Source organism: Chrysemys picta, chromosome 2 (genome assembly GCF_011386835.1).
Source record: "Chrysemys picta bellii isolate R12L10 chromosome 2, ASM1138683v2, whole genome shotgun sequence".
In the NCBI taxonomy this organism is placed as follows: Eukaryota; Metazoa; Chordata; order Testudines; family Emydidae; genus Chrysemys; species Chrysemys picta.
Window position 1 is genome coordinate 57,677,539 of NC_088792.1, and position 144,179 is coordinate 57,821,717.

General features: G+C 41.6%; 2 protein-coding genes and 2 long non-coding RNA genes across 5 annotated transcripts in view; 2 read left to right on the forward strand and 2 right to left on the reverse strand.

Moving 5' to 3' along the window:
* Positions 1 to 5,792: 5,792 nt before the first annotated feature.
* On the reverse strand, positions 5,793 to 13,649 carry AGR2 (anterior gradient 2, protein disulphide isomerase family member). The gene is made up of 8 exons (XM_005306658.4): positions 13,513 to 13,649; positions 11,624 to 11,764; positions 11,208 to 11,271; positions 10,927 to 10,979; positions 10,319 to 10,392; positions 9,803 to 9,866; positions 7,012 to 7,095; positions 5,793 to 6,110 (listed from the first exon to the last, which is right to left on the reverse strand). Exons 2-8 carry the CDS (start codon positions 11,754 to 11,756, stop codon positions 6,061 to 6,063), a joined length of 522 nt encoding a protein of 173 aa, XP_005306715.1. The 5' UTR covers positions 11,757 to 11,764; positions 13,513 to 13,649; the 3' UTR covers positions 5,793 to 6,060.
* Positions 13,650 to 21,902: 8,253 nt separating this feature from the next.
* Positions 21,903 to 109,217, forward strand: LOC135981095 (uncharacterized). The gene is made up of 3 exons (XR_010598060.1): positions 21,903 to 22,431; positions 104,454 to 104,531; positions 108,568 to 109,217. It is a non-coding gene; the product is annotated as an uncharacterized LOC135981095 (long non-coding RNA).
* AGR3 (anterior gradient 3, protein disulphide isomerase family member) lies at positions 55,885 to 74,789 on the reverse strand. 2 transcript variants are annotated; one of them, XM_005306660.4, is made up of 9 exons: positions 74,630 to 74,771; positions 71,121 to 71,265; positions 66,975 to 67,038; positions 64,399 to 64,451; positions 63,651 to 63,727; positions 63,435 to 63,498; positions 57,999 to 58,082; positions 57,057 to 57,148; positions 56,658 to 56,793 (listed from the first exon to the last, which is right to left on the reverse strand). In XM_005306660.4, the coding sequence occupies exons 2-8, from the start codon at positions 71,224 to 71,226 to the stop codon at positions 57,099 to 57,101; spliced, it is 498 nt and encodes a 165-aa protein (XP_005306717.1). In that variant the 5' UTR covers positions 71,227 to 71,265; positions 74,630 to 74,771; the 3' UTR covers positions 56,658 to 56,793; positions 57,057 to 57,098. The 2 variants fall into 2 exon arrangements, with proteins under 2 accessions (XP_005306716.1, XP_005306717.1); XM_005306659.4 differs by having other exon boundaries at positions 55,885 to 57,148; positions 74,630 to 74,789.
* Positions 109,218 to 131,657: 22,440 nt separating the features above from the next.
* LOC135981096 (uncharacterized) overlaps positions 131,658 to 144,179 on the forward strand; it is a 19,070-nt gene continuing 6,548 nt past the window's right edge. The window contains exon 1 of the long non-coding RNA XR_010598061.1: positions 131,658 to 131,792. This is a non-coding gene — a long non-coding RNA (uncharacterized LOC135981096). The remainder of the gene's footprint in view (positions 131,793 to 144,179) is intronic.

Genomic DNA, 144,179 nt, shown 5'->3' on the forward strand with positions numbered 1-144,179 from the left:
CGCAGTCAGCACAGGTTGGAGAGTATGAGGAAACAGGTATAATGTAGGTTGGGGTGGGATTTTGAAGGGCCTTCACTGAATAGGAGATAACTGAACTTAGTATAGTAAGCAGGTGCTCAGGTACAGAGGTGATGAGACCCATATAGGCATCTGTATGCTCAGTTTTCTCTAAACTGAGATTGCATAAGGATATCTAGGGGGAGATTTGAGATGGGACAGAATGGAGAAGCATTAAGAACTTCATGTACAGAGCTGCAGAGAAATTGTTATTTTGCAGTATACAAGGTTTTTTTTTTTTATTCATTCTACAGAACCCAGCACTGTGGCTACATATCCTTGAGTGCTGCCTGACATTTTATCTATTAGCTCAGATGTGTGTGTGTGTGGGGGGGGGGGGGTGCATGCGCATACTTAAAGGCAAACCTCTCTTTTTAGAAAGCACTCCAGTAACAAGGTGGAAACAGTTGTTTCTCACTCAGGCATTGGCACCCTGACAGAAGGTGGAAACAAGTGGCTTTGGGAGTCCTATTATGCAAAAGCAGCATTATAAGTTAATAAGATACTGTCAAGAAGTGCTTACAATCTAAGGGTCAGTTTACACTAGGAAAATGGTTGGCAGCAAAGCCCTCTTTCAGCTGGTACTAAGCTGTTTTTGGCTTAGCTACAGCAATAGCACAACCATTTTAATAGCCATCAGCTGACTCCCCTCTGAAGTGCTGTTTTGCAGCAACAGGTTAATTTCCTTATGTGGCCAGACTCCATATTTTAGAGAGAACATAACTAGTAATAAATGAGAGGAATGCTGGGAATGTGAAGGTTACAGTAAAATTATGTAGTTGCTCCCATTTGTGATAGAATTGTAAAAAACATTCTTAAAGCACTACCATGAAGTAATGTTGCTTGCTCCTGGTTGTATTCTTCCATAACTGTGGTGACTGAAACCCTGTAATGAAGGTTTCCTGAGAGACTAGCAATTTGTCAAATCATGAGACTTTATCACAAGACTTGCAATATTTGGTGGTGGTTTATTTTTTGTGGGTTTTTTTTATTATTGAAGCTCCTGTAATTACAAGAGAATCTCTTCATTATAGAAACTTTTTTTATATCTCTGGTGGGTGTGGAGGAAAGTCTGAAAACTAGGGCTATCAAAAAATTAAAAATATTATGATTGTGCTGTTAAACAATAGAATACCATTTACTTAAATATTTTTGGATGTTTTCTACATTTTCAAATATATTGATTTCTGTTATACAGAATACAAAGCATACAGTGCTCACTTTATATTTATTTTTGATTACAAATAGTTGCACTGTAAAAAAAAAAAAAAAAAAACAAGAGAAATAGTATTTCAATTCACCTAATTCAAATACTGTAGTGCAATCTCTTTATCCTGAAAGTTGAACTTACAAATGTAGAATTTACCAAAAAAACTGCATTCAAAAATAAAACAGTGTAGAACTTTAGAGCCTAGGCTACAAGTCCACTCAGTCCTACATCTTGTTCAGCCAATTGCTAAGACAAACAAGTTTGTTTACATATGCAGGAGATAATGCTGCTGGCTTCTTGTTTACAAGGTCACCTGTTATGGTTGCTTTAAGGGGGTGTGGGAGTTTGTGTTCCCCTAAACAAAAACTGGCCAGCTCTAGAATCATCTTAACATGGCTCCACCTGCTCATATCAGTTATGCATCTCTGCCTCCCCTATAATTAAAATTCCAGCCACCTCCAATGTGTACAAAGTCATCACTCACACTTCCTCTATGAAAATGTATCTCACTGGTGCACAATTGCTTTGTGTTGCTGAGGTGGGAGTTAAGAGTAATATGGTAGATACTGTGCTACTACCCATGTCAGAAGTATAGGACTAGGGTACTGTCACTGAATATTTTGCTTTGAGGGGCTTGTGTAGGTGGTGTCATGGCTCCAGGGGCATGCCCCCACAGCCCAGTCTCTAGACTGTTGTGAGGCAATTTAACAATGAGATTCCATATACTTTATGCTTTCTGTATTCTGACTAAGTCCACACATTGCCCATCTTGGGAGTTCTTGGCTCTCACTCCAGTGCAGATACCTATCTAGAACTACCTCCTGAGACCTTGCACTCCAAGTATCTAGTCCCTTTGTCCAGTACTGACCTCTCAGTCTTCCTCCCCTGTAGCTTAAACACACATTCTCCCAGAACTCTGGGTGTGATGGGTCCTCAGGTTAACATCTTCAAAGGCATGAGAGGTATAGCAACACAGACTTTGCATAGTATTTGAAACCACCATTGCTCTTTACTTAATTGCATGAGAAATACATACTTTTCCCTGCCTTGGTTTCCTCAATATTCCAGCACATTCTCTGGGCTAGAGTCAGAGACCTCTGGGGCTATTCAGGGTCAGTTTGTTACAGTGCATGACCCATCTTCTGAAAGATGGAGCCTTCTTGGACTTCAGCTGGTCAGTGCCCTTCCTCTCTCCTACCCAAAGTTTCCTGTTCCAGTGAATCCCTTGAGTTGTATATGCTCCTCCAACAGCACCTGCTTCTTTTTTTCTCCTGCTGGTAATTTTCCATTCCCCAACTGCCAGCCCCTTACAGGAAAGCTGAAGGAGATGGCATCTCCCAGCTCCAACAATACCCTCAGCATACTTATTGTTTGGTCAAAGAGCAGTCGTTAAGGTTAACATGTCCCTCCCTTGTATCTAGTCTGGGAGATATACACTTGAATTCTTGTCAGCAATGATGGATACATACAGGGGTTCCATGAAACAAGAATTTTCATAACAAATCAGGTTCACACATACAGAATGGGAAGAGACTGTCTAGGAAGGAATACAGCAGAAAGGGATCTAGGGGTTATAGTTGACCACAAGCTAAATATGAGTCAATAGTGTGATGCTGTTGCAAAAAAAGCAAACATGATTCTGGGATGTATTAACAGGTGTGTTGTGAGCAAGACACGAGAAGTCATTCTTCCGCTCTACTCTGCGCTGGTTAGGCCTCAACTGAAGTATTGTGTCCAGTTCTGGGCCTCACATTTCAAGAACAATGTGGAGAAATTGGAGAGGGTCCAGAGAAGAGCAACAAGAATGATTAAAGGTCTTGAGAACATGACCTATGAAGGAAGGCTGAAAGAATTGGGTTTGTTTAGTTAGGGTTACCATACGTCCAGATTTTCTGGTGCCCCGGGGCCTGAGCCGAGCTGGAACCGCTGGGGCCGGGGCGGGCTGGAGCTGGCGCGCTCGGCTGGAACTGGGGCTCGCGCCCCAGGGCCCGAGCCGGAGCCGCTCGGCCAGGGGGCCGGACTGGGCCGCACTTCCTCACGCCCCAGCTTACCTGCTGCCTGTCTCCCTGTTTCAGGCTTCCTACGAACATTTGATTTGCGGGAAGCAGGGGAGGGGGCAGAGTTGGGGCCGGGACTTTGGGAAAGGGGTGGAGTTGGGGTGGGGCCGGAGCAGGGAAGGGGGCAGAGTTGGGGCAGGGCCCCCTTGGAATGTCCTATTTTTGTTATTTTAAAAAATGGTAACCCTAGTTTAGTTTGGAAAAGAGAAGACTAAGGGGACATGATAGCAGTTTTCAGGTATCTAAAAGGGTGTCATAAGGAGGAGGGAGAAAATGTGTTCACCTTAGCCTCTAAGGATAGAACAAGAAGCAATGGGCTTAAACTGCAGCAAGGGAGGTTTAGGTTGGACATTAGGAAAAAGTTCCTAACTGTCAGGATCAGGGCCAGCTCTAGGCACCAGCAAAGCAAGCAGTTGCTTGGGGCAGCAAAATTTGCAAGGGGGCAAGAATCCAACATGGGAGCTGAGAACCAACAGGGGCCCTGGGAGCTGTAGTTCCTTGGTTAGCTCCCTTCCTATAGAGCTGACCCTGGAGCAGGGAAAGAACTACATTTCCCAGCATTCCCTCAGCCCCAATTAACAGGAAAGGGAGGGGGAAGGAGTGTGGAACTGAAACCTCATGCTGCAGCTTGCTGTGAATGGTAGGGACAGAGCCAGCTCTAGGTTTTTTGCTGCCCCCACCCCAGCCCTGGGCTCCCCCCACAGCCCCGTGTTGCCCCAGCCCTGGACTCTCCCCCGCCCACAGCCCCTGCTGCCCCAGCTCTGGCCCCCACCTTCACCCCCCTGCTGCTCCAGCCCTGGGCTCTCCCCCCACCCGCATCTCCTACCACCCCAGCCCTGGGCTCTCCCCCAAAGAAAGAATTGGGTGGACTAAATGGACAGTGCACCTCTCTATCTGAAGCCTAGCAAGGGAGGTACATGGATCCCACTCGAATTTAAAATGAAAAATAAAGGAGGGGAGGCTCTACTAGGACCTGGGCAGCTTTAGAGACAGTACCAGGCACGTAGGAGGATTTACGCTTCTGAGCCATGGAAGCAGAAATTGATTTTTCTTTTCCAGATTTAGCTAATATTCAGAAAGGGAATCTAGCACCTGCCTTCCAGATTTGAACATCCTCAAAATTCAGGCATGCTCAAGCTCAATTTGGGCAGCTGTTACTTCATTTCTCTCAAATCAAATATATTGATCCACTGTAACTTGCTGTAGAAAAAGTAGAATAAATTGAGCAAGAAATGCTTCCCAGTGGTTATTAGGACTGGAATTGCTATTTTCAACAGCCATTGCTTTTTTTTTTTTGGTTTTATTTGTTTAAAAGGAAGACAGTGATATTGCATTGGCAAATTCCCCATAGAAACAAAGAATGGAACAAAAGGATAATAAAGGCACCTCAACTTTTCCTCATTTATGTAGGACAGTCTTATATGCATCCAGATATCCTTCAATCACACAAGCTGAAAATTGTTCCACTTTACTGCAGATTTGTAACCATATGGGAACCAATCCTGTCTGTGTTCTGTGCACATCCAAAATTCCTGCTGAATGACCCGCCTTGGGAGCGAGTTACCAGTGACCCAGGGCTGGGGCTGTAGGAGGGTGCAGTTGGGGGGTGGGGGTAGAGGGGGGCAGCCAAAAATTTTTTTGCTTGGGGCAGAAAAAACCTAGAGCCGGCCCTGGTCAGGGTGGTTAAAACACTGGACTAAACTGCCTAGGGAGGTTGTGGAATCTCCATCTCTGGAGATATTTAAGAGTAGGTTAGATAAATGTCTATCAGGGATGGTCTAGACAGTATTTGGTCCTGCCATGAGGGCAGGGGACTGGACGCAATGACCTCCCGAGGTCCCTTTCAGTCCTTGAATCTATGAAAATTAGAATTCATAGTTGTACTGATAGAGGCCCCAGCTGTCAGACTGGTGTTCCTCTTACTAAAAGAGTTAATATAAAATTTCTGAAGACAGGTAAATAATTTTCATGTTCAGCATTAACAAGTATAATTTTATACTATTTTTTAATTTTAAGTAATAGATGTGGAAATAACTTCTGGGTTAGTATTAATTAAATTTACTATGAAGCTATTGCAAATACTATCAAGCAACTGTTTCTCTTACTATCTTAGACATTTTACAATAACTTCCTTAGAATTTGAGAGAGGTGGTCAAATCAGTATTGCGAGCTGCTGCTGTTCTTCCCTATCCTTGCAATACACTTGACAACAACCACCAACTTTTAAAGAAAATTAATGTTTAAACTAGGAAATACACTCAACAGGAGCCTGAGGAATAAGAATCTTATATGGCTGTTAAAACTAACGATGAAGAAGCCTCCCTGGCTTTCAAGTCTTAATCTGTTTTAGCATCTGGATGTTACAGTGGGGAAGTTAAAACCTCTTTTGCAGCCTTTTATAACAAAGCAGCCTCTCTTTTGTTAATGTTGGATGACTATTTGAATACACTGAGTAAGGCCACATAAAGTAAGACAACATAATGCATTTATTTCTTTAAAAAATCATGGTTTACAGTTGAAGAATACAGTGTTCTGTATGCTTTTTTTAAAAAGCAACCAGTACTTAAAATCCCATCCAGTATAAAAGTGTTAACAAAAAACCATACAGTTAGTTATGCATATAAACCAGTGCTATGCATTTCTAAAAATCAACCTAAAAAGTTTTCACTGATGCCAGCGAGTAGAGCAGAGTGGGAAGATCAGACATCTTGGCTGCATATGGGCTTTTCCGCTGCCTTATAATTCAGTCTTCAGCAGTTTCAGAGCTTTCTGCATATTTGAATACACTAGAAATGAAACATTAAGAACTGTTACATTTCTGCAGTTATACGGCTAGTGACAAATTACTTTAGAGAAAGTGCTGTTACAAGCTCCCTTATTGTACTAACTCTTCATCCATCATACATTTTATAGTCTCTTCCAAGACTTGTAAACAGTCCTGACCATGTTTTAAATTACAGTTTCTGGAGAAGCTACCCTACTAATATGATTTCTAAAGAGGAGTGGGGGGAGTCCAGTCATTCCACACAATTTAATTGCTCTTGACCTGTGAGGGGATCTCTCATTCACACACAGTGTATTTCCATTACAATGCTGGGTTCCTCTTCTGCTGCAAGATACTATAACTCCCATTAACTTTAATAGGATTCTTATCCTGTGGCCCCCAAAGGCTCTTAGAGCACCAGTGTTCCACCTATCATGCAAAGTGAGTGCCAAAGAATTATGCAACTTCCTGCAAAAATGCATTATCTTCCTTCCAAACAGGTGGAATTTTAATGCTCTAGAACCATACTGCTGGTCTTTCAGGATCAATTATGTGAAAATAATTTTAAATGTCCCTTTATATTAAATTTCTTGTTACAGCTGCTGTCTTAACCCATTTTATATATATGAACTATCGAAAAATGAGCTGTAGTTTTTATGAGCCCGATTCTGGCACCTTTATACTGTAAACGATCCTATAGATTTCCCTTGCAATTACTCATACGGTAAGGCACAGCTGAGTGTGAGGGTGTCAGAGTTGGACTCTAAATAAGCAAGGTCATGAAGAACGTAATTAGGTCTGGCTATTAAATCATGTTTCAACCAATATTAAGTAAAACAGGTCTAGCATTTCTCACTGCTCTTTGAGAAGACATTCATCTGTTCTAAATGTATGCGCAAGCTTCTGTTGGGAAATATACTTACACAATGAAATATCTGAAGGCTCATATGCATAGAGACGGTTTGAGTATCTTCCAGTAATATCTGCTCTAACTGTCAGGGAGGGATCTGGAAAGAGGAAAGGAAAAGCAGTGGCAGAAATTAATTTTAAAATAGTCTACAACATTAATATATACACAGTATAGCTAAGCAGGTCAAAAAAGAATTTGAAGAGGAACAAGAAAAGACAAAAACCAAACAGCAAATTTTGTTTTCTTTTTTGAGTACATCAGAAGTAGGAAGTCTGCCAAATCAGTGGAGCCACTGCACTATTGAGGTGCTAACAGAGCACTCAAGGAAGATAAGGCCATTGCAGAGAAGCTAAACGAATACTTTGCATTGGACTTCACTACAGAGGGTCTGAGGGAGATTTCTACACTAGAGCCATTCTTTTTAGGTGACAGAGCTGAGGAACTGACCCAGCTTGAGGTCTCTATAGAGGAGCTTTTGGAACAAATTGATAAGTTAAACAGTAATGTCATTAGGACCAGATGGTATTCACCCAAGAATTCTGAAGCAACTCAAATATGACAAAGATTACAGACCACAGGTAGTAGTTTTGCAATCATTTAAATCAGCCTCTGCACCAGTTGATTGGCACATATCTAATGCAGTGTCAATTCAAAAAACAAAATGAACACAGTTACAGAGGTGATCCATTCAATTACTAAAGTTAAGCTTACTGGCTTGTACCAGGCAAATTGGTTGAAACTATCGTAAAGAACAGAAGTATCAGTATGTTGGGGATGATTTAGTTGGTGTTGGTCCTGCTTTGAGCAGGGGGTTGGACTAGATGACCTCCTGAGGTCTCTTCCAACTCTAATCTTCTATGACTTTTGTAAAGGGAAATCATGCCCCACCAATCTATTAGAATTCTTTGAGGGGAGGTTCAAAGATGCAGACAAGGGTGATCCAGTGGACTTTCAGAAAGCCTTTAACAAGGTCCTTCACCAAAGGCTCTTAAGTAAAGTAGGCATCCATGGGATAAGAGGGAAGGTCCTCTCATGGATCAGTAACTGGATAAAATATAGGAATAAATGATCAGTTTTCACAGTGGAAAGAGGTAAATAGTGGGGTCCCTCAAGGATCTGTCCTGGGACCTGTAATGTTCAATGTATTCATAAGGGACCTGGAAAAAGGGTTAAATAGTGAGGTGGCAAAGTTTTCCCATGATACAAAATTTCTTAAGATGGCGTCCAGAGCTTGCTATTAAGAATTACAAAGGAATCTCAAAAATTGGGTGACTGGGCAACAAAATGGCACAAGAAATTCAATAAGTGCAAAGTAATGCTCATTGGAAAACAAACAACTATATATAGAAATTGATGGGGGTCTAAATTAGTGTTACCACTCAAGAAAGATCTTGGTGTCATCATGGATAGTTCTGTGGAAACATCTGCTTAATGTGCAGTGGCAAATCAAAAAAGTTAACAATACAGGCACTATTAGGAAAGGGGTAGATAGGATATTCTCTGTCCTTCCACTGTATAAATCCATGGTATGCTCACACCTCGAATACGGTGTACAGTTTTGGTCCCCCATTGCAGAAGTATATGTATTAGAATTGGGAAAAAAAGTACAGAGAAGGGCAACAAAAATGATTAGGGGTATGGGAAAAAAAAACTTCCATCTGAGAAGAGATTACAAAGATGGATTCTTCACCTTAGAAAAGAGATGACTAAGGAGGGATATGATAGAGGTCTATAAAATCATGAATGGTGTAGAGAAAGTGAATAAGGAAGTGTTATTTACTCCTTCACATAACACAAGAACCAGAGGCACCCAATTAAATTAATAGGCAGCAGCAATTAAAACATACATAAGGAAGTACTTCTTCACACAATACATAGTCAACCCGTGGAACTTTTTGCCAGGGGGTGTTGTGAAGGTCAAACGTATAACTGGGTTCAAACAGGAATTAGAGAAGTTCATGGCTATTAGCCAAGATGGTCAGGGATGCATCCCCATGCTCTGGATGTCTCTGAACCTCTGACTGCTAGAAGCTGGGACAGGATGACAGAGGATGGATAATTTGCTAAATTACCCTGTTCTGTTCTTTCCCTTTGAAGCATCTGGCACCAGCCACTGTTGGGTGACAGGATACTGGGCTAAATGGACCATTGATCTGACCCAGTATGGCTGTTCTTATGTTCTTAAAAAGTCTATACCTTTACTTGCTGCATATGTACATATAGGAAGATGGAGTATGTTGTTCCAATAGCTGATACTTCATGTTTTCTAAATGACATGAATAAAACCCCAGTGTTTCTGAAACACGATCAGGTAAATTCAGTTCTGAATAGTGCAGTTGCCCAATTTACACCACTTCATTACATGATACTTGAATTACCCTGATGTGCATTATTACAAATATTAATAGTTATGAAGAGACACATGGTCCTTTAGTCCCCTTACTTTGGTCAACAGAAAGAAATAAATTTTCTCAACATGATCCACATGCAAGCCCATCCCAGAACCGGCAAAGGCCCTTTTGAGGTTAGGGAGGGAGATTATTATTATTAAAATATATTTATTACTACATAAGCCTTCCCCCCCAGCCCAAATAAGACTCACACACTGCTGCCTAATCCCAGTTTTGTTTTGTCACATTCGTTCCAGCAAAACAAAATGAAAGATTCTATTCTTCTCTTGGTATTAACCCCTGTTAACAATGCAGAGCGTTCCTTGTTTGTATCATGCTGGGGGACCCAGCCTCTATGGCTTCAAAATGGATATCTTCCTTGGAGGCTGTGTCATTAAAACCAACAGTACTCACCTATAAACAGAACTCTAGGAACATACTGGCCATCAGGTGAAAGATGTTTGTCAGTTGTTTCATACTGGAACAAAAGTGATAAGGTTCTAAGTCAAGATTGCTGCAGATCATGTTGTATAAAAAGCACAAACAGAACATTTTCTTTCTACTTGATAATTTCTTGGCTATCAAACTGAACATGTAGTTTGAAGTTTTAAAGTTTGAGAAATACACTAACCAAAGAACATGGTAAAACTGCAGATGTCATATTTAACAATGTTTTTATTTATTTTAAATAAATCTTATACTGTAGTGTATATCTTCTTGTAATAGCTATAGAATATACTGTATTTATCGTTAAATCTATCCCGTTGTAGCACCAGACAGTTCTAGTCATATCTGGTTAAACTGATGCACAATATTTGTCTTAGTCAAAGAAGCCATAATTAATGATATATGTTTACTGCTTCCAACCACTGTCATGAGTAGAGCTAGTTGAAATTTTAAGTTTTGATAAAATGTAACTGGAGAACTTACAACAAGATTCAGAAGAACAAACTTTTCAGCCAATTTCTGTATTTCTTTGTGTTCAGCAAATACTTTCTTCAGTGCTACAATTAATAAATGTGAAACAATTGTTACAAATAATAAATAAAATACAAACTTGGGGAAAGAGGGGAAATCACACACATTTGCCAAGAAATGATATAGGAAAAGATTCCGATATGATTTGTGGGCTCTCCAAAGTTAGGAGATTTTAGCATGTCCAGCTGAAAGAATTAAAATGGAGAGTTTTAAGCCTGTGTGTGCGTGATATCTAGAACAGAGCTGAAGTAACAAATAGAAATGGCATAAGTCTGTTCCCCTCCCTCCTCCAAATTCAAACTCCTTCAAATTTCTGTGAGATTTGGATTTGAATTTTATCCAAACCCACCACATTATTTTAGTTCTGCCTTTCAGTCCAACTCAGACAAGTCTAGTTTGCGTGTCAGGTCCTGATCCTTCAGATGGACCTTGATGCCCACAGAGAACTCTAATGAAGTGAGTGGAGTATGCCACTGAATTAGAGAGCACGGTTGTATTTTAGCAGTATTTGAATTCATAAGGTAGAAAATAAGATGACTTTATGTTCAAAGCTATGTTACCTTGACTGTGTGGGCAGTCCTCTAAATGGTGGATAATCATCAGGGGCTTGTTGCTGAAATGGAAGAAGACACCTCATTTTAGACTCTCCTTATTGACAACCTTAAAGCCACTGCTGATGAGGGAGATCATCTCAGACTGTAAAGGACAATTAACGAAAGCACAGATTTCTAACGGTTGTCAGAGTTCTTTCCCTAATGCCAAAGGCATCGGGTAAATCAGATAACACTAGATGGCGCCATTGAAACCTGTGGCCAGGATAGAAAAAAAAATGTTGTTTTACCCGGTCTTGGCTCTGAACAACGCTTCTTCATAGGTCTGAGTCCAGATAAGATTATCACCCCACCCTAAAGAAAAATGACATACAATTACCTTTAAAAAGTTGTTAGCAATGAGAAGATTATATCTAGGCTTGAAATATGAAGTAAAGGATACTAAGAAGTACTTTGAGAGAATATGCTGCCAAAAAGGGTATTGTAATTGAATGAAGATGAAATCTCTTCTGGGGGAAAATGTACTGGGGGGGGGGCGGTATATTTAGAGGCCAGAGAAAAAAATATTTGTGACTATATAGGCAGGGGAAAGGACAAGGACTGCAGGCCAGAGCTATTTAAAAATGTAATAGGATTTAACGGTAGCAGATTGAGGGGTGAAAGACTTTCATGGAGCTAGGATTGGGAGAATGAACCAAGTTTTTACCTCTGGAGAGAGTTTGAGGCAGTTTTGGTTTGGTCTCTTTTACTTCTTTTGTATCCCTTTTGCCATCGTTCTTAGCCAGAGCATAAGAGACAGCAACAAGCAGCAGGAACACAGATATACAACTCTTCTCCATGGCTAGTGCTGAAAAGATAACAAACCCTTAGAATTCTGGCAGTTTCTCAGAATGCCAACCAGGAAATTGCTCATCAGGATCATACAGTACATGAGGCTTCAGTGTATAAATGGCTAAGTAACAACTATGAAGCTGGGCTGAGTCACTGCTAGACTTAACCACTCTTGCTAGTTTGCATGTTCAAGTATGTAATGAATAAGTAGTAAAGTTTCTTTAGCAAACAAATTATTAATAAATCAATCTATCATCTCCCAAAATCTTTAAAAGTTATTTGCGGCCACTTTTAAATATGCCCGTCCCATCTCAATGCAGTCATCCTAGATACTCTCTCTGATGCTAGTTCTTTCTGTTTTTCTTGATGGTGGCTTTACATACATTGAATTCATTTAATAAGACACATGAGATTCAACAATTAGATAACTTCTATAGTACCATTATTTAATGGTCTAAAGGCACTTGCAAATATGAATAAGTGTCTTAGATATTATAAAACATTTATAACAGAAGTTGATCCAATAAAAGATATCACCTCACTTACCTAATTACTGTGGTAATGAATTTTTTATAAATGAGAGAGACAAAGTATCTCCCAACATCCATGTGAGGGAGGTCAGTTTAGAAGGGCTTACTCCATTTCTCAGACAGAGAAACTGAGGTACAGAGGGGCAAAGTTACTTACCTCAGGGATCTCAGAGTGGCAGAGCCAGGGTTTGAACACAGATTAGAACAGAGGATTTCTTTCAAAATGCAATGTATCAGTGTAAGGGATGCTTTACTACTGAAATCTCTTCCTGAGCCTGACTCAGGGAGTGAGGATGGAGCCTGGAAAGTTTGATCAAAAGTTCCTTGATCTTTTAAATAATCCTACCAAGACTTAGTACTCTTACTCTGTGAGATTCAAATCTGCTCTGTAAATTCTCATCTGAGTGCTAGGATAGCATGGGGAGGTGTACTACAGAAAACTTAAGATAAACAGATAGGTAATCCAGAACATACATAGGAAAATCAAAATGGATGCATGAGCTTCAGCCGGTATATTTTAAATGCAGGCTGCAAAAGTGAAAGCATGGTGAGGCTGCCTCTTTCCAGGGCTTTGGAGGAAACCACATGAGGGGGGCTTGTTAAGAGGAGTTAGAATGTCTGGTAAATCACCCTTTGCTGCTCTAATGCCCAATAGACTCTGGCTCTCTGCTCAGTCATGGCCTCAACAGCATAGAAAAAGCAACAAGAAATGTTTTTTGGAAATAGGCTGATGTTTAGATTAGAGAAAAAAAAAAGTCTCCTTAGAGGGGAGGAAATCTAGTAAAGCTTCATTAGGAAGCCCAGTGGAGATTCAGAGCAGATGAGACAGTTTAGTTAGATCATTATGTAGGAAATATTGCTTTAAAAAAAAAAAAAAAAAAAAAGGGGGGGGGGGACTGGTCAAACAGGAAATCAAAGAGCAAACAAATCTCAGCTTGCTGGCTGATACAGAATTGAAAGCAATGACCAACCAGCATTAAACCTACTCCTTAAAGCATCATCTGTACAAAGCTAGATATTGCCATGGTAAGCTCCAAGGGGAAAATAAAGTTTCTGGTTCTTTTAATTGAAGAGACAGTATTATTCCACCTGTCCCCTTTATGGCAATCTATATACTTTAAGTTGCCTTTTTCTTCCCTTTCCATTTCTCACCTGCTACAGTAATAAGTAACTTGAGTCCAAAGCTCACTGGATTCTAACAGGTGCATTTCTAAGCAAGAGCTCATAGCCTTACCTTGTTTATCCTCCCACTTGTCAGAGGAGCTGGGCAAGTGTTCCAAGTTTCAGTCTGAACGGCAAAGTCTCAGTAATACCTATTTATGCACCTTGGCACACCTCAACTCCACCCACAAGTTAGGTATTTGAATACTACACCCTGTGAGCTAACCTTTCTATTTTTTCAAAGAAAATTACATTCAGGGTTAATTTTTTAATCAAATAATTTTACCCTTTCATAGCAATTACCCCATGCAAAATACATTTTAATACAGAGACACTTATATGGCTTTTTGGGTGGTTTTAAAAAGGTATTTTAAAATGTGGGCAAACAGCCAAGTCCAGGTAAGCTTAAATCAAGATTCCTGATTTGCCTGAAGGCTGATTTGTCTTTGTGTGATTGGATGGAAGTTTTAGCCTGCAGCAGGGTTCTTTTCTTCCTTTGAGAAAGTCAAAATGATGATTCAGAACTTTAGGTTTCCATCACTGTGGTAATTAAGAGATCATTTACTGTGCATGCTGTAGTCTAAGGCAGAGCATTGATTTTTTTGGTTTTTTAAACCTAAATCAAATAGGAACATTTACAATGAAACTTATTTTAGTGGGCAGCTATACAGACTCTGTAAACCATCACATTATTTGGGAACCTTAAAAACAAACACAGTTTAAAATCTGCTATTTTAAATATAGCTCTGATTCATGTCCTATGTAACAAAGTAATTCTATATTTATTTTAATTATGCCATAAAAATCCATGATTTTATATTTGATATACGTGCAATACAGTGCAACATTTAGGAAAAGTATAGAATCATTTGCCTACAAGACAGCCATCCATGGTGTTTGCGCTATATAATTTACAGAGCAAAATACATTGTGTTCTTGATCTGGGCAACATATTTTGAAACTACAGTACATGCCATTTGAGGCCCCCTTAGTACATTTTGGTTTTCAGACATATTTTAAGGGACCCAGAATAATGGCCATCTCTGGTAGGGAAAGTTTAGCACTATCTAGAAAGGGAAATGAAACCCGTCAGATATAGATGTCAAATTCATTACAATTTCATGTATCTGCTAGTGAAAAGCAATTTCCAAATGCATTTAGACAGAGTGTATTTAAGAGAAAATACTGCTTTACCCTAATACACCACTTTTTATTTTTAGCTTTCCCAACATTTTGTAAAAGGTAACTAGGAAAATGCTGAGCACAGATAAGATGATGATCTCATTTGACTGTAATTATTACATTTCTTATTAATGTAGTTCAGCACTTTGATTTGTAATGTAATTTTATGAACTGGATGTTGGATGTGTGATAAACAAGAAATCTAAGCATTCAAGGAGGTCAAGATTTTTTTAAACTCCATATCAAAGTACTTTATGCTATCTTTATGCATAGACTGATTATAAGTAAATGCAATGAGAGACAGAAAGTAATAATGTAATGAGTGTTTTACCTGAGAGGACTTTGCTCCTGTGCTTCTCCCATAGGATGCAGAACTATATCATACAGATGGCCACTGTAGCATCTGTCTAAATTAAATCTCCTCTAAGCCAAGATTTTCAGAAATGGGTGTCTAAAATTAGGCTCCTAAATCCACATTTAGGCTCCTGAAGTCAATGGGAGCCACTGGGTGCTAAACACATTTGAAAATCAGGTCACTTCTTCAGATACCTAAATGTGGCTCTGGGAGCCTAATTTTAGGCATCCCTTTCTGAAATCTTTGCCTTATGTCAGTCAGTATCTAGACTTTCCAAATATGAATTCAGTGTGTGTTTGCTAATCTCTTCCCTAAACTGTACCCAGCAGCCTTTAGTAACATAGGTAATATTTTAATTCTCACATCTATTTCCCAGCAGACATTGCTACAGTCTACAAATACAAATATGGCTGTCAGGAGAGACCACATTTCCCAGTAAACTTACTTCCTGGAATCTCAAAGAGAGGCTAGCTGGAAAGTTCCCTGAGCCTGTCTTGTTCCTCACTAATGAAGGGAGAGGGGAGTTCCAGCCCACCCTTCTCGTGGAGCTCCAGCCTTTAGGCTCTAAAACTGGAGCCAACAGTGTGAATTATGTTATAAACTCTAGATTGCTTATCTCAGACCTCATTCTCCGCCTTGGTGATTATGTTCCTTGTCCTGTAGGAATTGTTTCATGAAAAACTGGAACAGCATATCACTGGTCTAGGTGGCTTTCCTTTATTCACCATAAAGAGCTTGTTACACTCTATGAGAGTTAATGTTTAACTGTTTCAGGTACAATAACTGATCACTTGATTATTCCTTTGACTTCCATTGCTTGTGAAGGGCTTGACACTCCCTTATTTCATATTGTTAAATAGCAATCCTTGTATTTTTGAATGTTTTTTTCTTGTAAGTCTTCTAAACAATTTTATTTAAGAGCTCAGATAAAATGGGGCCACTGCCCTTTTCTTAGTGTTTCTTACAAAGAGTTTTTATTTTTTCCATGGAATTTGGGTGCAGAATAGAAAATGCATTTAGGAGTGTACTTATAGATTCAGCCCCTTCTTTCCCTAAGAACATATTCAATATATGCTCCTAAGGTTGGTGAGTTCTAGATCTGTGAGCTACTTTACAATAAATAGCACAACTAAATGGGAGGAATAAAACAAAATGCTACATGTACATTATAAATGAATTGAGCTCAAACCCCAAAACTGCCAAATTTCAGAGCCAACAATTTTCCAGTGATAAAAATAGTAAAGCAGATTTTGAGATTAGCTAAGTGGAATTAGGGCCGGACAGTATGAGGTGCTGAGTGACTCCAATACCCATTGACTTTAATTGGCCATGCTCTGATTTACACCAGCTGAGGATCTGACCCTCTGTCTTAAATACTAATAATATATACTCCTGGGGGAATTCTGCGCCACTGCACATGTGCAGAATTTATGTCACCTGGAGATTTCTTTGCTTCCCCACAGAAAAATGACTTTATGACAGGGAAACAAAGAGAAGCTACAAAAGAGTGGTCAGGCAAGCCTCCCCAGCATATGTTTCGGGTGCCCAGGGCAGCTAGCAGAGAGGTACATCACAGTGGGGCAGAAGGCGGGACTGGGGAAGACCCGGCTGGTGTCTCCTACCTTGCACTGGGCTCAGCTGCTAGTTGCAACTGGGCTGGGGAGGACGGGATTTCCTCTTCTCCTGCACGGCATCTGGGGCTGTGTCAGACCCACCCCCAGATTTCTTCTCCAGCTGTAGAAAGCTCTGCTAATTCCCCCACCCCCACACACTTCCTGCACCCATCGCTCCTCAGCTGCAGGGGCAGGGGGTCACTGTACAAGGAGCTGCTCCCCCATCCACCCAACCCCCATGCATCCAGACCCCCTCATAGACAGACCCTCCCACAGAGCCTCACTCCCTGAATCCAGAACCCCCCCCCGATGAGCCCTACTCCCCCTGCACCTGGACCACCCTGATGAGCCACCCGCACCCAGATACCCACCTTACTGAGCCCCAACCAGCTGCACCTGGATCTCCACACCACTGAGCCCCACTCTGCCAGCAGCCTGACCCCCGCACCGAGCCCTCCACACCCAATCCCCCGCTGAGCTCTATCCCCCACAAACCCAGACCATCCTGCTGCTGAGCCCCAACCACCTTCACCTGGACCCCCCTGCAGAGTACCATCACCATTGCACCCAGAACCCCCCAACAAGCCCCTGTGCATCCAGATCCCCCCTGCACCCAGATCCACCACTGAGCCACCCATACCCAGATTGCCCCCCACAGAACCCTCTCAACCCACACCTGGATCCCCCCACACTAAGCCCCTCCATACCTAGATCCTGCCTTGCTGAGCCTGCCTGCCCAGACCTGGAGTCTAAATTAGCTGTTACCACACAAGAAAGAGATCTTGGAGTCATTGTGGCTAATTCTCTGAAAACATCCACTCAATGTTCAGCAACCGTCAAAAAGCGAACAGAATGTTGGGAATCATTAAGAAAGGGATAGAACGTAAGACAGAAAATATCATACTGCCTCTATATAAATCCATGATACGCCCACATCTTGAATACTGCGTGCAGATGTAGTCGCTCCATCTCAAAAAAGCTATATTGGAATTGGAAAAGGTTCAGAAAAGGGCAACAAAGATGATTAGGGGTATGGAACGGCTGCCGTATGAGGAGAGATTAATCAGACTAGAACTTTTCAGCTTGGAAAATAGACGACTAAGGGGGGATATAATGGAGGTCTATAAAATCATGACTGCTGTGGAGAAACTAAATAAGGAAGTATTATTTACTCCTTTTCATAACACAAGAACTAGGGGTCACCAAATGAAATTAATAGGCAGCAGAGTTAAATCAAACAAAAGGAAGTATTTCTTCACAGTCAATCCGTGGAACTCCTTGCCAGAGGATGTTGTGAAGGCCAAGACTGTAACAGGGTTCAAAAAAGAACTAGATAAGTTCATGGAGGATAGGTCCATCAATGGCTATTAGCCAGAATGAGCAGGGATGGTGTCCCTAGCCTCTGTTTGCCAGAAGCTGGGAATGGGCGACAGAGAATGGATCACGTGATGATTATCTGTTCATTCCCTCTGGGGCACCTGGTATTGGCCGCTGTCGGAAGACAGGATACTGGGCTAGATGGACCTTTGGTCTGACCCAGTATGGCCGTTCTTATGTTGGTGCTCCTGCCACAGAGTGGCAGGGCCCTGGGGTGTTTCTGGGGCAGGCCTGGTCTTTGTGTTGTGTCAGGGTTGGGTGCAGCCTCACTGCTGAGTCCGTGCCTTGGAGTGGGGGGAGCTGCACAGTGATCTCCCACCTCTGTGCAGCCAGTGGCCTGTGCTCCCCAGTGCCATGCCGGAGCCTCCACATTTATTTGACAAATAAAATTTGCAGAATTTTGCAGAATTTTAAAATATTGTGTGCAGAATGTTTAATTTTTTGGAGCAGAATGCCCTCAGGAGTAAATATAATAATCATCCTCCAACTTCATGTCAGTCTAATACTTTCCCATCTGCAGTTGGGGGAGTTCTTCACTTCACGTGTATTATTTGCAGTCTAAACCAATATCTAATATACTGTATATACATTTCTTAAACTACACAGCAAATGTAGATAGATAGATAGATAGATATACGTGAATTGGATTTAAAATACCATATTCTTTCAGGCATCTGACCCACAGGCCGTTCCTGCAAAACCAAAACCAAACCAAACCCCTATCGTTTTGATTTCTCTGACAGGAATTGTTTCCCGCTGGGCGTATATGATGCAACTCAGCATTACTTGATATGAAATGACAGAATGGAATGTAAGTATGAAGTTCTGTCATCCAACTAGTTTGGATGCCCTGTAGCATTTCAGATAAAGGTGGGGTTATATCATATAACAATTTATGTCCCATTTTGTGTGCTGGTATGTGCTGGGAGCAATGGCTGAATGACCTAGCTTCAAATCATTTGATGTACCAAACAGTGAGTAGCTCCATCATTATAAATTAAATTTAATTTAAATTTAAATATCTAAAGCTTCCTGTTGTTATATAGTTTAATAAATCATCCCACCCCACTATCCCAAGGACTTTAGAATATTTAAAATATTTCACCACAGGAATAACAGCAGAGAGAGGCTGAGGCCCAGAAGCATGAGGAGAGCCATAGAGTTTTGTAAGAATTCATTATTCAATCTCTCAGGGCACATTAGTGAGATTGTCTTTGACAGACATTTTACAGGGGCCTGGAATTTTGGGAGGGCGTTTGCACACAGGGAAAGTGCTTATGTACACATTTTAATGTTTTATACTGTATTTTGATAGACAGTATTTTATAGACCTTTCAGTTGAGTCCTTCCTGGGGCAGTAGGACTTTGCAGTCCAGCTATCCCAGGCCCGGGAACCAGTGCCTTAGACTTCCTGAGCCCCCTGTTCCAGTGGTTCTCAAACTTTTTTTTTTTGTGGACCACTTGAAAATTGCTGCGGGTCTCAGTGGACTACTTAATGGTCTTTCCATTAGCTAACTATTGTAAAGCTCTTTGGATAAAAGCGCTATATAAAAAAAAACCCTTAATAATAATTAAGGTTTTTTTGTTCTACAAATAAAAGCACACAGCTCATATTTTAATATCAGTAGCCTTACCTTTCTAATGCGATGGATGTGCCCTTTCTCTCCCGCTGCAGCAGCCCCCAAGCTGAGGCTGGGAAGGAAGGCCGTCTCTCCCTGGCAGCCACAACTCTGGAGCTGGGGAAAGTCGCCTTATTCTCTGGCCGCCACAGTCCTGCACATCCCAAATTCCCCCCACGCTCTCTTCTCACCCCACTGCCCCCTCCCATCTACCCCCTATTTCCCCCAAGGTCACCACCTCACCTTACACGTGTGTCTTCTCCAGGGTCCAGGCACCTAATTAGTGGAGCCAGCCCTGCGCGGTTCCACTAATTAGGTGGGCAGCCCTTCATTCTTTTGTGTGCACACCTTAGGCACGCACCTTAGAGGGAACTATCTGCGGACCACCTGAATGGAGCTTGCAGACCAGTAGTGGTCCGTGGACCGCAGTTAGAGAATCTCCGCTCTAGTCATTTACACACACTCCCTGCGTGCTCCACCAGCTGTGGGCACTCTGGGTTCCAGTTTTTCTGCTTCAGGGAGAACAAGACAGGTAAGCAAGGAACACAGGCTTAGCCAAGGGATTTCTTAACTGCAGAAACTCTTTAAAAAGAACATGATGGAGTTACAGACATTTACAAAATAACAGAAGTCCTGAGATATACCGACCCACCCCATGCCTGTCACCCCTTCTGTGAGTCCAAAGTCTTGTCACTGTTTCAGGTGAGGCAGAATCTCTCAGCCCCTACTGCCTCTCTCTCTCCAGTTCATTCTTCATGCATGTGGCAGTAGATGGCCACCCTCACAGAGAAGCACTCTCTCTTAAATAGAGTCTATCTTTTTTGCCATATGATCAACTGGCAGACTTGTCCCTTCTTGTCCCCTTCATCCCTCTCCCCACAAGCTCTTGTTGAGAGAACCCATTGTTCTATGGGGATAGACTGGTAGTTGAGCCAGTCAGAGTCAAGAGCCATACATTGGCACATTGATGGCTTCTGAGACACCATCTTTCAATGAAGTATCAAGCACTTTTCCTTGGAAGGGTAGCTGACTGGAATACGTCATAATAACTGCCTCACCCAAGGTTAGACGTGAGTTCAGCACATAATACAAAATGGAGGTTATATTGTGACCCAGACATATCCCATTCTGTCACAGCTGATATATTGCCACAATGAGGCTAATCTAATTGAAATGTGAATTCTTGTATTTATATGTTGGGTTATTATTGCTGGCACAGAATGGGTATTGGCTTCTACCCTTGAGGTGGCTGCATTTCATCAGTGTGCAGGTTGTTCCAGTATACAAATATAAATGCAATACATCAAACTGAATAGCTAGCTGGCTGAGTGAGCTATTTAGAATGACAGATAGACACGTGTACCTAAAGTCTTGTTTTAGAGTTACTGCCTCCTGGAAAAGGCAAACACACTCCTTCAAGTGGAGACACTAAATAAACATTGTCAGAGTCACAAAGCTGTCATTCCTATCTAGGAGGAAGGGTGTTATCCCTATTATCCTGTCCAAATTCCAACTTGCATAATTACATAATCCAAATTTCTCTTTTATTTTCAAATAGTGTACATGTTCTTCACTTCTACTTTTTAAAAATTGTATTCATTATTGCTGACACAAAATAGGTGCTGACTTCCAGCCCAGGAGTGTTTGTATTTCCCTATGAGTTATCTTAATATACACTGGTCCAGGCCTGAGATGCATCTGAGCTGCACTTAGCACAGCTGTGATGGTGGTGAGGCAAAGGTAGCTGCACAAAACCTCTGTGGCCCCTAGCTTCAGGAGCCAGTGGAATCTTGCTTTTCTCCTGGCTGACCATGGTCTCAAGGGCCATTCCATAGCTGGAATAGAGTGGCACTTAGGTAATGTCTTTTTGCTGAGCACATCCCCCCCAGTGCTGGTGGATACAGCTGCTACACTGGTCTATGCCATGTGAAACTTTCTTTTGTTCAAAGGGAATTTCCATATAGTCAGATGAGCTTTGGTTTGCTTGGCGCCATTAAAGTGGGGAGCTACAATCTTATCCACTGTAAAGTGCTTTGGAATTGTTAAGAAGTCCTAGACACAGGTAAGATTATAGTTATGAAGAGCAACTAGTGACTAAAGTGTCCAAAAAGAGAATTTGGGGTAGGGGGGAAGTTTCCTGGCCCCAGACAGATATGTGGCTATCAGAGTTCAAAGCCTGGTTGGGGTAAGATGGATGAACTCTTTGTGAACCCTGGCAGGCAGGGGTTTAAATTCCTGTCATGTGCAGCAGCTGCTGGAATTACAGAAGGAAGCAGACAGCTGATGCTCAGGCTGCTTGCAGTCTAGCAGCCAGCCTAATTGATCAGCAGGTGGTACCTGAGGGGAATATTCATGCCAGCAGCTACCTGTTTTCTAGAGGTTGGAAGATATAAACCAGTAGCTGGGATGCTGTGAGACATGAAAGGAAAGTGCCTTGTTATTCAAGATGGTTTGAAAGTGGAGAAAAAGATTTAAGCGTGTCTAGAAATCTTGGGAAGGCTGAACACTTGGGCCCTTTTCTATTCTAGAGTGTGCTGCTTTGACCTATAAGCTAGCATCCCTGAGGCTTGAGTTCTTTTCCTGGAGTAGATAACTGCCCTATCCTCTAGCCTATTTGCTTGAAATGTCAAATCTTTCATAAAAAGCAAAGGTAACAGATGACTGACTGTTTCACAGAGGTCCATTTCTCAGGGCAAGACAAAAATTTCATTCTTTAATAATACCCAACTGACTGGATGCTCTGTGGCTCTGCAGATAGAGCATAGAGATGAGAGTAAAAAAACCTGTTATTTTCTCCCAGCTCTGCTGTTGTCTCTCTACAGATCTACTCCCCCCATCTCTACAATGTAAGTAGTGAGTGTATTATTTCTATTATATGTAAATGATTGTGATAAACTGAGTTGAAGCTGGCTCACTCCATTGAAATTGAAGCAGTGAAGGAAGTTCTGAAGCTTTATAATCCTGATGTATAGTTTCAGTAAGTTTTATTAGTGGTTCTACTCTGAACCACTGAAAAGCTCTGGTGTTCTGATCAGAGAGCGCCCAACAATTTACAGCTTCAAACATATTTGATATGAGTTCTCAGGCTTCAAGAGCTTCTTATATTGGACTAGTTGGGAAGCCATACATTGTGATTCTAAGGTCTCATCTTTTGTGAATCATCCTCTTCTATGACACCCCCTTATTGTTCTATTTGCTCTTGTTGTTTGGGAAAGCTAAGCACTGAGCTATAGATGGTGGTGAAATTATTTAAATCGTTTTGCAAATTAATGTTTTTAATATTCAGGCTTTTTCCTTCTAATTTAAGAGGTAGCTTATTTCTAGAAACCAGTAAAACTGCATGTCCATTTCATCTTCCTTGCAAACTTTTTGGGTGACGTGTGCAATATTTCTATGGCTAGCACTGTTTGCATTTGTTTCTCACGTAACTATGATGCAGAAGTAGTTCTACTACTTTTGCTTTTACTGCACTGGCTCAGCCCAGAAAATAAACAGTGGTAGCACTTTCATAATTGATTTCTTTAAGTCCTAGTCATCACTCCAAAGCTTAGCTGGGCGGTTCTCTCAACTGGAGGATCTACGTTGGCTGTGTGCGTACCAGTTACTTATATCTGCTAGTGCTTCATCTTTTTGATGACTGATATTGTTAGCTATGTCAGTGAAAACTTAAGCATGAATGCTTAACTAAAGGACATTTTAGAACTCGCTCAACTGCAGTCAAACCAGTTTCAAATACATGTAAGCTGTTTCTTCCACTAAGTAATGGAATACAGGGCTTTCCATGCAAATAATTCTACTTATTAATTACTGCAAAACTTTTGTTTGGGACTAACAATGACTGAAAGTGCTGTAGTTTCAGAAGGTTTGGATACTGCTGAGCAGGTGTAGAGAGTCCAAATAACATGAGAAAAATGAGCACTTTGTGTGCTTTTTTTTCCCTTTGTTTTGGAATTACGAGGCTTTTCCTCCTCCCGCCTTGTTCACATAAAATAGAATTAGTCTTCTTGCTCTGCAGCCCCATCAAATAAACTGGTGGTAGCAACTTTCAGGCTTGGAATCTGATCCTGTTCCCATTGATTTCAATGGGAGCAGCCCTGTGTTCTTGGAGTTGTTTGTTTGTTTTGTTTTGGTCTCAAGTTGATGGATACTCTAGGGTAGGGTGACCAGATGCCAAAGATGAAATATCGGGATGCCAGGGGGCGGAGCAAAAAAAAAAAAAAGCCGCCAGAGCATGCCCCCCGCCCCGCCGCAACCCTCTGCAGCCGCTGGCTGGGCCCCCCGGCTCTGCAATCAGAGATGCAGCGCTCGGCTGCTCCTCTGCCCTAAAAGCCAGTCTCCCTCCCGGCACGGGCTTGTCCCTCCTCCGCACACAAAGGCTGGTGCAGGAGGCAAAGTCCCGGGGAGTGGGGCCGTGAAGGCCACAGGAGCAGGGGGCAGCGAGAACCCACCCGGGGACGGGAGAGCCCCGCAAAGGAGGCACAGACCCCCCCCCTTTCCCCACCCTGTAGCTGCCGTAAGCTCCAGTGAACAAACCGGAGCGCTCCCCCCTTGGTGTGCGTGGGACTGCCAAGCTGAGCCGAGCCGCTTCCTTCTTCCCCCACCGCCTCCGCTCCACTCACGGGCGGGAGGTTTCGGGTTACAGCGCCTGCACCCCGGACCCCCCACAGCAGCCGCGCCAAGAGAGAGGCGAGGACTCGGAGCAACTGCCCGACCCTCCTCCCTCCATCCGCCCTCCACACATCTCTCCTCCGCTGGCCTCCAGGTGTAGCTGCTCCACCGCACCACCTTCTTAATCTTCATGGTGGCCACGCCACACATGCTAGTGTCCGGCCTCCCTCCGGCGCTTGTGCTGCTGCCGTACAGCTGATCGGCGTGCGTGGGGAAGAGGCGGGGCCAGGGTGGGGATTTGGGGAGCTATCCAATGGGGGAAGGAGGGAGCGGAGTTGGGGCGGGGGGTGGGGGGTGCGAGCCGGAGCGAAGGGCAAAAATTGCTTCTTTGTCCAGTGTCCCGACCAAACATCGGTCGGGACGCGGGACAAACAAGTAAATATCGGGACAGTCCCGATAAAATTGGGACGTCTGGTCACCCTACAAAAATGAATTTGCCTGACATGTTGAGGTATTTACCACATATTTAAAGTGCTAAACCTACCCATGCACAATGTAACTTTATGAAAGATGTTAACCAAAAGACAAATGGTATTCCAGAACACTTGACAGAAATGCATTTTCATGGCATTTTTATCTAATAAGGTTTCTTTAAATCAGAATGTTTCACCACATGTGTAAAATTTTGTGAAAGCATCTAAATGGTTGCCTGTTACCCCATCCCTCGCATCTCTAATTGTCTCATTGAATTCATCCTCTGGTAAATTTTAAATTCTTGCTCGGTATTTGCAGAACTGGCAAACAGGAATAACTACAAGCAACCGTACTGGGCGTTGTTGTCTTGGTGTTGCTTAGTGCTATGATAATTTGGGAGTGGCTTTGTTTAAATAACAGTTGCAAGCTCCCATCTCTTGGCTTTAATTATGTTAGGGGGTGAGTATGGGGTTGTGAGTGGCAGCAGTAGTAAGATGCAAGTCGTCTAAGCAGACTGGTTTTGTTGTGCTGGGAGGTGAATGGCAAATACCTTCTCTAGTGTGTGCAGGATAATATCATTTTATTTCCTCTTTTTTTGTACTACAGGATAATCTAAGTGAACAGTACGTCATACAATGCAGTAACTCACTGCCTTTCAGTGAGCACATATGAAATGTGTAATACTCGCCTATAGAATCACATGGATTTATTGAACACTGCAGCTGCTAACTCCAGCAGACACAAGTGGGACTGAACTTCCTGCTAAAACCCTCAAATCAAATACTACAACATCACTTAACACTAAGATAAAGATATAGTACAATGTACTGGTGGAGGTGCTGTCTGCATTGATCATTATAACTTTTCTCTCTACAGTTAAATAAGAACTTAAAAGAGTAACGCCTAAGAATCCATGTACTCTGCCATCCATGAAGGTTTCCTTGTTGATCTGCCTGCCTGAGTCCTATATTCAGTGGAGACATCACTTGTATAAACCCCCTTCCCTCCCTGGGTTACTCAGGAGCAGGCAACACCTGCTGTTGGCCAGGGCAACTGGTTGTTCCAGGACCTCCTTTACTATCATGTTGGATACAGGGCTGGCTCTGCTTGGGCGGCACACCGGCCTTTTTTTTTTTTTTTTTTTTTTTTGCTTTGGTGGCACGGCACTTATTTATTTTTTTGCTTGGGGTGGCAAAAAACCTGGAGCCGACCCTGGTTGGATAGGTTGGAATCCTCTATCCACCCCTGTGCTGCAGTCTTTTTACATGTAAAGGAAATTAAAATCGGCGGTGCCTCCACCTGGCTAGGCCCTATACACATTTAATTCAATGGCATGCCTTGGGAGCCTCCAGGAATTAACCTAAAATAATCTGTGAAATGGGTCTAGCTCAAAAATACGAATTATAAACAATATACACTTGGATTAGAGTTAAATTGTTAAGTAAAGGTGTGGTTAAGAGAACATGACATAACAGATGAGATTAAATGTCACTACTAATTTAAATCACAAGGGGCAGTTTGATAAATCAATTAACAAATTTAATTTACTACTGTAAGCTGTATTTATCGAATCTGAATTTACACTGTCACCATTTACCTCACCTTCGAGTTTGCACACCTCTGGATTTCAAAGTTCTAAACACTTGCTTGCATGGGCATGCTAGAAGAACTCTTTGAAGATGAGGACAGCACGCTGTGTGTCCAGTGAATCAGTCCAACCAAGGCAACACTGGGCAGAACAATTCTAATTTGGGATAATTCCAAACTGCACAACCCCTATGAACACTGGAGTTGTTTTAACCAGATATCGGCAACCCTGGGTTCTGGTTTTAATGACAAGACCACTCCACCTCTTCTCAGACTCGGGCAACCCCGTAAAGTCTGTTTGCTGCCCCCCTTTCCTTGCGAGCACTTTCCCCAAAGAAGGGTGGTGGTTACTCACATTGCCTTCACTGCAGGCCCACCTCAGTCAGCTCGGGGCACAGCAATAGTCTCTGCCGTGGCTCCAGTGAAGCCCATCAACAGCCTCTGAGGCTCCCTGCTTAATCATGGGCCCAGCAGGCTCTTAGCAGCATCTTCTGGCTTCCTACCAGCACTTTAGCAGCAGCTCCTGGTTTTGACAGAGCTCCAAAAATCTATTTCAGTTCCGCTCCAAAATGGAGCCTACCGCATGCTCTCCCTGAAAGTCTCTCTTGCTCTCTTTTCCCCAAAGCATCATGGAAGATGTAGTCTCAAAGCCTGAACTGCAGTACTGAGGATCTTCCCAGTTAAGTTCAGAGGCCCCTCTAGTAAAGGGGGCCTACATTTGTAATAGGATCTACATTATCAGTAAGTGCAGAGCTCATATTTCCTAAGTCAGGCCTATCAACTGTCCGTTGAAGACTGCAGTGTGTTGAGGTCCTGAGGACACCCTGGCAATTCCTCCTCCACAACCGGTCTCCCACCACGAGCCACAGGAACTTGCTGTGGTGCCTCCAAATGCTCTTTTGCATCCTTCTGGGATGGTGGTTGAGCATCTTGAATGTTTACCCTAACCTATCTTTTGATGAATTTGTGCACCAGTTCTTGATACAGACAGCAAGAGCTCACCCCTTTCTAGTGTATCAGCAAGGATAAGTTGTTTACTTTTTTAATTACTGTATAAAGTCCCCTCCAAAAAGGTGTAAGTTTGGGATTTTTTTCAGTTGTGGAGCCACACCTTCTTTCCTCCCTGGACGGGCACATAATTCTCCTTTTTCCTGCCATCTTGTGCCTGTCATGCTTGCTTGTGACTCATTAGTTTCTCCAACTTCCTGTAATACTCCGCTCAAGTCACTGTTGTTAGACTCCACCTTGTCTCTCACCTGTGTAGGTGCAGGAGGCTTTGGTGCCTGAACATTGTCACAAGGAAGTGTGGGTTTGCGGAGTCCAAAAATGATCTTCTAAAGGAGAATAATGGATAGTTGAGTGCGATTTGGTGTTACTTTTTGTCATCTTTGCATGTCTTCATATCCCAGTCTTCTTGATCTTCTCTGACTAAGTCTCTCAGGGCTTGTCTGCACTTAAAATTCTGCAGCAGTGTCACTCTAGCACTTCAGTGAAGATGCTACCTACGCTGGCTGGAGAGGTTCTCCCATTGGTGTGGGTAATCCACACCTCTAAGAGGTTGTAGCAAGGTCAATGGGAGAATTCTCCCATCAACCTAGTGCTGTCTACACTGGGGGTTAGGTCCGTGTAACTGCACTGTTCAGGGGTGTGGATTTTTCACACACCTGACTGATGTAGTTCTACTGACCTAATTTCTTAGGGTAGACCAATCTTAAGCATGGAATCAGTGGTGCACTTGACACTCTCCGCTTATCTGTTACTCACAGGGTGGGGTCACTTGTCCTCCCCTGGGTTATTTGGAGTTGTCAGCAAACATTACATAACAAGTTCATCTGATCACAGCAGATGCAGCTTGGTGGGCCAAACTGCAACACTATGTGTTTCATCAATGCAGCCATAACTCATAGATTTTAAGGCCAGAAGGGACCATCAGGTCTGACCTTCTGCACATAGCAGGCCACAGAACCTCACCCACCCACCTTGCAATAGGCCCTTAATTTCTGTCTGACTTACTATCCTCAAATCTTTGATTTACTGACTTCAAGTTGTAAAGAATCCACCATTTGTTCTAGTTCAAACCAGCAAGTGACCCGTGCCGCAGGCTGCAGAAGACAAAAAACACTGAGCTTCTTTGCCAATCTGACCTGGGGGAAATTCCTTCCTGATCTCAAATATGGTGAACTCTGAGCATGTGGAAGAGACCCACCAGCCGGACACCTGGGAAAGAATTCTCTGTAGTAATTCAGAGCCCTCCCCATCTACTGTCCCATCTCCAGTCATTGGAGATATTTGCTAATAACAATTGTAAATGGGCCACATGCCATTATAAGTAATCTCATTATACTTTCCCCTCCACTACTGTTCCAGAACTTCACTCTTCTGATGGTTTAAAGCCTTCATCTAATTTCTTGTGCCAGCACAGGTCCTTAAATGACTCCTCTCCTTCCCTGGTGTTTATCCCTCTGATGTATAAAGAGCAATCATATCTCCCCACATCCCTTATTTTGTTAGGCTAAACAAGCCAAGCTCCTTAAGCCTCTTCTTGTAAGGCAGGTTCTCCATTCCTCTGATCACTCTAGTAGCCCTTCTCTGTACCTATTCCAGTTTGAATTCATCTTTTTTAAACATGAGAGACCAGAATTGCACATGGTATTCCAGATGAGGTCTCACCAGAGCCTTGTATAATGGTGATAACATTTCTCTTTCTCTGCTGGAAATACCTCACCTGATACATCCTAGGATTGCATTAGTCTTTTTCATGAACACATCACACTAGTGGCTCATAGTCATCCTGTGATTGATTAATATACCCAAGTCTTTCTCCTCCTCTGTTGCTTCCAATTGATTCGTCCCCATTTTATAGCAAAAATTCTTGTTGTTAGTCCCTGTCTGCAAGACTTTGCACTATTAAATTTCATTCTATTTCTATTACTCCAGTTTTCAACATCATCCAAATCTTCTTGTGTGATATTTTGGTCCTCCTCTGTATTGGCAATACTGCTCAACTTTGCGTCATCCACAAATTTTAATTAGCACACTCCCACTTTTTGTGCAAAGGTCATGAATGTACGTGCTAAATAAGATTAGCCCCAAGACTGATCCTTGAGAAAGCCATTAGTAACCTCCCTCCAGCCTGACACTTCACCTTTCAGCATGACCTATAGTAGTCTCCCCTTTAACCAGTTCCTTACCCACCTTTTGACTATCTTCTCCAATGTAACTAATAGTTTCCCATGTGGAGCTGTATCAAATGCTTTACTGAAATCCAGGTCGATTAGAACCACTGCATTCTTTTGTCTAAAAAATCAGTTATCTTCTCAAAGAAAGAGGTCAGACTGGTCTGGCATCATCTGCCTTTTGTGAAACCATGTTGTATATCTATCCTTAAATACTCTCTCTCAAAATGTGTTCTGAGACATAACTGTCTCAGTCCTTTTATTCCTCAGCGGCTGTGCCACCACATACTCTTGAGAAGGTGTCATTCACAGTCAGCAAATACTGATTACCAGCTGGTAGTGGGACTTTCAAGTCAATCTATATAAACTCCCAGGGCTTACTAGGTTGGGGCATTTCCCTTAAGGGAGTTCTGCCTATCCTTGTTGATACTTTCCTTCTTGATACAGGAAAGTGTCCAGTTCTTAACATCTGTAGCTATGCTCAGCCCAAAAAAAAAAAAAATCTGTCGGGATACCCAGCTCACTGTCTTTCATACCACAGGTCACCTACTGCTCTATCATGATGAAGATACTGCGATACTATTCTCTGTAAGTTTGCTGGCAAGACCATCCTATTACTGCCATGGACCAGAATGCTGGTAGCTGGACCAATGGATAAACATTGCTGAAATGTTGAACCTCCCCTGTTTGGGTCTCCTCTGGTAGACTTGTTGGCACACTGAGCATAATTCAGGGTCCTTGCTGAATATCCAGAAGACCAGTCTGGGGTGGTTGTTGTTTTGTTTTTTTCTTACTGCCCTCACTTGGCTGAGAGCATCCACAACTACATTTTGCTTTCCAGGTTGATCGTGAACTGTGACTGTATATTCAGACAGCTTGTGAATCCACCTCCCTAGGCATCCTTCTGTGTTGTGCTTTGTAAGGAGCCACTGAGGGGCACTATGGTCTGTGTGCACTGTGAACTCCATACCTAGCAAATGGGGATAATAGGCCATGACGATCTCCTCGCTAGCCAGACACTCCAATTCTATAGACGAAATCTTGGTTTCTCTCTCACTTGATTTGTGACTTCCAAAAGCCACTTGTCTGCGCCTACCAAGCTCATGGATTTGTTCAAGGGCAAATCCTACAGCAACCTTTGAGTCATCATAGGTTGCTATGAATGGACAAATGGATCCAGGAATTTAAGCACAGCAGAGTTCAAAAGTCCTTTCTTCAAATGTTCTTTTTGGTGTATCTGAATATTGTCCAGGAACAGGTTCATTCTATTAATACCATTAATACCCAGGTGTTTTTGTGATTCCCTCAGATTCCATCATTAGAAATAATGGTCACCACAACAAAAGTCTATTCTACAGAGATCCCAAGTTCAGTGGAAGCTGGATTTCTCCTGTTGTCTGCGGTGGCTGATGATTAATCATCATCAGTTAACTCCCGAAGTACAAATTTCCTTCCTCTTGAGTACTGCGTGTTTCCAATGGATCAGATTTATTTCAGAACCCGAGTCCAAGAGTATTGTGATTTTCTAGCCATCAGTGTCTCCAGACTGCCCAGGTATCTGGGCAGCTCTTTGTGGGTTGTTTGTGCATCTCAGCATCTTCTGGTTTCCTGTGTCACATTTCCCTCTCTGCTTGGGCAATTCCATCTTCGGGGGCCATTGCATCTGCATTGCCTGCAAATATCATCTGGTTGGGGACCCTCTCAGGAAACAGTCTTTCTTACCTGACCCAGGGAATATCTGCAAATAGCTTGCACCTGGGCTGCCTCCATTATTTTTTTTAGCACTTCCCTAGCCATCTTTTCTCAAAGAGCTGCCAAGGAGTCACCCTTGAGCTGGGAATTAACACCTAATACCTTTAAGGAAACCCCAAGTTTCAAAGCAGGACCAACCCCCAGACAGATTTTTGCCCCAGATCCCATAAACTGTCTTTTCACACACAATCCTCTCATGGTTTATTACTGGGCACAGGCTCCTTTATGCACTGCCACCTTCATAACAGCAGGTTCTGCTTTGCTCAAGCCATCTCCTGCCCAAGTTGGTGCAGGGAAAGCCTCATCGAACAGTCTTTGTAATGCACACAAATAATCATACAGGGGTTCTGCCTCCTGGCTTGTCATTTTTTCCAGTATTTCAAAAGGACCAATCCCTCATCATAGTGGTTGTGTAACTGTCTGTAAGAATCATGATCCAGACTGGGAAGCTGCTGGTAAGATGCTTTGACAACACCATCCAAAAGCACCACTTGGTCTGAAGAGAGAGCAGCAAAGTACTTTTCATTCACAATGAGCAGCAGTTCAAAGTCTGTCAAGTGCTATCAGATTAGTTTTACCTGCATGACTGATAAATTTCTTCTCAGGAGAAAGTGCTTTTGCCATCTTGAAGCTGCTGACACCAGTCATAGTACTCACTTATAAAGATTTATTGTAAACGTGCAAGTACCAAGTCCAGCATGCATGGCCATGACTGACTTTCTGCTAAAACCTCTAGAGACAATGCAATAACATATAAGACAACAGCTTAACACTAAGATAAAGATCAGGACTATCTACTGTTGGAGGTGCTACCTGCACTGATCATTCCAGATGGCTAAAAATTGGTGCTGGGGTTATTGCGCTAGTTACACTATTCCTCATAGCTATGTCAGGCTGTTCTATTCCAGACGAATGGCTAAGCTGCACAAAGAACCTCACAGAAATCTGAACTGGCAGGAAGTGCACAGGGTATAAAGCCCAAAAAGTCCTGCCACAGGATATCAGGCTTTTCTGTTGTACCACCTTTCACTTTTATTGGGGTTTTATTCCCTACCAGTCCATGTTGCTTTGTTTAATGTTTAAACATATTCATCTTTAACAAAAGACAATGGCAAAAAACTCCATAGATGTAGTTGCTAATATTTTTGTAAATTAATGGACATCTTGATGCAAGTAGTAAAGTCACACTAGTTCTATCCCCACTGAAATGCACAGGGAGTGAAATTCACCTTGTGCAGAAGGCTAGTCTAAAGACTATCGCTGGGTCTACACTAAAAAATTAGGTTGCCCCAGCTATGTTGTTCAGGGGTGTGAAACATCTACACCCCTGAGCAATATAGTTAAGCTGAACTAGCCCTAAGGGTAGACCATGATAGGTTATGGAAGAATTCTTCCATTGACCGAGCTACCACTTCTCTGGGAGGTGGATTAACTGCAGCGATGGGAGAATCTCTCCCTTTGCTATAGTGAGAGTCGACACTGCTGTAGCAGTTTAAGTGTAGACGTAGCCTCAGAGTCCTGTAATTCCTCAAAAGAAGACTTGATTGGCATTCAGGGTGCTCTTTCTACAGGAGGGAATTTCATCTGAGTTATCTGAACTCTTTGGAAGACAGAGTGGAAACAAAGAGAAATGCTTGCTGTCAACAAAGGATAGCTGACCTCTCTAAAAAGCTAAGTTACAAAACTACTATAAGTCAGGGCCGTCCGGGGGGGGCGGGGGCAAGTGGGGCAATTTGCCCCAGGCCCGCAGGGGCCCCCACGAGAGTTTTTCGGGGCCCCTGGAGTGGGGTCCTTCACTCGCTCTGGGGCCCCTGGAAAACTCTCGCAGGGCCCGGGCCCCCGGAGCTTCTTCCACTCTGGGTCTTCAGCGGCAGTTCGGCGGCGGGACCCGCTCCGGGACCCGCCGCCGAAGCCCTGAAGACCCGCGATGGGGGGTCCTTCCACCCCGATACCCACCGCCAAAGTGCTGTGTCTTTGGTGGCAATTCGGCGGCGGGGGCCCCCTACCGCTGAAAACCCCAGGCCCCCTGAATCCTCTGGGCGGCCCTGCTATAAGTTCTCAATTAGGCCAACATTTTGAGTGCATAACTTGAGGACTCTTAAGGGGCTTGATTTTCAGAAAGTGATGAGCGCTCACTTTCTGAAAAATCAGGCCTGTTTAAGAGGACTCACAGTGAGAATCCAAAATCATAAGTCACTCAGACCTTGGCCTTACTATATATACTATGCAATATTTTTATAAAAGTATGTGCATGAAGAACATTTTAACTAAAAGTGAGAGTCAACAGCTAAATCGGTACATTGCTCAGGATTCTACCACAGAGGCCATCTCTGGTGGCTAAATCCTGGGAAGGAATTACTTGGGTCATGGGAAATGGATGGGAGAGACTATTCTGTATCATGATTAAGGCTACGTTTTAGTCATGGATATTTTTAGTAAAAGTCATGGACAGGTCACAGGCAGTAAACAAAAATTCACGGCCGGTGACCTGTCCATTATTTTTACTATATACCCCTAACTGAAACTTGGGGCAGGCTGGGGGTACCGTGGGTGCTGAGTGGTGGTGATAGCCCGGGACCCCTGCTGGTGCTGGGCGGGGGGTGGGGGAGCAGCACGTGCCCCAGAACCCCCGCTGGTGCTGGGACGGGGGTGTGGTCCAGGACCCCTGCTGGTCGGTGGGGGGTGGGGTGGGGAAGAGGGTTGGCAGGCTCCCTACCCGGCTCCTATCGGCATGTCTCTGTAGCTCCTCGTGGAAAGGACGGCCAGGGGGGCTCCATGGCTTATCCTGCCACAAGCACCGGCTCTGCAGCTCCCATTGGCTGGGCCCAGAAACCACAGCCAATGGGAGCTGCAGGGGCGGGAGCTGCGGGTGCGGGCAGCACGTGGGGGCCCCCCAGCTGCTCCACCTAGGAGCTGTAGGGACATCCCAGTGGGAGCCGGGGAACCCCCCCCCCGCAAGTAAGTACAGCCAGGCGTTAGCCCTGAGCCCCCTCCCATACACCCAGACTGAGCCAGCACCGTCTGCTGCAGAAGTCACGGAGGTCACGGAATCTGTGACTTCCGTGACCCCCATGACAGACAGGCAGCTTTAATCATGATTGCTTTGTATATTCTCAGCTGCTCTTGAGGAATTGTATGTAGTCAGGTAAAAAAAGATTCCTTCAAGTTTGCGCTACTGTTGAAAAGGATAATAAATGTATTAGAGAAATTTATAGTATTACTGTCTTTGAAGATTGATCCTAACCGAACTGCATTGGAATCTGAACCTGGATTCAGGTCCCAGTTTTGCATCTGGCCTCTATTAATAGAGTGAACCAAAACCCCATAGTCAGTTATCCCTAAAAAAAAAAATTGTAGCCGTGACATATTTTTGTTTGCATAGAATTGCATGCCTAAGTTGCTTTAGCCCTATATGCTTAGGGCTGTATATGGTACAATTTTTAATCCATTAGAAAGATTGACGAGGATTTGAACCCAGGACCTCTTGAACTATTCACCTGTTGTGGTGCTCAACATAAGCTTTTGCAATCTGAGCCTTTTTCTCCTTTATTCTTTCCCTTTCTTACTTTCCCCAGTGCCTACACAAAACCAACCAACCAACCAAAAAGGAAAAACAAAACAATTGTATTAAGCCTTTCACCAGTGCAGACTAAAATCCATTCCTTCCTAACTACAGGATCAGAAAGAAGCTAAATGACCACAATCATGTATGCAGAAATATTTCCTTACAATGGCTGATTAAATGTTTGTTTGGAGAAGTGGTAAGTGTGCTACTGTTGCAAAGTCTAATGGTGTTGAAGACATCAAACCAATTGTTAAAAATGTGCTAAAATAATGTAGACAAATATTTCTGTTCCCTCTGTCATCTAGGTCTGTTTGCCAGCCATCTGTTTTGAGTGCACTGTAGTGAATGTTACAAACACATTCTGTTTTTGAAAAGAATTCAATGAAATTAAATATTAAAAAAAATTGTGTTTGGACAAACTCCGTTGTTGATTATGATAGAAGAGACACCCTGCCAAGTGTTACACAGACATAGAAAGACACGGTTCTTGCCCTGGAGAGCATACAGTCTAATAAGCAATGTTGTCTAGACCAGTGTCATAAAATCAGGATTAGAGGGTGATCTGGTCAGTCAGAGCCACATGCTGCTATCTGTTACACACTACTGAAAGAAGAAGCAGGTCATAATTTAGCTATGATTGCCTAGGACATTCCTGTGTTGAATTAGGACTGAAATAACTCCTGGCATTACATTACATAAAATGAGATTTCCCAAAGGGAATTAAATCAGCCCACACAAAACCAAGGTTATGTCGATAGGATTTCCTTTCTATCCAGACTGAGTGGTGCAGTGCATCTGCCACTTGTTACTCAAGGTTCACCATTTAGGTCCTTCTCTGCTCCTGGGTGTAACAAGTGTGGCCTAGTACGTTCTTTTTTCCCCTATGCCTGCCAAGAAGGGTGTGGACCTTGTTACAGTCATCCATATCTTTTCCATCCTTGAGCCTTAGTAAAAGGTTTCCTACATGATGCTACATCTTAAATCCATTTGGAAATTTAAACTGGTACAGAAAGTGGCTACCGTTATAGCGTGTGGTGCTTCATACAGAAAGCACAATACACTAGTGCACTGAAATCTGCCCTGGTTCCCAGTTCACTTCCAGCTGGAGTGTAAAGGGTGGTTTTGATGTATAGAGCTCAGAATGGTTTAAGACCTGTCTAGTAAAAACGTGCCCGATGCCTGCATGACACTAACACATTTGTGATGAGAGGATACACTTGAGCTAACAACTTGAGCTTTTAAGGAAGCTGGCAAAGTAGCATTTTGTTTGCTATCCTGGACTTTAGAATTTACTTCTTCCTCTTTCAACAGTAGGAGAGACCCTGGAATGCTTAACCATTAAAGCTTCTAGAGCGTAGAATAGGCACTATATAGAAATCTAAATAAATCAAGTGTGAATGCAATGGAGTGAGTATGTCAGAGTAGCTGGCCATGCTGGCAGAAGTGTCCAGGAACTACCTTCCTCTTAGTTCCTGGTTTGTGACTAACTCTCAAGGCTGACTGGATACAATTTATTTCCATTTGAGCTGTAGCCTAGTTTGTGTTTCAGCTGTGTTTGAACAACTAATCTCCCTACAATCTATATGTACTTTATCATGAGGTGCACTAGGGCAGCTAATGTAACTGGAAAATGTTGGTTGCACTGGCAACATAGTTCATTAAGTGATGATAAACCAGTTCAGAATTCCTGCACTCTCAAATCCATTTCAAAATGCCTGCTGACGCAGTCTCCTTGTGGAGAGAATCAGTTTGTAAATGTCTGTCTCCCTATTTCTTGTTGCTTTGGTGGCCTTCAAGTCAAGTTTTAGGGCTTCAGTAGTTCTAGAGCTGTATTTATCCAGATATGCTTCTGTTTCTAAAGCTGCTACTTCAATGGGAGTTCCTTTTTCCTGAAGCAATTTCCTATTGATCAGAACTAAAACATTTTTGGGCTCACATTTCCTAAATCTAATTTACTTTATTCTAAATCATCCTTATCTCTGTTTTCTTCCCTCCTGCAATTGGTAGCTCATCAGATGCTTGCTCTATGCATCTCAAGCTTCTTACATTTATGCATCAGTGTAGTTTTTTGGGGTTTTTTTTTGCTTTTGTGTGTGTGTATACATGCCTGCATGCATACAGACAAGTCTATGGAGAGACGGAGTTATGATGAAGTACAGTAAAACCTCAGAGTTATGAGCACCAGAGTCAACCACCCACCTCATTTGGAACCAGAAGTATGCAATCGGGCAGCAGTAGAGACCAAAAAACAAATACACAACTGTTAAACATAAACTACTGAAAAAAATAAAGGGAAAGTTATTAAAAAAAATTGACAAGGCAAAGAAACTGTTTCTGGGCTTGTTTCATTTAAATTAAGATGGTTAAAAGCAGCATTTTTCTTCTGCATAGTAGAGATTCAAAGCTGTATTAAGTCAATATTCAGTTTTGTAAACTTTTGAAAGGACAACTTTAATTTTGTTCAAAGTTACAAACATCCTCCATTTCTGAGACGTTCATAACTCTGAGGTTCTACTGTAGTGACATAACTGGCATCTCTTCAATTAATGTTAGTAAACCGAAACCATGGGATTTTTTTTCTTGAGCCATTTCAAAGCCTCAAGCTCCACTGAAATCACCACTGGCATCATTGCCAGGTCAGATTCAACTTTTTCATTATGAATGATGGAGACAGACCATCTCCTGGAGGCTTTTTTTTTTTTTTTAATTGTAATCAACAGTTGAGATTTAATGTAATCCACAAATTCTACGTATTTCCTTAGAAGTGAACAAATTTGATTAGCTTTCAAATAACTCGGAATACTGCCCTTTCACTTCTCCTGTAGGTGGTATTTGTGGTCAGTCAAATTCCTTCAGTCCCAATTTGTAGCTCTGAAGACACACAGCCTCAAAGTATCATGTTTTGATGTTGGATTATATCATGTTACATCCTCTGGATTAGGTTGCTGGAGGGTCTGAGCACATACAGCCAGGGCTGGGGCAGAATTTCTGTAAGACACCATAACCTTAACTTGGCCTTAAGGTAGAAGTTGCTTCAAAAATTGACAGTGCTGGCCTGGACAGGGATGCCACTGAGGAGGCTGCTGGGGTGTGCTGATTCAGCCCTTCTCCACTGCAGCTACCACCTGCAGTGCTGTTACGGAGGACAGGTAGCAACCTCAATACCTGCCCTCCTCCTGGTGAATCTCTCTCCATTGCAGCAGGCACAGCAGTGCCGGCAAGAATGAATCTGTGCACCTACAAAACACACGTGCTCTCTCCACCAACTAGTGGCCAAGAATCCAGTTACAATGGCTGGACTTAAATTGCATGTGTGACGCACATTACTGAACTTGAGGCTCAGAATGGGCTCTCTGTGTTAGAGAACCTTCAGCTAGACAGGGGTGGGGGTTGATCTCGGATACCACACTGCAGGTGAATGCTTCAGTGCCCCTTGTAATTATGTTCTCTCTGGCCACCCAGCTGCCAGACACAAGAAAGTACACAATTTTATGAGATGCTATAGTCCAGCTGGGAAAATCAATGATGTTTTTACAGGTAATATCCTGTCCCAACAAAACCACAAAATATAGTTGTGTAAAATGTCTGTCTTTCAGACACACTTTTTCTTTCTCCATTTGATCATACTTAATAGAAGCAAGATGTGAAATGAAAAGCATATTGTAAGTCTCCGGGACTAGATGAAACATGTATCATATAAAACAAATACATAGGGAGCAGCTCTTCTTGAATGATTCATCATTAGTGCTCTACTGTTTACATTCTCTCTTTGCATGGCAAAAAACTCAGGTGGAAAAAAAGACCTTTGATCACAACAGTGCCCCTAAACTCAGCCTATAAATTTCATTGCTCTAGGTGAGGCTCCACTTCCTTTTTGCACAGATGCCAACTTCATTGAATGAAGTAGGGCAATCACCCTAATGTAGAATCCTTCTTCCTTCTTTTTTTTTTTTTAAGTTCACGTGTCAAATCTATTCTGAAAGTTTACTTTCAGTATTTCATGGATTTCAGTAGCTTTGCGTAAGTTCTGTTTTTTTCAGAGTAGGGGTTTCTGTCACAGCTTGATCCCGTTATGTTTATCTAACTGGATGGTTGCTCTAAGATGAAGGGCAAAAGTTCTCAGGAGCGATGATTTTGATTTGCTGAGTGCTGCCGTCTCTTCCTCGTGCACCTGTCAGAGATCCCACTCTCAACAGTCACCAACCGAGGGTGTGTGTGGGGGGGAATTCTGCACTTCCCTTGCTCTGCTACAATCATGGGGCCTGATTAACCTCTCCCACCAATTCTGCATTCGTGCTCCTGTGTTGGTGTTAGACCTGCTTTATGTGAGTGAAGGAGAAGAGAATCAGGCCTACCATGTACAGTATATTCATTCACTACTTTAATTTTCTGTAGCACTGAGAAGGACACAGCATTTCCTTTCACAAAATGTCTGTCAAGAACCACAGGAACAATTACAATGAATCTTCACCTTGGGAAACCGCTCAGCACAATCTATAACATTTATGTCTGTATTTATGCTGAATTTCAGCTTGCTCATTTCTCAGAAGTTTGCAGAAGAGGATGCTGAGCAGATGACTCAAGTAAAATCCAATAAGAAACAAAGATGAATTGTAGCAAGAATATATAGAGATAGAGATACAAAAACCTGGTTTTGAAAATGAGTTGCATCTGTTCTAGGGGGCAGTGGAGTAACTAGCCAAATATTGCCTTTATTTAGAAATCTGAATCCTTGTTTGAGTTTGATTATTGGCTTGTTGTCTCCAAAATGAAATAATCTTTTTCTTTTCTTTCTTTGCCTATCAGTACTACTGTAACTGCTAGCTGAAGACCAACATGATTTATAATGAGTTCTTTTTGGCTGCTGAAAATTCTGTGGATTGTATTATTTAAAATCTGTCCTAGTTACAGCATGAACGTCTAGATGTCGCCTAGTTCCTCTTATGTGCACCCTTATGGGGACAAGTTTCGTTATATTCACCTTTCTCTGAGTGGTAGAACCATGTGATGCCACCCAGACTGGATCTCTGGGCTGCAGCCCCCTGGTTTACCAACCATGTTAACCTGACAGGTCCAAATGTGTTTGGTGAGCTCTTTTCTTCCAGGAGAATGTGACAGCAACTGATTAAGTGACTCAAACCAGCTTCTTCAAAACAAAGCATTATTTATTCACCTAAAGATATCTAGCAAGCAGAGATAAAGGTAAAAACCAAAAAGACCTGTACAGATGGGTATTGCATACCAGCTTGAAATGAAGGATTAAAGTGTAAGTTTCCCCTCAGCCAGGTTGTGGCTGGGAGAGACAGAGTACCTGCTTGCTGCAGTTTCTCCTTCTCTCTGTGTGTGTCTGTTAGAATCTTCCCTCCTAGGCAATTGCTGGAAAATCATTCCACCTTTTTTTTTCCCATTAGGCCAGCATTTTTAAAGTGTTTAGTATTACCTTTTGATCGCAGGATTGGCTCTGGGAAGCATAAACATGGCCAGCCTAGCTGGAGACAGGTAGGGGCTGCTGCTGCTGCTGATGGGCAATCACTCGTTACCGAGTATGATCATCTTCCATGGGAGTTATGGGGCCTCAGGTGCTAATAAGGCCAATCCTTGAACACAAGTTCTATTACAACGAGGGCAGATGTCTTTAGGCTCAGCAAGAGCAAGTTCAAAATGCAGGGGACCATCACGTAGGACTTCATTCCATTTTAAGCCTTCCTGGGCAAGTGTCAATGTCAATATTACATTTTTTTTAGGTTGTCCTTAGCGAGTCTTTGTAACTCTTCCATTGTCCACCCATGTTATGGTAGCCTTCTTTCAGCTGAGAGAACAGGACCTGTTTTGGGAGGCGATGGTCAGGCATCCGGACAACGTGACCAGTCCAGCGGAATTGCTCACAGATGATCATTGCCTCGATACTGGTGGTCTTTGCCTCTTCCAGAACACTAATATTGGGGCGCCTGTCTTCCCATTTGTTTTTCAGAATCTTATGAAGGCAGCATTGATAGTGCCTCTCAAGGACTTTCAAGTGGTGTCTATAGGTTGTCCAAGTTTTGGACCCATACAACAGTGTTGGGAGAATAACGGCTTGATAAACAAGAAGCTTGGTGTCTGTTCGAATGTCATGCTCTTCAAAAACCCTGTGCCGTAAATGAGAAAAAGCTACACTGGCATAACTCAGGTGATGTTGAATTTCTGCATCAATATCTGCGTTGGATGAAAGATGACTTCCAAGGTAGAGAAAATGATCGACGTTCTCCAGTGCCACTCCATTGATTTTGATAGATGGGGCATGTAATACCTCATTTGGAGAGGGCTGATAGAGCACTTTTGTCTTCTTGATATTAAGAGTGAAACCAAAACATGAGTAAGCATCGGCAAACACATTCAGGATAGTTTGAAGATCTTTCTCAGAGTGGGCAAAGATTGCGTTGTCATCAGCATACTGAAGTTCCACAATAGATGTTGTGGAAATCTTACTCTTGGCTTTCAGCCTGCTAAGCCTGAACAGCTTTCCATCCATTCTGTAAATGATTTCAACGCCAGCTGTAAAGAATGAGGGCAATAAAAACCACAAACATGGTTGGAGCAATGATACAGCCCTGATTGACTCTTGTTTGTACTTTGAAAGGTTCATTTGATGTTTGTTTAATTTCCTGTGTGTTTCTACCATTACAACATCATTAGAACGGCCATATTGGGTCATACCAAAGGTCAATCTAGTTCAGTATCCTGTTTTCCAACAGTGGCCAATGCCAGGTGCCCCAGAGGGAATGAACAGAACAGGTAATCATCCCCTGTTGCCCATTTCCATCTTCTGTCAAACAGAGGCCAGGGACACCATCCCTGCCCATCCTGGCTAATAGCCATTGATGGACCTATCCTCCATTAATTTATCTAGTTCTTTTTTGAACCCTGTTTATAGTCTTGGCCTTCACAACATCCTCTGGCAAGGAGTTCCACAGGTTGACTGTGCATTGTGTGAAAAAATACTTCTTTTTGTTTGTTTTTAAACCTGCTGCCTATTAATTTAATTTGGTGACCCCTAGATCTTGTGTTATGAGAAGGAGTAAATAACATTCCTTATTTACTTTCTCCACAGCAGACATGATTTTATAGACCTCCATCATATCCTCCCTTAGTCATCTTTTTTCCAAGCTGAAAAGTCCCAGTCTTCTTAATCTCTCCTTATATGGCAGAAACTCCATGCCCCTAATTATTTTTGTTGCCCTTTTCCAATTCCAATATATCTTTTTTGAGAGGAGGTGACTACATCTGCTTGCAGTATTCAAGATGCAGTCCAAGTATTCCAAGTATTCATGGATTTATATAGACGTAATATGATATTTTCTGTTTTATGGTCTATCCCTTTCTTAATGATTCCCAATATTCTGTTTGCGTTTTTGACTGTCGCTGCACATTGAGTGGATGTTTTCAGAGAACTATTCACAATGACTCCAAGATCTTTCTTGAGTGGTAACAGCTAATTTAGACCCCATCATTTTATATGTATAGTTTAGATTATATTTTTCTAATGTGCATTACTTTGCATTTATCAGCATTGAATTTCATCTGCCATTTTGTTGCCCAGTCACCCAGTTTTGAGAGAGCCTTTTATAGCTCTTTGCAGTCTGCTGGGACTTAACTATCTTGAGTAGTTTTGCCACCACACTGTTTACCCCTTTTTCCAGACCCCTGGGGGACACCACTATTTACCTCTCTCCGTTCTGAAAACTGACCATTTATTCCTACCCTTTGTTTCCTATCTTTTAACCAGTTACCAATCCATGAGAGGATCTTCCCTCTTATCCCATGACTGCTTACTTTGCTTAATAGCCTTTGGTGAGGGACCTTGTGAAAGGCTTTCTGAAAATCTAAATACACTATATCCACTGGATCCCCCTTGTCCACATGCTTGTTGACCCCCTCAAAGAATTCTAGTAGATTGGTGAGGCATGATTTCCATTTACAAAAACCATGTTGACTTCCCCAACAAATTATGTTCGTCTATGTGTCTGACAATTTTGTTCTTTACTATAGTTTCAACCAGTTTGCCCGGTACTGAAGGCAGGCTTACCGGCCTGTAATTACTGACATCGCCTCTGGAGCCCTTTTTAAAAATTGGCGTCACATTAGCTATCCTCCACTCATTTGGTACAGAAGCTGATTTAAATGGTAGGTTACAGACTGCAGTCAGTAGTCATGCAATTTCATATTTGAGTTTCTTCAGAACTCTTGGGTGAATACCATCTGATCCTGGTGACTTATTACTGTTTAGTTTATCAATTTTTTCCAAAACCTCCTCTAATGACACCTCGATCTGGGACAGTTTCTCAGATTTGTCACCTAAAGCGAATGACTCAGGTTTGGGAATCTCCTTCACATCCTCAACTGTGAAGACCGATGCAAAGAATTCATTTAGTTTCTCTGCAATGGCCTTATCATCCTTGAGTGCTCCGTTAGCAGCTCGATTGTCCAGTGGCCTCACTGGTTGTTTAGCAGGCTTCCTGCTTCTGATGTACATAAAAGTTGTTTTTGCTATTATATTTTGAGACTTTGGCTAGCTGTTCTTCAAATCCTTTTTTGGCCTTCCTAATTACATTTTTACACTTCGTTTTGACAGAGTTTGTTTCTTTCTATTCTCCTCTCTAGGATTTAACTTCCACTTTTTAAAGGATGCCTTTTTGCCTCTCACTGCTTCTTTTCTTTGTTGTTTAGTCACGATGGCACTTTTTTGGTTCTCTTATTATGTTTTTTAATTTGGGGTATATATTTAAGTTGAGCCTTTATTATGGTGTCTTTAAAAAGTTTCCATGAAGCTTGCAGGGATTTTACTTTTGGTGCTCTACCTTTTAATTTCTGTTTAACTAACCTTCTCATTTTTATGTAGTTCCCCTTTCTGAAATTTAAATGCTACAGTGTTGAGCCACTGTGATTTTTTTCCCCACCACAGCGATGTTAAATTTAATTATATTATGGTCACTATGACCACACGGTCCAGCTATATTCACCTCTTGGACCTGATCCTGTGCTCCACTTAGGACTAAATCAAGAATTGCCTCTCCTCTTGTGGGTTCCAGGACTAGCTGCTCCAAGAAGCAGTCATTTAAGGTGTCAAGAAACTTTATCTCTGCATCCCATCCTGAGGTGACATGTACCCAGTCAATATGGGGATAGTTGAAATCCCCCATTATTATTGAGTTTTTTATTTTAATAGCCTCTCTAATCTCCCTGAGCATTTCATAGTCACTATCACCATCCTGGTCAGGTATCAGAGGGGTAGCCGTGTTAGTCTGGATCTGTAAAAAGCAACAGAGAGTCCTGTGGCACCTTTAAGTCTAACAGATGTATTGGAGCATAAGCTTTCGTGGGTGAATGCCCACTTCGTCGGATGCATCCTGGTCAGGTGGTCAGTAATACTGTATATCCCTATTGCTATATTCTTCTTATTAGAGCATGGAATTACTATCCATAGAGATTCTATGGAACAGTTGAGAAGACTTAACTAATTAGTAGTGTTTCTTCTCTGCTGGCTGGCCTTCCTTTTTTGGCAAAGGTGTCAGGGGTTGGCAGCACAACCCCACTGACTACTTGATTAGTTTTTTTTTTTTTTTAAACATTGGACAAGTTAACCTTTCAGAAAAGATACATATCAATACAGGTTATTACAATATTCTACTACTGCCCTATAACCCAGACTCACTATTCAAATCAAGGATCTCAAAACGCTTTACAAATGGTTAGTAAAGCCACACAGTACCCCTGAGACGCATGTGAGTAATACCTATGTGGGTACCTGTTTCTCTGCTGAGAGAGGACTGAGATTAATAGCTTCTCTGTTGATCAACCTGTTTCACAATGATCTCTGAATAGCATGGCAATAACTTTAGGTCATTCCTCACCTGGGTCCAATTTTGTGACTGAGATCTGGAGGTAAAAAGGCTAGAAATATCCAGCTTCCAGTATTCCATATTTTACTTAGTCACATTCAACTTTTTTGTATCCCACAGAAAACAGTCCTTAAAGATGAGGGTTTTCCTTCCTATGGACTCACCATACAGGCTTGTAAACTTGGCAGACTATTTCTAAAATAAATTAGTCTCCGTCCAAGCTGTGATGAAGATGATTTCCCAGATCTTAAACAGGACTTCATGCAACCAGAGTGGAACTTATTTCTAAAGGAGACCAGTTTGAAATTCAGTTGCTGTATCTATGGTGCAGTAACTGCCATGATAATTGCTTTGATAATTAGAACTAACGATTACTGTTAGAGTTCCTAAATCTGTCTTTATAAATAGATACTCTGTCTACTCCCACAATTTAGCTCCATAAATATCTTTATAGTAGGATTCTTTTTTAATATATACAAATTGTTTCCTTTATGAGGAATGATAAAAAATATTCTAATGAATGCATGGAGCCTAACATTTCAAAGTGGCTGCTTAAATTGTATTCATACAACCACTATGTGTGCAAAAAGATTTAGGCACATATAATATTGCTTGTGCTGCAAACTTATGTGTACATCCGTAGGAACAAATATAGGATTTCCATATGGAGTTTAAGTGGCCAAAAATTGGGCCCCTTGTTGTAAATGTTCCCTCAAAAGGAATTCTTAGACTCAGATGGTTGGTAACTTAAAAAATATACTAAGGGCCAAATTCTTCTCTGATATGGCCATTGATCTTTAAGGCCTTTGTAAACAGAATTTGGCCGTTTTTTATTTTTTTAAATAATATTGTCATTGCTTCCCCCATTATGCCCTTCCTAAATTCTATTCAAGAGTTGACCCTCGCTTTATTCCCTCTGTTGCCTGCTTGCAGTTATAATGACTGCTGTCTAATTCTGCCCAGATGTAAACTGCAGTCCTTCCCACTGAATTCAGACATGTCAGGGCAGAGTTTAGCCACTAGATAAACTTATTAGAAGTGCAAATGACCATTGGACTATTACTACACCTCTACCGCGATATAACGCCACCCGATATAACACGAATTCGGATATAATACGGTAAAGCAGTGCTCCGGGAGGGTGGGGCTGTGCATTCCAGGGGATCAAACCAAGTTTGATATAACGTGGTTTCACCTATAACGCGGTAAGATTTTTTTGGCTCCTGAGGACAGCGTTCTATCAAGGTAGAGGTGTATTACAAGCAGATATTGTACTGAGTTAAACAATTCACTACTCTCTTTGGTGTGTGTTCCCGGTTTATAGACAGTTTTGTAAGCTGTTTTTACTGAAAAGAGTACATTGTATGTAAGAAGGCCTATAAGTTTTCTAATTAAAGTGGAGTTGTGGTAATAACAGAAAAATGTGTGTATACCACCTTGTACTCACTAGATCTCATTAGCTTTGAGTCCTATCAGCTTCACTGCAGGGTTGAGCTGTATTCTATTTCTTATGCATCATCAAAAGCATTGTGTCTAGATTCTACTGTTTGAATAAGTGGCAAAACTCCCATTGTGACATTAAAGGGGTAAGAGCAGACCCTACATTTCAGCTACCAGGCCAAGTTGTTCTCTCTGTTACAATCCCATTGAGGACTAAAGGGTTGTACAGTTGAAACTGAGGACAAATTTAGTCACAGACTCTTTATTAATACTGGTGATATGTAACCAGAAAGAAAATACTTTCAAATCCCTAAAAATCAAATTTTGGGTGTACTATGAATTCATGTGGTGAATTTGCCCATTGAGAGACAACACTCCATAATGTTAATTTTCCAAATTCACTTTTGGTCATAAGACCTCACTTTAGACTACTCTTGTGTGTACTTTACATAGGAAGGTAAGGTGTTAGTAGTGTATAATTAGTGAAAAAAGACTCTCTTGGTTTTGGGAAGTATTTGCTTTACTGTCACAAATTAATTGTGCTCAAAACATAATATCAATTTCAGGTAAAGATTTTTATGACACACACTCATATTCTTCTCTGCTTTCTTTGGTTGAATCAAGGTGAATAATGACTCGCATTTTTGTAACTGAGGAATTTGAATGCAATTTTTTTTTTACTCTAGATCTCTACAGTTTGACACTATCTTTTTGAATAAGTCAATAATTACTGGGTAGAAATAACAGTCGCTTCATTCATCGAGTATAATTTGAATGATTTAATTATGTGGATGGAAGATTTTAGTTTTTCAGCTTTGCTGTTTACTTCCTTTTTTGAGTAAAGATTATCAACCTAACATCTTTTTGGCAACTGAGGAACGAACAAACAGAGCTTGTCAACATTGGGATATTCAGGAAAATTAATCCAAATTAATTAAAGTTGTGAATTTTAAAGAGGATTAGTTTAGCTGCATTAAATCCCTGTGTGGTCTTTCTCATTCAGAATTAAAGTGGCTTTAATTTGATTTAGCTTAGTTTACTTACAAGACTTCACTTCAGTGATTTTTTTTTTATGTCACTGCACATCAACTGGTCATGAAGCCATGAGTGCTCCCTGCCACCCTTATATGTTGTGACAGTGAAAAGTTATACTGCATGCATGTGTGTTCCTGATTGGTGAGAGAGACTATGGGTTTGTCTATCCAGGGACAATCTCCTTACTTAGAAGTCCAAAAATTTGCTGGGTTTATGCTTATCCTGGCACAAAGGAGGTGAATCCAAGGGTTCTTGGGAGAAATTATTTAGTGGCCTCGGAGTGCAGCCACCAACTCTTGCTGGTGGCGGTTGTCACACACATTCCTAAAACACTTAATTAGCGTTAGGAAAAACAAATATTCACATAGACATGTCCAAATCATTGTAATTAGCAATAAATAAATCTGTTGTGAAAAGTGATATTAACAAATGTACAAGTATAATTTTTCACAGCAAGCCTGGGGACAAATTAAGCCCTAGACGGGGGTTGGGGAGATAGCAGGGGGTAGGGACGATGAAGGGGGGAGGCAGTGGGGCTGGAGGATGGAGCAGAAGCCACGCGGATGGAGTCTGGGGCAGGAGCCTGAAGCCCATGGCCAGAGTCTGCCACCCCAGGGCTAAAGCCCAAAGTCTGAGCCCCACCACCCCTGGGAAGGTGAGGAACTCACTGGCTGCCTGCTCCTCCAGCGTTGTGCCCCAGGTGTCTCCAAAGGGGGACAGGGCCAAACCCCTGCTGATGTCCCAGCAACTAAGGTGGTGCATCCAGGAGCACCAGGGAGGGGTAGGGACAAAAAAGCCACTGGTGGCCGCATTGAGAAATGCTGGACTAGAACACCCACTTAGTGCTAGGACAGACTCTCTTATTACCAGTCCTGGAAGCCATATAGACCATACGACTATTAGCATTGTGTAAGTTGGCATATTACCAGTTTCCACAAATATTTTTGGGATTTACCCTTTCCTAATTATATTGTTAGTGCCCCTGGGTTTTTTTATGGCTCAGTAGAGGATGTTATGAAATTATACAGCACAGAGGTATTTTTTCTCTTCTCTTTGGTGAGTCATCTTTTCTCTGTTGGAAGAACACGTATCCCTTGAGGTTTCAGTGCAAGAAGAAAGACCTTATGGCTCATTGCACAGCAATCCGTCTTCAAGACCTGAGTGCCCCCTCCCCTTACTTGTATGTTATAACACTTAACCTTTATTTTTATTTTTTAATTCAAGCATAATCTAGGTCCAGTAGTGTACATTTTTGTGTGCCCAGAAATAAGAAACTCTTTATTTTTAGGCATTTTACTTTGTATATGTGGTACAGACAAATTAAACACATTACACTGTTGTAACACCTAGTTCATATGTTCATATGCATCGTGATGACTTAGTGGGTAAGGTGCTAACCCGGGACACGGGAGACTCCAATTCCTTGCTCTTCCATGGGCTTCCTGTGTGACCTTAGGCAAATCACATAGCAAACCAAGGCACAGAGAGGCTATCTCCAAAAATAGGGATAATAGCACTTCTCTACCTCATGGGTATAGTCAGGATAAATACATTACAAATTGTGAGGCACTCAAATATTATGGTAATGGAGGCCTTATAAGTCCCTAGGATACATACATACATGCTCACCTCTGCATCTTCTCGTTATACCACAGAAGATGCAAGTAATTTTCATACACAATCTTTTTAAAACATCATTAATGTTGTTTGTAGGCCACATCATTGAGAATAGCCCATCTTTTATTTTCTGTACAAGATCAAAATATTTTTTGTATCCTACATCTTTAGACAAAGGGAACTGAACAATCTAAGTAGTACTATGGGATCGTTAGAGTGTAATGTAGAGTGTTTACACTCCCTTTGATTTTAACTATTTATTAATTAAACTAATGAATAAATAATAGTGAAATCCTTCCAAGGAAGAAAAGTTTGAGAGAAATGCCTGACCCACAGTAACTTCTACTTTGAATTCCTTGGGATCTGATTTTGTGTGCGTAAGTCTGACATGAAGGTTGAGAAAGTACAAGTTAATAAGAAATGAAGCATAGTCTATTCAGTAGACTCACTTCTAGAGGTAGGCTGATATTTCTTTGAATTAGCCAGTCCTTGACTGTTGCTTGATGTGACATACATGAGAGAATATTTGCTAAAGGTCAGCTTCCTTAGAATGTGGAATTGCTTTCCAAGCTGGAGGAGTGGAAGCAGGTGCCTCTTCCAAGCTACTCTAAAACAGAGGCCATGCAAAGTCAAAAACTCACCACTTTCCAGGGCATTAACTTTATTAACAAAGAAAATAACAAAACCATAAATTTCAGCTCAAGATTTCTCCCCAGTTTACATCCTGGATATAGCTCAGTCCACACTCAAAGACCTTTCCCCCTAGACAATCACACTCCTCTTCCTTATATCTGGGTAGAGTAGCAAGCCACCTGCCAGGAATAAATCAGCAGAATTCCCTTGAACCTCCCCCAGGAGAATCAACATTTATTAGCAGGGTAGGGTGTTTCTGAGAAACACTACAACTGGAGTATGCAAAGTGCTAAAATACATAGCGTAGGGAACAAGGCTGCATTGATGTGGTGCCATAACAGATGACCCAAGTAGGTCTTTTCCTTTTTTATTTCTTTAAATGTTTGTAGAGACTTGCCTGAACCAATTTGCCAGATTGCAACACCAGGAAGCTGGCGTCATTATCTTATGTCGGATGCCTGCAGGTATATAGAGGAAATGATACCTCACACAGTGGCTTCCCCCTTCTTTGAGACAGGTGGAGCATGATTCTGGCTTAACATCTGTGACGGAGCAGGGAGCGGCGCGGATTTGACCTGGGAATGTTGCAGGGGGGTTACATTGGGGATGGAAAGGAAGCTACCTGAGCTGTAACCTGAGCCAGGAGTGGGTTGGGAGAAGTGACACCTTCTGCCAGGGAGACTGAACAAAGGAGAGGAGGAGCAGAGGGGAGGGGAGAGAAAGCTGCTGGAGAAGTTTTTGTTTTCAGTTTGGGCTGGGTGGTGCAACGCAGGGAACCCCACGCTGGGGTCTAAGCTCCCTAAACCCCCCAGAAAGACTTGATTGAGGGGTTCTGGTTGTACCTACACGCTCCGCTTGGGACTATGTTCCTGTCATCTAATAAACCTTCTGTTTTACTGGCTGGCGGAGAGTCTCGGTGAATCTCAGGAAGGGGGGTGCAGGGCCCTGACTTCCCCACACTCCGTGACAACATCTACTTAGAGGATTCCATGGACCTGGAGAAGGAAGGCTGGGGGAAATGAAGAGGCACTCTTTGAAGTGGTTCTATGATTCAAGGAACAGTTGAACCAGACCAGGTGCCTTCTCATCACTTAAGGAGACAGAATGCTCTCTCTCTGTTCACGTGTAGCATCTCTTTATCCTAAAGGTTCACAAATATATCTGCCAATAACAGGAAACACTCCATAAGCTACAGCTATTTAACAATGTACAGTAGCAGCTTGGGACACAAGTGAAGCGCATCATGTCAAATTGAAACAGCAAAGATAATGTGGTAGTTAATCTGAGTAATTAGATCCTGGAGTTGTCCAGACACCAGTACCAATATTGCTACTCTTCTCAAAAGTGCTACAGGATTTTTAATTGCCATGAGGATTTCTACTTTCCATTTTATACTGATGATCTGAACAAGCCATTACCTCCCACGAAGGAAGGAAAAGAAAGCAATACGTCTTAATTTGACTGGTCCGCTGGGGGTACAGCTCAGCATTTGGAACTTTCCTTTCACCAGTCTTTTGATAAGAACAGGTTTAGAACATGAAACAATTGAAATCAGGATCGGAGCTCATTCATCCGGTTCACGTTGCTTAAATGCTGAGGTGTCCCAAAGTTTCTGGTTTCCATGGTAAACAAAGCTGCAGTGTTTTTCTTTTGTTCCGGTTCAGTGCAAATATTTGCACGCTGGGAAATGTTCAGCTCCACAGACCTATACATCAGCCATCTGCTTATAAAAGCCAACACCCTTTTGCTCAGAGACGGATATAGGGGAGTATCCTGTTCTGTCAGTTTCCTAATTCCTGGGCCTCAGTTCATTGACTTTTAAAAGTCCAAGTTCATTAGACCTTCCCTGTTCAAATTACAGCTGATAAGTCTAGAAAGGAAAATGTGTGAGAAGCAATAGAAGCTGCTGTCACAATGAAGCAAGTCTGTAGCCGAGCTAGAAGAATGCCAATGATGTAGATGTGTCCTCTTCTACAGGCTTATAACAGATTATATTGTAGACACATCTACATCATTGGTCTTCCTGAATGATAGTTCTGCTATACTGCTATTACAAACTCGATTCAATGTTTAAAAACAAAAACAAACAAACAAAAAACACAGCTTTTATTGCCCCTCTCTCTCTCTCTGTCTTTTTTCCTTCCTGGCCTTCTCAGCTGTAATCTAAACAGAGGAGACCAAACAAACCTGGACTTTCTAATGTCAATGAATTGTGGTCTAGGAATAAGGCACTTGAAGGAACAGGATCCTCCCCCTATATCACAAGAGAAGGAAATAAAAACCGTTGATAAATCGTCCGCAGCGAATACAATGTAGCACAGCAGCCAAGAGAGGGGAGGAGACAGGAGGGAGCTTCCTCCCTCTTCTAACTATTCCATCCCTATCTTTTCAGGGCAGCATCAGAGGGGGAGGAGAAAGGAGGAGGAAGACACTGCTGGTCATGTCATGGACTACCATGTTATTTAGCTTAAAACACACATCTCTGAGAAATGACATAAATCTGAGATTTCAGCTTCTTGTTACAGCACCAAGTCTGGTACATGGAAAAGTAAATCTCAAGGGGGGAGAAGGGGCAGGTCAACTGTTAATTTAACGAGACTTTAAAACTGAAGAAAGAGGAACACATTGAACTCTACAAATACACAATGTGTTTGTTCTCTGAACACATAGCTCCACCCAATGGACTGGATCTGAAACCTCATTACCTTAAGGCTCCTGAAATCTTTTCTTTTATGCCATCATTTCAGGTCTCTAAATCCTCTCATTTTTTCTACTGCTATGCTCCCTCCTAGACCCTCTAAGTCACAGGTATTTTGATCTACTTGTGTTAATATTTGTGGCATCTGATCTGATTCTTAGCCACTTTGTTTTCATGTCCAAGGAGGCTAAATTATCAGCAGTGGCCATGTTTGTGATACTGCCTACTTCTCCACCATTGACTGCTGTGCTGGTGATTTGTTTTGGGTTTATGCTGGGTTTTAATTTTCATATTCAAGCTCTTTAGGGCAGAGAGTATGCATTCTTATGTCTTACACCATTTAGCACATATGCAGGTGCTGCTGTAATATGAATAATTATAATAGCCCAAAATCTTGCTTCCCGTGTAAATTAGTCCCATTACATCTAGTTGATAAATTTTAATGGACATCTAGTCTCATGTCATCAATACACGATGGAATTAAAGATCAAATTCTGTCCTTGGCTGAAGTTAATAAGCTTGCAAGGCTACAACGGAGGGTAGAATTGAATCTGATACTTAGGACTGAATAAATGAGAGAAGAAAGAAGGTGAAATCAGAAATGGGATCTTCCAGCTAGTAGGCCCAATAAAGCTAATCAGACATAGAACTAAAATGTTGAAAAATGCTTCATTTTGTGTTGATCAAACCAAAATGTGGTGTTTCAAAGTTTTTTTTTTAAAATGTTTTAAAAGCAAGGGACATCCCAAAGTGAACCGTCTTTCCGAAATAAGACATCAGAACCTTTTCTTTCAGAAATGCAGATACAAACTTCTTCAACGTGTCTGTTTTTTCCCCTTTTTCTGCAGAAAAAGTTCATTAAAATGGACTCAAAATCATGAATTGCTTTGGTCAACCTGAATCTGCATTTTTCTGCAAAAAAGTTTTCAGATTAAAAGTTTTGTCTAGCTCTAATAATGACTTATTTCAGTGAGGTGAAGTGAGTATTATTGATGAGAAAGGTAGGGTTGAGAGGGGGGTAGGGAGTTTGAAGGGTTACTCAGAAAGGGAGGAATGGCTTTATACCTAATGGGAGGCATCTATAACAAAAATAAACTGTTTCATAAAGTGCTTTTAAAATGCAACAGTAGGGGTTGCAAGGCACCCTAACCAGCAACACGAGTGATTATTGTTTTAATAAACATGGACGGGGAATAGGTGAGCTTGTTAAAGCTCAGGAAGCCCCTCTCCTGTGTCATGACCCTTGAAGAGGCCAGGTTCACTGGGATTCTTTGCATTCAGAGAGCATAGAGTCTCTGCACGGCTGCCATCACTATTAGCACTAGCCTTTGTAAAACGGGTGGATCATGTCCTTGACCCACTCCCCCAAATTGGCCAACAGCACTGGCTGGGAACAGAGGGGAGCAGAGATTGCATTGTTTCCAGTGGTGGTGCACTGCTAATGCTGCTTCCGGGGCTCCTGACCTCCTCCCCACTTCCAGCATGGGGCTGATACTATATTCCATAAACCAGTCTGAGGGTTGTGCCGCTGAAATCTGTACAAAAAATGTGTAACAGCAAATGTTAAGCACTTGGCTGCATTGCATGTTTGTGCTATTAGGAAAAACCTTGCTGTTACTGGTTCCATTATTAAATTATGATATAAAACATACAAGGTGTGGAATGTAGCTGAGTTAACAATGCAATTGGAGTCTTAATTGGTGCAATTCTTCTGAAATTGCCCAACCTTAATGTTGCATGAATTCCTTCTTGTATGCATTGGATTTGGGCCCCAAATGTTTGCTGGCAAAATGACAGATGTACTCTCAGTGCCCAGAGACTATGCATATTTTTAAGGTAAAATTATACAGATACCTGTCTCTAAACATTCCATGTATGCCCCAGTGGAATGTTTCTGCTCTGCTGCTGAGTGCACCAGTTGCAGGTGGTTGATTTCAATGACATGTTTATGGTTGACTGACTGGAGCACTAAAGATGTAGGGGCGGTTTGTTTTTGATGGTGGTGTAGCCGTGTTGGTCCCAGGATATAAGAGGGACAAGGTGGGTTAGGTAATATCTTTTATTGGATCAGCTTCTGTTGGTGGAGCGCATAAGGGGAGCATTAGTAGTCAAAGAATTAATGTTGCAAGGTCTTTGATCTTGGACTATTTGTGGGGGAGGAGCTTTTTGTTTTTTTAGTATAGCTGTTATAGCTTCAGCCCTTGAGAAAGAAGCTGACAATGCCATTCAGTTTGCATTTAATGGCTCCAAGTACTTGCCCTATAAGAAGCATAGTTATAAAAATGTTACTGAATTTGGGGGGGGGGGGGGGGTTGCCTTGTTTCGCCTTCACATCCTTGTATTCTTAAAACTGGCTTTTGGTTTTGGAATTATGCAAAATTCAGTATGCGCAAGGTAGGCCTGATTCTCCTTTGACTTAAAGTGGTGATTTGTATTTTTAATTCATGGCAGAATTGCTTAGAGCTAGAGATAGGCACTTTAAAAAATTCTTTATAAATCAAAATAAATAACACCATTGACTTCAGTGGAGTTACTCCTGAGGAAAACATGAATAGATAAGTGTAATTTACCCTTTCCCACAATAGAAAAAACAGGGTTCACCTGATGAAATGAATAGACATCTGGTTTAATACAAACGAGAGGAAGTACTTTTTCACACAACTAACCTGTTGAACTCATTGCTATGGGATGGTGTATGACCAGAAGTATAACAGGGTTCAAAAAAGAGGCAGATATATTGATGGAGGACAGGTCCATCAATGGCTATTAACCAAGATGGGCAGGGATGCAACCCTATTCTAAGGGCAACTCTAAACCTCTCACTGCCAGAAGCCGGGAGGGGAAGACAGGGGTAGATCATTCCAGCTGCCCTGTTCTGTACACTCCCACTGAAGCTCTGGTACTGGCCACCATCGGAGACCGGATACAAGGCTAGATAGACCATTGGTCTGAGGCAGCTTGGCACTTCTTATGTTCTTATATTCTAAGTAACACTGGTGTGACCAAATTCAGGTTCTGTGGCTTTCTCCTTTTAAGTTATATCACTATAACGTTTGGTGGAGATGAGTTGTCTGGGTTTATTTTCAACATACATGTGTTTTGTATTTTTCCAGCAAAAGGCAAGGAATAGAATGTTCATACATTTATAAACTCAAATCAGTCTTGCAGCTCAGTGTAGCTGTTTCCTTTATATTACTGTATGTATGATGAATGACCTTTCCTTACTACAAGTTTTATACAGTGTCTGAATACATAGAGTACAAGATGAATGTATGAGTCTTTTATGACTGGCCCAGTCACCCTTACATGTTATAGTACCAGCTTAAGTGGTAAGGAAGGAAATAAGATTTCTTTTGTCCAGACTCTTAAAATGCAGTAACATCAAGTCTTCAATACTGGTTTAAGAAGCCATGCCCTTCCATTTATTTCACTCACAGCCTCTCACTGTATTTCCAATCACTGTGGGAGTGAAAATCATTATGATTGCTAGGCATATTTCTTGCAGTCCTCTGGAATGGTAAGTGGCTTTTTGGACTTGACCAGAGAATATAGAATATTGTTCTGCACTGAGGAGTCAGTCCTTGATACATGAAGGACACCAGGACTCACAGCTAGGGCTCATTAAAAAATAAATTTATTATAAATTGAAAATTTTCATTTTCATTGATATTTCAAGTTTTCACCAGGGGGACCCACCCGCCCCCCATTCCAACCAGGTCTAATCTGACACTTGAAAATGACAGCAAAGTGAAACCACTTTTATTCTGGCTATTCTCTGGATTTCCTATGCCACACATACAATTTAATTGTGTATCAAATGAGTAAACCAAACAGGGTTAGGAGGGACATATTTGACAGTTTTATTTTATTTTCAATATCTTCCTACAGGTACAAAATTCATTTCACTGGGTGTCAAGATAGTATACTATTAGTGACTCATGTAAGAAATTGAATTTTTCTTTAAGCATACAGATCATTTCTCCCCATGTCTCTCTCAAACTCTGTTATAACAGCAAATCTCTTTATTAACAACATTTTACTTTATAGCTAGGAGTAACTTAATTACTTCTTAACAAATGAGTCTATGGCAGTGTTCAAAAAAGGACTAGATAAGTTCATGGAGGATAGGTCCATCAATGGCTGTTAGCCATTGGGCAGGGATGGTGTCCCTAGCCTCTGTTTGCCAGAAGCTGGGAATGAGTGACAGGGGATGGATCACTTGATGATTAGCATTCCCTCTGGGGCACCTGGTATTGACTACTGTCAGAAGACAGGATACTGGGCTAGATGGATCTTTGATCTGACCCAGTTTGGCCGTTCTTATGTCTGGGTGTTATGGCCCTGAAGCTTATGTTGAAGCTGAGAATTCCTTCCTTCTAATCCATTGCATTAGTATATTTTCCTCAAAGTCAAAGGCCTTTGCTGAATTTTATCTGACAGAGCCCAAACTGTTCACTTGTTGTATATTCAGCATCAAAGTATATGTTCTGCTTTTAACAATCACATTATCGTACAGAAGAATGCTGGACACAAAGACGAGCCACTCCCACACTGCCAACTGAGCTTCTCTTGAAAAGTTACAATGAACATATTATCCTTTTCTGCTCCAGCCTTTCTAGGAAATGTCTTCTGATCTGATCCTCTCAGCAAAGTTTATTAACTGGCGCAGGCTACGAAGCAGTCATCAGATGGGATGGGTTACAACTTCTGGTCAAGCTTTACTGGACCAGATTTGAATCAGTGACCTAGAATTCAAAGAAATTTTTTTTTGCATCGTTTTACCATTCCCCCTGAATTTATCTGTGCAGCTAAGGTTTTACATGTTTTAAATATTTCCGTTCATCCATTCTAAACATTCAGTTCACTTTCAGAAGTGTTATATATACCTGGGAATATATTTTTTTCATATGAAATTCTGTGTACCACAATTGATTGCTATAAGGTTTAAATGCTAATACAGACAAATCATCTAATGAGTATATTTCAAACGTGGAGGGGTTCCTTGTACCATTTCATCTTGTAGAGGTTATGGTGATTTCACTGCCACAAGTTACAGTTCAGTCTGAATAAGGCGTAATGCTTTCTTCATGTTCTCTATCACTGGAAGAAGAATAAACCGCAAATTAAAAAAATATTTGAAGTACGTTTCTATCTGAAAATAAAATCTCAATTTATCAAAATGTTTCGCTTGTGAATTAATTGATGTATATTGGGGCACAAAATATATTGTAGATCTTTTATTGTGGGATTTTTGGCACTGTTTACTGAAACCGAGGGTGTAGAGTTTCATGGTTCATCACTACTAAGAACTTGACAAGCTCCATTTCATCACTTTTCACTTCCCTTCATTTTTCATATTTTAAAATTGATCCTCAACAGTAAATCTTATAATCATGCTTGAAGAGCTAACATACAAATCAATAGACTTCAGTACATCTAATATTCTATTTGGGGTAAGAAAAAAGCTATGCATTCTGATAGATGCTGTGACATGAAAGGGACAAGGTCAACTTGAAAAATTACTTTTCTGTCTGACAATGAGTAATCCTAGGTTGTACCTAAGTAACTCTAAATTTAAAAAGTTGGTAGAAAAATATTTTCTCAATTTTTTCCCTAGACTGTTTACTTTGTGCATTTGACAGTCCTTTTGTGGATAGTAATTTTCACTGTGCCAGTTAAACCCTGGTCCTGTAAACTTATGAACGCATGCGTAAATTGACTCAATTGAGTAGTCCTACTAATTTCAGTGGGAGTATTTGTGTACTTAAATGCTTTGCTGGATCAGGACCAGAGTGTTCGACCCCTTGCAAGAATTACCGTAGGTATTTTTGGGGTGCGGAGCAGGAAGGACAATGAAATGCTGTCTGATCCTCAAGCACAGGTCAATGGGTAGGGTATGTCTCACTGGTCACAGTGTGAAATGCAAAGCATTCACAGTGTGGATACTTACAGAATGGTATGTCTTGGGGTTCGTAAGTATAGAGTCGATTAGAATATCTTCCAGTGATATCAGCTCTTACTGTAAGAGAGGGGTCTGAAAAAGTGGACATATTATACAATTATCCCATTGCATTCTCAGTAACAGCATCTTCAATGTCTACTGGTTGTGAATATGAGGCAGAGTCAACTTAAATATAGTTTTGGAAGATACTAATTTAGAACAAATGGAATAATTACATTCTTTTCCACCCAGAGTTCTTATTACACTGATGTACTGAACGAGTGACAGATTTATTTTAAATATTATGTATTAATTGTTAAATAGGGATATATGTTATGTTCACCAGTATGTATATTCTATTGCATGTTTAAGGGAAAATATCACAAAAAGAGGCCAGTCCTCTTGAATATATATATTCAGTAGGGCTGTCAAGCAATTAAAAAAGTGATTGCGATTAATTGTGTGATTAAAAAAATTGTCATTAATCTCACAATTAATCGAGTGTTACTAATGGAATACCATTTATTTAAATAATTTTGGATGTTTTTTACATTTTTAAATATATTGATTTCAATTACAACATAGAATACAAACAAGGTTGTTTACATTTGCAGGAGATAATGCTGCCAGCTTCTTGTTTACAATGTCACCTGAAAATGAGAACAGGTGTTTGCTTGGCACTATTGTAGCCGGCGTTGTAAGATATTTACATGCCAGATGTGCAAAAGATTCATATGTCCCTTCATGCTTCAGTCACCATTCCAGAGGACATTGGTTCATGCTGACGATGGGTTCTGCTCAATAACGATCCAAAGCAGCACAGACCGACACATGTTCATTTTCATCATCTGAGTCAGATGCCACTAGCAAAGGTTGATTTTCTTTTTTGGTGGTTTGCATTCTGTAGTTTCCACATTGGAGTGTTGCTCTTTTAAAACTTCTGAAAGCATGCTCCACACCTCGTTCCTCTCAGATTTTGGAAGGCACTTCAGATTCTTAAACCTTGGGTCGAGTGCTGTACCTATCCTTAGAAATCTCACATTGATACCTTCCTTGCATTTTGTCAAAGCTGCAGTGAGTGTTCTTAAAATGAACACCACATGCTGGGTCATCATCCAAGACTGCTATAACATGAAATATATGGCAGAATGTGGGTAAAACAGAACAGGAGACATACAATTCTCCCCCAAGGAGTTCAGTCACAAATTTAATTAACACATTATTTTTGTAATGAACGTCATCATCATGGAAGCATATCCTCTGGAAAGGTGGCCAAAGCATTAAGGGGCATATGAATCAGATATGCTAAGCATATCTGGCACGTAAATACCTTGCAATGCTGGCTACAAAAGTGCCATGCAAAAGCCTGTTCTCACTTTCAGGTGACATTGTAAAAAAGAAGAGGGCAGCATTATGTCCCATAAATGTAAACAAACTCATTTATCTTAGTGATTGGCTGAACAAGAAGTAGGACTGAGTGGACTTGTAGGCTCTAAAGTTTTACATTGTTTTGTTTTTGAGTGCACTTATGTAACAAAAAAATCTACATTTGTAAGTTCAACTTTCATGATAAAGAGATTGCACTATAGTACTTGTTTGAGGTGAATTGAAAAATACTATTTCTTTTACAGTCAATATTCATATTAAAAAATAATATAAAGTGAGCACTGTACACTTTTTGTATTATGTGTTGTAAATGAAATCAGTTTATTTGGAAATGTAGAAAAAAATCCAAAATATTTAATACATTTCAATTGGTATTCTATTGTTTAACAGTTTGATTAAAACTGTGATTAATAACGATTATTTTTTTTTAGTTAATTGCGTGAGTTAACTGTGATTAATCAACAGACCTAATATTCAGTATGTAAAACTATGCACATACATTGGGTAAGGCATTCTGGCTCTGAAAGCTCCACATAAATTATATGAATCATGTATTACTGTGATTCTCAGACTTTTACTTTCTGAGGGCCAACTTTTATTATCCTCTCTTTGGCTCACTTCCCTTCTCTGACTAAAATTCTCATAACTTGAATTATATGGTCCGATCACCACAGTATCTGAGCGCCTCACAATCTTTAATGCATTCATCCTTTAGATGATAACAGTATCATCCAAAATACTATTATCCTCATTTTACAATAGGGGAACTAAGCCATAAAAAGACTAAATGATTTGCCCAAGTCACTTAAGGAGTCTATGATGGTGGAGGTATTTGAACCCAGGTCTCCACAGGCAAAGTTAGGGCTATAGCCCGTGCACCATTTTGAGACTTGAAAATGATTCATTCTGAAGACCGCCAAGAAGAACACCTTGGATTCCTGGTGATCTACAGATCAGGGGCTTAACAGCCACACTGAGCTCGTCCATCATTGATCCTACATGATTTCTCTCTCTTTGTAACAGTTTAAAAAAAAATGAAAATTCCACCTTTGCCATGAAGATACAATTCTGTGTGTTTGTAACTGTCGGTTTATATCCCCCTCATTGGCCCTTTCCTAAAAGAGGCAACTTGTTTGAAAATAATAACTATAGGGACCTGTCAACAATACCCTTCTGTGATGTTGCACTCTATATGATTTTATGAAAGTATGCTGATGAATGCGAATATAATGTAATTAAAATATGCTTCATGCAAAAAGTTTCTTGTAAGGTATCATTACAAAACTTATAATCTACTAAATGTGTTCATCCTATTTGTATGAATGTATCATTCTTGTATCTGAAACTAGGAATATGAAATATAACTCTGAGGGCCTATTGTAATTATGCAAAATATGGGCCATTAATGGTGGTTTGGAATCATGATGGCTCCCATCAGTCAGGACAATTGACTGTAAATGGCTCTGTTTTACTTGTAAATCTTTCTGTATATATGTGTGCTGGCAAGTGGGTAATGAAGTCTTACAGTGACATGTGATCATGTCTTCTGAACTGGAATCCATAACCTGGTGCTTTTCCATTTAGAAGGAGGGGTGGGAACACAGAGAGGGGAAAAAGGATTCCCGCCTTATGCAAAAGATATACAAGTGGGTTGACCAGAACAAAAGGGGCAGTCATCATGAGAAATCCCCTAGCTACCACCTGAGCTGGAACCAGGGCTGTACCAGGGGAAAGGATTGTGCCCAGACTAGGAAGGTGTCCAGTCTGTGAAAGAAACTTATTGAAACATCTCTGAGGGTGAGATTTTTATCTGTATTCAGTGTTATTACTGTACTAGGCTTAGACTTGCGTGTTTTTTATTTTTATTTTGCTTGGTAATTCACTTTGTTCTGTATCAGGGGGTAGCCGTGTTAGTCTGTATCCACAAAAACAACAAGGAGTCCGGTGGCACCTTAAAGACTAACATATTTGTTTGGGCATAAGGTTTTGTGGGTAAAAAAACTCACTTCTTCAGATGTGAAGAAGTGAGGTTTTTTACTCACGAAAGCTTATGCCCAAATAAATCTGTTAGTCTTTAAGGTGCCACCGGACTCCTTGTTGTTTTTGTCACTTTGTTCTGTCTGCTATTGCTTGGAACCACTTAAATCCTACTTTCACTTTTTACTTTTTAATTAACCCAGAGTATGTATTAATACCTGGGAGGGGCAAACAGCTCCGCATATCTCTCTATCAGTGTTATAGATGGCAAACAATTTGAGTTTACACTGTATAAGCTTTATACAGGGTAAAACAGATTTATTTGGGGTTTGGACCCCACTGGGAGTTGGGCATCTGAGTGTTAAAGACAGGAGCACTTCTTAAATTGCTTTCAGTTAAGTCTGCAGCTTTGGGGCATTTGGTTCAGACCCTGGATCTGTGTTAGAGCAGACTGGCATGTCTGGCTCAACAAGACAGGGTGCTGGAGTCCCAAGCTGGCAGGGAAAGCAGGGGCAGAAGTAGTCTTAGCACATCAGTTGGCAGTTCCCAAGGGGGTTTCTGTGATGCAACCCATCACACCTTCATCCCCCCATCTCTCATCCCCCGCATGGGGCTTATGGCAGCTGTAAGGGCTGGCACTTAGAAAGAGAGGGACCAGGATCGACAGGAGTAGTGGTGGTGTCAAACACTCATTAGCATAATTTCCCCATTTACAACCTCTTCCATTTGAGCAGCCCTGGGATTGCATTGCAGCTTCAGAGCACCCCTACCCCCATGTGGCATTGGATTCAATTCTTTTTGGGATCAGCTGGTCTCATGCAAAGCTGGGTTATATTGCAGGCAGACATATCCCTTTTTTACCAGCCTAGTGACGAGTGCATTACAAATACACACTGCACCCACTGTGAGACTATTTGCAGGGACATACTATTGCAATGCTGTATGAGCAATTTATTAGACATTCATGGAGATTTCTTTCTAGTTAGGCAACTCAGTAAACTCCTCCTTTTGCCAAACTTGCCAATAGCTGAGACTCTGCTTGGTTTTGGAGGGTCAGGGAAATATGTATATAGCATTGATTTCTTTTGTGGACAGATCTGTGGTGAGCTGCCTGGTAGACTGATTTTAAATCCAAGTTGTTTAAATCACTTCTCTCTCTCTTTCTCTCTCTCTCTCTCTTTTTTTTTTCCATAGCTTGTGGATCCCTTCCCCTTCTGCACCATCTGCCAGTGCTGCATCTTTCATTTATTATCTCCTTTCCAGGATGTGGAACCATTGGCCCCTGCCATCTCCCTCACCCCAGGGGCCGAAAGATTCTACACTGAGTGGCAATGTTTTGAAAATTTCACACCATGTTCAAGCTCAACCCAGGAGTGGGAAGAGCCTATGGTAATGGAATTCTAAGATTGAAGGGGGGGCTCAAACCCAAGCTACTTTCACATACACTTCACCCCCAACTCTCACCTATCCCTTACTCCTCTAGTGTGCTGGACGAGATGAACCTTGCTTTTTCTGTGTGCGTGTGCGCATCTGTCTATCAGTGCTGTCGGCTGCTAGAGGAGATATTTAAATACTCCCTCATTCTTCTCTTCTCTAAACTGATAAGTCTTCAGATAGGTAAAAGGCTGTTATAAAGAGGAGGAGGATCAGTTTTTCTCCATGTCCACTGAAGGTAGGACAAGAAGTGATGGTCTTATTCTGCAGCAAGGGAGATTTAGATATTAAGGGAAATGTTCTAACTATAAGGGCAGTTAAGCTCTGGAATACGCTTCCAAGGAAGGTTGTGGAATCCCCATCATTGGAGGTTTTAAAGACAAACACCTGTCAGGGATGATCTAGGCATATGCCTCAGTGCAGGAAGATGGACTAGGTGATTTCTCACGATCCCTTCCAGCCCTACATTTCTATGGTTTTGTTTGATGCCTTGAAGGAGGCAAGGGTTTGGTATATACCATGCTAACTCAAAAATTAATAAATTAAAATGTTAAATATCCTGTATATCATGAGGGAGAAAATTCCTATAACACATACATACTATTGAAATGAGGTTTCATTTTTAAAGAAGATATATATTGTGCATACCTACAAACATGATTCGAGGTACATATTGTCCATCAGGTGACAAGTTCTTATCTGTGGTTTCATGCTGGCAGGAAAATTAAGAGCAAATTATTAAATATTCATTTGCACTTTGTGAAACTAGCGAATAGGAGCATATGAAGCCATGGTAGATAATACTAACGTGACAACGTATGCTGAAATGCATCAATTTAAAACGTGCAATATATATCTCCTTACCATGAGATTTAGCATGATGAAGTTATTTTGAGCCATTTCTTGTATTTCCTCATTTTCTGCAAAAACCTTCTTCAGTGCTAGAAAAGATGTGATGGTTTTAAAAGCTGTTCTCAATCACTTCTTCTAAAACCTATTTTTTCTTCTTCACTGGGGCAACATATGCATGAGACTTTGCTTTCTCCACATTTCTAATGAGACAGGTCACAGATCTATCACCACATTTTGGTTTTGTCCTGTGTCGGGACAACCTTCAGCTATACAAATGGAAGCTTTCTCCTGTTATTTCTGAAGCCTTTCATTTCAATGGGTGTCAAGCAACAGCTTGACAAAAGTGTATTATTCTCCGTAAATTCTTCTTAGGTCAATTTCAGCAGTCATGCCCCAGTCTCCTTCTCTGGTTACCAGTTCAGGAGGAAAGAACAATATTAAATCTGTTCAATGAGTTAGGAGTAAATTCATGCATCTTAATTTAAACCGTCTAATACTGCATCAGGCTTTGCAGAACAGCTTTGTAAGGTATTTTTTCATGTTCTCTGTTGTAAAAGGCTTGTGGTGGGGTTTGTAAGCAGCCTGTTTTCATTATTTACTTTTTGGAGATACTTTCTATTGAATATGCAGCACATCTGAGAAAGTGATTCAGTGTTACAGATAACTATAGAAAGGGGCCATATAACAATCTAGAGATTGGCGGATATATGTTCTAAAAATCTTCAAATTATTAGTTTAACAGTCAGACAATTGAAATTACCTTGGCAGTATTGACAGTCCTCCAGATGATGAATGACCATCAGTGGTTTGTTACTTTAATAACAACAAAAAATACATAATTAGATCATCTGATGAGTGTAAAATTAGAGTCACTTGGATAAACAGGCCTGGATATGCAACTGCGGTAGCATCTTATGTTACACCAAACTAATAACTAGACTGAGGCATTGGGAAGAATGGGGCATATTTCTGAGTGTCATGTAACTCGTTCATAAAAAGGAACGCAAGAAAATAGAGATGCAAGATATATTCTAAACTGAGAGGTTCTCAGCTTGGAGACTGCAGAGGATCATCTTTTTATTATTGCTTAATATATAGTTCCAGGAAGGCTTACAAAGAGAAGCATTCTCCAACCTAGCCCAGTCTTGTGGACACTTACTACTGAGTAGAGCTAGTCAAAATTTCCTTTCTCTGGTTTTCTACAAGTTTTTTTTTTCCCCATAAAAAAATCTATTTTTGATTAAACTGCCCTTCCCTTGAAAATTGGCTATGAAAAGTTTCATTGAAAAATTGGGGGGGGGGGGGGGGAGGGGGGGAGAGGGTGTTGAACAGCTGCGGAATTGGCTTAAATTTTTCCCGAAATGAAAAATGTTGATGAAATTTAGATATCTTTCAACATATTGGGGAAAAATATACTCTATCATAAGCCGGTTCGTTTATAAGCCAACCCCCCCCAAGATGGATAAGTAAAAATGGAAAATTTTTATGACCCGTTCTTAAGCCAACCCAGGGGTCAGCAAACTTCGGCTCCCGGGCCATGAGGATAAGCCGCTGGCGGGCCGAGATGGTTTGTTTACCTCGAGCGTCCACAGGCACAAAGGTAAACCTTAGTAAACGAAGTGTCCCGGCATGCCAGATATTTACCCTGACGGCTGGGACAGCAATTGGTGGGGAAATTTTTTTTGGGGGGGAGAAGCTGGGGGTGAGGGGAGTAACCCATCCTATCTCTTCCCACCTTATCTGGGAAGGATGTCTCTGGCCTGGCTGGAGCTGCTCCAGCGGGCCAGACCGGGCGGTGCGGCCGCAGCATGTTCCAGCGGGCTGGGACGGGCGGTGCGGCCGCAGCATGTTCCAGCGGGCTGGGACGGGCGGTGCGGCTGTAGTATGTTCCAGCGGTCTGGGACGGGCGGCGCGGCCGCAGCGTGCTCCGGCGCCCAAGCGGCGCAGCCACAGCCTGCGCTGGGGGGCGGGGCTGAGCGGCATGGCTGCAGCCTGCCAGCCCCGGAGCTGCAGCTGCTTCGGAGGCTGGGGGGAGAGCAGCGTGGCCAAAAGCAGAGAGACTCTGGCCCCGCCTCTTCCCTTCTGGCTGTGCTGCTTCTCCTTGCGCCCTCTGTTGGGGGGAGAGGCTGTGTCCCACCTCTCCCTCTCTATACCCATTCATAAGCTGACCCCCTTCTCTGGTGCTTCCCTTTTTTACTAAAAAAATTTGGCTTATGAACGAGTATCTATGGTCAGGGCTGGCTTTAGACCGATTCCGCCGATTCCCCGGAATCGGGCCCCACGCCTAAGAGGGCCCCACTCCCCTGGCCGGAGCGCAGCAAGCCCTGCGGCTTCACTCCCCTGGCGGGAGCCGCGGCCCCGCTCCCCCGGCCGGAGTGCCGGCCCGGCAAGCCCCGAGGTGCCGCTCTCCGGTCAGAGCGCCGGCCAGAGCCCAGCAACCACGTGGCCCCGCAACCCCGGCCGGAGCACGGCAGTCCGAAGTGCTGCTGAAGACTCGGAGCGCCGCCCAGTGAGTACAAGCCCCTCTTGCTAAAGCCGGCCCTGTATACGGTAATTAAAATTTTTAAAAGACAAATTTTTATTCTTTTTTTGACCAGTTCTTGTGCTCAGCACAGTGCTTATTACTATGTGTTTTGCCACTGTAGTCAATAGTGCTCAGTAGGATTTTCCTCCTTGCTTTCACAAGGTATGCAACAGATTAGTTGCCCTTCTTTTAAACCTGAGTTGGTAGGTTGGCCTGGGACTGTGCTTTGTTGCTGTAGAAAGAAGTGGGTTTGGAGGAGTGACCTGGAGGAGCGTGAGGTTATGAGGTGTACAGGAATCCTCAAGTGTACTTCCCACTGAATCCATAGTGATGCTTATTCAAGAACTCATTCTGGACGAGTTGTGAACAGTGAGGAACTGCCCATGTATTTAATACTATAAGCCAAAGGGGAAAGCATTGAGATGATAGTTAATACAACAGAATGTTGCCTGAGGTTCTATTACTGGCTCATGCTGTTGTGGTAAAGCTGAGGAATTAATCAAATATAAATACCATCATGAAAACAAGTCTGTTTACTTTCTGATAATAGACCTTTATCCTGTGGCAATTTTCTATTCCATAGCACACACATAAACGCCAACATCTTGTCTAACAGTGCTTGATGCAGTAAGCCACAGTGCGATTACCAAAAAGATGTTGCTTTTATTTATAGAATTACATTTTTGTTTTGTTACAAGATGCTTTCTATATTAGCTAGAGTGGGATTTTTTGTTTTGCTTTGTTTCTTTACAGTACTTTGATTAGATAGTTCAGCTGACTTGACAACTTTATCTTTTCTAAATGTTCTTTACCTTTTTCTTGCTTGAAAAAGCCCTTCTTCATAGGTTTGCACCCAAGTAATATCATCTCCCCAGCCTGTAATCACAATGGAGGGATTAATCAACAGAGTCTTGAAAATAACTTCTGTTTTGGGCATTTATCAATATCTTGCACAGAGATAGGATTTTTTTTTTATCCAGTGCCTTCAAAACTCCATGTAGATATTAAGTCTCTCAACTTTTGAGTATTACACTAATTTAACAGATAAGTAAACTTAGGCACAAAGGACCAGGGAACAGGTTTACAAAGGTATTCAAGTTTCTGAAGAGGCAGATAGGCACCAAGTTGGAATTTCAAAAACACCTAGGCAAGTTACTTGCCAAACTTAAGCACTTAGGCAAGCACCTAGTGGAATTTACAATCTTCATTAGTCCTCAGGTCCCTGAGTCTGGCTGACCTGCATTTGATGCAGAGCCTGAAGTCAGGGGACAAAAGTAGGATGAAAAAAGAGTTCCCAACACTCATAGTTGTGGAGAAAAGTTTGAAAATGTGACCCGTAAAATTTCAAATACCAGCAGACAAAAGGATTCCAAAATCAATATTTAAAAAAAAACAACCTCATATTTTTTAATCTAATCTCATAATTTTGGGGCCTGAATCATGATTTTTTTTTAACATTAGGAGTTGGCAACACTAAGTCTGTTCATGCAGTCTTTATCAAGAATTAATATTAAAAATATTTCCAGATGAATTACCAGCCTCTCTACTCATCCCCACCTAGTCATTTTCTGGTCTTGAGGAGGGTATTGTCCAATTGATTCATGTGCCTTATCAGATCCCCAATGTGCAAGTTCTTGTTTAATAGGTTCAGACTCCTCAACAATGTTACTTCCCTATTAAGGCTGTGGTGGGAGTACTATTGCTGCAAGAGTTGAACACCAATTGATTTGGATTTGGAACCAGCTGAAGATCCTGCCTGATTCTTCTCTGCTGAGTATCTTGGTCAATCTCAACCATGTAGGAGCTTGTAGTAAAGCTCCACCTTGTGACAACAGCCAATATTGTTCAATCTCTTTCCTTATCCAGTCTTGTCAGTATTTGATCTTCGATAAGATTTGGGCTGCATTCTAATGGGTTAAAGAGGAAGGCCTGAGATGTTTTAAATCTGGTATCTCTTGGCCTCCTATCATTTAAGGAGGACCATTTAGGTTAATGATGTATCTCTCAGGTTGGTAATATTATTCTGATCTGTTTCACCAATAAGCAGCTGAGCTTGGCTTGAGTCAGTGACTGAGGTAGGGGGTTGTTTTATAGCTCAGAAGAGCTAATATAAGGTCTCTTTATTGTAGTAGAGATTTCTTAGCAATCTGGACTGCTGGAAAGAGCAATATACTCCCTTATTAGTTCTGGGGGCTGCAAGTTACATACTTAAACTTATACTGTGTCTCAGAAGCCTGGAATTTAGAGCAAGCAAGCTGTCACATGCTGTCAGTGACTATTTCTTCCACATTTCCAAAATAAGGAATGATGCCTTATGCTGCAAAATTCAAATGATTCTAGCTTCCATTTTCAATCCTGTCCTATGTGGAGTGACATATTAGGGCTTGGTCCTGGCATTTTTTTAAAGCATTGCTGGTCAAGGACTGTAGGACTTCAGTATGATTGCAATAGGTTATCAGACTTTCAGCTACAGAGAGTTCCCCTCTCTTTGCATGGAAGGATGTGTGAGCCCTCAGGGGTACTTGGGATTAGATGGGAGTTATATGGTGCATGTGCCTTGTGCTAATTCTCTTTGTGTGGGATGAATTTTGCCAAGTGTGAGTTATGGGTACTTGAGGACTATAGAATTCTTAAATATTACATGATAGGCAGGGCCAGCTCTAAGCACCAGCAAAACAAGCTGGTGCTTGGGGTGGCATTCTGGCATGGGCCATGCCGCCCCTTCAAGCAAGAAAAAGGTAAAAATGTGCCCCGGCCGCCCTAACTCACCTCCGCTGCTGCCGCTGCTCGCCCTCCCTCCCAGGCTCTCAAACCCGGGAGGGAAGGGGAGATCCCGCGCGGCCGCGGCGCGCGAAACAGCTGATTCGCACGCTGCGGCCACTCGGGATCTCCCCCTCCCTCCCAGGTTTGAGAGCCTGGGAGGGAGGGGGAGCAGCGGCGCGCGAATCAGCTGTTTCGCACGCCGCGGCCACTCGGGATCTCCCCCTCCCTCGCGCGTTTGAGAGCTTGGGAGGGAGGGGAGACCCTGAGTGGCCGTGGCGCACGCGCTGCTTCTCCCTCTCCCTCCCTCCCTCCTAGGCTTGAGAGCCTGGGGGGAGGAGGCAGGGCTGGGGATATGGGGAAGGGGCAGAGTTGAGGCAGGGCCGGGGGTGGGGTAAGAAAAAAACAGGGGTGGGGGGCAGCCAAAATTGTTTTTGCTTGGGGTGGCAAAAATCCTAGAGCCGGCCCTGATGATAGGGAGAGGCAGGGGAGGTAGCTGGAGATTATGCAAAGCAAGTAATCTTATCCAAATTCCACAAATGGAGATGGAGAAGTGGCAAGGACCTTGCAGAGCTCCTAAACTATTCCTGTACCCATATTCTTAAGGGAATTAATTAACAGAGAGAAAATCATTACATTTAAAGTTAAAGACTAGTTAACATTAAAGTTGAAAATTTTGCATAACAAGGAACTTCTTAAGTGTGAAAATGAACAGCTAAAGGACAGGAGATAGATATGTGAGTATCCTCATTGGTCAGTCTCTAAATGTGCTTCTGTTCTGGAAAACAATTAAGCAAAAATAGTGTGTGTGGGGGGGGGAGGAAGTCTGTGATTTCCATGTTAAATGTGTCAAGTTGGGTTATTTGTTTCTAGTACGTCATTATTAGTAACAAGTTCTGCAGGCCAAATGAGGCTGTGATGTGCCACACAAAGCAGTGCAGGTTGAGTGAATTAACCTGATAGGCTGCAACTGAAGGAGAGACAGAGCTTGAAAGGCTGATTGAAGGTTGAACCCAGCTGAGAAGGAACAGACAGGGCTGGAATAAAGCCAGGAAGTTAGCAGCAGAAAGCTGCTGCAGGGGAAGTGGTCTGCAGTCACTCCCTGGGAGAAGGGGATTTGGATTGATAAACCTAGAGAGTGGGGAGGCTAGAGGGTGAGAGCAAAGACATAGGAAGGAGGCCAGGGAAACAGCAGCAGGGTCTGGGTGCAAGCAGCAGGGCCGGCTCCAGGGTTTTTGCTGCCCCAAGCGGCAAAAAAAATAAAAATAAAAAAATAAAAAAAAGCTGCGATCATGATCGACGGCAGCTCCACCGCGCTGCTTTCTTCTTTGGCGGCAATTCGGCGGCAGGTCCTTCCCTCTGAGAAGGACCGAGGGACCTGCCGCTGAATTGCCACCAAAGAGCCTGATGTGCCGCCTCTTCCCCTTGGCCACCCCAAGCACCTGCTTGCTGAGTTGGTGCCTGGAGCCGGCCCTGGCAAGCAGACCATAGGTACTGGACATACAATGCCTGACCTGGCAACTGGAGTGTAATAGGTGGGCCCAGGTTCCCCTACCAGCCACTGGGATAGTAGCATAAACTGAGCAGTGGAGCCAAAGACTGCCTGGGACAGATGCCCAAAGGGACTCTGATACCCTGGAATGGGAGGGCTGTACAGTGACCTGGCTGGAGGACTAAGTCACGAAGAAGGAATACCCTGAGTTCCAGCGAGAGATCACGGGGTGAGGAAAGGTATGCCAGACCAGAGTGGAGCTAATTCCCAGAGCAGCGAGGAGGAGGCACCCTAGTGGTGAGTGGACTCCGTGAGAGAGGCCCTCAGTGCTATCTGTACAACTCCAGTGCTTCATTGGGTTTGCTCAGGCATAACTTATTGGAACTGTGTAAATTATTTCATTGCACAAGATGAAACAGAGCCCTACTCCCTGTTAGCTCTGCTGGTTTTGCAGAGCTAAAAGGAAAAAAAAATCAGTAAACGTGAGGGGTGGGAATGTAAAGTTAAGAGTGAATGCACACAAGGGGTAGATCTGTTGAATAACAAAAAGTGCTCTTTTCATATAGCCCTTTTCAGAGAAAATAAGCACACTTAAAATAAACATCATATGCTATCAAATGTCTTAAAATAGAAGAGTATATTGAATTTAAACATGTGGCTGCATTTTATATTAACTAAACAATTAAATAAAGTGAACATACTGCACCTCTCGACAGCGTCTGGGGAGCTCTTTTTTCCTTTTTGATTGCCATCGCGAGGTTGGAAGAAACTGCGATTAGCAGGAGTGACAAAGCCAATGCTGAATGCATCATTATCTCTTTAAGAAATCCCCTTTCAATGCAGCCGTGAAACTGGAAAACAAAGCAATCTTTTTAGTTGGGTGGGTTCATTACAAGTTGCCATCTGGAAGATGATTTTAATAGCATTCTAATAATCTACACCACAAGGACTGTTTTGTTTGTTTTTGGAAACAGTGGACTTGCTTGATGACAATAGTCCAGAGTCCAGGTGGTCTACACTAGATACGTAAGCATCCTGCAAATTTGTCAGAAATATACCCGGAGAACAATATAGAGTTACTACTATAGTTTTGAACAGTGAAAAATTAATCAGTTTCACTTTTATTTCTAGTCAATTTCTCATTCCAGTTGTTATACACTAGTCTAATCTTATAATTATTGAGTTGAAAACATGGCAGGACAATGCTTCTGGGTTGTGTTTTCCTTTCCCCAAACTGTATTGTTGGAATTGTTAATAATAATAAAAAAGAATGGCATGGGAACATTTCTATTGACAGTAGGTTTTGTGCTCCAACTCTAGTTGATAATATCCGCTCTAAAAAAGTTAGCTGAAATTATAAAAAGCTTGTCTTCTGGTAGACTCCAGTGTAACAAGAAACATCAGGAAGGGATTTCCCAGAAAACAAACAAATATTTTTGCAATTTAAAATTACAAAGTGAAAAACACATTTATAATTATATTTTTTTAAAATGGCTTTTAATAATGAAAGAACATCAGTGCTTCCACTGAGAAAAGTATTTGAAAGTTTGAGTGTCAGTCTGATCTTTGTCCAAAATATCTGAATATCTTAACTCAGAAAACTTCATGGAAATTACAGTATTCTAGGGGTACTTGTTTTTATTCATGACAAAACTCGCATGAGAATAGTCACTCTCGAAACTTCATGATTTCTGCTTCTGATTAGAAGTAAAAAGGGCAAAATCTGTGCAAACAGGATTTTTAGTGTTTTAAATCAAACACTTTTGAACCTAGTTAGAATTTCTGTTTTAAAAAAAATGGTGCTTTCCCCCCCCCTCTGGCTGGTCCAATCATTGCTAGGTATTGTATCTCCAAAGCCCCATGTGTTGTTTGAATGTCATTGGCAAAGTATGCAGTGTTGGTGGAACTGCATGCTGCAGAAGAGAACACTGAATCTCTGTATTGGCTCACTATCACTTGTGATGCTAATTTTGATGTCAGCGCTTTATGCATAATACAATCTGTTGAGAATAATAATAAACTAAAATGTTCCTGTTCCTGCTATAAATCCAGTTCCTGCTATAAATAAATCAGAGGGCTAACTCCTCCCCACCCTGGTGTTTAATTAAGTTAAACACCAATGTTGACACAAGAATTAATGGATATAAACTGGTCATCAATAAGTTTAGGCTTGAAATTACACAAAGATTTCTAACCATCAGATGAGTGAAGTTCTGGAACCCAGCCTTCCAAGGGGCGCAGTGGGAGAAAAAAAACCTAACTGGTTTCAAGACTGAGCTTGATACGTTTATGGAAGGGATAGTATGATGAGACTGCTTACAATGGCATGTAGCCGATCTGCGACTGCTAGTACAAATATCTCCAAAGGTTGGGTATGGAACACAAGATGGGGAGGACTCCAAGTTACAGCAGAGAATTCTTATATATATCTGGCTCTGGGTCCTGCCCACATGCTTGGGGTCTAACTGATCACCATATTTACGGATGGGAAGGAATTTTTCCCTGGGTCAGATTGGCAAAAACCCTGGGGAATTTTTGCCTTTCTCTACAGGATGGGGCCTGGGTCACTTGCAGGTTTAAATTAGTGTAAATGGTGAATTCTCTGTAACTTGAAGTCATGATTTGAGGACTTCAGTAATTCAGCCAGAGTTTTACAGGAATGATTCTGTGGCCTGCAATGTGTAGGAGGTCAGAGTAGATGATAGTCCCTTCTGGCCTTAAAGTCTATGAGAGAGGCCTCTGACTAAAAATACAAACCAAGCCAGGATGAAGCCTATTGTAATGGAGAATACCTTAACATTTGAACCCAGCAGCTACATTCATTGTGGAATTTCACCAGGACCAACTAAGACTGAATCCTATCAGTGTAATAATCACACCATCATCTCAGTATGGGCAGTCATGAAAAGTTTTGGGGCTTTTACACTGCCTATACGCAAGCCCGCCAATGTCACAAGTAGCACTGTTACTAACTCCAGTTCTGGCAGGTGCATTCCAGTACTGGTTCTCCTCCACCTGTCAGTCTCAACACAAAAAAACAGATTCTCTTAAAGAGGCCACAATAGAATTTGCTGCTTAGAACAAAAACAACAAGAACAACAAAATCCTTGCAAGTGTTATCCTCTCCTAAGGATTCCATAACTATTAAGAGACTCCGCTAGGCTTCTAAACAATCAGTAAAGTCACCATAACATTTTCCCTCCCAACCCTGGTCCCTAGTGGTTCACTTTGTTTCTTCTGGGGTTTTAAGAATCCTACAATTTTTTCTTTGTTTTACATACCCCACCCTCAGTGTTGCGTGTAGCAGATACCCTCCCTCCATTCAGTAATGGATGAGATCCCCTTTGGAGCTCTTTAGCTTGCTGAAGGGTTTGAAGTTCAGTGCTGAGAAATGGGAGGTCTCCCACTGCTTCATAAAGAGGGACTAAGACTACTGCTTTAACCCTGGGACTGAAAAATTATTGGGAACAGGAAATCAATCCCAAATTCTCTTCGGGGCTCTGCCGATCATTACCCATGGCCATTAAAATGATAGGTCTGTAATCTACAGCATAAACTCAACAAAAATATTCCTTGTAGCCATTGCATGTGGGGGTTAATAATCCTTAGCATTAGATAGGCTTTAGTATTAATCTTTGATCGGTCTGTCACTTATATTTTGTTCTATATTTTCAGTGCTGTGAAAACATTAATAGTTATGGCTTGGTGAAACAGTCTCAGGTTTCTGATGATAGAACAGCTATGAAATGTGCAAATCAGTAATTTCCTTCAAGATAAATAAGATGCTTCTTACAGTCAAGAAATCTCAGGAAATAAACACAGTTTTTTTAGCTCAGGGCCAACAGAAATATTTTTCTCACACTTAAATAACTTTTTCCCCCCCAGAAAATCATAATGAAGAAAGCCCAGGATGGCTTCTATGACAGATAATTGCCACCACTGTTGATGGATGAAGCTTAAAAATCCATTTTTGATATTATGAGACCCAATGCCAGTGTGCTGGTTTAAACGGTGAATTCATTATAGGACACACCCTTGAAATCCGTCCCACTGCTCTGTTACATATTCCCTGTAGAAGAATTTTTTTTTGCCAGTTAACCTTTTTTATTCTTCTTCCCCATCAGCACGCACATTATAGGTAGATTATATACATCATAGATAACATAGATTCACTACCAAATAAATACATATTAATGCTGAAAACTGTTTGCTCACCTTAGCTGATCAGTTCTGCTGATAAAAGTTCTTCTTTCTGGAAGTGGCTAGTTTAAAAATGGGTGTGATTTATACATACAAGAATATCTGACCTGCACAGTTCTATGAGCACAGCAACAAGAGTGTATTCGCCTGCAAAAACAACAGGAACCAGTTAGTCAGAAACCAAGAATTTTTTTTCTTCCCACACCCCTTTTACCCTCCCCTTTAACTTTTTACTCTTGTGAATTCTCATGCCTGTACACTAAATACTCCGATTTCTCTCCATCTTGGCTTGTATCAGGTGTCGTCATATTGGGACGCAAAATAAATAGTGACTTGTGTGTGTCTGTGACTTTTTTCCCCCAAATAGTTTGGATCTGGCCTCAGTCCAGTGAAAAAAGAAACCATCAGTGAAAGATGAAACTGTATGTGCTATTATTCCCAATGAATGGCTGGGTTCACTGGTGCTGGCAGATTAGATATGAAGTTAATAGGAAGACACAAGAGTTACTTTGTATGGAGGAATGTAATTAACAAATGAAGGAAACTTGTTTCTTTAAATTTAGGAGGAAAACAGAATGCTACTTAAAAATCATGAATCTAAGGATTATATTGTTTCTTTAAGTTAAAGTTTAAAGATTAGGAGGTTTTTTAGACATGATGCCTAATATAATTCTGACCCAGCTTGACAAACATAGACGCGCTTCATGCCCTTGAATACAAAAGGAATTACCTAGGTTATCTTTGTCTGCTCTGGTGCACCTTTTGCATAGAAATCGAGATACATCAGAAGCAATCTCTCTAATATAACTGGATTCTTTCTCTGACATTTTATATTAATGAGTAGTATTGTAGTAACTGGTGTAAGATCATGTGTCTTAAACCAAAATGATTTCCTCCAGTTCTCTCTCAACTGAATTTTGGCTCCAGCTTTTAGCTCTGCTACTTTGGCCCATCCCTGGTTATAGCTCATTGATGGCTGAAATTATCACATGCGGACTTCCATATATGATTAAAAAAAAGCTCTGGAAAAATTACAGCTTTGTTTTATAGAATTTCCTTTTGGAAAGTTTGCTTTCTAGTTGGTATCGCCACACATGCATTTTCTCCTTATTTGCAGTTTCAGTGAAACAACTATTTTTTCACTAAGCTATGAAAATGTGACTTCTTATTGTGTATACAAAAGCCATCTTTAATATTTGTAATTGAGTGCACAGAAGTTTGTATTTCAAGTATTTTTGCATTTAATTACACAATATTTTCACTACCTTAAGGATCAAATACAAAGAGAATGTGGACTGGTTAGAAAATAGGAAGCAAACCTTTGTTTTAAAACAAATAGTTTTATTTTATGTGTTCATTTAGATTTTGGTCTAAAGAACCTTCACAGCAAAGGGCATCCATCCATCCAAAGCGCTGAGCTACCTTGACTTACACTTTAAAAGTGTAATCACCCAGGAATGCCAAACTTAAAATAATACAAAGCCTCAATATGTCTTACTCTCCACCTTACTACAAATTGCTTAGTAATTAAAGAATTGTTTGGAGAAAAATAGGACTGAAAAATGTTGTACGTTCATTTAAGGATGTTGATGGATAGATTTGACAGGATTGTTCCTCACCTCCTGGAGGTACTCTACTGTTGTTGGGATTCAAGGCATAGTAGTTCAGTCAGATGGGATTATAACTGGAGATGGGCTAAATGCAAAGCTGCTTAAATTACACTGGTCTACAATTTTTGAGAAGTCGTCTGCTTCAGAGATAAAATGTGCTATTTATTATGTATTTTGATGTGCTGAATTCAAATATGACAATTAAAACAACTGATTGGCTACTGTTTCTAAGATATTTAAGTTTTTACATTTTATGTCTATGTATATTGTGTAGATAGTAGAGTTTTAATCATAAATTGTAAACCTAGGTCTTTTCATGTGTTTATGGTTGCTTTACATGAGAATATGTCACCTGTCCTGTTTATGTAACACTTTAAAAATCCGCAAAAGGGTTATATAAATAAAATGTATTAGGAAACAAAAGGCAAAAAACTATTCTGTACATAGTTTAGTCCTAGTCAGTGTCTACTTGGCGCTTCTTGGCTTGTCTCTTGTATTCATTAAATGGAGCATCTCTTGTCACTCTCCAGCAATAGTCTGCAAGCATTGATGGGCTCCATTTGCCCCGATAGCGTTTCTCCATTGTTGCAATGTCCTGGTGAAATCGCTCGCCGTGCTCGTCGCTCACTGCTCCGCAGTTTGGTGGAAAAAAATCTAGATGAGAGTGCAAAAACTGTATCTTTAGTGACATGTTGCAACCAAGGCTTTTGTATGCCTTGAGGAGGTTTTCCACCAACACCCTGTAGTTGTCTGCCTTGTTGTTTCCGAGAAAATTTATTGCCACCAACTGGAAGGCTTTCCATGCCGTCTTTTCCTTGCCACGCAGTGCATGGTCAAATGCATCATCTCGAAGAAGTTCACGAATCTGAGGACCAACAAAGACACCTTCCTTTATCTTAGCTTCACTTAACCTTGGAAATTTTCCACAGAGGTACTTGAAAGCTGCTTGTGTTTTGTCAATGGCCTTGACAAAGTTCTTCATCAGACCCAGCTTGATGTGTAAGGTGGTAACAAAATCTTCCTTGATTCAACAAGTGGTGGATGCTGAACACTTTTCCTCCCAGGCTCCAATGACTGTCGGAGTGGCCAATCTTTCTTGATGTAGTGGGAATCTCTTGCACGACTATCCCATTCGCAGAGAAAACACCAGTACTTTGGTCTGCAGACTGGATACACAAGCAAGAGAGCAACAACCTTCAAATCGCCACAAAGCTGCCACTGATGTTGGTCATAGTTTATGCACCTCAAAAGTTGTTTCATGTTGTCATAGGTTTCCTTCATATGGACTGCATGACCAACTGGAATTGATGGCAAAACATTGCCATTATGCAGTAAAACAGCTTTAAGACTCGTCTTTGACTAATCAATGAACAGTCTCCACTTATCTGGATCGTGAACAATGTTGAGGGCTGCCATCACACCATCGATGTTGTTGAAGGCTACAAGATCACCTTCCATGAAGAAGAATGGGACAAGATCCTTCTGACGGTCACGGAACATGGAAACCCTAACATCACTTGCCAGGAGATTCCACTGCTGTAGTCTGGAGCCCAACAGCTCTGCCTTACTCTTGGGTAGTTCCAAGTCCCTGACAAGGTCATTCAGTTCACCTTGTGTTATGAGGTGTGGCTCAGAGGAGGAGGATGGGAGAAAATGTGGGTCCTGTGACATTGATGGTTCAGGACCAGAAGTTTCATCCTCTTCCTCGTCTGACTCAAGTGAGAATGATTCTGGTGCATCAGGAACCGGCAGTCCTTCTCCGTGGGGTACTGGTCGTATAGCTGATGGAAGGTTTGGATAATGCACAGTACACTTTTTCTTCCTTGACACACCTTTCCCAACTGGAGGCACCATACAGAAGTAACAATTGCTGGTAGGATCTGTTGGCTCTCTCCAAATCATTGGCACTGCAAAAGGCATAGATTTCCTTTTCCTGTTCAACCACTGGCGAAGATTTGTTGCACAAGTGTTGCAGCATATGTGTGGGCCCCACCTCTTGTCCTGATCTCCAATTGTGCAGCCAAAATAAAGGTGATAGGCTTTGTTAACCATAGTGGTTATACTGCGCTTTTGTGATGCAAAAGTCACTTCACCACAAACATAGCAGAAGTTATCTGCACTGTTTACACAAGTACGAGGTATCTCTGCTCACTTTGGCTAAACAGAAATGTGTCCCTTTGCAAAATCAAACACTGACAAATAAGAGAGCACGACACTGTATGATTTCTAGAGCTGATATAGGGCAATTTGTTCAGCAGAGTGATGTAAGCTTCGTTATGATTGCATCATCCATGACTTCTAGGAATAACATGATGCAATTCATATCATGTATGACGCAATACCAGCTTCAGATTGCATCATTCATTGTTTTGCCTAAAAAGCAAGTACTGTCCAAACCCAGTCATAGATTTATTCATAGTTCCAGTCAAAAATGTATTTTAGTCATTTCTGGTTTAAATTGAGATCCCTTCCCTTTATAACTCACTTATCCTCTGCCATTCCCAAGTCAAGGGTCGTATATACTGACCCAATAGCATATCTTGAAAACTAGAGCCAATCAACAATTTTAAGCATCATTTTCGTTCTCAGTGACCCAGAATTAGTAAAGTTTGACTACATTTATTTCAGAAGCATTTTGGCTGTAGAGCAGTGTTATCAGGCATCTGCCCTGTCAGATATCTTCTGTGCTCCTACCTATATATCCTACAGTCTCATGCGCAACCAATAAGTACGGGCCTAGGAGCACAGAAGATAAATATCTATATTTTTGGCATATAGCTAACATGATTGTGATCAGTCAGGAGCTGGAAATACTTGTTGCCCTGATTCACCTTTTGGCTTCTCCTTATCTCCATCCACCCACTTGGTCCACTTTCATGGCACAAGCACAATTCTATTCCTCTATAAAACTTCTGATCTTTTAGCGCCTTTCATCTGAGGCTCTTGAAGCACTTTGGAACTATTGAATTACGTCAGCGTCTCCCCGCCTCGGCAGGGTAAATACAGTTTTCTCAGTATTACAGATGGGGAAACTGAGGCAAGGAGGCTACATGACTTGCCAATGGCACAAAAGTTCATGGGAGAGCCAGGAGCAGAACCCATATTTCTTGACCCCGAATCCCATTCTCTAGCCACAAGCTTCTGACACTGCTGTGCTTTCAATGGGCTTTAAAAGCTCTTGCTTGGGTACAGCTTTGGCAGTCTGTGTGCTGATTCCAACAGGACAGAGAAATGTCAGTCAGATATAGAGAAACCTGTCAAAAGGATGTCACTGTCATAATGGAGGGTTTGGACACTGGAGGGAGTTGACTTGACTGTTACAGAGAGCCATGCTAGGTGCCTTAAGTTTCTAAACCCAGTCACTGCTCATGAGGTGGAACTCTCTAACCTGCATATATGCAGCGTTCAGGTCAGTGTGAGTTTGAAAATGGAGCTCATACAAGCAGAGCCAGCCTTCCATCACAGCTTGTCAGCTGGACTTATCTAAATATCAAACAATGACTAGTATAGGTGCAGCAGCAATTACCTGCCAGATATCAAATCCTTACACTGAACATGTACTTGTGCTAACTGCCCTGTCGAGCTTGGGTTTTTAACCATTAATGCTGGATAGTATACATATAAGGTGAAGTGGAGGGGGAGGTATTTTACAGCCTTTCCACCCCACCCCCGCCCTAAAGGATTAGTTTCTGAAGTAATAAATTTGTTAGTCTCTAAGGTGCCACAAGTACTCCTGTTCTTCTTGTTTCTGAAGTAGCAGCTAACTAGAAATGTACTATACGTATGCAAATGCTGCACCTATCCAGTTCTAAAATCAGAACACATGTGAATAAGTTATATGGGAACTAAGCCATAACTAGGCTGTAAATAAGTCGGAATAAGGCACACATAGAGGGTAGTCTGTTAGGAAGAGGCGAGTTTTTTGAAAGTTACCAGACAATAGAACTGCTATACATTGTCTGAGTAACCATTTAAGGAAGGTTTAAATGACTATGGACCCATCTAAGGAATTCCTTGTGAAATGCTACCTTAAAAAGTGACCTTTGGATTGAATTTTGTCATTTTTTAATATAGTGAGAGAATAGTATAACCTAATATTTATATAGAGCTTCACCTGTTCAAAATCCTGTCCAGACATTAGCTGATTAAGATTCACAAAACCTCTAATGCAGTTGGAGATGGGTAAGTGGTGCTATCCCCATTTTACAGTTAGGGAAAGTGAGGCAGAAAAGTGAAGTGACTTGCCGCAGGCCATGCAGTGAGGCAATGACACCGCTAAAATGAGAGCTCAGGATTTCTCAACTCCCATCTTGGCTCATTCTGAAGTCCCTTGGCTCCTTGGTTAGGCTGTTTACAGTTCTACAGTCATAGAGTTTAAAGCCGGAAGGGACCATTATGATCATCCCATTTGATCTCCTGCATAACACAGACCAAAGACTCTTTCCCAGTAATTTCTGCATTAAGCCCATGCCATTCAATTGCCATGCTGTGCACAGTTGGGTTGTGTAACTTTTATTCTTGCGCTGTTTTACTCAGTTAATTCACATTATAAAGTCAGGGTACCAAACAACTTCTGGAACCCCTCTCCCCAACCCCCACAAAACCTGATGATTTCTCTCTGATGTGTGCTGTTTTGTCATATGCTATTGCTTATCTTCTTAATGCCAAATATATGATCCCTCTGTCACCTTCAGTTGTGGCTGTTAGATATCTGAACATCTACTGTTGCAAGGAAGAGAGATCACATTTGATTAAAATGATACCAGAAGTCTCTTCTTCTGTTTTTGCATATTAAAGCACTCCACCCTTCTATTTTCCGTGCACAATTGAAAAATTCATATCCAATGCCTCCTTTTACTCTTACTCTTATAGGCTATCATCGAGATTAGGTTCTTTATAAACACCTGACTAGATAGTGTAAACCATGGAAATGAACAGGGTGTGTAGTCCAGTAGCACTACACTAATATAAAGAGAAATTACATTTTTAAAACCGTTTTTAATTTTAGCTTCTATGATTTTGAATATCTTTCAAACTTGAACATTTCTTATCTCACAAGTGATGTGGTTTTCAACTTGCCAAACTGATTTTTATTTCTTCCTGTTTCTTAATGGATTTTGTTGAAGCCATAGCTGAGGGCTCATTTCTTAAGTACTTTAACTTAAAAAGAAAGAAGTAGGGGAGAAGGTGTGGTTAATTTGTTTCTAAAGAAGATCAGTGATTTCATTACTTAAGTGGATAGCGCCATCTGCTGGTACAATAGAGCCATGCAAACAATGAGAAGCGATGAGAAACTCAATGGAGTCTGGCTAAAAACTGACTGCATTTCTTTAACAGCTGAAAAACAACTGCTTGACCCGTTGTTTTGTAAATAGGTCATAATGAGCTTCCTTGATGATGATTAAAATGAATCAGGTTTATGAAGGGAAAAGAAAATGTATTACAATAATTGATGAAGGGAATGATCAATTCATGGTTCCACTGATTCGTAACTCCCATGTGAAGCTTTTTCTTCCGCTTCTCAGTTCTGAGTTGTCCCAGAAAGATAATGTCATTGAGGACAATGTATGCCATTGCTCATTTTAGCATGGGAGTGAAATCCTGGTCCCATTGAAGTTAATGGGAGTTTTGCCATTGACATCAACGGGGCCAAAATTTTACCCTGGATTTTCAAAAACTCCTAATGGAGTTATGCACCCAACTCCCATTGAGTTTCAATGGTATTTGAGTTCCCAATTTGCTATGTATCACTTAGCCCTATTACATTGTGAACTCTACTGTAATCCTAGTAAGAATGCTCAGGTACGGCAGTGTACACCTAACATACAATACTTACCAATCTTAATCAACCTTGGGCTGGCTGACTGCCCCAAGAAGACTAGGGAAGGAGCAGAATAGAATTAGGGGCTTTGATTACAAATTGTCCAAATTAAATGGGCTGTGTAAGTAGAGAGGCTGCTTGCACCCCTTGTGCCCTGCTCACAGCCTTTTGCACTTAAGGGCCAGTTACAGATAAGTGAATTTCCCACTTCAGCAGCTCATTGGCCCAGATGTAAGACATGTCTGAAAGTATTCTCAGAGAGAAAGTAGTGATAATAGAAAACGGCATGTATAAAGAGGGTATTGTTCTAAACCCTGCCCAGCAAACCATGCTGCATGGTCTTTTAACACCTAAGAAAGCGCTAAAAACAACCCCCAAGCCAAATTATCCCTCTCATCCACCTGCTGGAAAAAACTTGTAGAACTATACAGGAAATACCTTTGTTTAATTTACTGAGTCAGTAAGTAACACAGACTGTAGTGTTAATTTGTAACATACACCTGTTATAGTGCTCTTAAAAATTTAGAAGGGCGATCTCTTGAGAATTAGGTTTGCACAAGCAGTTATGTGAATAGTTTTACAATGTGTTTAAAGTACAAGTACTGACATTATGTTTTATTTGTTTTTCCTATTCTTTTACTGTAGAAGGTTGAAATCTAAACTCAAATGATTAGTGGTCTTGTAAGAAATCAGAGGTTTTGGTCTTATTTACAAAGACTGAAGTCAAATGTCTTTGGGCTTTCAATCTGTGTAAAGTTAAACTGAGTGCAGTTTTAGTTTCTGAATCTGGTTTTTGTATATTTAGTTTTCAGTTTAAATCAAGCTAGAGACATTCTTAACATAATGGAGTAAGTGGAAAGTTTCAGGAGTATCACTTTTCAAAGGCTTTAGAAAAAAGAAGGCATAAATATGATCCTCAAAAATAAATAACAAATACCAAAAAATGATCTTGTTACTGTGACTGTTTATACAACATTAGAGAAGACCAGACTTACTTTTGGTGGTTACTAAACTTCTTTGGTGAAAGCCACAGAAATGAACGTTTGTGAAATCGTTTAATCACTGCTAAATAACATCTACTAAAGCTCTTATTAGTAGATATCACAATGTGGTGTATTAGTCTTCCATGGAAAAGGGTCTATTTCCTCTTGTACCATTCAGATGTGAATATAACCAAAAGTGTTCTGTTTCCACTTGACATCCTGTGAGTCCAATCTCTGAATGTTCTTTTCCTGCTGTTGTACTTCCTCAACTCATTGCTAGAAGACCATCATAAATACTAGAGAACACATTGACCAGGAGCTATAACCTGAAAATTGGATATGGGCTAAGGAGGATTTGGGGGATGGTGAATGAGGGTCCATCAGACTATGGGGGTGAAAACTGGAAGCAGAATATTTCCCTGTACACGTCACTATTCTTCAAAATGCACAGCACGACTTGCATCTCTATCGTAGCTTCCAAAGGCCAATCCACTTTGAGCTATGGAACTGAAGATGCTAAACTACTAACACAATCATATTAACTTGTACACTAATAATTTTATAGCCAAGTATTTTAGAGTTACATGTGAATAATTAACTGATAACAGATATTTCATTTCCATCTCTTTCTTCTGTAATCTTTAAACACTTGCACATTGATAGCTTCTCACTGAAATGATGATACTGTAATTCTGCATTTTTCTATATTGCTTTTCATCCCCAAAGGTCTGGCAAGTTGATATAGACAAACTATACACAAGGACTACTTTGCTTTGTCAGTGAAATGCATCTGCATCTGTGGGGAAACGCATCAGTGGCTGAACAGCATCAAGCCGCACTACACAACATTTTGGGACAGCAAATAAGTGAAGATGAATATTATATTCCATTGAAACCACTGTAGAGTACTACAGTGATTGGTAGCTGACCATCCAAGTAGCAATTCAGTAAAAGCACAAAGATTAACACCTCTCTCCTTACAATATGTGCTGTATTGACCACAAGTGGATAGGAAGGTCCTGGCTTTGTCTTATCTGAAAGATGGCACCTTGAACAGGACAGTGTCTCCCACCACCATGGCTGAGTATTGTCTGAGAGCTGATTCTACAATTTGGCAGGCAGCACTCACCATTCAAATCCTACTTTGTGCTTCACCCAGAAAGGAAGTCTGTCACCTAGATAACAAATCAGGTCAATCATGCTTAGATTGTGGGAGGTGAGGAGCTCAGAGCCCAGCTGGAGTAGAAGCAGTAATTCAAAACTGCTCTCTCAAAATCTCTATATACTTCTACATAGGGATTAAAAAGATTTTAATAACTCCCAACATACATATGCATTTTAAAAGGTATTTGAAACACCTCCTTAGTTAGATAACTAGTCTACAGAGCACAATGCCCAGACAGATTATACACTGAACTGGATGAGAATACATCCTAAAACATTTATGGCCTGATTTCTTCAGAGATGATGAGCACTCAGTGCCCACTGCTGGCAGTGGCAACAGCAGGTGTGTATCATCTCTTGACATTGGGCCATTAATAACATTGTAATCAGGAAAAATGTATTTTAAAACAACACAGCGGAGGATCAGATTTCAGAACAACCCAAGAATACTGCACACTAACTTGCAGGGTTTTTCCATCAGTGAAAGTGTCTACTTGCCTTAGGGGTCTGAATGACAACCAGAAAATCTCTGATTCATCTCAATAAAGTAGTTGAATGAAAACTAGATATCATATGCTTCGCCCTCTCCCCGCCTCTCCCCAAGGGCCCATTCACCATTGTGGAAACTCCACTTCTGGCATTACAAGATGATTCACAACAGATGTGCACTTTAAAAAAAAAAAGTGCTCTAGGTGATGCTAGAATGATTAAAATACAAGTTTTGCTAGTTCTGAGCCACAGTGGTTTTGTTCCTACTGAATAACTGTTCTTTGTTGGGTTTGTGTTCTGGTTACTTTCCACAACAATTATTTACAGTAAACCTAACTTCATAACTGGCAGAACACTTATTGAATTACTCTTCTCAGTGGTTTATATTGGCTGTAAACTTTACTCTGTTTCCCAGCCTAATGCCTAAGCTCCCCTGGCTCACATCTTAGCCTTCATCTTGTTCCAATAGCGTTGTCTCCTACCCTCTCCAGTTTGTCTGCTCACACTGACTCCTCCATCTTTGAACTATCCTGCAGTGTAGTCCTGGCAAACCTTGCTTCCTTAATCTTTCTGCCAGGATTATTTTCTCTTTCTCAGCTGCTCTGAAGTTCTGAGGTTCCCTGACTCACTGCCGTCTTTCCATCTGCTTCCCTTTGCCCAATAAGATTATTTCCCACTCACGCTAGGCCTCCCAAAGCTTCCAGCTCCTTTTACAGATACTTGGGATGGATGAATATAAGGAAAAAATGGAACATATCACTGAAAATGTGTGTTGATGGATAGGATCAGATCATCCATGGATATGGTTGACTAACTTCTTTAGCATAAAAAAGACATGTTGCCAGATACTGTATTTAATATTTCTATAATATGCTAATAACATTGAGCAGTACTAAGGAGTAGCGTGGGGCAGTACTGCTCCAGGGGGAGCACTAGGAGGCATTCTGCCCATCTCCCAGGGGCTCCCTGGTGTGCATGAGAACACACACACTGCTACGCTGGAAGGACAGCAGCTGTGATGCAGTGGGGTTCACCCAGACCAGTAAAGGGTTCGGTCATCACCTGTGTTCCAACTCTGGGTGCTCACAGCCCTGACTCTAACAGCCAGCATACAAGCATGCAGGTCTCAACCTGGCTTTCACCACAACGAGTAACATCTTTCTGCAGTGTCCACTCCCTCTCACTTGAATGCTCACGCAACTGTATTAAGTTCTCTGCTCCTTTGAAAGAGATGGTACACAACAGGCTTACTGAGTTGACAAACCCACCACTTCAATCAAAGCACTGAGTTGGTTTATTGTAAAAGTAAAATAACTTTATTAAGAAATGGACATAGGTGTAAGTGATATCAAGTATAAGGAATAGGGATAGAAATTGTTACAAACAAACCAAAAGTAAAAAAATACACATCTAAAACTCAACCTAACAAATAGTCTTTCATTCCAAGAAGTTTTTCTCACACAGTAATTCTTCCAGCATGGCCGGCCTGTCCTTTAGCAAGGACCAAACACACTGGAGTCCTCAGGTAAAGGATAACTTAGGGGTTCTCTCCTCTTCTTTTTATAGTCCAGTAAATTTTGAAAAGTGTTCTTTGAAAAGTAAGCCCAGATAGAACTTCTCTCTCTCCTGCTAGGATATAGATGCCATGCTATCTTTTTCCCTCACTTATTAGCTTAAGTGCTTTGTCTACCTTACATGTAAACTTACTTCCATTGTCTCTGCCTGATGGCTAGGGTGGTCAGATAAGCAAATACGCATTCCTTTGTCTAGGAAGGACTGGGCTTATGCATTTGCTTGCCAAGCACATATATATAACTTTTTACACACACCCCTACATCAATTGTGGGCAACCTGCAGCCCGCAGGCTGCACGTGGCCTGACAGGGTAATCCACTGGCGGGCCATCAGACCGTTTGTTTACATTTGCACGGCCACCCACAGCTCCCATTGGCCGGAAACCTTTGTATGGCCACTGGGAGCTGTGGGCGACCATGCACATGTAAACAAATGGTTTGGCGGCCCGCCAGCGGGTTACCTTGACAGGCCACGTGCGTATGTATTTTGGGGACCTGCGTGTTAACAGTTTGTATATAATACCTTACATGACACCTTTTAGATACAGATTATGCCAACAGTGTGTGAGGTATAGTGAGTGTGCCAGGCCTGACAAGAGTTACTGACACAGAGTAGTGAACCACCAATGGGCTCCTGTCATCCCATGGCAAACCAGCTCTGGTGGCTGGTCAGAGGGTGAATGGGTGGTGCTACAATTCCACCTGCTTCCTTTGGCCCATTATGCTTTCTGGAGGGAGCAGTTTGGAAGCAGCCCTTGTATTCTCTAAGTCCAGTAGCTTTTTTTATTTCCCCTTGCATTGAGCTGCTATGTAATGGTGAGCCACAATCTAGTCCACTGGAATAAGACTACAAAACCTAGAAGCATTGATCATATTGAATCTGTTCTAATGCAATGATACAATAAGTTTGTATAAATCAGAGAATCAAATGCAGTAAGGTGATCATTAAACTCCTTTCTTTGGGGTATATGTTGTCTGTACCCAATTCCATATATTTCCAGTTTAAAAGTGAATGACTACCTTTTTCACAAGGGTGTTTGTGGGTATTGCCTAAGGTTTATCCGGCAGCCATCCTGCATGTGGAATGTCTGCAGGATTGGGCCAAATATATGAGTAGTCTGAATAGATTACAAATGGTTTTAACTGTGAACCTATCAATGTTGGGTGAAGGTTCTAGTATGTCATCCAAGTAGTGTGTTGTTTCTTCACAAGCTATTTATCGCTTTAGTAGGACTCTTGTAGGAGGCAGAAAATAACACCGTCTTGTGGTATTATTTGCATTTCTAGATGGTGGAAATATTGAGTGAATAACAGAATTTGTGGTGTTTCTACTCCATATCTGACTTATTGAGGCAACAAAAGTCTATAGAAAAACAAAGGCAAGCATCAATATATTTGGGAGTTTGGCGGGCTGGCGTTCCTGTTGAGCAAATATGGAATTTCAATATTTATATCTTTACAAACCCTCAAAGAATACTGATGTGGTCCATGAGATAAGGACTTGATAGATACAGTTCCTCTAGTTGGCAGTGTTGCATTGTTAATAGTTAAAAGATCGATGTTCTTGTTTCAGCTTCTTTGGAACCTCCTAATGTGTTCAGGACAAAAACTTTAAACAAAAAACAACTACATGTAAATATTCACAATGCTAAGGGAAAATGTTAAAAATGCATTTAAATAATAATGATTTTAGGGGGTTTTTTGTCTTCATTTTTTTTGTGCACACAGTAATTTGAGGCAGGACAGGAGCAGAAACTCAGACCAGATTTTAGGGAAGAGAGCCAGGAAATTCAGCATGTGTTTGGAAGAGACTGAGAGCTCAGAAATATTCAATGAAACTTTCTGACTGCCACAAGAAATGAAAAGCAGCTGCATTCCCCTACGGTCAAAGTGTCCTATTAAAGACTTCACAAGCAAGATTGGTCTCCAGAAACAGATTGGAATACTTTGCTGCAGCTGTGAAAGTGAGTCAACCAGGCATCTGTTGAAAGAGATGGCTGTTGCTGCAGTATTTTTATGATGATTTTCTGCAGTGACATCACTCTCTGCTTTAAAATGTAATACTATATAAATAAAAAACACTGTAAAGGGGAAGTATTTGGGTCTTGAGTACAGGCATTCCTTTACCTATTATTATAACTAAGGGTCCATCCTAGGGCTTAACTCCCATGAGGCATTGACTCAGGAGGACATGAGAACTCAGTATGACTTAGCATTGGGCTCCCTTTTAGCCCACTATTCTTCAACCAAACCTTCTTAAGGCTTGATCCTGCAAGCTGCTGAGAACATATTTACCTTTAAGCACCCCCACTGATGTCAATAAGACAATTCATGTGCTTAAAGTGTGCTGGGTTAGGGTCAGATGGTGCCGGATCAAATGCTTAGTAAGCAGTTATGAACGCAGCACTCATGCTATGAGCTGAAGCTGCCTTTTCTGTCCCTGTTGGTGTCTGGCTGTTAGGAAGATGTTCTTAATGAGCACCCCTCATCAATCTAAAAAACCAGGGAGCTTCATTAAGGTCTAGATTCCAGCTCTGATTGTTGAATTATGGAGGGAATTCAAAATACGATAACTTCAGTGTGATACAGCCTTGAGGTCACTGCATGGGCCTTGTTTCTGATATACAAAAATTAGAGTAAGTTTGAATTCATTCTGTACAATTCCATGAAGTAATCATTCATCATCAATCAGTTATGATATCATAAAGCATTTTTAACTCAAGCAGAGAAGGAGAAAATATCAATGAATTTCGACTCTCTCTTCATAAAGAGCCTGTTTTCACACAGTTATTCTCTGTAATGTAGACTAAATGAAATTCAGAAAGCAATCTAGAAGAAAATGTTTCAAAACAGATTTTTTTTCCCCAAAGGTTTTTGAGGAGTCATGGTCTCTCTAATTATATGTCATGTGTCAGAAGCAAAACAAAGATATTAGTGTCTAAGTGAAGACAACACCACACTAAATGTAGGTCAGCAAGAGAACACTTTAAAGATGGGAATATCCAGGAAGGTGGACACATCCACTGGCATGAATTTATTCTTGTGGTCTTCAACATTCTGTGAAACAGGAAGATCAGACTCCAGCATCTATTGCCTAAAACCTCACCTCTATAGTTACTTTCTATTCCTACCCTAGATTCAGTGTAATGTTTTCTGCTTTTTTTATACTGAAAGCCAACATGCCTGACATAGAACCAGTTTTAATTCTGGAGTGGCTTCTATCTGGCTACAACATTTAAAAAAAAATTAAGTCAAGGACTAATAAGAGGCAGATAATGACATAACCCAATGCTCAGCATTACAGGTGAGGCCTGGGGTCAGCCTGGGATGCACAAAGATGATCCATCATCTATTGCACTGGAATCACTTGGACTTTCCTATTTCATTTCTAAATTACCTCCACAAATTGGGTGCTGTCTCAATACAGATGTTAGTAGTAACTTACGGCCTCAAAAACACAGGAGGAAGCTCTCTTTTTGAGCTTAAATGGGCTGAGGTGATTTGAATAAGAGCATTGTAGATCAGCATTAGCAGGAAGAGTGCTCTATAGTCAGCGAGGCTGGGCCTCCAAATTTAATTAGCCAGGATGTGGTTATCTCATGCGCAACTGCCCCACAAGTTGTCATATAAATACATATAATTTTGTAAGTGGTCTGAATATGTGAAAAACACAGAGAAACTAGATGCTTTTGGCACCTACGCTACAATACCCTGATACTATAATAATATTGGTCAATGAAGGGTTTCAACTTTTTTTTAAAGGTTAACTCACTGACTCTCTCTATCCTATATAGTCTTAGACTAAAGAATATGCTTCATTGCTTTACATTCCTATTGCATTTGAACAGAACATTTTCAGATTGTTCAAGCACTGTGAGATGACATCTTTATTATTTAATCTGTCTCTGCGTCTCTTGGCAGCACAACACACAAAAGCCTCTTCCAATTAATTGCCATCTCTCTGTTTAGTAAAATATCAGCACGTTAATAATGCCACATTTCTGGTTTTGAACACGATTCCAGGAAATACATCACAGATGTTTCTGTCAGAGAAGTGATGCTTTGGGAATGGCGGGATAACAACAGGGGATATGATTTAGAGTGTTATCCCATCGTATTACTGCTGATCGTCAAAGCTTTGACACCGGAGTACCAAGAAGAGAGCTCAGACTTGGCAGGAGAGGTAGAATAAGCACAAAAGTGAATAGGTGAACAAGGGTTATAATATTCTCAAATGCAAACCCATTTCTCTTGGACTGGATACAGAACAATGTCTGAATTTTCTCATGTGTTGGGGACAGTTTACTCAAAGCTCCATATATTTCAACATATGGTTAAATACCATAACCACATTACTGATACATAGATTAATCTTACTAAACCCTTAAATCTATGACACTGGTTAGAAATGACCAACAGGATACACCTGCTCTGGTAATTGTTGTTTCACGACCCTAATTGTAATAGCTTCCAGATAGCACAAGAAGCATGCACTCGGCTCTTCATAAATGGTTTTCCAGAATAGGGGAGCAAGTGAAACACCTCAGAAAAAGACATTTATAGATTCAGGCTGAAAACTTGGCTGCTGTTCATTTATTATGATGAATATTCAGTTGTGGTAGAGAAACCAGAATGTTTCTTCTTCCTTTCCCTGATGTTATGAAGGCTGCATCACTGTTTTATACAAATCTAGCTCTCTGCAATTGTAATGCATATTGCTCAAACAGTTGTATCCTCCCCCCGCTCCTTTTTTTTTTGACACTTATGCTGCCTTAGAAAGAACTATTCTGTAGTTAGGGTATGGGCCTACTGGCTGAGACAGCTGGGTTCTGCCACAAATTTCTACATTGGGCTTGGGCAAATTATTGAACCTCCTCTGTTTCTACCAAAGGAATGATTGCCATTTTGCAATCTAATAGGGATAGCATGAGATCGTGAAAACTTTATAGAATTGCAAAGTATTACTGTCAAAACTGAAACAAATATGGATCATTTAAAAACATTTGTCTTCTATATTTATATCAGGTACCTCTCCTAACCTTAAATTACCAAGAATCTGAATCTATTTTCCAGACCTTTCCCTCACATAAATAAAAAGGGTGAAATCCTGGCAAACCCCCCACTGACATCAACAGAGCCAGGATTTCACCCAAAATAGTCATCTTTTTAGCACATTATTATAACATGGGTAAGCAAAATAGAGCAAAGGCAATCAATTACAACTGCAATTTTGTCCTGGAAAGCGGTTCCCTTATTATGAGTCTTAGTGATGATACCAAGTCTGAGTATTTAAGTTCCAAAAGCCAGAGTCAATTTCTTGATTGCTTATCCACAAAGTTTCCTACTGATTCATGATCCCAAAACAAATAACCTTTGCTTCTGTTGGGCCTATATTACTGTTGGACATAATGAAGTTGATTTGTAAATCCTCTCCTGTAATGCTTTTTCTATGGGACAGAAGCCTCTCTTATTATGACCTAGGTGAGGTTTCCAGGACTGGGAAAACAAAGTTTCTGTTTCCTTGACCTTTGTATAAAATGATTCCCCTTTTTCTAGGTTACCAATATTCCCCCCCTCACACACAAATACAGGCCTCCTAGATTTCATTTGGCTTCAAGCAGTTTCCATGTAATCTGGGTTTTACTAATACACTCACTTTATATCTTCAGAATGTAACTCTTCTTCTTAATTATTCCTACCTACTTAGTTCCAGTGGTTCAGGGCTCCATTTTATAAAGAAAACAGTTGAGGATCTTGCTCCCAGAAGCTAGAAAGAGTTTCAGTTATTGGTTAAGGTCTTCACAATCTCTAAGAACCTGTGCAGTAAATTATTATTTTTCATAGACATGTTTTCCACTAAAATATGATTCCACACTGAAAAATGACTGTACAAATAGCATTTTTTTAATGCTTATGTGTATTCAGTTAGGTCACAGATGTTCTTCTCTTTTTATACTCTTCTTTGCACTAAAGGTCCAATAGAGCTATGGGAAAAGTGAGTGTGATTCTGGTCACATATGTGGTCTGGCAACAAATGTGCTTACTTTGGGCTTGTTTATACCGGTACATCCAGTAAATTAATCTGAATTAACTAAAGGTGTGAATTTGAAGTGGATTAGTTTAAACTGCATTAAACCCTGTTGTGAACATTCTTATTCAGAATTAAAGTGACCTTAATTCAGTTTAGTTTAATTCACTTTGGAATTGAATTAAATTAACAAAATTAAGGCACTTTAATTCTGGGTATGTCTACACTGCACGAAAATAAAACACAACCCTTCCCTTCCCCCCCCCCCCCCCCGCCCACTACAGTAGGCAGTCTCTGAGCCAGGGTTAACTGACTTGGGCTTGTGCTATGGGGCTAAAAATAGCAGTGTAGAGTTCCTGGTCAATCTGGAGCCTATGCTCTGAGACCCACCTCCCTTGCTGGGTTTCAGAGCCAGGGCTCTAGCCAGAATGGGAACATCTATACTGCTGTTTTTAGCCCTGTAGCGCAACCCCAAGTAAGTTGACCTGGGCTCTGAAACTAGCTGACACAGTCTCTCTCTTCCCCTTCTCCCTCCCTCCCCCCCCAGTGTAGACGTACAATCTGATGGTCCATTCAGGGATTTAATGTGGTTTAAGTAATCCATTTCAAATTCACACCTTTAGTTCATTAAGAGACATCTAGTAAAATTAATGTCTGTAAACAAGACTTACGTTTCAGATTTAGAACCAAATTCTGCCCTCAGTTATACTTGTACAACCCCATTGAAGACAGAAGGAGCCTATTTTTTCCCCAGGTTATATGGGAACGACTCTCACTGCAGTAAATGAGTGTTGCAGCCATGTAACTGAGGGAATAGTTTGTCTTTTAGTGATGATATGTGAGCCAGAATGAATGCAACCTGATTTTCAGATCGAGGTTGTGTTTACAGGGCTGGCGGTTGGAGGAGTGTGGGGGACATTTTCACTTGTAAACTGAGCTAACGATGTACAGTGTACCTTTTGAGAGGCATAGAAAACTTGCACTTTACTTTCACATTCCCTGAGTGGGGCAGGGAAGGAAAGGAAAATTACTTAGTTTCCATCAGTGGTTATAGGATTAGAGTGATGAGACTATGAAATGAAAATAACAGCTGCCAATTACTGAATTTGCTTGCCCATGTTGACAGAGTATAGAATTCCAGGAAAGGCAAGTTCAAATACATTTTAAAAAAAACCAACAACCTTTAGTTGCAAGATCTAATAAGGGGAGGAAAATCCAACACAAATGATATAGCTGTGGCCAATGGAAAACACACTGGCAAGAACAACTTTAGCATATTGTTAGAGAACATGAGTTAGAGTGAGTATTAAGTTCACAGTGAAACATTACAACATTAGCTGATAAAAGCAGGTTACGGAGAGGGAACTGGACTGGTAAGAAGACTGTTAGTGGGGTATGAAGACTTTGAACTTCTTGAGGTCCTTGTCTGAAATTCTGCTCAGGCTGGCAGTGACAAAAAGCAGCATATGTGAAAAGAGATTTGTCTCAGTGCATTTCATCATGGACTGGTGTCCAGTCAGACACTAGACCCACCACTGCAGTAGCTATTCAGTGGGTGTGACATGGATACCATACATTTCATGGCTAGTGCATTCAGCACAGGATTAAGACAGTGTGGAGACAAGTACGTCCATACTCTACCTGCTCTGTGGCTAAAAGGCTCACCATAGTCTCCCCCATGGCAGCATCCTATCCTTTTGGGGGGGGGGGGGAGGGGGAGGAAGTGGGAATAGGAGTAAGACATGAGTCACAGAATTAATATCAAACATCAGTGGGTTGTTGTACCATTCTCTGACCTAAATGCTGTACTGAGTTCTGTTCATCATGTGGGGAAAAACAAAACCTTCCCCTGATTATGTTCTGTTATGAGAGTTGTGTTGTGTGGGGTGAATTACTCACCATGCTGGGATAATGCCAAGATAGAGATAGTGTGAAAACCAGTTATTTATTCACTGTTTTTTTTTAATTAATAAATTTATTTGGCAAACAGTTTGCACTGCTTTGACTTGTTTCAGAGCTTGCTTTTCAGAATTAAGGAATCGAGTTTTTTAATTGTTCTAAGAGAAGTTTGGTTCCTGGTTCCTAACCGAGCCAGTTTGTGTTGATCTATACAAATATTTATATAAAGGTAGAATTACAACAAATCACATATAATTCCTCACCACACTCAAAGCACAAACAAAGCAGAGAGGATTAGAATAGGATGACGCCACATAGTATGACTCTGAAATTGAAAACAGCCATTGACCTAAAAGGTCTGGGTGATCTAACCGTGCATAACTAGAGCTGTAATTACCTATCTTAGTTTGTTGCCTTATGTATAGCATCAATCTCTTTCAGCAACTGGGCCCTGTAGGGTGGGCAAATAGTTCAGGAGTAAAACTGATCTTTTGCCCAGGGTGCCATCTGTAAGTCAGCTTTTTAACTATATTTTGTCATAAGTATTTTTGTATGCCTCTGCATCACTGAAATTGGTGGTGTAATTGTCATTGGGGGAATGTTAATGCCCAGGGGTTAATTTATGTAGAAGGGAAAGAAAGAAAGGAAGAAAGAAAGGAAGGACAATGATATTTCTTCTAGGAAGAAGTGGTGGTTAATCACTGAGACTACTTAATTATGTAACTATACCTATCTTTATTGTACCTTGTCTTCCATCCTACCTTGCCCTTGTTCCATCTGACTGCACTTTAGCAGAAACCTAGCCAATGAGCTCTTTGATGAGGCGGCTGTCTGAGTTACATTCATTTGTAAAATGCCCAACACAATGGGGCCTGGTCCCTGACTGGAGCGTCTAGTCACTACCATTGGGTGAATAACAAATAATAGTTGCAAAACAATTGAGCAACTATAGTAAGAGGAGCGGCAAAACTTGGAGGAGGCTACAAAAACATGAAAATAAAAGAGGAGCTGCAGAGAGAGGGTTTTGGCAATGGAGGAGAATGAGAACAGAAATACCCTACATCACAATCAAGTTTGGGACCACAGGCTGATTCACTGATGTGTTTTATCTACCCTGCAGGTAAGTATGGATCATCACAGACATTCTGAAGTAGTGCAGAAGGCACTAAAATTAGACTCCAACTAAATGAGAATCCGTCCTAGGCCTACTCCTTATCAACATGGGGGAATTAATGCTAGGCCTCCTGGACTACAGTGCTTGAATTCACCATATCCCAAAGTTCTGCCTGGGGAGGGAAATCAATGTAGCCAGATCCTTGGGTACAGCCAACGTGCACAGAAAGGAAGTCAGTCTGTGGTGTGCAAAAGGAGTTTTAAAGCTTTCCTTTGCACGGCCCTGATTCTGGTGCTTTTTACATACCATTTCCCTCACTCACACCAGCCTGTAATGCCATGGAGGACTGAAAATGTTGCCCAAAATTGGCATCTTGTGAGCCTGACCATGCCTCCTTTTTTCTAGCCATGCCCCTTTCTCCCCAGGAAGGATCTGACCTGCACTAGTGAAGTGTATGGAACTTCTAGAACAGGCCTTAAGCTGGAGGTAAAGAGTATGTGGTGTGTATATAAGCTCTTATGTCAGCTCAGTGTCATTTCAGGATCACTGGGGTGAACCACTCTGAGCTGGCTAGGCTGAGTTTATGGTTTACACATGACAAAAGTACATACAGCATCAAGCAGCCTCAGTACACCCACGGACTTGGCCCCATATTTCCGCTGTCTCTGAAGTTCATAAACCAGAACGCTGCTTATAAAAACCATCCTCCAGATGTCCCAGAAATATCCTTCAGAGGAAGAGTTTTACAACCAATAAAGCTCCACAGTATAAAGACTGAGATGTATTGCCTCACTGTCAAAACTACTCTACGTTTCTGGAAAAATGTTTTATAGTGTAGCAGTAGGGGGAAAGGACGTTTCTTTTGACTTGGAGATGGGAACACCTGGGAGTAGCTATATAAAAACAGACACCAATGAAGTAAAATATTATTCTGTGAATATGAGGACTATCTTGTGGACTTCTTCCCTGATTATTGGTACTAGAAAAAGATACCTGTCTTACATGATTATTAGGACTAGAAAGATACATCTACCTGAGTGGTTTGAGGTTGGAACTTTCCCACTATGGCTTATATGCACTTGGTCTACTTGATCTTGGAAGAGAAAACAGACAAGACCTCTGAAAGAGGTCATGCTAGAAGAGAGAGGTCAAAGGTCACCTGAATTAGAATGTGAGAGTGGAAGCAAGGATGAAAATTCAGCAGAAGACTGTCAATGGGGAGACACTAAACAGAGAACCTCCAATAATGGCCCAAAGTCACTGAAATAATCCATGAATTAGGGTTCTACTGGGTTCTACCTGCTGGCTAAAATATGGGAATAAAGGAACAGAGCTGGGTGAGAACTGGATTTTCTGCTTCACAGGAAATTCTAAGGCTTCAGTTTTTTTTTTCTATTCCCAAAATGGAACAAAACCAAAAAATGTTGTGCAAAATAAAAAATTTGGGGGGAAAAAATCACTTTGGGTCAATCAAAATGTCTAGTTTCAATTAAAACTGAAACAATTCATTCTGATTTTGGCTTTATGTTTATAAATTTTTTAAAAGTGGCAGTCATTTTGAAATGGAAAGCCAAATTGTTTTCATTCTGAAAAGGTCAAAATGGAACGCTTTGACTTTATTGAAATGCTTAATTCTGGTTTTGTTACTCAGTGAAATTTTATTGAAATGGACGTGTTTCTGCAAAACATTGAGCTTTTTGCAAATTAATCCTTTTCCAATGGAAAAACATACATCAAAAAATTTTCCGCCCCTACAAAGGAGTGCATGGGAAAACATCTTTTAAAATTATTTTTTCCTGCCTCTTCTCTTTGGACAGTCTTTGATAATGCCTCATCCTTTTTACCTTAAAAGTGAAGGTTCACAGTAGATGATTTTCCAACATCCTCTGTAATGAAGACTTGATGCAAAGAAATTATTTAGCTTAATCCCTGGAATGTCCTTATTCTCTTTATTGCTCTCTCTTACTTCTTTGATTTCAGCAGACTTGGCATTTATAACAGTTTTATCACTTTGGCTTTTTGCTCTTTTAAATTCTTTTTAAAATCTCCTTATGTCCCTCTTACACTTTAACCGCCATAGTGCTTGCTCCTTCTATTGGCTTAATTTGGGTTATTTTCCATTTTCTGTTAGATACCAGATTGGTTTAAATGACCTTTTGAGATTTGAGCTTTAACCAAACCATGTATTTGTTGTCTTCGTACTGCCTTTATTTTGTGAAAAGATGTACATGCCTTGTCTGATGCTGTTTCGGGGCATGGTAGTAGTGTTCTAAATGTTTCCTATCCCAATGTTTTTGGTATGAGTCCACCCAAATTACATTAATTTTTGTCTTCTCCTATGGTCACTACTATGTAGTAGCTCAGGGGTCGGCAACCTTTCAGAAGTGGTGTGCCGAGTCTTCATTTATTCACTCTGATTTAAGGTTTCATGTGCCAGTCATACATTTTAACATTTTTGGAAGGTCTCTTTCTATAAGTCTATAATATATAACTAAACTATCATTGTATGTAAAGTAAATAGGTTTTTTAAATGTTTAAGAAGCTTCATTTAAAATTAAATTAAAATGCAGAGCCCCCCAGACCGGTGGGCAAGACTCGGGCAGTGTGAGTGCCACTGAAAACACTGCTCTACAGCCAAAATGCTTCTGAAATAAATGTAGTCAAACTTTACTAATTCTGGGCCACTGAGAATGAAAATGATGCTTAAAATTGTTGATTGGCTCTAGTTTTCAAGATATGCTATTGGGTCAGTATATACGACCCTTGACTTGGAAATGGCAGAGGATAAGTGAGTTATAAAGGGAAGGGATCTCAATTTAAACCAGAAATGACTAAAATACATCTTTGACTGGATCTATGAATAAATCTATGACTGGGTTTGGACAGTACTTGCTTTTTAGGCAAAACAATGAATGATGCAATCTCAAGCAGATATTGCGTCATACATGATATGAATTGCATCATGTTATTCCTAGAAGTCATGGATGATGCAATCATAACGAAGCTTACATCACTCTGCTGAACAAATTGCCCTATATCAGCTCTAGAAATCATACAGTGTCGTGCTCTCTTATTTGTCAGTGTTTGATTTTGCAAAGGGACACATTTCTGTTTAGCCAAAGTGAGCAGAGATGCCTCGTACTTGTGTGAACAGTGCAGATAACTTCTGCTATGTTTGTGGTGAAGTGACTTTTGCATCACAAAGGCTTTCTTAACCATAGTGGTTATACTGCGCTTATCACCTTTATTTTGGCTGCAAAATTGGAGATCAGGACAAGAGGTGGGCCCCACACATATGCTGCAACACATGTGCAACAAATCTTCGCCAGTGGTTGAACAGGAAAAGGAAATCTATGCCTTTTGCAGTGCCAATGATTTGGAGAGAGCCAACAGATCATACCAGCAATTGTTACTTCTGCATGGTGCCTCCAGTTGGGAAAGGTGTGTCAAAGAAGAAAAAGTGGACTGTGCATTATCCAAACATTCCATCAGCTATAGGCCCAGTACCCCACGGAGAAGGACTGCCGGTTCCTGATGCACCAGAATCATTCTCACTTGAGTCAGACAGGAAGAGGAAAAGGATGAAACTTCTGGTCCTGAACCATCAATGTCACAGGACCCACATTTTCTCCCATCCTGCTCCTCTGAACCACACCTCATAACACAAGGTGAACTGAATGACCTTGTCAGGGATTTGGAACTACCCAAGAGTAAGGCAGAGCTGTTGGGCTCCAGACTACAGCAGTGGAATCTCCTGGCAGGTGATGTTAGGGTTTCCATGTTCCGTGACCGTCAAAAGGATCTTGTCCCATTCTTCTTCATGGAAGGTGATCTTGTAGCCTGCAACAACATCGATGGTGTGATGGCAGCCCTCAACATTGTTCACAATCCAGCACATCAAAATACATAATAAATAGCACATTTTATCTCTGAAGCAGACGACTTCTCAAAAATTGTAGACCAGTGGAATCAGCTCACGTGCAGCCTTTGGCACACGTGTCATAGGTTGCCTACCCCTGTAGTAGCTCATTTATAATTACTTCACTGTGCTAGTGTTATATCCACCACAGCATTCACTTACCAGGTTTGGTGGGTGGTTGTGGCATTTTCATAACACTTTCTTGTAGTTCGGTCTCAGGTAAAAACCAACAAATGACTGAAGAAAAATTGTAAAAAATAATAATAATAATAATAATAATAATAAAAATCCGTTATGAATCTACTCTGATCTGGATGATATTTACTACGTGTTTTTCTTTTTTGTTGTTTATTATTGAAGATAGTAACAAACATCCTGTCAGGAATAAGGATGTGCAGTAGAGCCAGTCTCCAGATGGCCTAATGAGAGTAGCTGCCTACTTGGCTACCCCATCTCATTGGTGGGAAGAATCAGAAGACTGGCTCTTAAGCCCAGCACCAGTTTGGCAGTTTCAAGCTGTCTGGAATGGCTCAGGAGCATGAGTATCGACCTCAGGGCAGGTTACAAACCAGGCTGTGAGTTCTATACTTAGATTTCACCAACCCAATATCAAGTGTGAACTCCTCAAGGACTAGATCAGCCTTATAATGGAGTCACAGACAGTCCCCTGGGGTATTCTGATCTATCTTGACACTCGGGCAAGTTTGCCATTGGGATAGATGGTCCCTTACACCAAACATCACAACAGGACTCAGGTTACTCTCAGTCCCAAAGGATCAGTACTTACTCCAGATCAGTTGCACCTTTGATCCTATAGCAAAGACAACACTTGTTGCCAATCCTTTAATAAATTAACTGAAGGTTTATTTACTAAAAATAAGAAATTAGTTACAAGGTTAAAGCAGGTAAACATACACACATAAATGTGTTATAGTCTTAGGTGATAGAGGCTACTGTAATATGCAAGCTCTATACATCCTCTAGGGCTAACCCAGGCTAAGCAGTTGGGGTTCCCTTACTTATGTTTAGTATCAGAGGGGTAGCCGTGTTAGTCTGGATCTGTAAAAAACAACAAAGAGTCCTGCGGCACGTCTGACGAAGTGGGCATTCACCCACAAAAGCTTATGCTCCAATACGTCTGTTAGCCTATAAGGTGCCACAGGACTCTCTGTTGTTTTTTACTTATGTTTAGAAATCTTGCCCTCCTAAAGTCCAAGCTGCACAGAGCTCCAGCTTCTTGTCAGGGATTTTTGTTCCCTTCCCCCAGAGTTGAAGATGATGGGTCAAGTCCCCAGGCATGTCTCCTCTTCAGGGTGTGGGGAGAGCAATTAACAAAGTCTTTGTTCTCTGATGTTTTACAATGGCTCATTTAGTTTCAATGGGCCTTCTTGGTGGGCAGGATCTAACACCTTTTGTAGGAAGCCAGCATTTTACATTGCTTAATGTTCCGTTCCTGCTTGATGACTTACACAGTTACAGAGGTTTACAACGCAAACACTCAATGTAACCTTATAATATGGGGTACAGATGTTAAAGTGAGATTACTACATGCTGCATCCTACAAGCATTTCATAAAATCTGAACACATTTTCATAAACTTAACACCTATTTTAACAAGACTAACACACAGGGGAGCCAGACTGGTTTCCAGCTACGCATTGTTCAGTGCTCAGTTGAGGCCTAGGAGCTATGGCATGAGCTGGTACCTGGTATGCCAGCATCACAGGCGGCTGCTCAATGCATTCGCCCATGGCTGCGGTAGCGCCTGCCCCTGCCTCGCCTCACTCCAGATAACCTGGCTCTGTCCACTCCGTTCCAATTCCTGACTTCTGACTTTGGCTCTGACCCTTGGCTTTGGCCTCTGGCCTTTGACTCCTGCTCTGATCCTCGCTCCCCTTCCTGATTACCGACGCCTGCTCCCATCACTAGGCACGACCACTGATGTCCCAGTTTCTGACACAAACTCTTTTCATACAAAGAGTTCAGTGTGTCCCTTTTACTTCTCTATTTTGAAATCCTAATCCTACCATAATGATGCTGTTATAATTTCCATAGCAACTAATTGATATAAAAATGACTCCATACAGGGAATAAGCAACAGGAGCAGATGAACTTTTAGGAAACAATTATATTTTCATGCAGGTAATCAGTAGTACTAAAGAACATGGGACAAAAAGTAGAATACATTACATTAGCAGAATGGTTTCTAAATAGATTGACATTTCAAAGAAAGTGTTGAAAAATAGTGTCCCCTTAAACTTAGAGTGCTGGGACTTGCACACACAGTCAGTATTGTTAGCCATGCATCTCTCCCCTACCAATTTTGTTGTGGCAGAAAATGTACCCACTGAAGTGTTTCATGTTACTTTTTATAACTGCTTCCTTGTTCATCATTTCAGAGAACAGGATGTGCAAGAAAAGACTGACAAACCTCTAGCTGGTATAAACCAAACTGCTCATAGCACAGCATCTAGACCTTTTTTCAGCTATGAATAAAATACAGATCTGGCTAAAAGGGTCTAGACAGGATTTCCTTTATGGAGCACTAGCTGTTTTGTGGTTGGAAAGCAGTAGCATAATAGAAACAACCCCTCCCCCCTCATAATAGATTGTCCATTTTCATTGGCAATTTTGTAGTCCTGTTAGATTTTTATTTGTATTACAAGATAGAACATGTTTTAAATGTGACAAGGATCCCTGGAGTTTGAGTTCCAGTGTGTAATGCAATCAGTTATTAGCAATTCCAACCCCCATTTTTCCCCGCCGCAGAGGCCTCCTGGCAGTGTGAAGTTTCTGTGCACAAGGGAGGGCAGATTTTGGGTGGCTGAATAAAGGGGCATGTACCCCGGGCATAGTCCGAGTTCAGCTTCATGGAGACTCCTTGCACATAAGATGAGGATGGGAAACAGGTGGGCTGGAGACTGAACATGAGGATCTACTGTTATATGGATTCTCCCATCCTTGCCCCACTGCAGAGGACATACAAGGAGCTACAGGGACTACGCTGTCCATTAGACTGGAAAATGTTCTGTGCGGCTCCTGCATGGAGGTGGGGGGGAGTAGTCTTAGGGAGGGTATTAGAGTGCTTGAATTCACACAATGGTAATCTAAATCTATCACTGGCAGATAGATTTGGTATTTATGGTGCACCATGGTGGGGTTTCGTGTCCCTGTCTTATGGCTTCCTCTGCTCTGTAAGCTTCCTCTGCTCTGCTCCTCTAACCACACCCCACACCGATACTGAATTTTGTAAAGTGAAACACAGGGAAGAGTCTGGCTAATTAGCACAAAAGTACTGATAAATGTTAGCTCTCCATCAGCAATACCTCCCATTTCCCAAAGCATGGAACTCTGGGAAATTTTTTGCAGGTACTACTTGTGGGTCAAAGTTGAATAAGAGCCTGGTCCAAATCCCATGGTAATCCAAGAGAGTGTTTCCACTGACTTTAAAAGTAATTGTATCAGGCCCTAAAATCACATATATTGATGTAGAACTTGCTTTAATGGGAATGTTGGAATGGTTTAACTGTAGATCTTGCGCTGCTTTAAGCCACAGCCACATGTGTCAAATAAAACCCAAACTGACAATAAACACACCCTGCTAGGGTTCTCATCAGCTCAGTGAAAGTTTGCTGTTGTGTGTCTGAGGTAATGTGTCTGTTTTGTTTTGTTTTGTTTTGTTTTGTTTTTAAACGATTGCTGTTTGAAGAGCCCTTGTTTTACACAGGAAATCTGTCCTTGCTCACTTTGAGACTGATTCAGACGGGAACTTTTAATAATCAGGAAGTTTGGCTCTTAAAGTGAAATGTGACCCAAGCAGCTGAGCTGCAAATAAGAAGTTGTGATTGAAAAGGCATCTTCATGAAATGAATAATTGAAAATATCTGGCCTCATTTTAGACATTTATGGTAGCATACTGGATCTTTATAGTAAACAAGAAGAGATGACAAGAAACACTTTCAGATGTGGTCACGGAGCTCTGAATGCAGTTAGAGGAAAGCAGAGTTCATTCCTCCATGTGGAAAACAAATTTTTCCATAAATTTCTGTACGTACAAAAGTAAAATGCATTGCATGTCTAATGTAAGACACATGGCAATATTCAAGATCTGTATTTAAAATGCGGTAAAGCTGGATAAAGTAAATTAGTATTTATATTAAGATTGCATTGAAGGACCCAATCAGGATTGGAGGCTTAGTGTACTAGGCATTGTACAAACACATCAGAGTCCCCACCCAGAAGCATTGACAAAAAACAAAGGATGAGGAAAATGGTTACAACATACAAGCAAAAGGTCAGGGTTGTTCAGGTATGTGTCACATTAGTTTGGGGGTGGGATAAAGACACTTGGGGTTAAATTAGGACAGAGGCAAGGATTGTTGGTGCAAGAAAGGGATGTCTACAAAAAAGAGAGGAAGACTGACAAGGCGGGGAGATAGGAAAGGGTAAAAGAGAGTAGAAATATGGCGGGATGAAGATGAAAAACACAGTGGCCCACAAGAGCGAGGCTGGGTTGCTAAGGGCTGCAGTGGTAGGAGTGGGACGAGATGAAGGTGACCAAAAGCAGCACTGCAAATGAGAAAAATATCTTGAGACTAAATTACAGAGTTGGGTGAGTGACACTGCCTTGAGGCTGCAGCTGCTCTTCTCCATGTGAAGGGGGGCAGGAGAGTCTGTTAGGCCCAGCGCCTTGGGGGTCCATCTGGGGAAGGAAGGGTTGGCTAGCCAATTGTTATGACATGCACAGTATAATACGGAATAGCTAAGTTGGTTGTTAAAAGTGAAACGTGAATGTAGAGGTGAGTATTTTATAGATGGTAGCATAACAGCTCTGGGGCGGAGGGCATGCATCCCCAAGCACTCCTGGAGTTACTTTGCACGAGTGTAAGTGATGACAACACAAGGTACAAGGCAGGTGGAATCAGGTCTATTCTGCCTGCCTTCCACAGGAAGAATACCTCCCCCACTCTAGTTCAGTGCTGTAGAGACTTAACAGAGCCCTTCGGGACTGGTGGTTGAGAGCTCAGCAAAGATATTTGGCCAATACACAGCAGCAGTTTAAAAAACAAATGAGATGCTTGAGTTCATTAAAAAAAACCCTACAAAATAATGGAGAAAGTGTTGCTCTAATGTAATAATGCAATGTGAATTCAAACTACAGTGCTTCATGTGTTGACATGCAGCGACTTTCTGCTATTATGCTAATTACAGCAAGTTATTATTTTTAATGTTTTTCCAGATTTGGGTAATGCTGAATACAAGACTTCAGAGTGTTTTTGAGCTGATGGATTGGAGAGGCAGTGGTGCAGAACACACTGTAAGAGCAAAAAATAAAATTAAAGTGAAAACATTTTACATATTTTCAGTGACTTTTAAAACTATTTATCGTTTGTGTCAGTTGAAATACCTACCAATTATTTTAGTTTAAAAATATGCTAGTTTCAGGTAGCTCAGAGGCAGGGACTTTAATCTTTTTTTTTTTTTTTATACAGCACCTAGCACCTTACAAAGCACTGGCTGGGATGATTTAATTGGTGTTGGTCCTGCTTTGAGCAGGAGGTTGGACTAGATGACCTCCTGAGGTCTCTTCCAATCCTAATCTTCTATGATTCTTCAAAAGTAGGTTGGGTGTGAACCTTTTAATAAGAAACCAGATTTCTGTATTGTCTGTAAAAATGACATAATTGCACAGCTGACTATTTTAATCTGGATTTTGCTGTTAATTCCTCTTGGGTGACATCCATCTTCGCTGTATTGACTCATAATAACAGCACTAAGCAAAACTTTCCAGGAGCAGCTAGAGACTTTCTAAAATCACTTTAAGACACAAAAATGATCTTTCAAAGAGGAAAGCACTTAAGGAAAGCTCAGGAATCAGCAGATTATAAGTGGAAAGTACAGGACAGGGCTAAAGCGGGGTCACTGGGGAAAGGATGTACACATAGTTGCTCCTCCTCCAACCCCCCAGAGATCGACAGAAAAGGTGGAGGATATTTAAGGTCTGATTCTCAGAGTGCTGAGAACGTGCAGCTCCCACTGATTCTGGAATTCAGGGTGCCCAGTGACATGTTATGGAATCATGACATATTAAAGGCTATTGTTTTAATTGGATGGTCTTGTCAGGAACACAAGCACTGACTAAATGCTCCAGATAAAGAATGCTTCCCACAGGAACTAAAAACAAGGGGGGAAGGAGGAAATTAATACAAATTCCCAATACTGAAACAATGCAGGTAACAAGTCTTCTGAAGTTTTACCTGCCTGAGGGAAAAATCACATAGATTGGTCTGACTTGGTTCAAAAGCCTTAGTGGACAAAGAACTTGAAATGGAATAAAACAACCCTGATCTGAGAACGGATAGGCATTAGACTGTGACCAATGGAACCAGGCCTGTGGGAGGACCTGAAGTGTTTTAGGCCTACTAGGGTCTCCATGTGGAACAAGGGTTATACCCGGTAAGCTAGGCATGAATATAAGCTGTTTATTGTTTTGAAGATATGTTTTCTCTGTAATGCCTTTGTTCTGAATAAATAATACTTAACTAGCCAGCTTTCAGAAAGTAAACCCTGGGAGAACAGACTGCAGGTGCTGAACTGAAGTCAGAGCTGCTGAGGTAATCTCAGTGAATTGCAGGGGTGTGCAGCCTAAAGCCTTGGACTGGACAGAGACAATCACAGGGGTCTGCCCCAAGAAAGGTGATGCCTGGAAGCCTGAGAGCTAAGTGATATGCCCTTGAGGAGACCACAAGGAGTTAACCACAGTTAACGTGGGTACTGTGACAATCAGCACTTCTGAATAATTAGTGCCTTAATACTGCCGAAGGTGGGGTGCCCAGGAAAAGTATTGGGTGGCAAAGTCATAGCAGCACAGCTCCAATGGAGATGTGACAGAGGGGCTAGAGATTTTATATTGGCACAAGCACTATGCACATTTCCCTGGCCAATCCTCTCTGGTTGGGGACAGAACAAGTAGTCATTGTGCCTATCATTCCTCACAAGAAAGCAATCTTAAGAAAGCTCTGCAAGGGGAATCATCTCAGTGTGATGCAAATATTTAGCCCCAATTATTTAATATACAAAAGAAAATGTAAATGAGGAGGGCAGGAAGAAATCACAAAGGGAGAGCAATTGGCTGTAAGAATATAATTGTTTAGTCCGTGCATCCTAGAGCTGACTGAAAGTTTCCCAGTGGAACAGTTTTTCCATCAGAAAATGCTGATTTGATGGAACTGAAATGTCCTAATTGCGACAAAACTTTTGATGGAAACCAGACAAACACACACGGAGATCATGAGGGTGCCTGGCTTTCCAGGCTGTCCAGTTTCCCGCCCGCCCAACTTCCCAGGCTGTTTGTTTAGCAGGTGAGTGGGTGGGTTGTTTGACTCCCCAGCATATGCCGCCTTGGTTGTGATTAAGAACACAAATATTTCAGAAATGCAAATTTTTCTGCAGAATGGAAATACCATTTCCCACATAGCTCTAATGTAATTCTTATATACTTTGCTTAGATCTGCTCCAATCAAGGCAAGTGTAATTCATGTAAAAGAGAGAAAAATGGGGAAAAAAATCATTTTTATTTGAAATTTTTCCAGTTTTGTTTGAGAAGTTTCACTTAAGTGGAGATGGGAAAAAACACCCTTTCTCTCTCTCTTTTTTTTTTTTTATTCCACCCATTATCCCCACTCCTGCCACCGATTATTACCACTGGATAAAGGGAGGTGTAAAATGTAAAAACGAGAAAAAGAAGGTGACATGCTTTCCTTTTTTTTATTTCATTCCCCCCAAACCAAAATGAATAATTACTAACTCGCTCGCTCCCTCCAAAAATACCCCCCCCAAAGAAAAAAATCAGTGAAAGCAGAAGTATTCTTATGAAAATTTCCATTTAGTTAAAGGCCATTTTTCATTAAAAAATTGTTTTGCAATGGAAAAACCGTTAACCAACTCTAACTGTGCTCTTTTTGATCCAAGTGCACTGATTCAGTTGAGAATCTTTCCACTGATTTCACTGGGCTTTTGAATCCAGTCCCTTATGAGCAAATGTTGTCTTGTTTCCACATTATGTTAAAAGGAGATCCAAGGCTTTATAAAACTTTTCCTTAGACATATTATGCTACATGTAGTTTCATTTCTGCATGTCTTTGATTTGTGTGTATGTGGCATCAAAAGATATGAAGTAGAGAGAAGTATGGGTTTACTTCCCTTTTAGAGAGGTTTCATGGTAACTTCTCTGTTGACTGGTGTTTTCATATATAGCAGCCCATTGGACTATTTAGTTTTCAATATGGAAGAAGAGACTTGCATTAACCTATTTTCATGGCAACCTTCACGGAAGATTTTCCAAACTAGTGATGAATAAAAAAGGTTTGCAGCCATGGAATTCCATTAGAAAAATTGATGTAGTAATATTTTAAAAGAAACCTGGCTATTTTAAATAGATTTTCTAAGGTCCTGCTGAGGACCCCTCCCAACACCCTATCTGCCAAAAATAAACTCTCTCTTCTTGCTTCTGCTCTGGAGCTACTTCTGCAGATGGCTCAGTGAAAAGGGGGGAAGCAGCCCTGGGGCGGGGGTCATCAGTCATGAACGACACTTCCTGTGCCTGTGGATGCGCTTGAATAGAAAGGATGCTCTAATGGTCAGTTCTAATGACAGGGAAGGATGTATCTGGAATCTGTTGCTATGTCTTAAAACCAAAGAATTAATGGTCCTATTAATTGTGCAGGCTGTACTGATTTTTTTAATACAAAACTTATTTACTTCCTTTTGGCAGAAAACTCCACTCAGTGTCTAAGGAAATACTCAAATTATTGGATAGCTATTTAGCTACCAGCTGGCCACTCCAGTGGTATTTGAGCATGAATTGAATTTAACATCTTAAGACTTATTATAATCTGTTAAGCACTGGGCCACGTAGAGTGTCTGGTGCAAAGCCACAATAGAAGATATTGTACCTTAATGGCACTCCCTTCTTGTGGTCAGAGCAGAGACCTGGCCATGGACTTGCCTCTTCTTTCTTGCCCATATTGGGATGGTCCATTAGTGGGAAGCAATCCTTGCACTCAGGTCTTAAATAGTAGCCAGCCTATTGTGGGACCTAAATTTGAAGCCATTTTTTATGCCCCCCTGCCCATCTTATGCATTCACACAGAGGATGGCCACAGTATGGCTCATAATCACTCAATCAAATAAACCAGGGGTATGTTGTAAGGGACACACTGTAGCTGGAAATATTATAAGTAGATGACAGAATTTCTTGGTGACTTTTGTTGTGCTTAGTTATGTGCAGATGTCTTCCCCTCTCCTTCAGGAGGTGCAGAACTTACTTTCTACCTTTATGGGTAATTTTACAGCAAATGGAAATAAGGACAAAAACTTTTCAACCTGATCGAGGAGGACATTGCACCTGTGCAGACTGCAGCACCAAGCCCCACTGAAGATGAAGGGGTTCCATGCTGGCCCAGCAGCCTGTCCACATGCTGTCAATTGCAGGATTGGGTCCTTGGATTGTTCCACTTTATCAGAGAATATTCTGTAGGTATTTTAGTTGTCTTCTGGTGTAATATCCAGTTAAGGGTCTGGAATAGTCTAATATTCAACACAATACATAGGGGACAGGAGTTACAGAGTTGTATTTATTTATTGTGGGGGAGGGGAAGTAAAAAGAACGGTGAAATAATACAATAGCAATTTCAGCAGGGAGTTGTTAAAAAGGATATTATATGTTTAGAATTAAAGGGCCCTGTTGATCTACATGTGGAGGGGACTCGCCTCACCTGGATATGTCCTTCCTGTGCAGAAGAAGGATCAGTACTCATGGTAAAACCCCTCCTTACTTTGATGTGGTAGTCTCTGTGGGATCCATGAGGATGAGAGGACTATGGCTTATACATGTCATCACCCAGGTCCCACAGTGAATTGTGGGAAAATTAATACAGCCCCTTTGAAGAGGATTACAAGGATGGTCCTCTTTGTGGAAGTCCCTCATAGCATGACTCCAGAAATAAAGACCTGAATAAAAACACCATAATCTTCCCAGCAAGTGGTGTTGATTTGCTTGTCTTTCCTCCTCCTCCTCCTCTTTATAGTTTCCCTTAACCTCTTCATCTAATGAAAATCCCTCTGCGCTAAGGTCAGCTGGTACCCACAATCTACTATGGTCACTGCTTTGAGCCTTTGCTGTGATTGTAGTATTCATCCAGCTTTCAAAATCAAGATGGCCCAGAAGACACTGATTCATCTCAATGCAAACATCGATTGTCAACTTAAAAATATACATGGGCTTTAACCATGTGTAATAGTCATGGTCATCTCTCTCAGTGATAAAATGCTTACTGTTCCTACTCTTTCCTTGCTGTGATGCATTCCCAAGTAGCATCGCCTTCCAGCAGCACATTTTTAATGGAGAAAGGTATGGCTGGAAAAAAATTTGGAGTGGCAAGGGATATGTTTTTTCAGTGAGAAGAGATGAATATCACCACTCAAGCAAAGCCAGCTCACTCCAACATGTGATGACCAGCTGCTGGAGCACATGGATTTAACATAGGGGGAGGGATAGCTCAGTGGTTTGAGCTTTGGCCTGCTAAACCCAGGGTTGTGTGTTCAATCCTTGAGGGGGCCATTTAGGGAACTAGGGTAAAAATCTGGCTGGGGATTGGTCCTGCTTTGAGCAGGGGGTTGGACTAGATGACCTCCTGAGGTCCCTTCCAACCCTGATATTCTATGATAAAGGGAAAGTTTAAAAAAAATGTTCAGCAAATTTACTGCTCATGAAAAGAGGTACATTGATAGCATTGGAAATTCATTCAAGAAATAGCTATAGCCCAGAGAACAGCAGTGCAAACATCATTGCTCTTGCCAATGTGCCTAAACCTTGATGTGGATGGGCCTCTAAGGGCAGGTCTTCACTACCCGCCGGATCGGTGGATAGAGATGGATCTATCGGGGATCGATTTATCATGTCTCATCTAGACGCGGATAAATCGATCCCCGAACATGCTCCCTGTTGACTCTGGAACTCCAGCTCGTGAGAAGCGGAAGCGGAGTCGATGGGGGAGCGGCAGCGATCGACTCGCCGCCGTCCTCATTGCCAGGTAATTCGACCTAAGATACGCCGACTTCAACTACGCTATTTGCGTAGTTGCGTATCTTAGGTCGACCGCTCCCCCGCCAGTGTAGACCAGGGCTAAGGGAAAGAGGCAGGGCCGGCTCTAGGCACCAGCGAAGGAAGCAGGTGCTTGGGGCGGCCAGTGGAAAGGGGAGACACGTCCGGGTCTTTGGCGGCAATTCGGCGGCAGGTCCCTCTTTGAGGGAGGGAAGGACTCGCCGCTGAATTGCCGCGGAAGAATGCAGCAGCGCGATTGAACTGCTGCCGAAGTACTGCCTATCGGATTTCTCTTTTTTTTTTTTTTTTTTTTTTTTGCTTCATTGCTAGGGGTGGCAAAATAGCTGGAGCTGGCCCTGGAAAGACAATTCACTAGGCCTGTTTCAGCATTGGCCTTTCAGCTGACGTGGAGAATCCAGTTAATTGTCATAGTAATTTGCTTGTATGAAGCTAGATTGAGTCCACCAACTCATTTTACATAGGCCAACAAATTAGCAACACCATTTATTCACTATTGACCTGAGGCAGATTTAAACCAGCAGCCTAGAGATGAAAGGATGTATATAGTACATGACTGATCTCTTGAGATAAGGAGAGGAAAGTTTAAAGATGAGAAATTGTAGACATTGAATATTTTTCTACTCTTCATCAAACAGAAGGGATTGTTTTAAATGAAGAGATTCAGAGGGATTAGGCTTTTAAAATAATTATTGGAGGAAGTAAAGTACTTGACTTCACCAGGTTACCTGTGGAATATCTAATTTATGCATTAAAATAATAGTTTGTATTTGCACATATTTTGTGTTTATGGTGACATTCACTCTGACTGTGCCAAACTAGCCTTCCTGTGCACCACTTATGCAAGTGTGAGAGAAGCAGGTGTAGAGCTTACACAGTAAGCAAGTTGAAGGGCGGTTCTTGATCAGTTTGGCTCCACACCCTGCCCACTTTCATCAATACACCTACAATTTGTGAACATTGTTTTAATTGACTGGCCATATTTGCATACAGTAAGCTATATTGTATGTTGAGGAACTGGTCTGGCCAGCAGAGGACACTAGTGTTAAGTTTTTGGAGAGGTTACATAAGAAAATAGAAATCTGGGAAAACATTTCAGGGAAAAAAGGTCAAACAAAAATGTCATGAACCATTACTGTACATCTATTTATATTAATTAGTGAGAGAGATAAATGAACCCTCGTCATGTGATCTATAAAACTCCTTTTTAACAGCCGTATTAAACAATATAGTTCCTTATTTATGACAATGTAATTACCAGTCTCTTTCAACACACACAAATCTAATAAAAAAAGATACTCTCCTAAAATAGGGCAAACAGCTTAAGTCAATAGCTAATAAAACTTTAGCTCCTTAAATAAATTCTGTTTTATTGGTCTGTTCTGGAGAGAAGTTGTTTTGTTTAACCAGATAAACATGTCAGTTTTTCCAGGACAATCAAGTGATTAGAAAAAAGTCTGTAAAAGGAGAAAAAAGGCCAGTGTTCCTCCAATTTGAGACGAATTGCTTTTTTCATAGTGATGTGGTAATCTTTTATGTAGATATTTGTCCTGGATTCTGGATGTCAGGTGACGGTATGGCTAATGCACACTTGTGGCAGACAATTTGCTCCTGAACCAGCTGGGCTAAGGAGTGCTGCAGTGGTACTGTACTCAGACCAAACTTTTTAAACATGAGTGACCAATGTTAGGCACATATATCCATATTTAGGCACCCAAATAAAGTGGCTGATATCCAGTCAATGGGAGCTGCCAGTGCTGCACACCTTTGAAAATCAGGCTACATTTATTCAGATGCCTAAATGTCCGGATGACTGGGAAAGGGCTAATGTAGTGCCCAACTTTAAAAAAGGGAAGGAGGAGGATCTGGGGAACTACAGGCCAATCAGCCTCACCTCAGTCCCTGGAAAAATCATGGAGCAGGTCCTCAAGGAATCAATTCTGAAGCACTTAGAGGAGAGGAAAGTGATCAGGAACAGTCAGCATGGATTCACCAAGGGCAAGTCATGCCTGACTAACCTAATTGCCTTCTATGATGAGATAACTGTCTCTGTGGATGCGGGGAAAGCAGTGGATGTGTTTTTCCTTGACTTTAGCAAAGCTTTTGATACGGTCTCCCACAATATTCTTGCTGGCAAGTTAAAGAAGTATGGGCTGGATGAATGGACTGTAAGGTGGATAGAAAGTTGGCTATATCTCAATAGATAGTGATCAATGGCTCCATGTCTAGTTGGCAGCTGGTATCGAGCGGAGTGCCCCAAGGGTCGGTGCTGGGGCCAGTTTTGTTCAATATCTTCATTAATTATCTGGAGGATGGCATGGACTGTACTCTCAGCAAGTTTGCAGATGACACTAAACTGGGAGGAGTGGTAGATACGCTGGAGGGTAGGGATAGGATACAGAGGGACCTAGACAAATTAGAGGATTGGGCCAAAAGAAACCTGATGAGGTTCAACAAGGACAAGTGCAGAGTCCTGAACTTAGGATGGAAGAATCCTATGCACTGCTACAGACTAGAGACCAAATGGCTAGGCAGCAGTTCTGCAGAAAAGGACCTGGGGTTACAGTGGATGAGAAGCTGGATATGAGTCAACAGTGTGCCCTTGTTGCCAAGAAGGCTAACGGCATTTTGGGCTGTATAAGTAGGGGCTTTGCCAGCAGATCGAGGGACGTGATCATTCCCCTCTATTTGACATTGGTGAGGCCTCATCTGGAGTACTGTGTCCAGTTTTGGGTCCCACACTACAAGAAGGATGTGAAAAAAATGGAAAGAGTCCAGCGGAGGGCAACAAAAATGATTAGGGGGCTGGAACACATGACTTATGAGGAGTGGCTGAGGGAACTGGGATTGTTTAGTCTGCAGAAGAGAAGAATGAGGGGGGATTTGATAGCTGCTTTCAACTACCTGAAAGGGGGTTCCAAAGAGGATGGATCTAGACTGTTCTCAGTGGTAGCAGATGATAGAAAAAGGAGTAATGGTCTCAAGTTGCAGTGGGGGAGGTTTAGGTTGGATATTAAGAAACACTTTTTCACTAGGAGGGTGGTGAAGCACTGGAATGGGTTACCTAGGGAGGTGGTGGAATCTCCTTCCTTAGAGGTTTTTAAGGTCAGGCTTGACAAAGCACTGGCTGGGATGATTTAGTTGGGAATTGGTCCTGCTTTGAACAGGGGGTTGGACTAGATGACCTCCTGAGGTCCCTTCCAACCCTGATATTCTATGATTCTATGTGGATCCAGGTGCCTCTCATTAGGCACCCAAGTTTGAAAATTTTGGCCTTGGTCCTTGTTGGAAGGGTGGGGGTGGTAGACTGATATTTCATCAGCCAGTCAGAGAAGCAGGGTGGGACAGGATGGACACAAGAAAGCATGTGAAACTACTGTTTATTTGCACGGTGTTACCCCCTACAGGCCCCAGTCAGGACTGGAGACCCATTTTGAATCTACTGACATTTAAAAGTAGTATGGCTGAGTGAGGCTCTGGGTTGGAACTCAGGAGACCTGAGTTCTATTACTAGTTCTGCCACTAGCCTGCTGGTTGACCTTGAGCAACTCACTTCACATTTCTGGGCTTTGGCTTTCCCATCTGTAATCTGGGGTTAATGATACCTCCTTTTTAACGTACGCCTAGACTTTAAGGTCAGAAGAGACACTGTGATCTTCTAGTGTGACCTCCTGCACATTGCAGGCCACAGAACCTCACCCACCCACTCATGTAATAGACCCCTAACCTCTGGCTGAGTTACTGAAGTCCTCAAATCGTGATTTCAAGTTATAGAGAATCTACCATTTACACTAGTTTAAACCTGCAAGTGTCCCCCAAACCCATGCTGTGAGAGCTGTGGATGAAAACAGTATAAGACCTAGGTATGATTTTTACGGGGTGGGAGACTGGGGTAGGGAATTAGGTATGAGTTTCATAAGGTTAAGTAAAAGATCCTTGGCTATATGGTTGCAATGAATGTATTTTGTCACCCATAGTTAAACTCTTATTATTTATTGGAGCTTTAATAAATAGCCATGACTTTGTTACTCAGATTCATGTCTGTCTGCTCAGGGCTGTATGACTTGAATGATAAGTATCCTATCGGGCCCCTTGCAATTAAGAAAAAAATAGTGTTGTCCCTCGGGGTCTGTACTGGGACCAGTACTGTTCAACATATTCATAAATAATCTGGAAAAAGGGGTAAACAGTGAGGTGGCAAAATTTGTAGATGGTATAAAACTACTCAAGATAGTTAAGTTCAAAGCAGACTGTGAAGAATTACAAAGGGATCTCACAAAACTGGATGACTGACAACAGAATGGCAGATGAAATTCAGTGTTGATAAATACAAAATAAATCATATTGGAAAACATAATCCCAACTATACATATAAAATAATGGAATCTAAATTAGCTGCAACCACTCAAGAAAGAGATCTTGGAATCATTGTGAATAGTTCTCTGAAAACATCCACTCAATGTGCAGCATCAGTCAAAAAAGTGAACAGAATGTTGGGAATCATTAAGAAAAGGATAAATAATCAGACAGAAAATATCATATTGCCTCTATATAAATCCATGGTACGTCCACCTCTTGAATACTGTGTGCAGATGCAGTCTCCCTGTCCAGCCCCGGTGGAGCCTTCCCAAAGGTGGGGGGCCAAGGGCTGACACTGGCCATGCCAGAAACAGGAGCAGGCCAGGAGCTGCAGACCCTCCACCTGCCTGAGGTGAGGGGGCTGGCTCCCAGCCCATGTCCCCACCCTGCAGACCCTCCGCCCAGGGTAGGTGGAGGTTTCACAGCTGCCCACGCGGCTCTTATCCCGACCCAGCTCCAGCCGGGGGACAGGGCCTCAGAGCTGCATCTGGACATAGTAAGAGCCAAGCGGCCAGGCAGCTGTGAGGAGCTGTGGAGCCTCCACTGGCCCTGGGCAGGGGGCCCAGGGGTAGTGACATGGGCCGGGGGTTGCTCTCGGCTCTCACACCTCGGGCAAGTGGAGGGTCTGCAGTGCACCCCCAGCTGACCCTGCTCCCCAGCTGCTGGCCTGGATGTGGGGGGCAGGGCCTCAGGGGGAAGAGGGCGGGGGTGGGGAGACATGGCAAAAAGGGGATGGGCCAGGCCCGTCCACTTTCAGAAAGTAGGAGGGCCATGGCCTCCTGGCCCCCCGCCCCATTCTGGCACCAGTGGCCCCATCTCAAAAAAGTTCTATTGGAATTGGAAAAGGTTCAGAAAGGGACAACAAAAATGATTAGGGGTATGGAATGGCTTCCATAAGAGCAGAGATTAATAAAACTAGAATTTTTTCAGCTTGGAAAAGAGATGACTAAGGGGGGATATGATAGAGGTCTATAAAATCATGACTGGTGTGGAGAAAGGTAAATAAGGAAGTGTTATTTACTCCTTCTCATAACACAAGAACTAGGGGTCACCAAATGACATTAATAGGCAGCAGGTTTAAATGAACAAAAGGAAGTATTTCTTCACACAACACACAGTCAACTCTTTGCCAGAGGATGCTGTGAAGGCCAAAACTATAACACGGTTCAAAAAAGAACTAGATAAATTAATGGAGGATAGGTCCATCAATGGCTATTAGCCAGGCTAGGCAGGAATGGTGTCCCTAGCCTCTGTTTGCCAGAAGCTGGGAATGGGAGACAGGGGGTGGATCACTTGATAATTACCTGTTCTGTTCATTCCCCCTGAAGCACCTGGCATTGGCCACTGTTGGAAAACAGGATACTGGGGTAGATGGACCTTTGGTCTGACCCAGTATTGCCGTTCTTATGTTATATTAAACATAAAAACTGGAAAGTAAAATATTGTAATGGTAGCATGGATTTACACAAATAAAAGAAAGAACATCAAAGAAATTGAGAGTTAAGTCTTTTGCGTCACCCATGACATGAGTCACCCATCTTGTCCTCACATGTCATGGATTGGTAGCTGATCATCTCTTGTTATACCTAGGAACAATAGGATATGTTAACAGCAGTGGTAATTATAACTGAAACTCTCCATTTCCCAGCATATTTAAATTGGACTATAGAACATGTTACATTGTGTCAGACACAATAAGGAGACATTAATAAGCATGTTTTGGAGTATGATGTAACTGTTCCTTCTTGAGTTTTTATGATGTCTCGCCAATTAATAGGCATCAGGGTGTCGCCAGTATGGATATCCTGCAGAATCCATCTGAAGAGGAGTTAAATTACTGGCTTGGTGTTGCTGAACTAGACAGGAGACCTGAATTTAGTAACAGATCTCTTCCTTTCAGAACCAATGGATCAGGGTATATTAGGTCATATGTTTGGGCTTCCACTGGAGGGAGAGTGGTGATTTCTCCCTATACAAGCTACTCCTGGTGCTGAAATTTTCCTCATAAGGACCCTAGGCTCACCCTATTAGCCTACAGATGGTGTTCTGAAAGTGTCACAAATGGTGTCCTGAGAGTGGAAGGTGCTTAATATGAGCCAAAAATGATGTCCCACTATGGATGGGCTGATGATCAACTCATTTTGACCATTTGGTTAGGAAGGGATATAGGCAGAAGGGGAAACAAAACTCAGGTCTAAAGACTGGTTTTTGTCTTGTTTTAAAAACCAACGTTTTAATCTACAAACCACTTTCAAATTATCACCACAGAATTGCTACCATTTATGGCATGTTTTCCTAATACTTTCAAGCAGGACAGAACCCTTCTCCCCACCCAGTTACATAGCTGAAGTGCCACAATACCCTTTTCTGAATGCCCTAAGGGAGTAAATTGTGGAGAAAAATCTATTACAGAGTCCATACCATACTTCAGAAATAAAACAGGTTTTTTCTTGTTTGCTGTGATTCTCCTGTCTTCTTCCCCCTCCAAAAAAACCCAAACCAAAAAAAAAAAAAAAAAACCCTTTACAATTAACTTTTATGATTAATTTGTCTCGCACTATCTATTCGACTTTTGTTTTTAACTGTAAGTTTAGAAGCCAGGTGTCTCCTTCAAGTCTTCACACTGTGAATTAATCATCTATTCCCAAGACAACTAGCATTCAGAGGAGCCATACAGCTGTCGTATTAAGGACTGTAGGAAAAATAGTGCATTATGGGCTAGATTTTCCAAAAAGCTCTGCTCCCATTTACTCACCAAAATTAGTGGCCAGATTGTTCTCCTTGGGTGCTGAGCTCTTATGAAAAAACCTGGCCATAAATTTCAGAACGGAGGGCCCGGGGCTGAGTATCTATGAAAATCTGCCTATTAGATGGGTGCCTAAAATGAAAGGTTACCTCTTTTGAAAATTGGACGTGGCTGTGGGACCTGAGAACTAGAAAATATGATCCTCGCCTCTTTTGAAAATGTGGTCTTATGTCAATCGGAGTTTCATAGGCTGCCACTTGTACATATCCAGTTGATACAACAGTGCATTCATTTGGGCCAAAGGATCTCCTTTGTCAGTGCAGAAAGTCCCAGACACAGCAGAAGAGTTGTGATGCGGCTGCTAAAGTAAAGGATGACAGGACACCACACAGCACAGCGCTGCCACTGCTCCTTGTATGACCACATAGAGAGGCTGTCTGTGGGGAAAGAGGCTGTGGGGTCAGAGGGTCTACCTTCTCTTTGGAGGAGAGTAGCCCTGTTCCACTTCATCAGGGAAGAATCCTCCCCTTGACTGTATGGCATTCTCCATGCCTAGTCTACACACATGGTTGTAGACCAATTTAACTAAAGGTCTGACTTATTTAACTCAGTGCACAGTTGTGTGTGGACACTCTTACATCAATTTTAAGCAGTGGCGATATGCTAATTTAACTAATTTAGTTTCTAAACTGATTAAGTGAAATCAGTGCACAAGTTGTATGTAAACAAGCCCTGAATTAATCAGACTGTGATTTCATGGATTCACAAAGTTTAAAGCCTGATGGGCCATTAGATCATCTGGTCTGATCTCCTGTGTCACACAGGCCATAATTTCACATAATTACCTCTGGCTCTGTGGGCAGGATCTGGGCCTTACGGAACTGTCAAAATTCATTGTGTCCACTGAGCTCGGTAAAATACAAGCCCCTCCAACCCTTGTCCATTTCTAGAATTGAACTCTCAACCCATTTCTGAAATGTTCAGATAACTTCCCTTCACTTTTGTTGCTAGCTAGCACAGGAAATGAAGACCCAACATACCAAAGAAACACTCTTCTTGTGGTATTTCTTGTGAACAGAAATAGAAATACTAGCAGTTTCATGAAAGAGCCTGTTCTGGTGAGATCAGGCCATTTTTGAAGTCCTAAGAGGTATGGATAAGAATGTGAATTTTGAATGTGAATTATCTGAACTTAATCCAAACTGATGCTTTTAATAGAAGGTTGGTCTAAAAATTTGAGACGTGATTGGGGATCAAACTCCTGAGGTCTAAGTTTGGCTCTGTCACTTACTCCCGCTTTGCCTTTTGTAAATCACATACAGCCAAATTTTCAGAAGTATTGGATAATTTTCTGTGCCTTTATATTTGGGTGCCAACTTGAGATACCGTCTGCCTGATTTTCAGAAGGACTTGCAAGTCCTCAGGACCATGTAAAATTAGTCACGAGGGCCCAGATCCCCAAAGGTTTTAGGTGCTAACTTCCATTGATTTTAATGGGAGTTAGGCACATAACCATATCTTTGAGGATTTGGGCAAAGTTTCTAGAGCTGGGTATTCACAAATAAAGGCACAGAAAATTAGTGAACATCACTAGTTTGCAGGACTGTGTTGCTTCTTTTGGGAGTCAAAATCTTGAGGATGAAGAGCTGATCTCCTCTTCTTTTATAAGCCTCCTTTCTCTCTGCACCACAGCTAGATTAAATGCCATCTGATAGAAAAAGGAAAGAAGAATGTGTCCAATGTTGATGAAATCTTTGTAGTTTGCAAATTAATTGGAATTAGAAATAAATGAATCTGTAATAACAGGAAACTTTGGAAATAGTGCAAAATTGAGTACTGTTAAATTAACAAGAACTAACTACTGCCTACCACTTATCTAGTGCTTTCCATCTTCAAGGTGCTGTAAAAATGTCAGCTAAGTAATTCTCACAACACTCTGGAGGTAAGTGCTACCTGCATCATATGTCTAGAAAAACTGAGGCATAGAGAGGTAAAATGATTTCCCATGACCACCCAATGTGGTAGAGCTGGGACTAAAACTTGCAGTTTCCTGGATTCAAAACATTTCTAGTTTACCCAAACTAAGCTGTTGATCTTTCTAGGTAAATAAAAGCTTATTTTAGTAAAAGGATTCCCCAAAGCCTGATAGCCAGAGTTGGTATGTGAGACTCCAATTTCATACGTTTTTTTTTTTTAAAATGATGGTAGTTCAAAAAGTATATGTTCGATGCTATGAGCTCTTAGCCAGATCTTTTTCAGGTCCGGCCCCAATCTCCCCTTTCATCCCCCATCTTTCTTTCCCAGTATCCATTGCTCTAAACCAAAAAATGGCCAGATATGAAATGCTGCCAGTTAGGATGCCAAAGCTTCAAAGGGATCTCTCATCAGGGAGGGCAGACAAAGACTCTTTTATACCGTTTTTGGACAGAGATTCTGGACGCTTCCAGGCAGACAGCGACCTTTGAATTTGCCTTCACTTCAGTCACTGACTGCACCATCTGGATGTTGCATAGATTTTTGTGTATTTTCCCCAAGACTGCATACAAAGCAAGAGTGCAGTTAGTGAAATGCTTCTGCTGTGAGACATCATTTTACATGGACGCACACAAACAAACTGATCTCTGCATTTCAGTTAATTCTGCTAGGAAGTTTCTTGTCCAAAGCTGCTAGCTATCTAAAGTGTTGCCAACTCAAACTAATGTCAAAATTACATGAAGCAAAGATGATAAGGTTGTATTAGAAATTCAACAGCACAGTAAAGAGGCCATTTGATTTCTTGGGTGTTGGGCCACTAGATATAGTGATTGATAATTTTTTAAAAAATAATAACAAAAACATTCATTTGACACCACTGTGAATAGTAAAAACAATGAGGAGTCCTTGTGGCACCTTAGAGACTAACAAAGTTATTTAGTGGGCTATATCCCATGAAAGCTTATGCCCAAGTAAATTTGTTAGTCTCTAAGGTGCCACAAGGACTCCTCGTTGCTTTTACAGATACAGACTAACTCGGCTCCCCCTCTGAAATCTGTCACTGTGAATAGGTCATATAAGACTGGAGTAGAGATGGTTGAAAGCTGGAATTTTTGTTTTGTAGGAAATCCTGAAATTCTAAAAATAATTATCCCATTTGGGAATGAAAAGTAGATTTTTTTTTAAATTTCCCATAGAAGGAAAGATGCTAAAAAGTTTCATCTAGAAATAATCTAAACATTGTGTTTCAAAAGGTGAATTTGAGGCTGGGAGTTCAGATTCCAAAACTCCTAGCTCAGTCATGGTTATCAGGACTCCTAAACCCCCAGCTCCACATCAATGCACTACGCTAACAAGGAGCTGGGAACCTAAAAGCCTTGGACTCACAGCTGAGCCAGGAGCCTGGGAGCCAAGGTTCTCAAGGTGTCCAGAGTCCCTGCTGCAGAGCTGGGAGCTCAGCTGGGACTTCTAGACTACCAGCTACGCAACAGGGAGCCTGAAAGCTCTCCATGAGACTAATGGTTTCATTCCTCTTCCTTCCCAGGGCTATGTGGAGATAGGAAACTGCAACCTTTACTTGTTCCAGGGCCACACCTCAACTTTCCCCTTTGAAAAGAAGATTTGCAGGCAGATCAGTCAGATTTACTTCATACAGAGTTTCTTTGGATGCTACATTCCTCTTGCAGGGATGTCCATGGCAGGGTATAATTTGGCACTTACTTTCCGGTATTTAAATTAAAGAGGAACAAAATCCTGGTCCAAGAAAACATGCAATGATGCACCTGTGGTTAGGGATGTCATAACAATACGTTCTGACTTCTTATGAACATGCATGTGGAATATTCAATCTCCGAAGAACCTTGTGCTGCCTCCTTCTCTGATGTGCAATGACTTTTAAAAGAATGGGGCTGGAGCAGGAACAAAGGCACGTCACAGGAGAGCAGGGAGAGTGGGTTTTTTTTTTGTACATTGGTTTATGCTTACTGGATGTTGCGCTTAGTTTTGCCTTTCTGGGATTTTTAACATCTTTATTAAAGATTTGGCAAGAACACTGCTGCTCCCACTCTCTTGGCTACGGCAGCACTTCTGGGTGATGCAGGCTGTCACCACCACAGTGGTGGAAGTGCTCTAAGTATATTGCCACCTGTTTTGCTTTGTACTTAATGGGATGGGTTCTTCTGATAGCTGCTCTGATGGCCCCAAGCTGACATCTTCCAGAGCAACTATAACAGCTGTAAACACAACAGCAGTGATGTTGCCCAGTGTTAAAATGAGTTATAAGAAAATAATTGAACTAACTAGAAGCAAAGGCCTTCCCAGTGGCTAGAGTGAAAGCAGATCTTGGCAATATCATTTAAAGTTAAAATCTCTCCCATTCCACCCTCCTTCCTCTGACTGAATTCCCTTTGAAACAATTATAACTGCACCCCAGCCACCTTTCTATTGGGATTTACATATTTGTCTAGATTCATGAAAAAGAAAGTTGTGAAAAAATAAAAATACCCAGCTCTACTTGTCATTTTGTTTTATGGTGGGACTCTCACCCTTTGTCGGTAGCTCAGCAAGGATGGTGAAGCTGTCTTAGCAGGTGTACAGTAAGTGTTAAAGGCTTAAAATGGATCTTAATTTACCTTCAGTTACAAGTGCCCAACCACAATGAGGATAAAATCCTGTCCCCTTTGAAGTCAATGGGAATTTTGCTAGCATTCAGTGGAGCTAAGACTTCACTCTGACAACTTTGTAGTTGGATGGGCCAACTGATTGGAAAATTTTGCCCACCTAATGTAAATGGACCGAGAGAACTTTTTAAAAACTTCCTAAAGTCAGAGTGGACTGTGACAGTTTCAGTCACAGAGACCCCCTTGGGACTGTCACCTGATGTGCTGAAATTACCTCTAAGCCTGTTTTCCCTGCCAGCTTGGGACTTTCAGAACCCTGTCTTGTTGAGCCAGACATTCTAGTCTGCTGCAACACAGACCCAGGGTTTGGCCCACATCCCCAAAGCTGCAGACTAAACTGAAAAAAGCTCAGCAGGTTACCCGTCTCCAGCACCCAGACACCCAGTTCCCAATGGGATCTAAACCCCAAATAAATCCGTTTTACTCTGTATAAAGTTTATACAGGGTAAATTCATAAATTGTCCGCACTCTATAACACTGATAGAGATATTTGCACAGCTGTTTGCTCCCCCAGGTATTAATCACTTACTCTGGGTTTATTAATAAACAAAAGTGATTTTATTAAGTATAAAAATAGGATTTAAGTGCTTTCAAGTAATAACAGACCGAACAAAGTAAATCACCAAGCAAAATAAAACAAAAACATGCAAGTCTAAGCCTAATACATTAAGAAACTGATTACAGGTAATATCTCACCCTCAAAGATGTTCCAATAAGCTTCTTTCACAGACCAGACTTCTTCTTAATCTGGGCCAAATCTTTTCCCCTGGTTCAGTCCTTGTTAGTTCCAGCAGAACTCTCAGGTGGTAAGCAGGGATTTTCTCATGACTGGCAGCCCTTTTGTCCTGCTCCACCCCCTTTTATAGCTTTAGCACAAGCTTTTGACTGTGCTTGTCCCCACCCTGGCCTCATCAATGGAAAAGTACAAGGATTAAGATGGATTCCACTATCATGTGACATGGTCACATGTCTCTGTAAGACCCCTAGTCTCCATTCCTTCTGGATTGGCCCACATGTACACAAGAAGGTTTGCAGGTAAATAAACCATTTACAACCAGTTGTCCTAGTTAATGGGAGCCATTAAGATTCTAAACCACCATTAATGGCCCACACTTTGCATAATTACAATAGGACTTCCGAGTTATACTTCATATTTCTAGCTTCAGACACAAGAATGATACATGCATACAAATAGGAGGAATATATTCAATAGTTTATAACCTTTGTTATGATACCTTACATGGGACCTTTTGCATAAAGCATATTCCAGTTACATCATATTCACACTCAGAAGCATATTTCCATAAAACATATGGAGTGCAACATCACATGGGCAAACTCTCTCTTCTCCTCCCAACATTGTCAGTGGCATTTCCTGATGGTATTCAGAACTGATATCCAATTTCTCAGGTGCTAGCCACACCAGGGCACATATGATTCAGTATTTTGTCATGCCTGTGGGCAATGGGACAAGTTTGGTACTTACTGGGGCATCACTGAAACCTATGGAGACAGTCTAATTTGCATGCTTCTCAAGTCCTTCACAGGGAACAGTTAGAGTGCTGCAGCTTTACTTTAAAGATGATTAATATCAAACTTAGAACACAAGTCTGTCACATATGATCTTTATCTAGCAGTCTTGGAAATGAGCACTAGTGATGAGATAATAAGCTGTAACAATGTTTCAAATGTCAGGAAATTAATTCCCTTATCATATAGAAGATTTTTTTAAAACTGAAAAGTAAGGTCTATAGGCTAGGATGATTTAGGCCTCCACTTTTAATGAACACATATAGGAAGATTACATTCATGGCACATTTCACTATTAACATTATCTCTGGAAGCAACATTCTGTAGTTAGAGACTAACTCCTTTCCTTTCTGCTTGCACAATACCTTGCTTTCCTGTTGACTGTACATCAGGCTTCAAAATTTCCTGCACCAGATGTTACATTGCATCACCCAGTTCACAGGAATGCTGATGTAACTGCTCACCTGCTGATGCCTCTGTTACAGTTTTTATGTTTTCCCCAGTTACATTTCTTTGGGCGCCTGCAGTCCTCCATGCAGATTGGGTGTCCATTCCATTCCTTTGAAGATGCTTGTGCAATATCTTTGCAGATCCTCATTTTTTTTATCTTGATGTGCATAATAACTTAGAGGCTGTTGAGTAAATGATTTCAGATCTTTGATGTCCTGGTGAGAACTACAGATGGAAATCGCTACAGCATGAAAAACACGCACCTCAGGTATTATGTCACTACTTGGATTACAAACCCTTCAGGGAAGGGACTGTGTCATCCTATGCATTCATATAGGGGCACAGACCTTAGCTGAGCCTTTTGAGCACTGCACAATGATGATAATGGTACACTGGTTCCAGACCCCATGCTGCACTCTGCCATATTCAGAATATGCTCTTTTTAAATTGGATTATGATCTTTGGAACAAGAACAGCGTTCCACATCGCTCTTCTCAGGGAAGTGGTGTCCTTTGCCTTTACCACATTGACAGCAGCCCCAATGACAGTGAGGCTATGTCTCATGTATATTCTTCGAGGCATGGGTTGGTATATGTTGATTTTCCTTGCACTGATGGTGCTATAAGACCATAGTTTTAGATGCCTCTACAAGCTAGAAGTCCATTGGAGCTTGGACAACAATAGCCTGCTCTCATTGGATTCAATGAAATTACAGTTATTGACTTCAGTGGGAATTGGATCATACCCAAAGAACACAGTCATCTGGCTAGAGAAGCTCAAATACAACCTCCTCAATTGCCTTTCTGGAGTCTTTAAATATGCTCAGGTTAAAGAGTTTACCAGATGTCTGAACTTTAACAAAATGTCTGGCATATCTAGTAGAATCGTTAACCATTGCAGCAACAAGAGTCCAGAGGGGCTGTGAAATCCATAACACATCCCTTTTATATGTAATGTGCATGTGTGTCTATATCACTTGCTTTAACCTTGTAAATAACTCTATAGCTTGATTTTCCTATTTAGTAAACCTTCATATAGTTTATTATAGGATTGGCTTCAAGCTGTTCTTGGTGTGAGACCTAAGGCACAATTGTCCTAGGGCTAAGTGACTGGTCCTTTGGGACTAGGAGTAACCTCGCTATTGCTGTCATTCCTGTTTTTAACAGGGCCGCCCAGAGGATTCAGGGGGCCTGGGGCAAAGCGGGGGAGCTTGTACTCACCGGGCGGCGCTCCGAGTCTGTGGCGGTGGCATTTCGGCAGCGGGGGGCCCTTCAGTTACTCTGCGTCTTCAGCAGCACTGAAGGACCCCCCACTGCCGAAATGCCGTCACTGCAGACTTGGACCGTCACCGGGTGAGGAAAGGGATTCTCGGCCAGGGCTCGCGGGGCTCCTGCGGGGCCCGGGGCAAATTGTCCCACTTGCCCTCCCCCTCCCCCTCTGGGCGGCCCTGCGTTTTAAGGGCCATCTATCACAGAGATATGCTCAGCTGGGTGGCAAGACAGACCAGAGCACCCAAGGAGACTGTCTGTGACTCTGTTTAAGGCTGTTCATGTGCCTGAGCAGTTAGCGTTTGGTGCAGTTGGTTGGTGAAGTCTAAGTATAGAACTCATGACAAATTTGGGGTTTGTGCCCTGGTTTATTAAGATTACCCTGAAGTTGGTACTCACACTCTTGTGCTACCAGGAGTGGCAAAAATGCCCTAAAAGGGGGTGGGGGCACAGGCACCTGAACCATGGCCCTGCCCCCATGCTGCCCCTTCCCCTGAAGCCCTATCCCCACCCCACCCTTCTCCCTGAGACCCTGCCCCCACTTGCTCCTCTCTGCCCTCCCCTGTCACTCGTCCTTAAAACCTGTAAAAAGTGTGGGGGGGGGGGCATGGCCCACATCCCCCCGTTCCGGTGCCCCATGTGCCACCTTTGGGAGCGTGACACAGTGCATAATGGTGTAACAGTGCACTGATAGCAGCATTTTCCCTCAACTCATAGAAAGATAAAACCGTGGTGGCTGATTCAACATTTACCAATATTCAGCACTCGAACAATCCAAGGCATCAGTAAATATTAGGCCTATTGAAAACTGCTTCACGTATGATAGTGCACTAAAGAAGAAGAAACTTAAATATAAGTGAAAACTTAAAAGCACAGTCCTTCCTAGGTGTTAATGACGGTTATTTCCATCCCCAAGTGGCATTAGTAGTCAAATTTTTGAATTAAACTACAGGCTCTGTGCCGCTTCATAGTAAACAGGATCCTCTGCCTGCATAACACTGTTAGTGCCACAATATCTCCTTTGTGATAATGGCCACTATTTTACAGCCTGCTCTTACAGAGGCAGGAAATGGTATTCAAATTTTGCCTCTTGAGCCCACATAGAGATTTAGCCAGAGATAATAAGATGCTAGCTCAATGTCTATTATCTGTTCAAATCTGTGGCCAGCACAAAAAAGAAAGCTGAAAGGAATATTTCAGTAATTTATAATGTATGATTCCCTGCAGCACTCATAATCTTGCCAAAGCCATTATTTGGAAATCATTAGCACTCGGTCATTTGCCTGCTAATGAGGAGTCACTGAAGCCTCCAATCATTAATCCCATTTAGGAAACAACCAAGACAATCTGTACCTTGTATCAAGCAATTACGACTGCAAAGGAGCTCAAGGAATTCAGTTATTTGTTGTGGGTTGTTCTCATAACAGATTCTCTAAATAGCATTACTAAATCTTTCAAATGTTAATTTGTTAAGAAAAATATAATGGCTAATAAAGACAATTAGATTTGTACTGTAAATATTGGACTGCGGTACTAAGGCTATCACCGCTTGTGAAGTAAGTGTGGTGGGAGTCTATGGAACTATTAAGGCTGTAGTAGTGTTTTTTTTTTTTTTACTAGAATAAAGAGGTGTGATATCACTCAACTCAGTTGGAATATAGGGCCAAATGGAGATTGTGCCCGACATGAATGGGAGTCAACATTAGAACATTTGCTATAAATCACCAGCCTTCAGGAGATGTGTACCTACCTTGTTAATAGAAAAACTGATATAGTGTTAGACAGAGAGAAGGCTCTATAGCTCTGATGATGTCTTGGCCAAAATTTTAGAGCACACCTTTTTCACCACTGAAAGTTACAGGAAAATTCCAGCCTGGAGCTTCCTTCCTATATTAAAGGGATTTGTTTTAGGAATTTTAAACAAAAACTTTTGTAATAACACAGAGACTTAAAAAAACAACAACCACCTCTGCTCCTCCACCTTTTAAGACCAAATTCTGCCACATGTTTATATCTAGCTTTTGAAACTCCCCAACTCAGGTGGTATGGGTAACCACAACTGACTTTTTCCATCTGCATTTGACTGGATGTTTGCAACAGTTTCTCTCACATCCAAATGCCAGTGTAGTTATTCATATTTCACCGCCCAACTGGATTATTAAAATGCACAGGGTGTTGGGCTATCCTTAAAGGTCATTCAGCAACTTCAGCTAGCTCATCCTGCATCTGCTTGCTTTAGCTTCAAACTGTTTTATTACCTCCTTTCTTTGTCAGCGGCAATGGATTCCCATTCCTATTTCCAGTGAAAGTCAAGATGTTGATTTCGATCTATAAAGCTCTGTACAGCTTGGGTCTGAGCTATGTCAGAAATTTGTTTCTCCTTCTATGTACTATTGTGATGTTTGAGGTCAGCTGGAATGAACAGACGAACAGACACCAGATTGAAACAGGCATTCTCTAGAGGGCCTAAATTTGTAATGACATCATAGGGTGTGGTTCTGCTGTTCTCAGGCTTTTGCTGGAGGGATAGTTGAGCATGAGATATAGTGGGTGATTTTACTTCCATTTAAAAAGTGATTGATGTTTTGACTTAATATATTTTTTTAACTTGAAAAATGTTCAGTTTATGAAGTCAGTGATTACATGTAAAAATGCAACACAAATGACTTCAAACAAATTTTTTAAAAATCACAAAGCCCTAGATACCTAAAGGTTTCTTATAATAGTCCTACATCATTCAGTCATGACTATTTTTGTCAAAGGAGCAGTTAGCTTTGTCCTCAAGCTATAGAGTTATTTACAAGGTTAAAGCAAGTGAATATAGACACACAAGTGTGCAGACTTCCAGTGCTCACAGTTTCCATTTCATCCAGAAACACTCTGAGAAAAATCTCAGCACTTCCTCTTCCAATTTCAGCTGGAACCAAAAAGTTCAGAGAAGTGAATACATGACAAATGGGTAAAGGAAGGGAAGATAACTAGACTGCTTTGAGTCTGTAAAAAGCTTGATTCAGGTTTGATTGGAATTTGGGTTCTAGGTTGGTGTTTGTTCATACTAATTAAACTGGGTCACTGGTAGGAAGAAGAGATGAGAGGGTGACTGAAAGCAGAAAAAAAAAGTGAAGGCTGCCTATAATTTCATAGTTCTTCACTATTTGATTACTTTGATAGTAAAGGACAGTCCTGTGAAGAGTACAGGGTTCTCTAGAATGGGGTGGAACACAATCAAAACCGCAACCGTCTAATTCAAGATAAATATGCAATGGGCAGTTTATCTCTTGCATATTTGTTCCCTCTGTGGTCTTCTCCCCGCAGTGGTCTCACATATTGTCTAGGCGCATTCCAAATCCTGATATACATCTCAGCAAAGTAGAAATAGTGCTAAGATAGCACATACTATCTTACTCCATACAGCAGGTGTCAAAAGCCCAACTCACCACAGACATATCAATGCTTTACATTGATCATCAGTGACTTCCTGAGCAAGTGCTACCTAGTGAGAAGAGGAAGGGCAGGACATATCAAATCTGACCACCTTAACCACTGCAAATAAACAAATTGAGAAAAACAGCCTGGGATACAGCTCAGTCCATCCTGTTGGTAGTGAAGCACAGCAGCAGGAAATGCTGCAAATGAATATGAGGGGCGAGCCCCCAAGTGTTTAACTTGCACTAATCTCTAGGGAAGTTGTCTAGCCCTGATGATCTGAAGAAGCTGTAGTACCCAACACAGAATTTTAAAATTAGCTGCTTTCACAGACTGGGCCTCTGTAAAATTCATTATTAAAGCAACAAAAAACACAATGCCTCCTAGGAGCCAGTTCTACCCTCCTTACCTTGATTAGAATCTTACTTTGGACCACACTGAGACACACCCCACCCCTCACCTTGGAGAGCAAGTACTTACACAAGTTATCACAGTGTGAGTAAGCAGGTCGTAGTCTAGCCATTGGCCACTAGACCCCTTTCCTAGTGCAGCTTGTGTCAGCTCAACTGTGTTGCCTGGTGCAGGGTGCAGGCTAAGCCAACGCTCCACCCACCCTCTATCCAGCTGTGTGGAAAGGAAAGTCTCCATCTGCTGGGCTTGGCTATGCAGGTAGCCCATACCTAGGCGAAAGGGCATTCCTTATGCCCTTATATCGCCTGTGCATGTGTGAGGCCAGGCTTACAACTGAGCCCACTTTAAGGTTCTACTTAGGATGAGTATGGGTGGCAGAATCCTGTCTGTACATTGGAGAAGCTGACATTTAAAAAGTCTTGAAATACATCATGATTTAAAGTATATTTCTCAGCGATGCTATTTCTTCTGTACTGTGAAAATAAAAATGGAAGTACTGTATCTATATCTACTGGGCTCTAACTAAAGCTATGTTTGTGCTCCCAATTCCAGGGCACAGCGAATTCTGTGACCTTTTGTTTTTTTCAGTTTGCGCATTTGACAACATTTTTTGTATGGTCATTTTCACTGTCTTCCCCTGTTGTTTGTGTAAGTCTGTCATTGAAGACTAGGAGCATTAAAGGTGTCTCTGTAACTTGTCTGATGCATGCGATGCATTTTGGTTATGTATTGCACATGGAGACAATGGAAAGAGGCTATGGGATGCATGTGATTATAATCCTGAGCTCCATTTCCCCTATTGTGTACAAATACAGGGATCAAAGCTTTTGTCACCCCACAAACACATACTTTTCCCAGTTACAAATATTAGTACTTATAGTAACCAGAATAAGCACTGTGATGGCACAATCCCTTAACCCTAGGTACAGTGCTAATCTGGAGACAGCCCAACAGATTTGTTCCACCCCAGCAGGGAGGAGAGTGCTTCCTACATTCAGCAACCATAATTAATGCACATAGGGTCAAGTCTTGGTACCTGGAACTCAGGAGAAGAATTCCCATTAAATTCACTGGGACCAGGATTTGACTCAGAATGGTAGATGATGTTTTGTTGCATTGACTATCAATACACACGACCACGTTTTGCTTGGTAATAGTCCTCTTTACTGATTATTTGGACATTTTAGTTTATGTCAAATCAAGAATATACTAAGCAACAGAGAGTCCTGTGGCACCTTTAAGACTAACAGATGTACGCATGCGTCTGACGAAGTGGGTATTCACCCACGAAAGCTTATGCTCCAATACACCTGTTAGTCTTAAAGGTGCCACAGGACTCTCTGTTGCTTTTTACAGATCCAGACTTACATGGCTACCCCTCTGATACAAGAATATACTGTTAGCCTAGCCTGATTCTAATCTCAGTGGTACTGAGGGATACTGCACTGACTTCAGTGGTGTTATTTCTGTTTTTTTGCAAGAATAACTGAGATCAGAAACCTGCCCTGAGACAGCTCACCTTGTTTTAAGGAGATATTTTCTATATGACTACACTGCTGCTGTGTTGCAAAACTCTTGCTTCAATTAATAGCCTTTATTAACTCTACTGTGCCAAGAAAATAACACTGTACATAAAGTAGAGAACAGCTGAAAAATGCTTTGTTTTAAGGCAGTTAAATTTCTGATGAAACAGTGAACAAACTTCGAGAACCAGAGGGGTGTTCCAATTCCCATTGAAGTCAGTGTTGAAAGACTCCCACTGACTTCAATAGGAATTGGATCAGGCCCAAAGAATGGAATAGTTTCCTATGGAAAATGGAAGTCCCACTTGGGCCTTTTGACGTATACTTCTACCCTGATAAGTATCAGTGTAAAGATAAATTTCCTTACTCAACTATTTGCAGCATGTGTGTATTCACAATGAAATCTATCTATCGTACTGACAAAAATAAAGTGTTACTCCTTTTTTACTTCTCTTAACTCTGCAAAGTCAACACAGCACGGGGAGAGTAAATGGGATTCTCTCCTTTCTTGCACAAAATCAAAAAAATAAATTCCATCTGCAGGGTCAGATGTTGCATATGTATAAACAAGGACATAATTTGAAAACAGTAGGATTGCATAAAAGTAACTGAGGGCATATTTCTGGTAGCAGTATCTCTAATTACTAGTACTTGGTGCACGAAAAGTAATGGACACAGCTTGACCTTAAGATCCTAAGTTAGATGTGCAGGGCTGGCAGTTAGGTTTTTATTTAAATTAGAAAACCAAGTAAATATGTATTGTAATACAGGAGGGCCAGGGAGCAGTGGGGAGTGGTAGAAGGGAAGTATATAAACCCTAGATTAATTAAGGCGTGGTTCCCTGTAGACTAGGGAGGGTTGCTACATGTTAATTGGAGCACCTGTAATCAATTAAGGCCCTGTTAGAAACCTAATAAAACCCCCTGCTTCAGGCAGTCAGGGGGAAGGAGAGAGGATTAGAGCTTGGAGGTGTGTTGTGAGACTTGGAGGAACAGAAAAGTGGAGTAAGGGAGACCCTGCCCCAGCAGGGGAGGAACATTCCCTCCCCCAGCATTTAAGGACTGAAGGTACCCCACCCAAGGGGGAAATGGGTAAGAACCTGCAAGGGTTGACAGGGGCTGGGACTCAGAGTGAGGAGCAAACCCAGACCCCTCCCCTGCTTCCCTCCTTTACCACCTTCCTGGGCCACTAGTGGGGCCCTCAGTGCCCCAAGAGCAGGGGTAAGGGGTGGTATTTTAGCACCCCACCACCACCAAGAAAAGTGCAGGACCCACCATACTATATTGACCATCTTGACCGTATAATAGTGAACAAGCTAAATAGGCAGAGACATGGATTGGATGATCTGGATTCTAGGAGTTAGCACAGGTATTTGGATCAACATCATGGAAGCTGCAGAAGATGTGGTGTCAGAGGGAAGGAGATAATAGGAATACTTCTTTAGGGGCTGTAATGGGATATACAAATCTCACAGTGGACAGGAAATGAGCTGTTATGGGGTCAGTCAGCCCTGTCCCTCTACACTTGTAATTGGTGTCAGCCCTGGTGGGAGGGGTTAAAATGGGAGTGCACAGCTCACCTGGGTACTGGCTGGGAGGCAGAACAGATCTCCAGCTCTCACTTGGTGTTAGAATCCTGGTTGAGTCCATGAATTAAGTAGAGTGCTGACTCCCATGAGGGATGGTAGGCATGATGTGGGGCTACTGTTGTACTGCACTACCTATGCCCTGCTTGTGATTGCTGTGTAAGACTGCTGCAGGTGATGCCTTGCCTGAAGGGGCTGACAGCTAAATAAAGACCTTTAGTCTGCCGCACCTGACTGGGGACCCAGTAGTTCTTGGCCATAAGGCCAGGAGTGATCCTGTCACAGGGGCATGTTTGTTAGAGAGTAAAAAGAACTCTGCACTTCCCCATTATGAAAATCAATAAAAAATTATGCCTAATTAAAAACCATTAAGGATGTCTGGTATCTACTAGAGAAGATGCATCTGAGATAATGTAACCCGCCCCCCCCCCCCACACACACACACACTCACTCCGGCTGTTGGTGGGCAGGCTTGAACCTGTGACCTTTGGAGCTTAATGCATGAGCCTCTACTGCATGAGCTAAAAACAAACTGTCTCTTAGCTAAGGCAGTAGAGCAGACTCATAATCTCTCTCTCTAAGTGGGCTTAGTGCCACTAGATGGGACAGAACCCCACACCCAGGAGGTGTGTGGGTTACAATAATTCAAGGTTTACTACCTTAATGTTGAGACAGCTAGTGTTTACCCTGTGATGTTCCCAGATTTAATGTGGGAAAGGGCAGGAGAGATGCAGCAACAGTGGAGATCAGCAAGACGATGGGGCACCTCAAGCTAATACTGTTCCAACAGCCCAAAAATGTTCTTGTGGGGCCCTAGTGAAAATTCAACCAGCCTCAGCAAGATGTGTTCATACTGAATGTTTGTTGTTAATAAGCTAAAGCAGTTAATCATTATAGGCTGAATCCTACTGTCTTCAGTATGAGCCCAAATCAGCAGAGTACTTAAGCATGTGTTTAGCTACAAACTGCTGGACTCAGTGAAGACTACTCCCATCCTTAAGTACTTTGCTGGTTCAGGGCCTTTGTCCATAGGAATTTTGCCTGAGAAAGGAGCTCCACATAATCCATTGTAAATTTGCAATAGAACTACTAGCTGCAAAACATTTTTTAGCACTGCACGCAGTGTTGTTAGAGGAGAGGTAGCTGGGGAAATAGTGGTGATGACTTAATAGAATAGAAGGTATTTAATAGGGATTCTCAGGTGGTTCACTGAAGAGCAACATCTCTGGTATAGAATGAGGCAAAACACAGAGATTGAAATAAGTAATGGGATGGTTACTGTAAATCATGAGTTATATTTGGTGACTTGAACAAATTTGGGAACTGCTAATGATTCATTATTTATATTCTAAAATTCAGGAACGTGCTCTACGTAAATCAGAATGTGATGATAGTCTCTCAAGAGGAAGTGGCCTCTTCTTTTAAATTACCAGATTTTTAGCTTCCTTTTTCTTATACACATCTCCTTCTAGCAATATCACACATGCAGAATCAAAGTGTGATTTCCTGTGATTTTTTTTTTCAAAACTGAATTGACCACAGCTACTCAAAGTTCTTGTTTTACAAGTCAGTGTTGATTTTGGAGAAGGGGATGGAGAATTAGTGATGAGTCTCTGACACCCCTTCTGTTACTCCAAAGTGACTTCAGTGGGATTATGTATGGAGTAAGGTACTATAAAATATGAATAAATTGGTTTCAGAAAAGGTAAAACTCAATCTCAGCTTTGTTTAATTCAAACTGAACATTATTTCTGGTAATCCTAATATGTTCAGATAACTCTTTTCTTTTCTTTTTTTTTTTTTTTTGCATTTCCACATGAAAGCCAATATTGGAACTGGAAATGCTGTAACACTACAGAGAGAGGCTGTTAGAACATTAGGTAAAATGGGGCAATAATAACCTGTAACATTGCCATATTTATCTTCTTAGCAAACGCCTCCTGTCACCACTAGATGTTGGTCATCTTCATTTCAGTTTGTTCTCTCCATTCCACAGTAAATAAATACAACAGCAGTTTTGTGATGTCTGCTTTTCTTGTTAAAACACAAACACCCAAATAACACAACACTGGTCTACAATTTTTGAGAAGTCGTCTGCTTCAGAGATAAAATGTGCTATTTATTATGTATTTTGAGGTGCTGAATTCAACTATGACAATTAAAACAACTGATTGGCTACGGTTTCTAAGATATTTAAGTTTTTACATTTTATGTCTATGTATATTGTGTAGATAGTAGAGTTTTAATCATAAATTGTAAACCTAGGTCTTTTCATGTGTTTATGGTTGCTTTACATGAGAATATTTCACCTGTCCTGTTTATGTAATACTTTAAAAATCAGCAAAAGGGTTATATAAATAAAATTTATTGGGAAACAAAAGGCAAAAAACTATTCTGTACATAGTTTAGTCCTATTCAGTGTCTACTCAGCGCTTCTTGGCTTGTCTCTTGTATTCATTAAATGGAGCATCTCTTGTCACTGTCCAGCAATAGTCTGCAAGCATTGATGGGCTCCATTTGCCCCGATAGCGTTTCTCCATTGTTGCAATGTCCTGGTGAAATCACTCGCTGTGCTCGTCGCTCACTGCTCTGCAGTTTGGTGGAAAAAAATCTAGATGAGAGTGCAAAAACTGTATCTTTAGTGACATGTTGCAACCAAGGCTTTTGTATGCCTTGAGGAGGTTTTCCACCAACAACCTGTAGTTGTCTGCCTTGTTGTTTCTGAGAATGTATTGCCACCAACTGGAAGGCTTTCCATGCCGTCTTTTCCTTGCCACGCAGTGCATGGTCAAATGCATCATCTCGAAGAAGTTCACAAATCTGAGGACCAACAAAGACACCTTCCTTTATCTTAGCTTCACTTAACCTTGGAAATTTTCCACGGAGATACTTGACAGCTGCTTGTGTTTTGTCAATGGCTTTGACAAAGTTCTTCATCAGACCCAGCTTGATGTGTAAGGGTGGTAACAAAATCTTCCTTGATTCAACAAGTGGTGGATGCTGAACACTTTTCCTCCCAGGCTCCCATGACTGTCGGAGTGGACAATCTTTCTTGATGTAGTGAGAATCTCTTGCACGACTATCCCATTTGCAGAGAAAACAGCAGTACTTTGTGTATCCAGTCTGCAGACCAAGCAAGAGAGCAACAACCTTCAAATCGCCACAAAGCTGCCACTAATGTTGGTCATAGTTTATGCACCTCAAAAGTTGTTTCATGTCATAGGTTTCCATCATATGGACTGCATGACCAACTGGAATTGATGGCAAAACATTGCCATTATGCAGTAAAACAGCTTTAAGACTTGTCTTCGATGAATCAATGAACAGTCTCCACTTATCTGGATTGTGAACGATGTTGAGGGCTGCCATCACACCATCGATGTTGTTGCAGGCTACAAGATCACCTTCCATGAAGAAGAATGGGACAAGATCCTTTTGACCATCATGGAAACCCTAACATCACCTGCCAGGAGATTCCACTGCTGTAGTCTGGAGCCCAACAGCTCTGCCTTACTCTTGGGTAGTTCCAAATCCCTGACAAGGTCATTCAGTTCACCTTGTGTTATGAGGTGTGGTTCAGAGGAGGAGGATGGGAGAAAATGTGGGTCCTGTGACATTGATGGTTCAGGACCAGAAGTTTCATCCTCTTCCTCTTCCTGTTTGACTCAAGTGAGAATGATTCTGGTGCATCAGGAACCGGCAGTCCTTTTCCGTGGGGTACTGGGCATATAGCTGATGGAATGTTTGGATAATGCACAGTCCACTTTTTCTTCTTTGACACACCTTTCCCAACTGGAGGCACCATGCAGAAGTAACAATTGCTGGTATGATCTGTTGGCTCTCTCCAAATCATTGGCACTGCAAAAGGCATAGATTTCCTTTTCCTGTTCAACCACTGGCGAAGATATGTTGCAGCATATGTGTGGGCCCCACCTCTTGTCCTGATCTCCAATTGTGCAGCCAAAATAAAGGTGATAGGCTTTTGTAACCATAGTGGTTATACTGCGCTTTTGTGATGCAAAAGTCACTTCACCGCAAACATAGCAGAAGTTATCTGCACTGCTCACACCAGTACGAGGCATCTCTGCTCACTTTGGCTAAACAGAAATGTAGCCCATGTCTGGCTGGAAGCCATATAGGAACCTAGACAAACAGACGACAAGACCAAGACTTTGATTTGAGCTTTAGTTTGGGTATTAACTGTTCTTGTTCAGTTTTTTAAAAACATAGTGTATCTTAAAAGGTTGTTTCCAAGTTCTGACTGCTTTTAAGCTGCAGCGTATAGTAAGTAAATGTTCAGTTTACATGCACAAAAGAGGATGAATGCATATTTAAAAAAAACCCACATGAAAACATTTGAGGAATGGGACAAATTTGTTTTAAGAAAATGTTTCTTGAACTGTCCCTTAAAACACAAACCAAATCTCTTCTGAATCTCAAAAAATAGTTTGAGTAATCCCCCTTACCCGTACAATAAATGTGTATACTTCTGCACTTTTTGGTTCTGATAAGCAGAAGTGCTGAAATGCTGCAAGAAATGCTATTCTCATACTTTCCCCCAGCTTAGTTCAAATAAGGAAGTACCAGAAATCTCATTTGAAAGCCTGCTGTTGCAAAATTTCTAACACAAATTTGCAGACCAAAGAGGTTCAGAAAACTTGGATATATTACAAATAAATAAAATGTCTGGATACTTTTCTTAACACAGCACTTTACTGAAAATTAATTTGGTCAATATTTTCAAACATGACTAGTGTTTGGGTGCCACAATTTTTGGGTGCCCAACTTGAGACAATTTTAAAAGCCTGCATTTTTTTTCAAAAAATGCTGACCGCCTTCTTAAAATCGACCACTTTAAGTGATCTCAGGCAGAGCATTTGTAAACCTGAGGCGACTCAAATCACTACCAATTTCTGAAAATCTTGGCCATTGAACGCAAGAAGAGTCTTTCCCTTGACTTCATTGGGCTTTGAACCAGACCCATAATCTGAAACACTGGATGGTCACCAGTCACTATAAAATCTCTGGAAGGTTTGAAACATGGAATTTATAAGTATGAATTTTATGTTGCATATTCTCTCACTCTCAAATACTGATAAATATATTTTTCCTGGCATAGCTAGTGAAGACTTACAAGAATCTTTCCATGTAACTTCAAACCTTTTTTATATGGTACAGAAAAGAAATTCTGTTAATCATAGTTAACTGGAAAAAGGTCTCTGACTAAACTCACTAAAGTTCAGCGATTCTGGATACATTTTCTCTCTCCATCTAATCAAAAGGATAAGCCACTGAAACAAATGACTTTTAAGGTAACAATGGAAGAATGTAATGGATGCTTAAGTCTAATGTTCATTAGTCCGTTACTCAATGTGTAGCAAAGTTTGCACAATATTTACATTGCTCATATGGGAAATGTTGCTACATCATGTTCTATAGGCACATTTCAATCATATAAAGTATGATACTTGGGATTGCTAAAATAGCATATAACCAAGACACTGCAGTAGATCTAGTGGAACCATCACAAGTGTTTTTAGTAAGTGTCAGTTATTTTAACTAATTAGTAATATTTAATTACTTTCAGCTCAAATGTTCATACTGGTATTCCAGTTTCTCAGTTATTTGCATGCTATGTACAGAATAGCCATGGATTACCATACTAGTATCGGCCACTGGCCAAAGATTGGGGCCTGGTCTCTGTGACCAGGAGCTGCCTCCTAAGCACCTAGGACCTGATTCTCTACTCTCTCACACCTGTGTTTTCCATTGCCTTCAGTGAAGTTCCTCCTGATTTATACCATTGTAAGTGATTCAGAATTAGGCCCTTGATGTTAAAGAGAAGCTTCTGGACACTTGAAGTGGAGAATAAGAACCTGACCAATTCTCTGTTATAAGAATGTCAGTATCTGTGTTTCCATATGACAGAAATACATTTCCGGTGCCATGGTTATTGCCTATTATCTATATTTGTTTCCGGTAGTAAGTACCATGTGCTAGGTGCTGTATAAAACCCAGAAAGAACATGGTCTTTGTGAAGAGCTCATGCTATAAAAGAAGCAAAGCAGACAGATATGCAGGGTAGAGGAGAAGGGGAGCAAAAAAACAAGAAAGGTGATTTAGCGCCTCCTGATAACTCAAAACTAAAGATGCTTAAAAAAAACCTACAATAGGTTAGGAAGCAGCAGAGAGTGTGTATGAGGTGACGTAGCCTCCCTCTGAGCTAGATGGGGAGGAACCACTCTCTCTGCCCAGCGAGGTGGAGTCAGGTGGGGCGGAAGTACAAAATGCGGAGCCCCCAGCTTAGTTGGAGCAGAGCCAGGCAAGGAGACTGATGTGACTTGCTTGCTACAGTCTGCTGACCCTGCCAGAGCTCACCGGTTTACTGTTTGGTGTTCTGCCTCCCGAGAGGGTTGGGTGCTAACCACTGCCTTGCTAATTCTCCCTGTTATCCGACAATGATCCCAGTGATGTAGTGAGGCACCACCGCCTTACAGAGTGTAAGAAAAGGAGAACCTTCATTTCAGTTAGAGGAGAAGGAGAGGACAAGGTGTAGGTGAGGGAGGGGATGTTGCAGTGGATCTTGTCAACATTCTCTCAAAACAAGGTGTCAAAATCCTCTGGGGAGCAGGAAGAGGTGTGGGACAGGGGTGAGGGAAGGGCTAAAAATGATTCACTAGATGAGCAAGTATAAATAGTGTGTTTAACAACTTACTGTACTATATGTGTAACCTGTGACAGCATTGTTTGCTGGACTTTAGCTTCACCAGATAATGACATCTCCTAGTTTGGGCTGTGCAGTTTTTCCAATGGGTCACTGTGATGTGGTATATCCAGACCCCATTAAGCGGCTGGCAGCAAAGGGGTTAGCCCTCTCTTCCTGTGGAATTGAAAGACCACAGCTGCACACCCTCTGAACATGGACAGCCAGTGCTCCCTTCTGGCCAGGGGGAAAGTAAAGCTGGCCTCAGCTATAGTGAATTGCATCATCCTCCCAGGCACCATATGAGGGGTTGGACCCTAACACTGAAGAGTTGTGTGAAGGTATTTTCTAAGGAAAGTTCTTTTTATGCAGTACCTGAACTGTGGCTGCGCAAAAACCATAGTTCACAGAGTGAAGGGAGAAGCCCATCTTTGATGTTGAGTTGAAAGTCTGGATTGTTGTAAATAGGGCTGTCGATTAATTGCAGTTAACTCACGTGATTAACTCAAAAAAATTAACTCTGATTTAAAAAATTAATTGCGAATAATCACTGTTAAACAATAGAATACCAATTGACATTTATTAAATATTTTGATGTTTTTCAATATTTTAAAATATGTTGATTTCTATTACAACACAGAATACAAAGTGTACAGTGCTCACTTTATATTTATTTTTATTACAAATATTTGCACTGTAAAAATCAAAAATAAAGTGAGCACTGTACACTTTGTATTCTGTGTTGTAATTGGAATGAATATATTTGAAAACGTAGAAAACATCCAAAAATATTTAAATGAAACTGTTGCCTGCCCAGAACTGGGCCCCGAGATGGCAAACAGGGGTTCGTTGCCCAGTGTGCTTGGCACCAATAAAGACACCGAGGGGAGAAAGCAAGCCAAGTTATTTCAGAGCTCTGAAATGGCACTAGGAGACCAGCATGTCTCAAATCTAGTGCAACAAATACAAACAACTTTTACCTTTTATACTCCAAACTGTTTACATACATCTTTGTCTGGCTGTTCCCGCTTACCCCTCCCTTCCAGACAACTGTTACAGCAGGTACACAGTGTGCATGTTAGAAACTTTCCCTTCGCCTGCTTATCTCTTGGCCTTGCAAGGCCTGTTCACAGCAGCTGCCTGCTAGAAAAGCTGACCCTTACATTTCTGCTTCAACATGTAAGCAGTTAGCACAGAAGTAGGTGAGAGTTCACAAGATGGAGTTTTGTGGTTCAGGTAGGCCCAGAGCAGAAGAGCTTCATCAGCAGTTTTGGCCTTCCACTCTCCAGATTACCTGGTAGCTATGCCTAGTGGACCCCAACAATATTCTATTATTGTTTAACAGTGCGATTATTTTTTTTAATCGCTTGATAGCCCTAGTTGTAAGACTTATTTCTCCTGTTTGGTTGGTTGTGTAGCCTTGGCTTGTCTGGTCTGTTTTAAGAACACTCTTCTTCCATCGAGACCCCAACAAGGTATTATTGGCATGAAATGTGGACATGATCAACAGCAAAGTAATAGATGATTACATTTGCTATATTTCTTAGTTTATATTTCCTAACTAGCTCTTGTAGTAGAGAGAACCTGGAGCACTGGGCCTCGTACAAGATCTGAGGCCTGAACCAGAGGCCATGAATTAAAGATGTTTAAAAGTTTATGAATTTAGTAGAGTTGTTTATCTTACACACAGATCATGATATACTGTGTAGAGCTGGTCAGAACACCTCAAACATTTTGAAATCTGTATGAAAATGTGTTATTGTATTAGATATTTACGGAAATGTATTTCAAGGCTAGTTAGGGTGACCAGACGTCCTGATTTTATCGGGACTGTCCCGATATTTGCTTCTTTGTCCCGACCAATGTTTGGATCCCTCCCCAAATCCCCGCCCTGGCCCCGCCTCTTCCCCAACCACGCAGCATTCCTCCTCCCTCCCAGGCTTGCAGCATGGCGGCGCAAGCCTGGGAGGGAGGGGATGGCGGCAGTGCCTGGATCCTGGAGCTGGTGAGTCAGCTCTGGCACCCAGGCACCTGGCAGGCAAAGGGGGGCTGGCAAGGGAGGGAGACGGGGGGGCTCAGCTGTGAGCCCCCCGCCGCGACAGAGGGCTCCTGCCTGGGCTGCTGCACCCGGGGCCGGGAGCACAGCCTGGAGGCTGCTCCAGCCCTGCAGGGCAGCACGGTGGGTCTGGGCAGGGGCAGTGCAGAGCGGGCAGGGGCCGGTTGGGCAGCGTAGGCTGAATCCCCGCCGCTGCTGCTGCCGCCGCCGGGGAGCCCCGCACCTCTCCCTCCTGCTCGCGGCTCCTTCCCAGCGGGACGCGCCCCCCGGCCTGCCCCGCGCACATGCGGCGCGCATCCAGCTGCTCCTTCCCAGTGGGAGGGAGAGTAGGCGCGGGGGACGTGCGCCGCATGTGGCCAGGGAGGCGCGTCCTGCCGGGAAGGAGCCGCAACCACGAGCGGGAGGGAGAGGCGCGGGGCTCCCTGGCAGCAGCGGGGATTCAGCCCCTGCTGCCCACCTGGCTCCCGCCCACTCTGCGCTGCCCCCGCCCGGACCCACCGCACCCCGCATATGCCCGTGGTGGGCCAGGGGGCGGGAGGCTCCGCAGGGAGGGCAGCGCGCGGGGCCTGCTAATGCTCCAGGCCCCTTTAAAACTCTTTTTTTTTTTTTTTTGCTCTGCCCCCCCTTTTTTTGCTCCGCCCCCGTCCCGATATTTTATACTACTAATCTGGTCACCCTAAGGCTAGTACAGATAAGATGGTTACCCAGAATAATGAATAGGGATGTTTTGTTCAAGAAATCAGGAACAAGGGGAGGTTACAAACAGATATCATAAATACCTAAGGTGGTGTGTAAGTTGTGTTTTCCAGGTGTTTGCCTCAGCCTATAAACGTTGGGATACTTTGCCCAGCCTAAGGGGCAGAGGAAAATCCTGCTGCTGATTGAGCTGAGTCCATTGTAACAAGCATAAAATCATAGAACTATAGGATCTGAAGGGACTGCAAGGGTCATCTAGTCTAACCTCCTGTCAAGTTGCAGGATTTGTTATGTCTAAACCATCCAAGACAGATGGCTGTCCAGCCTCCTTTTCAAAACCTCCAATGAAGGCTGGCTTCTGGTAGTCAGAGGTTTTGGATCACCCCAAGCATGTGTTTGCATCTCTGAACACTTTGAATAATAGCCATTGATGAATTTATCCTCCACGAATTTATCTAATTCTTAAACTTTTGGCCTTCACAGTATCTCACAGCAATGAGTTCCACAGATTACTTTTTCATGCATTCCGCTGCTGCTGCTACTTGTTTGTATTAAATCTGCTGCATATTAATTTCATTGGGTAACCCTTGGTTTTTGTGTCATGGGACAGGGTAAATAACACTTCTCTATTATTTTTTTTCCCACACCTATTAAATTCATTGTGTGACTCCTAGTTCTTGTGTTATGTGAAGGAGGCGATAATACCTGCTTATTCACTTTCTCCACACAGTTATGGTTTTATAGTCTTCTATCATATCCCCATTTAGTCATCTCTTTTCTAAGCTGAACAACCCTCATCTTTTTAGTCTCTCCTCATATTAAAACTCTTCCATACCCTTATCATCTTTGTTGCTCTTTTCTGAACCTGTTCCAGTTCCACTATACTTTTTTGAAACAGGGCTACCAAAACTGGACACAGTATTCAAGGTCTGGGTGAACCATGGATTTATAATGGCATTAAGATATTTTCTGTTTTATTTTCTACCCCATTCCTAATAGTTCCTAACAGTTAGCCTTTTTGACCACTGCTGCACATTTAAACAGAAGTTTTCAGAGAACCATCCATTGTGACTCCAAGATCTTTCTTGGGTGGTAACAGCTAATTTAGAACCATCATTGTGTATGCATGTATAGTTGGGATAATTTTTCCAACGTGCATTACTTTGCACTTATCGATGTTGAATTTCATGTGCCATTTTGTTGCCCAGTCACTCAGTTTTGTGAGATCCTCTGTAACTCCTCAGTCTGCTTTGGATTTACCTACCTGTAATGATTTTGTATCTGCAATTTTTCCCACTTCACTGTGCATTCTCTTTTCCAGATCATTAACGAATATTTGAACAGCACAGATCCTTGGGGACTCCCTGTTTACTCTTTCTTGTGAAAATTGGCCATATATTCCTACCCTTTGTTTCCTATCTTTCAGTCAGATACTGATCCATGAGAGGACCTTCCTTTTTATTACAGGGCTACTTAGTTTATATGTATTTGTTGATTTGTTTTATGTATATGTATTTGTGTGGGTGTTGTTAAAAAAACCTAGACATACTATGAGGCTGTAATTTTATCTTCATTCTTGTGGTACATCATTTTTGTCATTAGGACCTCTCAAGTACCCCTTCACACTTGCTTAAGGAGACTGTGTGTGATTATACAGGCCTAATTTTCAAAAGTCACTAGTGATTCTGAATGCTTACGTTTTTGGGATCCCTACATGAGGCACCTTAAATGGGTCTGATTTTTCATAAGTTGGGTGGTCAGCACATCCTGAATATCCGGTTTTTTTAAGGTGTTTCAAGTAGGGTACCCAACATCACTACCCATTCTTGAAAATGTAAACCAGGGCTATCTTTCATGGAGCATTAACAGTTATTATGGTGCTGTCCAAACAATAAAGGAAAGTATAATTCCTGCCTCATTAGACATGGCATTTTTAATTAGACAGCCAATGCTATTCAGACAAATATATATGGAATGATCAGGTGATGGTCTAATCTTCAAAGCGGTACAAATGTATATTTTTAATGCTCTTCTGTTGGATTAACATGAATAGGTTTAACAGGAAAAGTGTGAGGAGGGATTTGAATGTACAATGGTGTTTGGCACATAAAGGAGGGACAGAGTTACAGGACGGTGGTATGGAAAAATCATGAAGACGAAAGTGAAAAGACACACAAGGAGCATTGAGCAGGGTGTGTTAAAAGCATAGTCAGAGCATGGGGAATTTGGAGGATGTGAGAGCTAAGATGATGGTTGGGCATCAGTATCTTGACATCCATGCAGAGGGCCAGAATGTCAGCTGGTATAAATCTCTGTAGATTTAGTATCTGGCTCAGAACCAATGAATCTACACTGACCATGGGAGATGATAAAAATGCCCCTCCCCCCCACCCCCAAATATACTTCATAGCATTTCCTTCCAATTTTCATACAGATTT

What these genes read in the sequence shown, in the direction of transcription:
- AGR2 (XM_005306658.4), bottom strand. Translation starts at nt 11,756, where the DNA reads ATGGAGAAGAGTTGTATATCTGTGTTCCTGCTGCTTGTTGCTGTCTCT. An exon ending in GCCTCAAACTCTCTCCAGAG is followed by an intron (nt 11,272 to 11,623) that starts GTAAAAACTTGG and finishes ATTTTTCTTTAG; the next exon opens with GGTGGGGTGATAATCTTATC. An exon ending in TCCTAGAGTTCTGTTTATAG is followed by an intron (nt 7,096 to 9,802) that starts GTGAGTACTGTT and finishes TCCTCTTTCCAG; the next exon opens with ATCCCTCCCTGACAGTTAGA.
- AGR3 (XM_005306659.4), bottom strand. Translation starts at nt 71,226, where the DNA reads ATGATGCATTCAGCATTGGCTTTGTCACTCCTGCTAATCGCAGTTTCT. An exon ending in CTTTTTCAAGCAAGAAAAAG is followed by an intron (nt 64,452 to 66,974) that starts GTAAAGAACATT and finishes TTGTTATTAAAG; the next exon opens with TAACAAACCACTGATGGTCA. An exon ending in ACCCCAAGACATACCATTCT is followed by an intron (nt 57,149 to 57,998) that starts GTAAGTATCCAC and finishes TTCTTCTTCCAG; the next exon opens with TGATAGAGAACATGAAGAAA.